Source organism: Schistocerca piceifrons, chromosome 1 (genome assembly GCF_021461385.2).
Source record: "Schistocerca piceifrons isolate TAMUIC-IGC-003096 chromosome 1, iqSchPice1.1, whole genome shotgun sequence".
In the NCBI taxonomy this organism is placed as follows: domain Eukaryota; kingdom Metazoa; phylum Arthropoda; class Insecta; order Orthoptera; family Acrididae; genus Schistocerca; species Schistocerca piceifrons.
The window spans coordinates 341633071-341777249 of NC_060138.1; the positions used below are offsets into that span (position 1 = coordinate 341633071).

The 144179-nt window shown below is 40.2% G+C and overlaps 1 protein-coding gene across 1 annotated transcript; it reads left to right on the forward strand.

Annotated features, from left to right (window-relative positions):
* The first annotated feature begins 28502 nt into the window (after positions 1–28502).
* LOC124783015 (prenylcysteine oxidase-like) lies at positions 28503–113721 on the forward strand. Its single transcript, XM_047253990.1, has 5 exons — positions 28503–28670; positions 29632–29841; positions 60767–60944; positions 89208–89416; positions 111278–113721. The coding sequence occupies exons 1-5, from the start codon at positions 28589–28591 to the stop codon at positions 112042–112044; spliced, it is 1446 nt and encodes a 481-aa protein (XP_047109946.1). The 5' UTR covers positions 28503–28588; the 3' UTR covers positions 112045–113721.
* Positions 113722–144179: the final 30458 nt, after the last annotated feature.

Below are 144179 nucleotides of genomic sequence, written 5' to 3' on the forward strand. Positions count from 1 at the left end.
TGCTACAGAAGAATACTGAAGATTAGACAGGTAGATGACATAACTAGCGAGGAGATACTGAATAGAATTAGGGAGAAGAGAAATTTTGTGTCACAACTTGACTAGAAGAAGGGATCGGTTGGTAGGATATGCTCTGAGGCATCAATGGATCACCAATTTAGTTTTGGAGGGCAGTGTGGAGGGTAAAAATAGTAGAGGGAGAACAAGAGATGAATACACTAAGTAGATTCAGAAGGTTGTAGGTTGCAGTAGGTTCTGTGAGACGAAGCTGCTTGCACAGTTTACAGTAGTATGGAGAGCTGCATCAAATCAGTCTCTGGACTGAAGACAACAACAACAACATTCTTTAAGCAGGTATTTAATGATACAGCTATCGATTAATATTTTAATCAGGGTTCCATACTCCAACGACGTCGCCGAATTTGCATTTGAAAACTCCCATGTACAGGCGACATAATGTGAGTTATGTCACTTTATGGCAACCCATTAAATAAAAAAGTCATTATAATTTAGTGTGCCACTAACCTGCTTGAGAACTTATCAACATAATTCATTTGCTTTTTAGGCGCTGTATTTTGTAACATAAACAATCTATTTATTTTCTTTCCAAGTGGCATAGTAAGAAGATGAAGCAATGATTAATGAGAGCACCATAGGACTCAGTCTGAAGCTGTTTGTTTTGTGCAGTTACGTCCAAAATAACCTTTCAAAAATGCTTATCTACAATAGCAATAAATTAAAAAGGAATTAAGTCTTTCAGGGAGAAAACTGCAAAATTTTAAATAAAACACTTCGTCTTAATGAAAAATGTAATGCAGTGTGTAACATAGTTATTGGTTACTTTGAAAACTATTCTTTCTATGAAATTAATAAGTGGAAAGTGATAAACTGCACCTAAATTCTAGGATACATACGTGCTCAGAATATCATCCAAAGCTAAGAGTAGAGCTAACTTAGCACAAAAGATGGAGATAGTGATAAATCATATTGCAAAATGTACAACAAAATTCTCTGGAAAGGAATCAAATTACTTGCAATCAATAATTTTTTTCTGATTTGGCCAATCCCAGTGCCTATGATTTGACGTAAACAGCCCAACGAAGTTTGGAAGGTAGTAGATGAGGTAGTGGTGCAGTTAAGGCTTTGAGTATTGGTTGTAGGTCGTGCTTGGGTAGCTCAGATCGTAGAGCACTTGACCACGAAAGGCAAAGGTCCAAAGTTTGACTCTCGGTTTGGTACACACTTTTAATCTGCCATGACGTTTCAGCCCAACAATATTTTTTAAGGCATCGTGTACACTAATAGATGTGGTATAACCAGTATTCTTCATAGCAAGCAAAACACATATGGGTACCTATCTGATGGTGCAGAGGAGAAATAGAAATATTTCTGTTCACCTCTAGGTTGGTAAATAAATACAGCATGCCCAGTTGTACACATAAATTTAGCTGGGAATTTTAGTATGTTATTAATTACAGCAATTGTTATCAGTACAAGGGGAAGACTTAAAATGTCATTTTACATTTTCCACATAAATAATTCCTATATAGCTCATGACACTTACAAATCAAAGTAGGAAGCTTATGTAGATTCATAAGAGAAACAGAACTAATTTTGCTCAAAATACGTTTTTACTACAAATAATGTCTAAGGCTGTGTGGTCCTACATAAACATTAGTGGAAAAGGTACATAGGGTAGACAGTGGTAACATAATACTATCGAAGGATGCAAAGTAAAACAAATACCCCAATGAGATCCTTAATTTTTTAATCAGAATGACATTGAGGTAGTGCACAAACACATAAAATAGAAATCCAGTAGTACAAAGATCAAGTAGCATCCTCAGTGTGGGAGAAAAAATTTTCGTGTCATCAACAAATGAAACAGATATAGGAAAAATAGTACAAAGTCTTCCATGCAGGAACCCTGGGGGATTGTATAGTATTTCTACTATGGTTACTGGAAGTTTTTGTCATTGGTTTTTGAAGGCTGTAGCATTTCTTGTAAATTCATCTGTGGAAAAAAGAAAATTTCATAAATGGTTCAAAATCAGTAAGGCGCAGATAAGAAACATTGTACTATTGACATACAACTGTCATTTCTAAAATTATGGAAACCATCTTGTTTTTGGAAATGTAGATCTACAAATACAGATTAACAATAGATGGTAAATGTTTTATTTGTCGATCTATCTAAGGCATTTGATTTTGTAGGCCATTGCAGCCTAAACAAGAACTTAGTAAAAATGGCTCTGAGCACTATGGGACTTAACATCTGTGGTCATCAGTCCCATAGAACTTAGAACTACTTAAACCTAACTAACCTACGGACATCACACACATCCATGCCCGAGGCAGGATTCGAACCTGTGACCGTAGCGGTCACACGGTTCCAGACTGAAGCGCCTAGAACCGCACAGCCACACCGGCCGGCAAGAACTTAGTAACTAAAGCATATGCCAAGTAGTTTTAGGAAGTGCAAGTGTACTAAAATATTAATAGCAAACTTTTTAGATTTTGTAGAAGAAGCATTAGAAAAACATTAAAAAATTTGTTGTTTCTTCATTGACCTTTGTAAGGTATACGACTGTATAAGTCATAGCAAGGTAACACAAAAATATAGTAATTCCTGCTGTTGTTATAAAATCACACACGGGAAACAGAGAACAATGTGTGAAGGTAACTGATGATATTAACAGTACTGACAAAAGTGAATTCTCAAACATTAAACTAGAGAAACAGGGTATATCACAAGGCTCTTCATTACTGAGGATGTGATCGTGGATGTAAATGACGTACCTCTCAGACCAAGTGCTAATATAAGAGACAAGCTACGAGAGAGGGTTTCTTAAAATATAGCTCTTTGCAAATATTAAAGAAAACATATATTCATTTAAGTACAAAGAAAACAACTAAATCGACTGACACCAGTGGCTCAGTTAGAAACTGGTACACTGTCACAAATTCTTGGGTACTGTTGTTGATGTACACATGAGATTGGGAAGCCATAAAAACGAAATTTCCACAAAAATATACTAGTGTATGCCGAACTTAAGGATAAATGTAACTTTTGCGTGATGTATCACTGCCAAGTAACATAGCTCAAAAAACTCGAAATATACATAAAATTGACTTGTAATAATGTTACCTTTAAGCTTGAGGATGTCTGGATGCCAGCTGAGGAACGATTTGCCTATATCACTAAGCTGGAATGGAAAAGTTTGCAGTCACGTGGGTGGTATTGAAAAGAAATATACTGACCTGGAAAAAATAAGAGACGAAATAGAAGAGGTTACAGATCTTAGCACTAGTGATTTCTATGACACAGATGATGACAAATAGTGTTGGCATTTACATGATAATTACAATGAGTAAGCAGAATGTCAGTAATTAGTAATGTATGTATTCTTTATTTCAAATTGTCAATGTCACTTATGTGTCATTATGCATTACACATATGGCCTGTTTACCATATCCATTGTGTTCTTTGACCCCAAATAATGTCAGAAATAGCTGCAATTTTCTCCTGAAATAGAGCTGAGTTTTTCACTTACACAAAGATTATTTCATGAAATCTGCTTGATCAATCTATGTTCTTATTTATATACACTATATATGCTCTGTGCAGTCATTGTAAAACTTTGCTTGTGGAAGAACATTAATTGCAAAATATATCCAAGTCGTCATAGAATATTTGCAGTCTATCTTGAAAACAAAAGAATAAATTAAATTAAAGACTAAGAAGACGCAAAAGCAGTAAATACATTAGTACAACATGAATGAGTGTGGCGAACACAGGTTAACTTCCGATATTAGCAGATGACGACACTGCTGCCTCTAACAATGTCAACGTGACAACTTCCTCCCCAAGAATGGTTTCACCTCCTCCTGTTACTTTTCGCCGGCCGGAGTGGCCGAGCGGTTCTAGGAGCTACAGTCTAGAACCGCGAGACCGCTACGATCGCAGGTTTGAATCCTGCCTTGGGCATGGATGTGTGTGATGTCCTTAGGTTAGTTAGGTTTAAGTAATTCTAAGCTTTAAGGGGACTGATGACCTCGGAAGTTAAGTCCCATAGTGCTCAGAGCCATTTGAACCATTTTGTTCCATTTCATTGATGGCTATTTGAAATAAATTGTGGAATGTTCTCACATTCTGTTCCTTCAAATGTAAATCGACTTTATATCTTATTTGTGAATGTCACTTGTCGACTCAAGCTCTTGTTAATAGGACTTGAAACTCTAAAAAATATCTTTTTATTACTGGGTATTTAATGACTTAATAAGTAACGTTTTATTTTTATAAAGTTGCATGAAGTATAACAGCTGAAAATATGTTGCAGAATAACAAATAAGTCATCATGTGTTTAATAACTACATGTTATTCTTAATGTCATTCACTTCTGAGCCAAATGTTTGTGTTCTCTACTCTTCTTTTCTCGCCATTCGCTCAATGTTATTCTGCAAGATGCCTGTTCTTATGTTTCCAGTTGCTACCGTACTGATAAAAGCACCTCTAGAATTTTTACCATTGTATGTAAAGACAGCAGCTTTCGTCTCCACTGTAGTTTTAATCATCATGTCATGTGCTGTGACATCACTTGTTTGTGGAAACATAATAGTCTGTGTGTGACAACTACAGTTGAGGCTGTATGATGGAAACCGTAGACCAGAGGTTGGCAAACATCAGCAGCAAGAGCCATAGAGTGGCAAAATGAAATAAATGTGGGCCACATCTGATAAAAAATTTTGTGAATCTGTAACTGTATCGATGATATTAAAAATATAAAACACAAATATTTCATTTTAATTTTTACTAAACAATGGCAAAAAGAAAACTAGAATAAAAGTAGGCAAATTAAGTGTGAATTTTGAAATAATAATACATCTGTGACATCTGGGACAAATAAAAATTTAACGAGATTTTGGAGGCTGTATTTGAGTGGCTGTTTGTGGAATGATTGCTTTCATTTCTGAGGTAGAAATTCACAAAATGGTTCTCATATAGTCATCTGTGAGACAATAACAATATTCATTTTTTCTGTAGCTAAGAATTTTAAAAGTTTGCTCACATAAGTGAGTGCTGACAAAAACTGTAATTATCATAATTATTTGATAAACAAAAAATTTCAATTCTTCAACATTAGAGATGACAGTCTGTCATAAAATTTACAAAATTATTAATTTCATAGAAAGAGGTTTTTAGAGTGTCATTACACTGAAAACCAATCAGATTCATTCTCAGATTTCTCCATACATCCTCAATACCACTTGAAAATAGGTTTTCAAATATCTTCAGAATCTGTTGTTGAATTGATGTTGTAGCTGTATTGAAATATGTTTCAAATATGCATCATGGTGTGGGGAGCGATCTCCTACACTGGCCGTACACCACTGGTGATCGTCGAGGGGACACTGAATAGTGCACGGTACATCCAAACCGTCATCGAACCCATCGTTCTACCATTCCTAGACCGGCAAGGGAACGTGCTGTTCCAACAGGACAATGCACGTCCGCATGTATCCCGTGCCACCCAACGTGCTCTAGAAGGTGTAAGTCAACTACCCTGGCCAGCAAGATCTCCGGATCTGTCCCCCATTGAGCATGTTTGGGACTGGATGAAGCGTCGTCTCACGCGGTCTGCACGTCCAGCACGAACGCTGGTCCAACTGAGGCGCCAGGTGGAAATGGCATGGCAAGCCGTTCCACAGGACTACATCCAGCATCTCTACGATCGTCTCCATGGGAGAATAGCAGCCTGCATTGCTGCGAAAGGTGGATATACACTGTACTAGTGCCGACATTGTGCATGCTCTGTTGCCTGTGTCTATGTGCCTGTGGTTCTGTCAGTGTGATCATGTGATGTATCTGACCCCAGGAATGTGTCAATAAAGTTTCCCCTTCCTGGGACAATGAATTCACAGTGTTCTTATTTCAATTTCCAGGAGTGAATTCCTGATGGTCTGAGGTGAACTGCCACTAACCTTTCATTTGTGAGTACAGTGTTGTTGATTGCCTTCTACCACGTTTATCTGACTTTCGTACTGACTGCGCCTTGATGTGGGTTGAGCCATCCTTGTTTCCAAATATTTGGGTTTCTTTGATTCTGTATTGTTCCACTGCGCCTCTCCTCTCAATTTCGCATAGAGCTTCTTGATCGTCCTCATTCTTCTGCTGTGTCTAATACGTAATCTTTTTGTACAAAGTATTATCTCAGGTTTTTCTGTTTGTAGGGTATAGTTGTTATGTTTATTGGTGCTTTTTCTGAGGCTGGTCAGTACGTATGTATCAGGGGGGCTCTCAAGGTGTTCTCTGTTGTGGTACTGAAGCAGTGTATCAGCAGTGTGGTGCGTTCTTTCTAGACGTCAGTGAGGCCTACTCACTCATGGACGTCTAGTGTGCATGTGGAACCCTGCACTTTGAATATTTCCCGACGCCAGAGGAATTAATGTATTGCTCCTTCAGTGGATCTTGCTGTTTCCTTTGGCGGTTTAGACACCTGTGCGAGGAACCCTACTTTAGACAGGAGTTCGTCGTTAATGGGTCTCGCCTTCCCGAGTAGGTCCAACTCTCTGTTGCCATTCGTTCTGGCGAGACCTCTTATTACGTGCAACACTTCTCTCAATTTTGCGCCACCATTTTCTTTGGGCATGAGTACATTTTAAGCCCTGGGTGCTTAAGTGTTTCGTCAACTTTGTTCCAGGTGCTTCTTTCATATAGCTTTTTGCTCCCATTCGGTAGTAGGGCAGTTTTGTTCTTGTCTATTTTGGCTCCTGCTGCTTCTGCGAATGTTTGAAGGCTTCGTTTACTTATCTGAGGGCCTCTTTATCTCTCACGAAGAAACCAACGTCGTCAGCATACGCTTTGCATTTTAATGTAGTGCCAAGCAATGTGATTCCTGCTGTGCTGTCATCTATTTTTCCCAGCATAGGGTCCAGTCGAAATGCGAACAATCTCATCGAGTGGGGACATCCTTGGCTTACCGATCTCTGTATTTTTATGGGTTTCACATTTTGGCCATTTACTGACGGTCGGGATGTGGCACTGCAAGAGGTTACTTGCTTCATCATGTATATATATGCCCAAGTGATGCTAAATGTTATCTTTACGTACAGAAAAGTATTATCCTCTCAACAATCTTCATATCATGAACTACACCCTTCATTTTTATATATGAAATTAGTGAATTTACTCATGACACTATCGTTGCCTTTGTCTGCAGTCACTTTCAGAACTCAAATTAATCATCAGATTAAATAATTTAGTAGAATTGCATTCTGAATTGCTGGTATATCCATGTATCAACACAATAAAATAAAAAATGTGATTGCCTGGGGAAGAATAAATGAGTACAGTGGCGTATTTAAGTTTCCAAAAATAATGACAAGTTTTTATTCATCTTTTTATAACTGCATTCAAGCTAATAAATCTCACAAAAAATGACAAACATAAATCAGGAAAGGAATGATGCTTGATTGGCAAAGCATTCATTGGGGTGGAAACTATCCAAGTCCTCCCCTGAATTAATTCCTTTACAGCACAATCAGACTTCGTTTACATGAATCCACTGTGAGGCCAATTTTTTTTCAAATGGAAACAACTACGAGCGGGCGCACCACAAACAATGGTTCACGGGGAACAGGGAACTGTGAATATCATGTAACAACCCTACAGTGGTTCAGCAATACTTAACTCTTTCACCTTGATTCAGCTGGCAGCAGAAAACGGCACATTGTGGGCGAGGGGCGGAGAGCGGCGGCAGCTGTAATGTTCTAACGTGGCCATGAAAACTTGCAAACTACATGGACTGGCGTGCTGATTATTAGAACGTGGGAAACTTCCCTATCAGAGTCCTGAAATTCCGGCGATTTCAGTGTGAGATGCACCCGTTCGCTGGTCTGGTCAACCAATTTGAATCACAGGCACGACGGTGTGTGCTGCAATTGTCAAACGTCCTACTCAGGACGAATAAGTTCGCTCTTGTGACACACGATATGTCTAAGATGACACACAGCTCCACTGTCGGTACAGTTGGAAACTGCCACTAGCTCTTAGTCCACCACACGTTACATATCACAAGTCTCACCAAATAGGCAAAAACTCAAGTTCTCCACCACAGTAGGACCAGAGGATGACGAAGCAAAGAATCGGAATCAGTTTCAGGAGCCAAATTAGCAAAAAAAGTTCTGCTGAGCTGGTAGCCAATACAGACACATCAGCAGGGTTTCCACGCTGGTGGAGCAAGCCTCTGCTTTGCACATCCTGAAGGGAGCCAATCAACGACTCAAAATCTCCCTTGTCTGGAAAAGAAGATTTTAGACTAGGGAGGCGTCGATCTCACGGTAAGAATGGCCATATTTCGGAGAAAGATGTCTACCAAGACCGGACCACAATCCATCATTGACAAAGGAATCTAATCTTTTCAGGCCAACCATTTCCAACTTCTGAAAGAAGGCTGTTAAGCTTCCCAGACAGTCATGCCCACGATATATATTCGCTTGCTAAAAGCAGTTGGCAACTTCCTGGCATCACGGGAGTTACAGTCCTACCTCCACTAGAAACGTGCACCAGCTGCTCTGATCGTGTTGTACCAGCTTCTAACATGAGAATGCTTATAGCTTTATGACCGTCCCGCCATTTGCACAAAAGCTCAGATTGCAGCAGTCTCTCTTAAATGGCTTCTGCCACCCACTTTCCGCCATCTGGACACCTTTGCAACGGACTTTCGCCTGGCCCATGCAAAATGTTTTGTGAGGCAGTGCCCTCCTGCTCCAAACCTAAGTGAGAAGAGTGGAGTGCTATGGCCCGAGGTCACTGTCCAGGTACAATTTACAGAGTGCTGCTTCCCGAAATCACTCGCACAGCCAGGTCGCTGGACACAGCATTTGTGGCCCACAAGCCATCTTTCTCCCTGTTCTCCATAACCTCCACTACAGCCCCTCAGGTACAAGTTCTCGGCAGGCTACACATGCGCTTATAAGGACATTCTGCCCACATTCCCTCATGTAAAAAAGTCGTAAACCACACATATTAAATGTAGTACTAGAGAACATGGAGAACATGGCCTAAAATACGAATATTAATCTTACTGACAGAGTAGTTAAAGTGAGAGAGTGGCTTGTCACCTTTCAGCACTGTTTAGGATGTTCTAAACGATTTTCATGAAGGATTCGCCGAGATCGAATTTTTCATGGTTTTGAATAGGAAGTGGTGGTCTACGCGGTCAAAAGCTTTATGGAAGTCTATCGACACAATCGATACTTCTCATTTATTCACAGCTGTAATGATGATGAAGTCCCTATATTTGACAACAGCCTCAAATATTGTCCTGCTGGGTACGGCACATGTGTAGTGGGGGCATATTATTTCTCCCATTAGTGTTTTTAGTTTTTCCACCATGCACCACGCTGCTGTTTTCTAATTTGCGTTTAGCAGCGTGATTCAATGGTAGACTTCCACCTGGCAGATTGAACGGTGACCGATCCAAGTGTACCATTTCACTGGCGCGTTGCGTATCCGGCACTATCGATAGCGACTTGTATTTCTGTTTCCGTCGGGTTCGGCCTGCGCAGGCGCTGAGGCGGCTGCTGGCCTCTGAACCGTTTTTTGCAGGGGGCCACGCGCGCTCGGCTTGGGAGTTGGATTCGCACCGAGCTGGTGGTGTTTTGCCTTCTGCTCCGGCACGGAGGTGTGGTCTCGTTGTTGGCGCGCCTCGTTGATTTCAGCGTTGGGTAGTGTGGCGTGTTGATGATGTGGTGTAGTGGACAACTGATGGATCCCCGCACGCGATCGCTTGAGGTTCTCCGCCTCTGAAATGGGTGCCATGATATCACTTGGGTATCCACAACCAAGGGTTGTAAGGACTGCAGGGCAGGCTTTCTGTGGGTTTCCTCTGTCCAGTCTGCGTGGCGGGGTTCGTTTCACCTTACATCACCTTACTTCAGCTGTTGTTTATATTTTCTGCGTGATTCCGTTTTAGCCAGAGTCTGGGTGTCGAGTTTTCTGTTGGTGTGTACCCAGTCGTCGCCCCTGTTTTCCCACCCGGGGGGCAGCCGTATCTGTTGGTGGGAATTATTGGCAGTGTCTGTTTTGCATGGTCCCGGTGTGCTCATGCGCACTGATTCTGAGTTGAAATTACTGTGGTCAGGCTGGCTCGGTTGCTGGAGTGTGTGTTATTGGTTTTCTGGCTTGCTGGGGACTGTGCGCGCGCCTATTCCGTTTGTGATGTGGCAGGAGTCTGACATTTTTTATATGTGCCTGTTATGTTGCTAGCAATTGCCTTTAGCCTTGTGCTTACTTATTTTTATTTAAATTGCAGGGGCATTGTCATTTGTCTGTTCTTTTACCTTTATTTACTTGTAGTGTCAATTAAGTCTAAGACGATGTCCAAGGTGCTAGCAATTGATTTTAGCCTCGTGCGTACTTAACCCTACTTAAATTCTTGGGCATTGGCATTTGCTTGTTCTTTTGCTCTTATTTATTTGTTGTGCCAGTTAGCCCTAAGATGATGTCAGACCTTGGCATGTGCAACCTTATTTTGGCTACAAGCGCTCAGGTGCAATATTGCTGGGCATATCCCGGATTTATCATTAATTGAGAGCCTTTTATACTGTATTTTTAGTAGCAGATTTGGCAAGTGCACTTGCGTCTGGTATTTAATGTGTTCCCTCCCACCTTCTTCCTCCTTCGTGTAAATTGATTTTGGCAAGATTGCTAGGTGGCCTGTGTTATTTCCTATGTAAGTTTGCCCGCTGCTTTAGTCGTAACATGTTTTGACCGGCAAGCGGCCCATGTTGACGAGAGTTTGAATGTGTTTTGCGCTGTTGATGTTGGGCTTTGCCGTACATATATTTAATCATGTACATGTTGTTGTGCTAAGGATTTTAGGGCATTTTTAATTGGGATACCTGTTGAAAATTTTATCGCTCTTTTAAAGAAGGTATAGGAAGGAGCAACTTCAACTGAAAATTTAATTGTAAATTATACTATTGTGCTTCACAAAATTTAACTGTAGTAGGTGAAAGTATGTAGTTTAATGCACAATGATTATTTGTTAATGTATCAAATTGTAAACAGTTTTGAAGTTTCTCTGTTTACCTGTGGTATATAACATTTTTATTACCTCATATTGTAAGCAGCTTGATTTGTTTGTAACACTGTAATTTGTAAGCCACAGTGTAATTTATTACAATTAATTAATTGTTTTGTGGTAATAAACCTTGAATTGTATGTCCCCTTTTTCATTAACCGAATCCCATCCAAATCGTCCACTCAATGGTAGCAGAGCTACCATCCTTCCTCTGGCGGGTTTTTGCACGCAGGTAGCTTTAATCATAAGTATTTTGGCCTTATTTGGTATTGTACTCATTTGTTCTTGTACTGTGTTTTCAGTTCAGACTGCTGTCATGAGTGCCCGACCAGTTCCCAGACTAGGTTATCTGCGATGCGATCAGCTGCGTAGTGAGCTGCGCATTCGCGGCCAAGCTTTAGATGGCACCGTTCCCGAGTTGTCATCGCGATTGCGCGCGGCGCTCGGATTACCGGTCAACATTGTCGTGAACAATTTTCCGGCATTGGGTGAGTCCTTGGCAAGTGTAGCACGTAATCTTCAGCAATTAGAGCCGGTTCTGGATTTCTTTACGGGGGAGACACCCACTCAGAAACAGGTAGTTCATATTCAGGCACGCTTTTTGCATTATAGGCAGTTTCTTATAGGCTAGATCTTCTCTCGTTGGGGCAATCTGGTGAGTGTAAGAAGCAAATTGAAGACCTATTGACGTCGTTGCAGTCATTGCAGACGCGCTTGTTATCAGTATCTTTGGTCGAGAATCAGCCCCTCGAAGGTAGTCAAGAAGCAGTGGATGTGTCGAGCTGTGCTTCTTTGGTCAGAGATCGGACAGCTTCCTTCGATATTAGTTTTGCCCGTTTACCCCATCCGCTAGCCTTGTTAGTTCAGAGGATTCAATTTTCAGATGTTGATTCATTGCAGCAGCTTAAATATCTGCTTGTGCTGCTGGTTGAGTTGCAAGATCATGCTAATGCTTTACAGATTTTACATTCCTCGATCCTAACGGTGCTTTACCCGTTAACTAAGAGTCGTCCAACTTCCGTCTTGGCTGAGTATCTGCAAAATGGGGGGGTCATTGGTGGCATTGAGGAGACGTATTCGCACTGAGTTTCTCTCAGCACGCATGTACAACCAGTTATTGTCTGATTATTTCTGGAAGGTGCAGGGCGCGGAAGAAACCTTAGCTCAATATTTTGAAAGAGTTGACGTAGCTAGGCTAGCCTTGGACGTTGATATTCCGGAACAGGAGGGAGTTACTATGTTACTTGAAGGTATGAGGCACAGGGATAGGGTATCCTCTGTGTGGCCCGAGCGTCCAACTTCATACGAACAGTTTAAAGCTCTGATTTCTACGGCACAAGAGTTAGCTTTTGCAGAATCACAACGGGATCAGAATAATCTTATCTCCCATATTACTCCCTTGTGCACTCCACACAGCTCGTCTGAGCGTCATGTTGAGAAGCCCAGGGAGCGGCGTTGTTATCGTTGTGCTTCTTCCGAACATTTGGTAGCGCAGTGCCCGGTACAACGGAAACCTCGTGTTTCTCAATGACGCCAGGTTATAGGGAGGAAAAGGAAGCGCGTTAGGAACTGGCCCGTTAATTTCAGAGCCATTTCCTACCCTAAAAGGCGCTCAGTACCGTATTTATGCCTTACTATTGGGCAAGAGCCCCTGTGTGCTCTCTTGGATTCCGGGTGCGCTCTGTCGGTCGTTGATAGACGTTGGTATCATGAATTTAGACGTTTGTGTGGTTTTACTTTGCCCAAAACTTATGAAGGTAGATGTCGGCTCGCAGATGGGCAATGGTTACCTATCTTCGGTTTGGTGAAGACAAAGGTATCTATACAAGGTTTTTCATTGCCGACCCCTTTCTTGATTGCTGAAAAATTGAGCACCCCAGTTATTTTGCGTTGTGATTTCATTCAACATACGGGTTTGGTCTTGGATTTCTCTGGGAACACTTTTTATTTTAAATTCAGTCCTAGCACTTCTGTCGCCCTGTGCTCCTGTAATCGCGAGAATCCCACCAAAACCCTTTGTGTTATACAAGATGAGGCGTGTGTTGATCTGGATCATCTTGAGCAGGTGTCTGTTAGCCAACTTAAGCACTTAATTGAGAAGTTTCCTGAGGTAATTACTCAACGCTTGGGTATGACTGCCCTGATTCAGTATGAAATACAGTTAACTCATAACGTCCCCGTCCGTCGGGCACCTTACTGCCTTTCTCCACCAAAAGTGGGCATTCTTCGGCAAAAGATTGAAAAGCTGTTACAACAGGGAGTCATTCTCCCTTCTATTTCGCTTTATGCTGCCCCAATGTTTTTGTATCGAAAGACGGCCAAAAGGACTTTAGGCCGGTGGTAGATTATCGAGAACTTAATAAAAAGGTAATTTTGGAGTCCATTCCTTTACCCGATTTAGATAACTGTTTTTGTTGGTTCAAGGGGCTGCCGTTTACTCGGTACTGGATCTTAACCAGGCATCATCGAAGCGAGTAACAGCATTTTGTACGGACTGGAACCTATTCGAATTTAACCGGGTCCCTTTTGGTCTCACGACCGGTGCAGCTGTGCTTTCACGCTTGCTCGATAATGTACTACACGACTTAAAGTTTAAATGTGTGTACAATTATTTAGACGATGTTGTTGTCTTTAGTATATCCTTTCCTGAACACCTTCACCATCTTGAACAAGTCTTTCAAAGGCTTAAAGACGCCGGGTTAACGGTCAGCCCCGTCAAGATGACCCTACGTAGAGATAGGATTTCGTTTATAGGGCATATTGTTTCAGCCAAAGGTATCGGCATTGATCAGGAGCGAACCAGAGCCATTCGGGAACTTCCTCCGCACCGCGATCAACGCGGAGTACCTCGTTTTGTCGGCATGGTTAATTTGTTTCGTAAGCATGTCCCTAACTTTGCTCAGTTGGCTGCTCCTCTTAATTATTTAATAAAAAAGAACGTGCCATTCGTTGGGGGGGGGGGGGGGGGGGGAACAGCAGCTAAAAGCCTTTTTGGCTCTTAAGAACGCTATCAGCAATCCCCCTGTGTTAGCGATCCCAGATTTCAATCTCCCCTTTGTGGTTCAGACTGATGCTTCTCATGCAGTCATAGCAGCTGTCTTGTTGCAGGAGGAAAACGGTGAGAGGCGTCCTGTAGCCTACACCTCTCGACGTCTTACTGATACTGAAAGTAAATACTCTGTGTACGAATGTGAAGCTCTGGCTGTTCTGTTTGCCATTGAGAAATTTGCCTTTTTCCTTGAACATCGAGAATTCATTTTGGATACTGATAACTAGGTTTGAGCTGGGTCTTGGCTCGTCCATGTAAAAAGGTCGTATTGCTAGATGGGCTATTACGTTGTCGGCATTTCGATTTAGGGTTCGTCACATCAGAGGTGTCGATAACGAGGTGGCCGACGCATTGAGTCGTATGTTTACTGAAGAGCCCGAGGTTGAAGTACATGAGTTGGCCATTAACACCACACTGAGCGAAGTGCCAGACCTATTTTGTGATTTACCTCAAGAACAGAAACAGGATTCTAAGTAGAGTGATATTTATACACGTCTTCAGAGTGGAGAGGGGGTGTCTGGCTTCTCCTTGCATCAGCGGGTCCTCTGTAAACAATGTACTCCCGGAGTGGATTGGAAAATTTGTCTTCCTAGTAGACTCATTATGAGTGTTTTGCACTATTTTCATAACTCTGCCCTGGGTGGACATTTTGGTTTTTTTAAAACCTTGGGAAAAGTCTGCGAGAAATTTTTCTGGGAGGGCATGTATCGCGATGTTCGTTTTTATGTCAACAATTGTTATGACTGTAATAAGGCTAAACCCGAGTCCGGGGCTCGGAAAGGTCTCCTACAGTCTACTCGCGAGCAGTATCTTTTGGATCGTATATACATTGATTATGTCTGACCTTTGCCACGTACTAAGAGGGGAAACAAGTACATCTTTGTGGCCGTTGATGCCTTCTCTCGCTTTCTCTGGTTGAGGCCTACCACTGGAGTTACTGCCTCTGTCACCGTTCAGCAGCTAACCCAGATTTTCGCCTGGTTTGGACCCCCGAAGAATTTGGTTTCCGATAACGCGCCGGCCTTTTTGTCTCGCCACTTTAAGGGATTTTGTTTCAATCAAGGTATTAGGCATATTACCACCACCCCTTATTATCCCTGTCCTTCGTTTGCAGAAAGAGTTAACCGCAATTTGAAGGCGGCTCTTTGTATTTATCACGCTTGGCCCCTACTAAGTGGGATACCACCTTAGGTTGGCTCGATCAGGTGTTCAATTTCGCCAGGCACGAATCCACCGACTCTTGTCCCAACAAGTTAATGTTTGTGTATCAGGTCAATTCGCCACTCTCTAATCTCTGGACCATCAATGATATTCTTCCGGAGCAATTTACTCCTGCGATTCTCCGGGAAAATTGGGAGAGAGCGAGGAGAAACGTCTTCGCGGCCCACCAGAAGGAGGCCGACAGGTATAATAAGGGAAGACGGCCATTTAATGCTAAGATTGGTGATTAATTTTGTTCGTACGATTTCTGAGACTGGTGGACACTGTTTGGGAGGGAAATGTACACTGCGGTTTCGGGGGCCCTGTCGCATTGTTAAAATCTTGGGACCTGTTACTTTTGAGGTAAGAGATCTCTCTTCCAGACGTATTTCCAGGGTGCACCTCAGCCAACTTAAATGCTCGTCTTATATTCAGTAGTGTTCCCCCCCGAGTTTGGCCTTTGGGGGAGGGAGATTGTGCCATTCCTCTGGTGCGGCGCGTATCCGGCACTATCGATAGCGACTTGTATTTCTGTTTCCGTCTGGTTCGGCCTGCGCAGGCGCTGAGGCGGCTGCTGGCCTCTGAACCGTTTTTCGCGGGGGGCCACGCGCGCTCGGCTTGGGAGTTGGATTCGCACCGAGCTGGTGGTATTTTGCCTTCCGCCCCGGCACGGAGGTGTGGTCTCGTTGTTGGCGGGCCTCGTTGATTTGGGCGTTGGGTAGTGTGGCGTGTTGATGATGTGGTGTAGTGGACAACAGATGGATCCCCGCACGCGATCGCTCAACGTTCTCTGCCTCTGAAATGGGTGCCATGATATCACTTGGGTTTCCACACCCAAGGGTTGTAAGGACTGCAGGGCAGGCTTTCTGTGTGTTTGCTCTGTCCAGTCTGCGTGGCGGGGTTCGTTTCACCTTACTTCACCTTACTTCAGCTGTTGTTGATATTTTCTGCGTGATTCCGTTTTAGCCAGAGTCTGGGTGTCGAGTTTTCTGCTGGTGTGTACCCAGTCGTCGCCCCTGTTTTCCCACCCGGGGGGCAGCCATATCTGTTGGTGGGAATTATTTGGCAGTGTCTGTTTTGCATGGTCCCGGTGTGCTCACGCGCTCTGATTCTGAGTTGAAATTACTGTGGTCAGGCTGGCTCGGTTGCTGGAGTGTGTGTTGTTGGTTTTCTGGCTTTCTGGGGACTGCGCGCGCGCCTATTCCGTTTGTGATGTGGCAGGAGTATGATATTTTTTATATGTGCCTGTTATGTTGCTAGCAATTGCCTTTAGCCTTGTGCTTACTTATTTTTAATTAAATTGCTGGGCATTGTCATTTGTCCGTTCTTTCACCTTTATTTACTTGTAGTGTCAATTAAGCCTAAGACGATGTCCAAGGTGCTAGCAATTGATTTTAGCCTCGTGTGTACTTAACCCTACTTAAATTCTTGGGCGTTGGCATTTGCTTGTTCTTTTACTTTTATTTATTTGTTGTGCCAGTTAGCCCTAAGATGATGTCAGACCTTGGTATCTGTCAACCTTATTTTGGCTACAAGCGCCCAGGTGCAATATTGCTGGGCATATCCCGGATTTATCATTAATTGAGAGCCTTTTATACTGTATTTTTAGTAGCAGGTTTGGCAAGTGCACTTGCGTCTGGTATTTAATGTGTTCCCTCCCCCTTCTTCCTCCTTCGTGTAAACTGATTTTGGCAAGATTGCTAGGTGGCCTGTGTTATTTCCTATGTAAGTTTGCCCGCTGCTTTAGTCGTAACATGTTTTGACCGGCAAGTGGCCCATGTTGACGAGAGTTTGAATGTGTTTTGCGCTGTTGATGTTGTACTTTGCTGTACATATATTTAGTCATGTAGGTGTTGTTGTGTTAAGGATTTTAGGGCATTTTTAATTGGGATACCTGTTGAAAATTTTATCGCTCTTTTAAAGAAGGTATAGGAAGGAGTAACTTCAACTGAAAATTTAATTGTAAATTATCCTATTGTGCTTCACAAAATTTAACTGTAGTAGGTGAAAGTATGTAGTTTAATGCACAATGATTATTTGTTAATGTATCAAATTGTAAACAGTTTTGAAGTTTCTCTGTTTACCTGTGGTATATAACATTTTTATTACCTCATATTGTAAGCAGCTTGATTTGTTTGTAACACTGTAATTTGTAAGCCACAGTGTAATTTATTACAATTAATTAATTGTTTTGTGGTAATAAACTTTGAATTGTATGTCCCCTTTTCATTAACTGAATCCCATCCAATTCGTCTGCTCACCAAGTGCTAGTCCAGCTCGACAGCGCTTAACCTCAATGATCTGATGGGAACTGATGTTTCCACTGTAGCAAGGCCATTGACTTTGTCAGTATATTCAATATATTAAAGTTAAAGCTGTTAAATCTCAGAATGATCAGATGAATAAGTTTTACTAAATATGTTATCTTAACAAAATATAAGTGGCGCTAAATAATGCAGCAAGATAGCTAAAATTGTTGAGAATGTGAAAATGTATGTCACAATGAAATGTCTCAACTTGATCGGTGCAATTTTTTGGTCGCAATGGGCGTTTTTACAAAAATTGAAGATCGTAAATACTAAACTGACTAGGGGAGGCCACGATGTTGGGATCACAGATTAATTTCAAAATTTGTACACCTTTAGCCGGCCATTAAAACAACGCAACGCGCAAGTAGTAAGGTGCTCTACTCAGGCAATTCCGAGAAAATTGCAAACGAAGTTTTATGCGTTTGCTATGTCTTCTATCTGTGCATAGGTGCTGGATGCTGGAGTTCATGGTGAGCACACTTAGCGTTCTAGCTTTGTGGGACAAACATCTATGAGGTGATGGTTCGGCTCCCGCTCAGAATTAACTATCAATCTATTTTTTCACCACTGGTCATATTATCGAATATATATGACATTTGAGAGGTAATATAATTAAAAAAGACTACTTGTATTTGTATGAAGTTTCAATTTATGTTTTCCATGTCTGTATGACAAATAACATACTACAACATGTGACATCCAGAGCACATCTGACAAGAAATGCCACATAACTCTTGTGGTCTGGGAGACAGTGACTTACTATATTACTGGTTGAAAATAACACCATTCCCATAATTATTTATTGAGGTTTGGCTTGTGCTTTCCAATCCTGCCCCTCATCATTGAAGATTTAGTTACAAATAGCAAATAGTCAAATAACATATGAAATTCACTACAGCTCCATGTAAATGCAAGTGGTTTTATTATATTTCCTCTCAAATTTCATATATACTAAATAATGTGACCAGTGATGAAAAAATATAGATTAAAAATAAATTTTAATGGGATTCAAAACCTGTGGTATCCACCACTATTGAATCTCCACACCGAGCTGCGGCATGTTCCCTTACTCATGGCCAAGAAATGCATCATTGGCCACACTTCTCCATGTGAGGTCCGCAGCCAACATCTCAGGCATCCTCCGCATGCATGCACTTCGAAACAAAGTGATTGGCCACCCATAACACTCAGCGGGTGGCTGCCAAGAAGATACAGCTACCCGAGCTGCCCACTCCATTAACTATGGAGCTCTATTTAACGCCACTCCTGACGGCCACAAGCCAATTATCATCATGCTAGTTTCTACTCCACTACTTGGAGGTGCTGCACTGCGATGTTGATTCGGCTGTGCTCTGATCTTAGATTCCGAAGGCTATACTGGAACTTGAACTTCAATGTATCAAATCAGGCTCAGTATTTCATCAGAACTGTGATATCCACTGGAATTCTGCATTTCACTTGTACTTCCTGAACATTAGTATAACTACGATCTATTTATATAATTTTGCATTAAGTGTTCATCTACAGCTTGGTACTTGGTAACAGAATTATTTGTATCAGTGTTGTGTCAACAAACCATAGAGCAGTGATATATTTATTGTGTTATTCCCAGTTATAACAGAACGATTCGTGCACAGAGCGTGAGTGCTAACCACTTGACCACATTACTCCTTATGGTAATCAAATTTGCACAGAAATATGTCATATAATACATGCATAAAACTTGCCATTTTCTTGGAATTGTCGGAGTAGTGCATCTTATTACTTGCACATTATGTTGTTTTAATGGCCTCCTAAAGGTGTGCAAAGTTTTAAGTAAATCTGTGATCCTAGTGTTGTGACCTCCCCTTATCAGAAAGATGAAAATTCGCGTGTAGCCTCAGTTTGATATAAAAGTATCAACTATGTGACTCTCTATCTCTAATAGTTTTCAAGTTATTTAGTAAAAACCAAATTTGGAACGAAAATGTCCATATTTGTATTAGATTAGGTGTCATTTGTAATTGTTGTAGAAGTTGTTGTTGAGTTGTTGCTCACTTTTGTTAACATTGAGGGACAGACTATTAGAGGTGAACCAACTTAGTATATAGCGTTTGCAGAGTTCTGTAGATTTCAGTTTAGTACTTTCTCTAACATACTGTTTGTCTCATTCACAAACAGAGTGGAGTGTGCTCTTTGTGACACACATCATGGCAGATCATTGTTAAACATTAGGAATAGTAATGGATCGACCACTGAGCCCTGTGGTACTCCATATTTCACTGTGTTCCTCTCAGAGCAGGCACGGTGCCTACTTTACCATATAAGCCACAGTGCTCAGCCTTCATAAGTAGAATTTTGTGATCTATGCAGTCGGATGCTTTAGACAGATCACAAAAAATTGCAACTGATGACATTTTATTGTTTGTTAGTTGGCAAATGCAAAAATGGCATGTTCAGTTGAAATACTCTTTTGGAATCCCAAGTGATTTTTATTATGAATGTTATGTTTATTAAGATGATCTTTGTTTCTCTTGAACATAAGTTTCTCTATGATTTTAGAAAGACATGTTAGCAATGAAATTGGCCAGTAGTTAGATATCTCAGCTAAATCAGCATGTTTGAACAGTGGCTTAAGAATAGCATATTTGAACCTATTGTGGACAGGACCTCTGTTTATAGACTCAGTAAATCTGTAGGGATTGCAAGAATAAGTTTGCAGCAATGCTTCAGTAATTTCATAGATATAATATTAATTTTTCATTTGCTTTATTACCTTCCCAGTCTTATTGGTTGAAATGTAAGGTGTATAGATCTGACTATTTATGATCTTGTTATGTTTTTGAAGAAGATTCTTTACAACCAATTTGATCAGCTGCTGTCAAAAAAGGGTTGTTGAAGATATTGACAACTATATCACCTTCCTTTACCATGCTTCTGTTATAACACTGTTCAATACTGTCTGTATCTACTGAAATTTTTGCTGACTCCCTTTTGACCACCTTCCAAATAGTTTCTATTTTATTTCTAAGGTTTAAATCTCGGTTTTGATAAAGGAGCTCTTGGATTATTAATGACATTCTTTAGGATGCAACAGTACAACTTGTAGTGCTCCCTATCCTGTGGTTTGTTATAATTCCTGGGTAAAACATTACACATTCTGAGACCTTAACTTTTCTCAGCGAATTGAACGTTCAAATAACTTACGGGTTTGCTGCCAGGTGACGTCGTCGACCACCGCCGATGTTTCGACAGAAGTACACCCTGCCATTCTCAAGGCACAAATGCAAGGAGGAAGAAATGTACAAGGGAATTTAATACCTCAGTTCACAGAGGAGAAACAAGGAAGATACCACACACAGAACAAGTGTCAACACAAACAAAGATAACCAACATTAGAAATATCGATAGTGGGTGAGCTAGCACTAATTCTGTCCCTCAGTTTTTCGACGAGAGACAGAGCCGAATTCCAAGCAGCATTTAAACAAAATCCACCATCTCTGTTTATAAGGTTGCTTTATAGCTTGATTTCAACAGCTTCCTTAATAACACTATGCCAATAGCTGGATATGCAATCCAGAATCTCCGTGTTGTTGTATTCCATAGGATGACCGGTGTCAATGCAATGTTCTGCAATAGCGGATTTGCTCGGCTGTTGTTAGCGTGTGTGACGCTTATGTTCAATACACCGGTCTTCTACAGTCCTGATTGTCTGACCAATATACGACATGCCACAACTCCAAGGAATATGTTAGACACCAGCCTTACGCAAACCGAGATCATCTTTAACGGACGCCAACAGGGCCTTAATCTTAGAAGGTGGTCGAGAAACACATTTCACATCATATTTTCGCAAAATACGTCCAATCCTGTTGGAAATTCTTCCTGTGTAAGGCAAAAAGGCCGTAGACTTGGGTGCCACTTCGTTGCTATCGTCACTCACCCGTTGCACAGAAGGCTGATAGCGTAACTCACATTTGATCTGCCTCTCACTGTAACCATTCTGACGAAAGGTGACTTCGAGATGTGATAGCTTAGCTGCCGCTGCCAAACTTTCAGGGTCTGAGATAACGTCGGCCTTGTGAACCAAGGTACGAAGTACTCCTTCACGCTGAGGTGAATGGTGACAACTATCAGCTCACAGATACAAGTCAGTGTGAGTAGGCTTCCTATAAACAGAATGTCCCAACGTACCATCAGTCTTCCTTCTGACTAACACATCAAGAAAGGGAAGGCATCCATTCTTATCCACCTCCATAGTGAACTGAATATTCAGGTGGATTGAATTCAGATGTTCCAAAAACCGGTTTAAATTCTCTCTACCATGAGGCCAAACAACAAAAGTATCGCCTACATATCTGAAAAACACGAAGGTTTCAAAGTCGCTGCCTCCAATGCACGTTCCTCAAAGTCCTCCATAAACAAATTGGCCACAATAGGTGACAACGGGCTTCCCATTGCAACACCATCATTTTGTTCATAGTACTGACCATTGACTAAAAAGTAAGTGGAAGTCAGCATATGTCGAAACAAATTTGTTAACTCGACACCAAAGTTAACCTCAATTAGCTGCAACGAATCAGAGAGAGGAATGCAAGCGAAAAGAGAAACCACATCAAAACTGACTAATATATCAGAGCCATTCAAACACAATCCCTGCAATCAACATAAGAAATCTGCAGAGTTCTTAATGTGGTGTTCACACCTTCCTACTAGTGGGCTCAACAAACTAGCAAGATGTTTAGCTACACAATATGTCACATAACCAATATTAGAAACAATAGGCTTGAACGGGACAGTCTCTTTATGGACTTTAGGGAGGCCATATAATCTAGGTGGTACAGCACAGTTAGAATTAAGAGTCTTGATAGTCTCCTGTGGCAAAGAACTTTTCTTCAGGAGGTTATTAGTCTTTCTCTCAACACTCTTAGTAGGGTCAGTACCAATCTTGCGATATGCCAAATCAAAAAGTAGACACATCATCTTTTGAATGTAATCGTGCTTGTTCAACAAAACCGTGGCATTGCCCTTGTACACTGGTAAGATAACAATATCAGGATCCATTCTGAGTGAACGTAAAGCAGACACCTCAGCTGCTGTAACGCTACACTTGGGTGGACGGGCCCCAGTCAACACACGACAAGCTTCCCTCCTAAGCTCTGCCTTGAGAATGACAGGGTGTGTTCCTGTCGAAATATCGGCCATGGTAGACGACGTCACCCGGCAGCAAACCTGTAAGTTATTTGGAGATTACACATTCTCTTTGTTTTATGGGTGTTTTGATTTCCTTAGTGAGACACTGTTTCCTGTACTCACTCAGGTGGGTGTTCTTTGAAATTCTCTTAGGAAATACACCTACGAAAGCTGTAACAAATTCATTCAGGAATAGGTTAAAATTATCTCTGATATTTTTAAGCTTATATACAGTGTCCCATTATAACTGTTGCAAATATCAGCTGGAGGTTTCTAGATCCTCAGTGTTAATTAGTCTACAAGATCTATTGATAAAACTACTCTTGTTAACATGACTTACTTCATTCATTTTTAACAGTTGCCCATCGTGGTCAGAAAGGTTTTCTAAGCTATGTGTTACACATATATCATCAATCCTGTAACAGTGTGCAAAGATTAAGTCAATCAGGTTTCTGCAGTCCTCTGTAACTCTTGTGGGGAAGTCAACAACTGCCATTGAATTAAAAGACCTCATTATGTTTTGAAAATCTGTTTTATCTTTACTACAAGTAAGAAAATTTACGTTAACGTCACCAAGCATGATAACTTATTTGGTGTTTGAGAACAGGCAAGTTAAATGTAATTCTTCTTGTTTCAGGAATGTATTATGCTTCCCTGAGAGAGATCAGTAAACAGTAAGCAGATAAAAAGGTAGAGTATTGACGTGGAATTCAATGCAACAGGCCTCAAAATGTTGATCAACACAATAATTTCTCACATCTATAGACTTGTACACTGTATTATTTTTAATATATGTTATTACTCCATCTTTATCCATTGCATAAGTAGTGTAAAAACTGCTAATTTGTAGTTATATAGTTTTACAATATCAGTCATTTCTTTCAAATGATGTTCAGTAAAACATAACATATGGACATTGTTTACTGTATTGCTGTTATTAATGCAAACAGGCAACTGGTCCAGTTTGTTTCTTAGAACTATTCTGTTCTGGTGAAAAATGCAAAGCTTGCCATTTCCTAAACTCTTTATTATGAATTGTTGAATTGTGTTTTATTCAGCTCATGATGTACATTTCAAACAGTTTGGTTTGTGTACAGGAAAAATGTCTAACATTTATAATTCTGTTACAATGAATTTTACATTAATAAATAATAGCACTACAGTAAATAATAACACTAATAGGGTATTTCTTGGAATATGTAACACACTGTATCCAGCTCAAATTTCCAGTTTATCCTGCATGAATTCATCCACTGAGTAATAACACTTCAGTGTCAGTACCTCATATAGCTTTATTTTAAGTGAACCTAAATTCATCTGCATGAACTTGTTCCCCTTTAATCTATTACAAATTTTCATTCCCATCTACAGAGGTCCCTGGGCGTACAGTCTGAGGTAGTGGGTGGGGAACATAAAATATGCTTTCTTTCTAGTCTCATGTGAATGGACAAAATGGTTTGCCTCAAACAATTCATGTCTGGTGTACAAAAATATAATAATCTCATATATGTATAAGGATGGCAGAGTTAATATTTTAAGTTTTCTAAATAATGGCCGACATGGTTCTTTGTGATTTGCAGTGCACATATTCCAAATGATTTTTTCTGTATTTTTAGTATCCACAACAATGTTCGTTGAGTTACCTCAAAAAACAATACCATACCTAATAATGGATTCAAAGTAGCTTGTATATGCTACTTTTCATGTGCCCATATCAGCTGCAGTTGATAATATTCGCATTGCAAACGCAAAGTTGCTCAGTTTGTTTGCCAGGTATTCAATGTGTGCCTGTAAGCTCGAATATTTATGTACATTTATACCTGAGAATTTGACTGAGCTTACTTCTTCTATATCTTGATTGTTGTGTACAATCTTAATGTGCTCACATTTTGACTGTTTGGTTTTGACCTGCATTACGTCAGTCTTAGATATGTTTAGATTCAACCCAAATAGCTGAAACCAAGTTTCTTAGGCGCTGAGCGTACTGATAACAGATTTGGGAATTTTTCCTGAATCCTGATCTTCAATTAAGACAGAAGTATCATTTATGAACAGAACTGACGGGGAGTTGATATTTAAAGGTAAGTCATTAACAAAAAAGGGAAATAGGGCTGGGCCTAATTTGGAACATTGTGGAACACCCTGAGATATTTTTTTTCCAGTCAGAAAAATAATATTTGCCATTTGAAGAGATGCTATTTCTTTGCTTCCTGTTGCATAAGCAGTATTTAAGCCATTGTAGGGCACTGCCAATAACGATATACTTTTCAAGTTTGTAAACAAGCAATGCATGGTTTACAGAATCAAACACCATTCTGAGGTCGTAGAAAATTCCTACCACCTTATTTCTCTTGTCTAATCATGTACTTATTTTCTTAGTGAAACTGTTAATTGCATGTATGGTGGTTTTCCCCTGCTGAAAACCAAATTTATTGTTTAAAATAACAATATTTTGTAATGTTTTGGATTTGTACAATAGCAAGTTATTAAAATATTTTAGATAGGACTAGAGGAATCGAGATAGGACGATAATTTCCCATGATCCTTCTTGATCCTGTCTTGAAGAGTGGTTTGACTTCAGCATATTTCAGTACCTCTGGGAAACAGCCCTCTTCAAAACATTGATATGTTATTTGAGCTGGTGGGTTTGCAGTTCTATTGCGTATCACTTTAATAACCTTGGTGGGTATTCCATCCCAATCTGCAGATTTTTTGTGTCTTAATGTTAGAATAGCATTTCTACATCCTCCACAGACACTTTTGAGAATTTTGTAAAGTTTTCAGATTTTTCACCTAGGCCAAAGGGATTAACTTTGTTGTGATAATCTGTTACATCTACATCAGACTGCTACATTTATAAAGAATTCATTAACGTACTCTGGTATTTGAGTTGGATTTACAATAGTGTTTCCTTCAATGTCAATTTTTGAAATTTTTTGGTCACAGGCTTTAACACCTAACCCAGATATAATGGCTGACCATACAGCCTTTGTCATATATTTCTTTTATTTAAAATTAGCCTGTTACTTGCCAGTTGTTTTCCTGCCCTCACAACTCTTTTAAGTATAGTTTTATAGAGGCCAACATATTTAATGAAATCAATATCTTTATTATTATATTTTAGCTCTCTGTGCAGTTTTTCCTTACACTGGAAATTTTTATGCCCTGGGTAATCCTCTTTACTTTATTTGTTATTTTATTTCTGCAGAGTTTAGGTGGAAATGTTTCATTAAAGACACCAAGAAAACTATTTAAGAATTTCTCCAAGTTTTTTTCACTTGATTTACAATGATCAAAAGGCAATGTTTTCTCTTTTAGCTTTTCACTAAATGTTAGCAAGTTTTCTTTGCTAAAGTTCCTGCTCATATGGGTTCTCATACATGAAATTTTCGTGTCTGTCTGTGGCAGCTCAATGAACAATGACCTGAAATACCTATATCTAGACAAAATTTGTACACATCTTCCTGTACATAATTAGTTAGAACATAGTTAATACATGTTTCTGGTTACCCATTGTCTCTGGTGGATTCAAAGAAATTCAGTTTGAAACCATATTTCTTTACTAAGTCAGTGAATCTTGAAGTGTGGCTACTATCACATGTGATATCAATATTAAAATCAGCAACTATTACTTTTTTTCTCTACGAAGGTCTTCTAGCATAATTTGAAGCTTAGATAAGAATAGTTCTGTTGTTGATGTCCCTAGAATTCCGTATATTGAGATTATTATAACATTTGCTAGTGAGTCCACTATTTCTACACAACAGCTCTCAAACACACATTCTTCATTTAAATCATTAAAACAGTTCTGGTCTCATAATTTTTAACATTGTGTAGAAGTATACATGAGCGTCCACATGACTTGTTTCTTCTGCAAAAGCTACTTGCTAACCTGAAGTTCCCTATCTTGTTTAGAATTTTAATTGTGTCCTCAGTAAACTAGTGCTCATTTAAACAAACAACTCTAATATATGCACATTCTGACAGAATGATTTCCAGTTCATCTATGTTGGAGATTTTACTGTTTGAAACATCAGTGTTTAAACCATTTATATTCAAGTGGATAACATACCTACTTTGACTATTAGTTATGGGCTTTAACACATTTCTTTCCAGATATTGGTTTGGTTTTGTGTTTCTTAATGCTACACAAGTTTTTTCACCCCCATCACTACTTATCAGTTTACCTTACTTTTTAGTACCTGGCAAGTATCAATGAACATCTTACTGAATATTTTTGAGCTCAACCTATTCATTTGTAGATCATCTTTGGCAAGACACTTTGCACTTGTCGAGGCATGTACACTAAAATTCGTCATTTATAAATTTCAGACACATGTTTGCGTGCTTCTCATGTAACCAAAAGTTGCACTTAATGCGCCGAATTCCTTTGACTACAAGTTTTTTACACTTTCTGCGCGAAGAATCATTCCATTTCAACTGATTTTGCAGTATCCTATCACCACAAAATCCTACCGGCGCCATCTTTACAGTCACTGTTTTGTTATAAATTGCAATTAGAGATTATATGAATTGTACTTGCAGGTTTCTGACTTAAGTTAGTTCTGGAACTGAGGCCAGGTACCAATAATCTTGTAGAGGTGTGCGTTTCCATTGCTTCGTCTGCTTGCCTCTGTGACTGCTGATGGTGGTGGAGGCACATGAGATGGCTAAGGGTCTTGCACTGCTGAAGGCTGCGACGAGACTAATACTGACGAAAGGTCTTGAGCCACTGATGGAAGGACAACAGCAGATGAAGTTACTGACACTGCTGCTGATGAATACAGGGGGACAGTAGTAGTAAGTTTGATGGGTATGTTTTGAGATTTCAAGATCACTGTTGCTGTACCTGGTTTGTTGTAGTACCGTAATACTGTTGATTGATTTGCACAGGTATTGTTGGGTCTACGAAACTTGCCACTGCTGGCAAGGGAATTAGAATGTTGTGTACTTTACTTGTTGACATAACAGCTTTTATTATTTTGCACACATGGCTTCTTTATCCTTGTTTTGAGTTTTGAAGTGCTCTCTTGCAGAGCTGTCAACTAGTATAATAGTGGGATTGCGAAATAATTTATAAGTTTTTTGTAGTTTCCTGTCAATGTTCTTTATTTCAATATTAACACACGATTTTTCTATTAAATCATGCCTCGATGGAATGGCAACAAGAAAGAACATAATCTGTGGGTTATTTCGAAGTTAATCTTTCAAAACCCTCATTGCAGGACTGCTTTAGTTGCAGTAAACGTCATTTGCACCGCCTACCACAATACACTTGATTCCAGATTGTAAGTGCTACAACACCGAAATTATTATTGTGTTGCACACGCGCTATTTAGCTTTGTGAACTCGAGTGCGTTAAATAAAAAAACCGTCGTAGTTTCCGAAATTGAAAACACAATAGTTGTTGCGTGTAGCACCTTAGACGCAGAATAACTTGTTTCGCTGGATCGGCCGACACTTGTGGCACACTGGTGGTAATTGACGTCACGATCGGTGTTTCTTCAGTTGTAGTTGTGTAGTTGTTACTCGTATTTCAGTTTTGTCACTAAATTAAAATAATTCCGAATGATAAAACAATCGCGGGGCAAAGGAGAAAGCACGCGGGCCGCTTATGCCCGTGTTTGCCTCCTGCTGCCCCAACTTCATCTACTTCGATGGGTCGATTGCCGTTAGTGACCTCCGTCAAGTCAATTGCGTTTACCTATACCAGGCAGAACGCAGAAGGCACTGTGTGAAGTTTGGAGATAGGTCAGGTGTAGCTGTTAATAATGAGAGGGAAGCAGGTGTTTCGTATATTTCTGCTGAGCTTTTGCTTGCAACTGGGAGTTAATGCTGCAGTACCGAGAATAGGTACGGTTCAGGGAATCGAATGCCGATTTTCTGTAAGGTGCAATTTGAAACTATGTATTGTATGCTAGTATGCCGGTAAAACGAATAGATAATGACAGCTGAAGTTTACAACTGCAACCGAATCTCATTCAGCCTTCGTAAACTTTCTTCTGTAGTATCCACAGTGGTTTAAGAGATATGTTAGTAAGGCGTTCTGCAGATACGGGCACCCCTAAAAGTAAAACTGTGGGAGCCGAATGGTAGAGAAATGAGAATTAAGTTCCTAACCCGCGCGGTCATTCGTTGGACACTCAGGCCGTAGAGGACAAGAGAATATACTCTATTAGTCGGTGTCAAAGTTTAGAAACGTGACGACAAGTGCACTGTGTGTTAAAAAAATAGAAAAATACATTTACCACCTGTGGATTTTCGTATAATTTCTGTTCCACGTAACTGGTGAACTGCCGTTGCTTTGTATGTGTTACAGCTTGATACGAAATGCATGAAACACCGTTTTACCAGATACTACAGACAGTCCAAGCCTTTTGCTTTTGTCCCTTTTGTAAGAATTTTCTCCATAATTTTGCATCGTGCAAGAAACAATAAATTCACCAGCCTCTGGTCATTTATTTTCACTCAGCAGTACGCACATCCACAAACCATATTCAATTTCTAAAAGTTTGAATTGTTTAGGTGTTTGGTACACATTGTTTGTACTTGAATTACAATAATCCATGTTAATTTACAGATATGAATTATTTGGGTTTCAGTCTGTTATTAGATTAATTTGGAGGGGAGGGGGTCAACTGTCACTTAGTTTTAAAGCGCTTAAAAATTTATGCTTCATAACAAGGTACAGGATATAGTGTCCTGCCAAAACAAATCAAAAATTTTTCGAAAACTTGCCCTTCTTTGTCACTATTAATCTGTTGTCAGTCTGATGATTAAAGAATATGAACTAAAGCACATCACTCACTTGCAGGAGTTATTGGTGGAGGTATTGGTGGAACAGGAGCAGCGTATTTCTTAAGAAAACTCTTTGGACCAAAAGGAATTAAAATAGACGTTTATGAACAAGGAGCTATTGGAGGCAGATTGGCAACTGTAAATGTTGATGGTTTTGAGTATGAAACTGGAGGATCTGTAATACACCCAAAGAACCATTATGTTGTGGGGATAATGAAAGAGTTAGGTTTGTATCTGCATTATTATCAGCACATACTCTGAGCAACCATAAATACTTTAATTACTGAGATACCATTATGAATGAGTTTGTTAAATAAAGCTAAAGCCTTACTTGTTAATTTGCAGCACTAGTTGATGTAGTACATATTTTCAAGTTAGATAAGTGTATGGTGTGCTTGTCACTGGCCCAGGTCAGATCTGACGGTGAGACTGGTATTTTTGTAATCCTTTGTTTAACTCTGAATGCTGACATAGATAAGTGGTATAGGTAACTAGTTCCACTAATACTGGGTACTTCTGTTGCTGCTCACTCTCCCTGCCCCTCCCTCCCTCCTTCCCTTCCCCCATACTAACCCCACCCACCCCTACCACCACCATTACCTCTATTTTCCTATCATATACATGAACTGTCTGTGGAAATGACGAGTCAGAATGTCTTTTTTCCAGTTTCCTCATTATTAGATTAGATTAGATTAGATTTACTTTCATTCCAATTGATCCGTAGTGAGGAGGTCCTCCAGGATGTGGAACATGTCAGAAAAACAACAATACATGACAAATATTTAAACTAAAACAAATAAGCTAATGTACCATTCCACAGGTCCCAAGTGGAATGATCGTCATTTTTTAATGAACACTAAGAGTCATTTTACAAATACTATTGCACTGAATTTAAAATAAAAAAGTTTTATATTTATTTATAAGGTAAGAAACATGTAATACAACTACTGTAATACTTATTTACAATGAACACATTACTGCACTGAAATGGTGCAGAAGTTAGATTATACTTACACACACACACACACACACACACACACACACACACACACACACAAATTTTCAGTGAACACATTACTGCACTGAAATTGTGCAGAAGTTATGTTGTACTTATATACAAATCAGTTGGTTTTCCTCAGAAATTCATCAATGGAGTAGAAGGAGTTGGCCACCAATAAATCCTTTAGGCTTCTCTTAAACTGAATTTCATTGGTTGTTAAGCTTTTTATGGCTGCTGGCAAGTTATTGAAAATGTGTGTTCCTGAATAATGCACACCTTTTTGTACAAGACTAAGTGACTTTAAATCCTTGTGAAGATTATTCTTATTTCTAGTATTGATTCCATGAATTGAGCTGTTGGTTTGAAAAAGTGATGTATTTTTAATGACAAATTTCATTAAGGAATAAATATATTGGGAAGCTGTAGTTAGTATCCCTAGTTCCCTAAACAGGCTTCTGCAGGATGTTCTTGAGTTCACACCACATATAATTCTTACTGCACGTTTTTGTGCCCGGAAAACTTTAGCTTGGCTTGATTTATTACCCCAGAAAATAATCCCATATGACATTATGGAATGAAAGTAAGCATAGTATGCCAGCTTTTTCATTTTTATATCCCCTATGTCTGACAAAATTCGCATTGCAAACAGAGATTTGTTAAGACGCTTCAGCAGTTCTGTGGTGTGCTCCTCCCAGTTGAATTTATTATCAAGCTGTAATCCCAAGAATTTAACACCGTCCACTTCTTCTATCTTCTTGTCATCATATGTTAGACATATACTCTTGGGACACCCCTTACAAGTTCTGAACTGCATGTAGTGTGTTTTTTCAAAGTTTAGTGACAAAGAATTGGCTAGGAACCAGTGATTAATGTCTACAAATATTTTATTGGCTGATCTTTCTAAGACTACACTTGATTTGCTATTTATTGCAATGTTTGTATCATCAGCAAACAAAACAAACTTGGCATCTGGTAATGTTACTGATGAAAGGTCATTGATATACACAAGAAAAAGTAAGGGCCCCAAAATGGAACCTTGTGGGACCCCACATGTAATTAGTTCCCAGTTGGATGATGCCTGATAGCTTGATACATGTCTCTTTCCTAATAACATGCTTTGTTTCCTGCCAGAGATATAAGATTTGAACCATTTTGCAGCATTTCCTGTTACACTATAATATTCTAGTTTACTTAAAAGGATATTGTGATTTACACAGTCAAATGCCTTTGACAGATCACAAAATATACCAGTTGCCTGCAATTTTTTGTCTAATGAATTAAGTACATTTTCACTGTAAGTGTAGATAGCCTTCTCAATATCAGAACCTTTTAGAAATCCAAACTGTGACTTTGACAGTATGTTATTTGAGATAAGATGGTTATAAAGACGACTGTACATTACTTTTTCGAAAATTTTTGAGAATGCTGGCAACAGTGAAATTGGACGGAAATTTGATGCTATTTCTTTATCTCCCTTCTTAAACAGTGGCTTAACTTCAGCATATTTCAGCCATTCGGGAAATATTCCACTGATAAACGACTGGTTACACAGATAGCTTAATATGTTACATAGCTCAGAATCACATTCTTTAATTAACTTTGTTGATATTTCATCATACCCACTAGATGTTTTTGATTTTAAAGATTTTATGATGGACATTATTTCTGTTGGGGTAGTGAGGGTCAAATTCATATTATGGAAGTTACTTGAAATGTCTGGTCTAAGGTAATCCATAGCAGCATCTACCGAACCTGACAACCCCATCTTTTCAGTAACAGTTATAAAATGTTTGTTAAAAAGTTCTGCAACACTATACACATCTGTCACCAATGCATCATTTACTCTTAATGCTATTTGTTCCTCTTCATGTCTGGTTCTACCGGTCTCCTCCTTCACTATATCCCATATTGTCTTTATTTTGTTATCTGATATGACTATCTTTTCCTTGTAATATATTTGCTTTGACATCCGTATTACAGTCTTTAATATTTTGCAGTATTTCTTATAATGTGCTATAGCATCAACATTGGAAATGTTTCGGATTGACAGATACAGTTTTCTTTTTGTTTTACAAGATACCCCTATTCCTCGAGTAATCCATGGCTTCTTTGTAGACTTTGCTCTAACCTTGGTAAGTTTTGGGGGAAAGCAGTGTTCAAATAAGGTAAGCACTTTATTAGCAAAAATGTTATATTTTTCATTCATGCCATGAGCACTGTAAACATCAGTCCAGTGAATGTCTCTGAGGAGTGTCCTAAAATAATCAATTTTTGGCTTACTGATTACCCTCTTGAGCTCAGATTTAACAGATTTTATATCCTGTTCAGTATTAACATTTAACAGAAGGAACTGCATGTCATGGTCTGAGAGGCCATTGACTATTGGTTTTGTAATATAATTTTGTTCATTTGACTTTTCTATAAAGATATTATCAATGGCTGTTTGTGAGCAAGTGGTTATCCTAGTGGGGAACTTTACTGTGGGAATTAAGTTGAATGATAGTGTTACTAACTCAAATAGGTTCTTATTGGGAGAGTCTTTAAGGAAATCTACATTGAAATCACCAGCAACCACTATTTCTTTGTTTTTGGTTGTTAAATGGGCCAGTACAGCTTCAAGGTGGTTTACAAACAGATTAAAGTTACCTGCAGGTGCTCGATATACACTTAATATTATGAAAGATTTTTTGTGAAAATCTAATTCTGTTGCACATGCTTCCATATGCTGTTCTAGGCAAAATTTATGAATGTCTATGTTCTTAAATTTATGACAGTTCCTGATGAATGTGGCAACTCCTCCTTTCTCCATTTCATTCTGTGAGGTGTGTATTGGAGGAATTAAAATGTTGCCTGATACTTCATGAGTGTATGCTCTTAGAATTTTAGCAGTGAACCTCTGTGTGATAAAATATATCTGTTGTAGCCTTTAGCATTAAAGTATCATGAGTATCTCTGCAATTCTCTCACACTTACTAAACAAACCTGTGACCAAACAGTAAGCAAGATGGCACACTGATCAGACACCAATTCAAATTCAGGTAGACTGCAATTGAATTTCCATCAAGGTTCAGGTTGTCCATGGTTTCATTAAATCGCTAATGACAGTTGCCTTTGGAAACAGTATGGCTAATTTCCTTATCCAAACCTAGCCTGTGCTCTGTCCCTAATGACCTGATTGTCAATGGCAATTAAAACACTAATCTTAACTCCTTCCTTTTCTTCTCTCTCTAAGATTTTGAGTTTGTCTGGACTAAATCTATGCAAGCTGTTCCTGGGGAATAAGTCATTACTCCCCCACAAACCTCTCAGGTTTTTTGAGCGTACAAGCCTCAAGCCATTGTAGTACTTCTTCCTTTCCTGTGCTACCATTTTACTCTGACTATATCTTTGTTCCGACTTAATCTCTAGGTCCAATTCTCTGCTTGCTTATAGGAGATCAATTCTGGCTTCTCTCTCATCGTTCCCTCACATTACACCATGTAATTCAGTTTGACCTCCACCTCTTCAAAATTGTTTTACAGATTGTGTAGGCTGTATGGGGAAACTTGCTCAGTACGCAGTATGGTATGGAGGGAGGGGGGATCGTCATCAGACGCTCAAACGGTTGCAGCCCTCCTGTACAAGCAAGAATTACACTATTAATGCCCAAGCTGTCATCTCCCCTCACATGCCAAAGAGCAGGTGTTTGTCCATATGGAAGCACCGACCCTCTATGCAGTGACCATCATGCCAGGTGGCCTTTGCTCTGACTGGGTGGGAAGAGATCTCATTTGGAGTAAGCGGCATCATGGGAGATATTTGGTGTTATGAAACAACCAAAGTTATCAGCTAGTGTGTGCAAGATCCTTGCATTGTTGTCAGACCGACCGCAGTTCATCGCCAGTTTTTATGACTCGAGGAATTTTCCATTCTTGGCTGTGCCATGGGAGAAAAACAAAATCAAGTGACTTGCACACAGTCATTGCCGTAATTGGTCTTTGTGCCCAAACAGATGAAGGGTTCTCTCTTAAGTGATTTTTTTGTGTGGAAAATACTCAAAATGTACTTGACAAACTCTCTTTCCTTAAAATTATGAGGCAGTTCCATCTTAATTAATTCGGCATATCGTACCCAGTCCTAGGTGCTTCTCATCAACAACTTGGTGATGCACCTTTTACCATCACACGCTATAAGATCCTCAACATGGTACATGGATTAATTTTTCTCTGCTTTTAGATGTAACTGTCAGTATCAATGAAATCCTCCAACTGCAATCTTACTAAGATGTTACTTTATTTTATTTTGGAGCGTACCAGTTTCAGCATTTCACTATGCCATCTTCAGGCCCCATATGCATCTCTCCAAATAAACGATAATGTTATATAGCTCAACTAATTTCTGGATGATGTCAAATTAAACACCTTTCAACCATCTATTGTCAGCTTTATTTTATTGGGTTATTGGGAAACCAGTTTCAGCATTTCACTATGCCATCTTCAGGCCCCTGAGCTGAGCGACATGTAGGAATAATCTACCTTGCTTGTGATTAAAAACAGGGGCCAGCAACACTGGTAGTAGTAGATATTTGTTACAGTGACCACTTCAACCATCACCTGCCTCAAAGTCAGCAGGTGAGGGTTGAAGTGGTCACTGTAACAAATATCTACTACTACCAGTGTTGCTGGCCCCTATTTTGATCACAATTGAGGTAGAATATTCCTACACATCGGTCAGAGGCCTGAAATGGCATAGTGAAATGCTGAAACTGGTTGCCCAGTCAAACAAGGATGACAACTGAAAGGTGTTTAATTTGACATCCTCTGTTGAACAGCTGAGTCCCGCAACCATTGCTAAAAAGACTTGCTATCAAGTCTTCAAATGAAGGACCTGTGAAACGTTTGAATTCATGACATCCAGGGATTTGTGACACTATATGACATTATTGTTTATTTGGAGAGATGCGTATGGGGCCTGAAGACGGCATAGTGAAATGCTGAAACTGGTAGCTTCCAAAATAAAATAACATCTTAGTAATACGGCTTTCGGAGAATTTCATTGATATTGACAATTACTTAACCAGCCAATGTCTCCTGTCCATGATGGATCTAAGGTGTTGGGTTTTCTGCCTTACCTATTTTCATTTGTAGGGGTAAATCTCCGATGGATAGTGTTCTTTCTCTTTTTAGCACTGTGACTGTTGTGTTTTGTGGGTGAGATGGCTGTGGGAAGGATGGCCTCCAACATATGCAGAACCACAGGAAAACACTCCCCTGGCCCCATCCACATACCTGACATCCTGATTATTTCTCTGACTTTATGTTGTTATTTTCTGTCAGACTAATGCCAATTACATTTTTAACCTCGTCACTTCCTCTGGCATAAGATATTCTGTACTCTCTAACTGCCTTTCTCATAACTAGATTGACAGGAATTGGATGTTGATGAGGTTTCTCCTGCCACAGAAGCCCTGGTAGGCTTATTGTTTTCTCTGACTGATGGAATAGCTCGACCCATAACATTTTGCTTCTCCCTAAATTATTTTTCAGTCCTGGCATCAATTTTGCATTCAATACCTTGATTTTAGCACTGCTACATACTTTCATAATTCAGTTAAATTTCTGGCAGATGTCACTAACTCCAGATGAACTTCATGTTAACCAATGGTCTGATGAGCCTGCTGTTTAGACCCCCAACCAGCCCACATGGTGTTGATCAACCTGTGGTGTGTGTCTGAGTAGTTCGAGAGGGGGCGGGGCTCAGCAGTCCTAGGAATTTTCAGCACCTTAGACATCAAAAATTAAGATGGAGTGTATTATATTTGTGAAAGCATGTCAGAAAAGTATGTATAAACTAAAATTTATAACAAGTTTTTGTTACCAGTTTTCATGTATTGCAGTGGGACTTGGATCTTTTATTTGAATGCAATTTAAGTTTGAACAGAAAGAAATGTAGATATTCATGTTCATAGTGGTAGAGATATTGGGGGGGGGGGGGCGGGGGGGGGGGGGGGACTTCAGAAACTCCCTGATAAAATAAAAACACTGAGACAAAAGAAATAAACCTTCCAGAAATCAGCCGTGGCAGAAATAACACTTTGATATCATTAGCAATCAATTTTAGTCTTTATGCCTACTTCTCCACAATGTCATACCACAGTGAGCCTTTTAGTACAATTCTGAATAGAATGCATTTGTTTTGGTAGACAGTATTTACACCACTGACGTTGGTTTAAAAAGCTGAAATACTGATGAGATTCTAGTAATTATGTTGGTAAAATGAACTAAGCTTATGTTCCAAGCAGAGTATTAAAATTCTGCCTCATATTAGGACAACTCTTGGTCTATCTATTGTTGTAATCGATCAGTGACACCTATAAGAAGCAGATGTAGACAAGTAACCCCTATTGTCAGACCCCTTTCACATTTGTATTTTCTCGGAAATATTTGGAGACAGTTTGTTTCATGCTCCATAGATCATTTACATGATAAATGATGATGAAGTGGAACAGGGTCATTTTAGATTCAGATAACAAATTAATGTGGAAGTATAGCTGAATGCTGCTTTTTTAAAATATACAGATTTGAGTTAGTAATTCTTGCCTGCTACCTTTACACATTACAGTAACAGGAATTCTTCTACAGTATATGAGTAGTAGACCAGGAGACAAATTTTCAGTTTGTTTTCAAATTTTACTTCACTGTATGTCAGACATAATATGTCATTGAGTAAATGATCAAAATTTTGGGTGCAGAATTGTGCACCCCTTTTTTGCTGAAGGCAACCTTATGTGGATTAATAAATGTTTTTTTTTCTCCTGGTATTGGAATTATATAATTTATTGTTTGTTTTGAACTGTAATGAAATAATAACTATACTGTGAAGCAGTAGTCAAAATATCTGACCTCTTAAACAGATGTCTGCAAAACTGTAGGTGAGTGCCACATGTTATTCTTACAGCACCTTGTAGAGAAATGAAGACTTTGTTAAAGATGGGTTAACCCAGAACATTATTCTATAAGATATTATTGAGTGAAAATTTGCAAAATACATCAGCTTACTGGTTTGTCTTTCCAAGATTTGCAATGATTGCAAGTGCAAATGGAGCTGAACTAAGTGTTTTTTCCAGTTTAAACTCTCATCAGTATGGATACGGAAAAATTTATTTATTATTTCTTGACACTAATCATCAGTGCAGCACCTCTAAACGTATAGAACTGAATATGCTGTTGTCTATTTTAAACTGAGAGACCACTTGCAGAGAACCAGTTGATGATGCTTTTAAGAACAGTGGATATCATTTCTTCAGTTACTCTATGTATGCTTGGATTGATTACAATACTAGTGTCATATGCAATAAGAAATGATTCTGTTTCTTGTATATTAGACGGAAGATCGTTTTTGTGTGCGAGGAACAATAGCAGACTTAAGATTGAACCTTAGGGAACCCCATATATGATTTATCACTAGTCAGGAGGCTGTTCCCTGATTACGTTGGTTGAATTACAAAGTACAACTTTCTGCTTTCTTTTGGTTAGATATGACACCATCCATGGATTGGCTACTCCATCAGTTGCATGAAATATCAATTTATCTATGAGAATACTGTGCAGTACCCAGTCAAATGCCTTAGATAGGTCACAGAAAATAGCTGTTGGTGCTATTTTGTTATTTAATACTTGTAAAATTTGGTGAGTGAATGTGTGTAAAAAAAATTGCATTCCCAGTTGAGTAAAACTGTTTATTATTGAGGGACTACCTGGGACCCTTAAACATTACAGCAATAATGGGATAGCAGAAAATAGCATGTCAAATTGTATTTATTCCCCCTCGCATACACACACATATCCATCCGCACATACACAGACACCTGTCCTTTTTTCCCCCCTAAGGTAAGTCTTTCCACTCCCGGGATTGGAATGACTCCTTACCCTCTCCCTTAAAACCCACATCCTTTCGTCTTTCCCTCTCCTTCCCTCTTTCCTGATGTAGCAACCGTTGGTTACGAACGCTTGAATTTTGTATGTATGTTTGTGTTTGTTTGTGTGTCTATCAACCTGCCAGCGCTTTCGTTTGGTAAGTCACATCATCTTTGTTTTTAGATATAAATACGTATATAGTACAATTCATACATTTAAATATTCTTCATTGGAGTAAAAGCAGCTATGTTGTAAATATGACTTTAAAGATTTTTCAATGATTTTGACCTCTGTGTTTGCATTTATGTTTTCAGGAAGTTGGTTGTATAATTTAACTCTCATGTGAAAAGTATTGTTTTGGCACAGGACTGTGTTGATTTGGGTCATATTCTAACTACTCTGTAATCAGATGACTGAACTTTGATTTTAATCCCTCATTGCTGCAGTTAACATTTTTGTAGCCTGAACTCTTTTTCTGTGACTGCTCTCAACAAAAACTGTTCTAGAACTGAGCACACAACCAACTCATAACAATTGACTTATGTGTTAACTGTCACACAGTTGTAAGGAATGTTACAATAACTGAGAAATGATTTTACATTATTGGAAAGATAGTTTTGACAAAATTGCTATTAAAATTGTAAAGATTTATGAAAGTTGCCCAAGACATAAGTTACAGTGTGTTACACATCATCTCGTGCCGCACTTATATTTCAGAATATTTTATGAGCTTTGTGAGAAATTATACTACATTACTTTTTATAACAGTGTTTTTGACTAATAAGCACATTACTTCCAAATTACAGTAGGCAGTTTGCTTCTAATGTTACTTCAATATCTGCATGTAAATTGTTGACCTAGTGTATAAAGACATTAAGGCTGAGTACCTTGACAGTAACGCCAGAATGTTTTTATCCGTTACTAATTTGTGTAGTGATATCATGGATCTGGCTCAAAGTTACATAAATATAAAATAGAAATTGAATACATAGTTCATACAACTTAATCATTGCACCTTGCGTGTGACTAAAATACTCTATTGTGGTTTCCGTTATTGAAACTGACTTGGACTTAGTTAATTTGGTAAATGTTATACCACTCTCAGATTCAGATTCTTTATTTGTCATTGACTACATGCAGTAGAATAGGCTTTCTTAGTGATAGCAACTTATAGTTGTGATCGAAGTATTAAAATTAGTGTTCATATATGTACAAATTAAGTTTCTTATATACAGTTATAATTTTATATAAATGTTAGCATGGGCTATATCATAAAATGCTTTCATATGGCAGCATGGACTTTAGGTAGACAGTCATAAAATTTTAATTTTAATTTTTTTAAAAATAACAAGGATTGAGCAGTGAGAGGAAACTTTATGCAAATTTCATGTTATTGCTAGCATGTGTCTTGGAGTGTTAATATTTGCCTCATTTCTAGTGTTATATTCATAATTGTTTCTCTGATGACACATTCTTTAATGTCGTTTCAAGAAAGAGTGCAGACTCATAGATATACAGATTTACCACTGATAGTATCCTAAGCCACTGGCGGCAGGAAGGCCATATGGCCACCCCTTAAATTAACCATGCCAAATCCGACCTTAACCATGCCGACCCTGTAAAAATATTGCGCAAAGGCACAAGAAAAAGAAGAAGAAGAGTACCCTAAGCCTGGTGAAAAGAGGGTGACAGTGCTATTTAGGACCAGCCTTGTAGATTACATATCAATATTTGTTTGGACTTTTAAAATGTTACTGGTATGAAGAGAATGTCCCCATATGAGTAGGTTATATGATATATGTGACTGAAAGGGTGTGAAATATGTCATACAGAGATAATTGTTGCTGACCATAACTTAGTTTCCACATTAGGTGGGATGCTTATGAGACTTTTTACACACTTGGGTGATACACTTTTCCTAACTGAGTTTGTAAGAGTTTGACACATTTATTATCTACATTTGTAGACAGTGCTAACATAATCTTTTGGGTTTTATCTGGATTACAAAAAAGTTAACTAGCTGCAGGCCAATTGAAAGCAGAGTCAAGAATTCCGTGCGTAATCTTATCAAGAATTGGGAAGCCGTGATGTGAAGTAAGTGAGGTTGTATCATCAGCATAGCAGATTGTTATACACAGTGAAGCACGTCAGTGACAGCCACAATGAAAAAGAAGGGGCCAAGGACAGAGACCTGTGGAGCACCTGTACCAGTTTCTACTAAGGGGGTGTGTCTATTGCTAATTGAGACAAACTGTCTTCTGTTGTTCAGGTAGGAAGAAATTAGTACTAATATAGGTTTTTCTACACCGTAATACTCCAATTTTGTTATAAATATGTTAAAAATGAATGCAGTGACATGCTTTACTTGATCACATAATACAAGTAAGCTATTAATGTCTGAGTGACAATTTGCAGAACAGCTGCAAATAGATTGTAGTAAAGGAGGTCATGCTTTTCAAAATAATTGCTTAGTTGAATGCAAACGAGCGATTCAAATATTTTTGAGAGTATTGGTGCAATAGAAAGTGGTTGGTAGATCTGGGGTAGTTGTTTATCACCATTTTTGAATTTTAGGGATAACTTTTGAGATTTTGAGTGGATTCGGAAAAACCCAATACTCTAAACATTCATTAAAAATCAAACTCAGTCGCTTACTTGTAATGTGAACTCTTCATTTAACAACATAATCAGACATTAAGTAGCAGTCCATACTTGCGGAAGTAGATAATTTGGTAACAGTTTTACAGGTGTCATTGGGCATTATTCTATCCCAATGAAACAAAGGCCCTTCAAGAAAGATCCCTTGGAAATGTGTTTGTGGCCTTAATTTTGTTTCCAAATTCTCTGACTGATGTGACAAAGTAGTCATTCAATTCTTCTGGACCTAGCAGAGTTTGCCATACCTGTGTGGAACAATTGTTTTGTATAATAACTTCTCAAGCTGCCTTACACGTGTTTGGAGCAACTTCTATGTGCCTTTCACTTGCTGCTTGTTTGCATGTATGAGCTTAGCTTTGTAATACCTTTTTATTACTAAGGTCAGCATTGTAATCTAAATCCTTCTGTTGAGCCCCTCGATTATCCCTACTTTTACACAGGATGAGTCATAAACGAGGAAAAATATGTTGAGGACCGCATGCTGCTATGCGTAACACGTGACGCACCACTGTTAGTTTCGTTCTCCTCGGTGAACTGTGTACTTATAACAAAAACACCTGTTAACCATTGAACAGGATACTGACAAGCCTCACGATAATCACGACACGTCATTCACCCATAGATACAACACATGACACACCAATGAGCTGATGTGTATCTGCCAGCATTTGAAAGATACGAGAAAGAAAAAAATCTCTGCGTAATGCATGTGAATATATATCGGAACTTGTGAATCACATGTTGCCGGCGGTAATGGGGCGTGCAATCCTATTTTAGGGAACGTGTGTCCTGTAAGTGGAAAGAGTGGTCAGCGGCAGAAGTAAGACTGCGGCGTGAATGACGTGTTTACAACACCTCTGCACTGCTCACTGCGCCCAACACTCACCGTGTCGACAGCTGCTAATGGCTGCGTCGCAGTGTTACTACAATACCGTGGCAAGTTTCACAAACGAGGAATACGCTGACATCCACCTCACCTACAGGCTTGCTGATGGAAGAGCTGACATTGCAAGGCAACTGTATCACTAGAGGTTTCCTAGCCGGTGCCTTCCATCCGCAAAAACATTTTATTCTGTGGACAAGCACTTGAGGGAGTATGGTGCATGTGTAGCACCTCCAGGATTTAGTGGTCATGGCTGACCATCGGCATACAGTGCAGATGACGAACAAAAAGTGTTACAAACTGTCGCGGAGGACAGAACAATAAGTACCAGGTCTCTCGTCACTGCGGTCGGAATGTCACAATCTACTGTTATGCAAGTACTCCATAGAACCCGTTACAATCCCTTTCGCATGCATAGGTACAGGCATTATTGCCGGAAGACTACCAAAGGAGGACTTCTGCAACTTTATCCTATGGCGTCAGATCCATGACCAGCATTTTTCATGAACAATATTGTTCACCGACGAAGCCTACGAGGGGCGTTTGAAAAGTCCATGCAAAGTCCAAGAGATGGCACCACCGGCACATATTGAGGTCATGTTTAGTTAGTAGCATCTTTGGATAGAATGCACACCAAGTTTCAGCCATATTGGTCTATTTCTTTGTGTTTGGCATTCGTGTGAAACAAGGAAGTCGAGTAATTGTCAAAAAATGGATGTAAAAGAATTTTGTGTGGTGATTAAACATTACTTCATGAAAGGCAAAACTCCTCAGGAAACTAAAGAGAAGCTTGATGAACATTACAGTGACTCTGCACCTTTGATTAGAACAGTTTATAAGTGGTTTCAAAATTTTCGGAGTGGCCATATGGGCACAAGTGATGCTGAACATTCTGGAAGGCCTGTGGAGGTTACGACCCCAGAAATCATTGATAAAAATCCATTATATGGTGATGGGTGACCGAAGAGTTAAGATGCATGAGATTGGTAGTGCTGTGGGGATCTTGAATGAATGGGTACATAATATTTTGCACAAACATTTGGACATGAGAAAGCTATTCGCAAGATGGGTTCCGAGATTGCTCACACTTGACCAAAAATGGAATCATGTAAAGTGTTGCAATGATGCCTTGCAGCTGTTCAGGAAGAAACCACAGGACTTTAAGCATCATTTTGTCACTGTGGATGAAACATGGATACATTTCTATACTCCTGAGACCAAAGAACAATTTAAACAATCGGTTACCAAGAGAGAATCTGCAGCAAAAAAGGCAAAGACCATTCCTTCGACCGAACAGGTTTTGGCGACTCTCTTTTGGAATTCTCAAGATATAATCCTCATCAAATATCCGGAAAAGGGTAAAACTATTACAGGTGCATATTATTCATCACTATTGGACCGTTTGAAAACCGAGCTACAAGAAAAGGGCCGGTGATTGTACCACAAAAAAGCCCTTTTCCATCACAACAATGCACCAGCACACACCTCAGCGGTTGTGGTCACAAAATTAATGGAAATAGGATTCCAACTCGTTTCACATCCCCCTATTCTCCAGACTTGGCTCCCTCGTACTACTATTTGTTCCCCAGTTTGACGAAGTGGCTGGTGGGACAAATATTTTATTCAAACGAGGAGGTGATTGCAGCAACTAATAGCTATTTTGCAGACTTGGACAATTCCTATTATTCGGAAGGGATCAACAAATTAGAACAGCACTGGACAAAGTGTATAAGTCTAAAAGGAGACTACGTCAAAAAATAAAAAAAGGTTTACCCCAAACACACAAGTAATTTTTATTTTGCACGGACTTTTCAAACAGCCCTCGTATTTCACAAAGGAGGTATAGTGAATTTGCATAATTGGCACGAGTGGGCAGAAGAAAACCCCCACAGCACAGTGATGTGAGGGTACCAACAACGATGTGGTGCCAAAATCTGGTGTGGTATTATTGATCACCATCTCATAGGGCCACATGTGCTACCACAAAGGCTTACAGGAGAGCGGCACTTTCATTTCCTGGATGCTACATTACCGGAAATGTTGGAAGACGTTAGTTTGGCCTCTGGTATGAACCTGTGGTACATGCCTGATGGTGCCCCCACTCACTTCAGCGGCACAGTGTGATGACACCTGAACAATGCCTTCCCTTCGAAATGGATCGGTCATGGAGGCCCTGTAGCATGGCCCGCAAGATCGCCAGATCTGAATCTCATGGATTTCTTTTTGTGGGACCATCTGAAATCTGTGATTTATGAAGAAGAGGTTGTTGATGTCAACACCCTTCAACGCAGAATACAACATGCCTGTGATATTACGCAAAGAGTACAGACGTGTTGGATCATGTTCAGCAATCCTTCATGCGAAGAGTTCAATTTTGCCACACACATCGTGGCCATCATTTCGAACAGTAATTATAAACCACCACTGCAGCATCTGGTCATGTATTTTTATGTTAGTTTTGATTTTTACAGCTGTATTCTGTTTGTTTGTATTAACTGCTACATACCTGTATAGTTGTATTTTGTATTCTGCATCTCTGTACTTGTTTCCTAAAACTAAGTCCAGGACACAAAAACCAAATTATAAAACATACATGTACAGTAGTGCAGCCCCTCCTCGTGTTCCTTTCCCTATGCCAACTAGCCACAATACATAATACCCGGCTAGCATAACCGGTATGAGATAGATGTAGATGCTGTCATTGCTCGCATTGTCACGCAGACCGTCGCTTGAAACTGCATGTCTCGCCTTCTCGTGAGCGGATAGACTACCTACGACACGCGCATGTTATGCCCTGTTGCCGATCTATCCCCTTGGCCAATGTCGGCACACAGTAACACCCAAAAGTTCACTTCATATTTCCAGGTTTTTACCATTCAATTGCACCATCATTTATTGACATAGGAACATGTGGAAAACGAATTTATGTTTGTAGCTCAGTGTGTGACAATTTGCACAACATATTTTTCCTCATTTATGACTCTCCCTGTATACAGGGTGTTACAAAAAGGCACGGTCAAACTTTCAGGAAACATTCCTCATACACAAAGAAAGAAAATATGTTATGTGGACATGTGTCCGGAAACGCTTACTTTCCATGTTAGAGCTCATTTTATTACTTCTCTTCAAATCACATTAATCATGGAATGGAAACACACAGCAACAGAACGTACCAGCGTGACTTCAAACACTTTGTTACAGGAAATGTTCAAAATGTTCTCCGTTAGCGAGGATGCATGCATCCTTCCTCCGTCGCATGGAATCCCTGATGCGCTGATGCAGCCCTGGAGAATGGCATATTGTATCACAGCCGTCCACAATACGAGCACGAAGAGTCTCTACATTTGGTACTGGGGTTGCATAGACAAGAGCTTTCAAATGCCCCCATAAATGAAAGTCAAGAGGGTTGAGGTCAGGAGAGCGTGGAGGCCACGGACTTGGTCCGCCTCTACCTATCCATCGGTCACGGAATCTGTTGTTGAGAAGCATATGAACACTTCGACTGAAATGTGCAGGAGCTCCATCATGCATGAACCACATGTTGTGTCGTACTTGTAAAGGCACATGTTCTAGCAGCACAGGTAGAGTATCCCATATGAAATCATGATAACATGCTCCATTGAGCGTAGGTGGAAGAACATGGGGCTCAATCAAGACATCACCAACAATGCCTGCCCAAATGTTCACAGAAAATCTGTGTTGATGACGTGATTGCACAATTGCGCGCGGATTCTCATCAGCCCACACATGTTGATTGTGAAAATTTACAATTTGATCACGTTGGAATGAAGCCTCATCTGTAAAGAGAACATTTGCACTGAAATGAGGATTGACACATTGTTGGATGAACCATTCGCAGAAGTGTACCCGTGGAGCCCAATCAGCTGCTGATAGCGCCTGCACACACTGTACATGGTACGGAAACAAACGGTTCTCCCGGAGCACTCTCCATACAGTGATGTGGTCAACATTACCTTGTACAGCAGCAACTTCTCTGACGCTGACATTAGGGTTATCGTCGACTGCACGAAGAATTGCCTCGTCCATTGCAGGTGTCCTCGTCATTCTAGGTCTTCCCCAGTCGCAGGTCATAGACTGGAATGTTCCGTGCTCCCTAAGACGCTGATCAATTGCTTCGAACGTCTTCCCGTCGGGATACCTTCGTTCTGGAAATCTGTCTCGATACAAACATACCGCGCCATGGCTATTGCCCCATGCTAATCCATACATCAAATGGGCATCTGCCAACTCCGCATTTGTAAACATTGCACTGACTGCAAAACCACATTCGTGATGAACACTAACCTGTTGATGCTATGTACTGATGTGCTTGATGCTAGTACTGTAGAGCAATGAGTCGCATGTCAACACAAGCAGCGAAGTCAACATTACCTTCCTTCAATTGGGCCAACTGGCGGTGAATCGAGGAAGTACAGTACGTACTGACGAAACTAAAATGAGCTCTAACATGGAAATTAAGCGTTTCCAGACGCATGTCCACATAACATCTTTTCTTTATTTGTGTGTGAGGAATGTTTCCTGAACGTTTGGCCGTACCTTTTTGTAACACCCTGTATATGATACAACATGTAAGTTTTTGTTTAGTTTGGTTGGTGATCATGAATATCACAATTTTTCCCCAATCTGCTATCCTTGATTGTCATTTATAGAGAATATAAGGGTTTTCATAATGTAGATACATGGTAAAGGAGGGGTATTAGTGATCTTAGACAGAGCTTTACAAGAATCTCTAGATTTGCAACCAAGCATAATTCTGATGACCTTTTTTGCAGTGTGATAGATGCCTTAGAGTTTCGCTAAAATGTGACCCCACATGTGAGTTGAGAATGTAAGTTGGAATGATATTGCACTCTTTACTGTTTCCTCACTACAGCAGGATTGTAGTAAGCAAAGAATATAGCAGGTATTGCTCAATTTTAAGTTAAGATAGTCTATATGCTTATTCCATTTTACAACACTTTGCAGCCATAATCTTAAGAATTTGGTTTCTGTACTGGTACCAATTGACACAACATTGGTAGGGAGAAATGAGATGTACATATCGTTATTCAGTGTGTTGTGAAATTTTTGTGCATTATTTTTTTACTCTTTTTAAAAGCTGATTATTCTGTGCCTGGTTGCTAAGTTGTTTTGTGACATTGTTTACTGATTGCTGTTATTCTATCATGCCTTCCCCTTTTAAAAGAATTGTGGTGTTTACTGCAAATATGATCATTTTATGAGCACCCACATTTAAGCTAAAGTTGTTAACATCAAAAAGAACAGAAGTGCTTCCATTGCTGATCCTTGAGGTACACCATATTTAATTAGATTATGCTCTGACAAGTGTTTAGTTGTTGGTTTGCTGCCAATTGTGGAAGTCGTAATCCCACAGAGACTCATATTATGCAACTTCAGACAAATAAAAATTACATAGAGGCACTACAAAATGATGTTAATAGTGGCCAATTAAATGAAATACTCTGAGTAAAATTCATAGGGATCCAGTTGAATACAAGTTAAACTGAAGTTAACATACAGATGAACAATCAAGAACCTGATTACATGGTTTGTTCTTAAAAATCTCTCTTGTTGTGTTGACTTGAAGATCAGGGTGCTGACTTATTTTGCTTCCTTCATGTCCCAGTTTGTCTTGTAGGATAATTTGGAGCAATTCAGTTAAAGTAAACACCTTTTTCAGCCATTAAGATAGTTCTTAATGATAGAATACAGGAGTTGGCAGTCATATGTTGATGTTTTGGGCAAAGTACAGTGTGTAATTTACCTGTGAAACTCAATGTAATTAGAATACACATCCCTCCCTCAGACACTGCTTCTTCTATAGATATGATTTTCCTGCCAAATGTCCACTCATGTAACTGTAAGTGGTGTGTTAGTGGCAGATCTACAGGAGTTGGATTAAAATATAGAAACATTGCAAGAAACATGTTCTTGAACATAAATGCAGGTGCCAGTAATCCTGCAGTTTGTGCTGTAGTATTTGGCCATGAACATCACCTGTGCAATGTTCTTGGTAAATTGCAAGTGTTAGTCACGGTCAGAACAGTATTCAGTGAAGAGTTGCAAGTGCATTATGTTGGTACTAAGTGTTCTCGAATTCGGGTAACTTGTAGGCACTCATATGGTGAGTGCTTCTGTAACCAAGGAAGCCGAAGTATGTGGTGTTTCAGAAGACTCTATATCGAAGATTTATACCACATACAGGGAAAGCAGAAAAGCATCATCTGCTAAATCACAATGTGGACGGAAGTGTGCATTGGCTGATTGTGACGGGTGGTCATTGAAGAGGACTGTAATGAAAAATGTGAGGAGGACAGCTGCAGAAGTCACTGCAATATCACACACATGAATGCTGTCAGCATCTAAAAAACATGAAGGAAGCTCCATAAACAGGGAATTCCAGAGCAAACTGGAATTCCGGAACTACTCAACAGTGATGGGAATGACCATATTAGGTAAATGTGGCACTGAAGCCATAAAACCTGGTCTGTGGAGCAATGGAAGAAAGTCATTTGGTTGTACGAGTCTTGTTTCACACTGTTGCCAACTTCAGGTCAAGTTTGCAATCCAAGAGTGAAAGATGGTGGCAGTTTGGTGATGATTTGGGCAACCATATCATGGTATTCCATGGCCCCCATGAGTACTCTGTAAGGTTGCATTAACACCAATGATTATGTGACCATTTTGGCTGATCAGGTCCACCACACGATACAATATTTGTTCCTCAGTGGTGATGCTGTGTAAAGATAGGGCCACTGTTCATACAGCTTGCGTCATCCAGTACTGGTTTTCTGAGCTTGAGGTTGTATTGTCACATCTCCCCTGACCACCACAATCACCAGATGTCAATGTTATTGAACCTTTTTGATCTACTGTAGAGGGAAGGTGTAGGATTGCTATCCATATTCACTTTCATTACCTGAATTTGCCACTATTCTCCAGGAAGAATGGTATAAGATTCCCTTGAAAAATGTACAGGACCTGTATTTATCCATTCCAAGATGACTGGAAGCGGTTTTGAATGCAATCAGGTGTCCTACACCATATTAAGCATGGTAATGTGTTTTCGGCAATTCTGTATTTTGGCCAACCCTTGTATGTGCTCTATACAAGAGAAGCAGGGCAAGGGAAAAATAGTATACTACATCCATCCCACATATCAAGAGATACAAATTACATTGATCAAACACATTACCTGGCCTTGGACATAATATATGTTTCCTTCTGACAACTGTTAGAGAACCAACCCCTCTTATGGTGATTCAAGCAGATATGCACTGTGCATCACTGTTGTTAGAGGTGACCAGAAACCTCTGTATTTGAGCAAAATGAAAGCCCTGGCCCAGAGACTTTAGTGACTCTATGACAGTCTAAGATATGTTTTGTTAAACTTATCACAGAATTGAAATCTGTATAATTCTCCTAAATGGCACAGTGGCAGTTAAAAGTTTTGTTTATTGTTATGTGGAAACCATGTCAGGGCTTTTTAGATCGTGTGACTGCTTGTTTAAAATAATTCTATTCACAGAAGCCTTCAAAACACATCAAACCAAAAGAAATGAGAGCATCGAGGTAAAAATCAGAAACTAACCTAGTCACATATTTGAAGTAAACATCAGTGTATACAAAAGGACAGATTACTTGGAAAAGCTCACACACACACACACACACACTTTGTCTCACTCTGTTACCTTTGTTTCCCCTCCTGCAAGTCCAGGGGTTAGAATAGGCGCGAGGTATTGCTGGCCTGTCGTAAGAGGTGACTAAAAGGAGTCTCACGCGTTTCGGCCTTTATGTGGTGGTCCCCTGTTAGGTTTGACCTCCATTTTTCAAAATTTTATCGAAGAGCGAGCCAATTGGGAAAGGGCGCCTAACATGGTGGATCGTGTCCACCATGTGCTGAGACCTCTTGTGTCCTTTGTCACCATGGATCTGCATTTCCGCCCATTCTCCAGGTGTTGGGCGAGCTCAACCTCCTGGGTGTGTTTTCCTTCGTCCAATGTGCCGTGTCGCTTTCTGCGCTGATGACTATAATGGACTTCTTAGCTCGTTTGCACCTGATATCCAGAATGGTATCCAGTCCGTTGTGGTGGGGCTGCCATGTACCCTGTTGGTTGTAGCCCCCCTGACCCCAAGGGATCGCTCTGCTGATGCCTGCTTGGTTGCTCCTGACGTATGCCAAGGAGTAGATGCCCATCCCCCGGGATCGTCAGGACTCCCGGCAATGGCCATCCTGGCAGGTGGCCTTTGCTGCTGCTGGGTGCCACCTGTGGGGAAGACCCCTGGTCTTAGTGGGTGGCATCAGGGTGGTGACATGTGACGAAGCTCTGTACATCATCTCTTGTGCTGGACAAACACCAGCAGTCACTTATGGGGTCAATTCAGTGCACAGAAATACGACCCCAAATCATTCATCTCCCTGACCACACCATGGGAGGAATGCCAGGTTAAGGATGGCAGCGCATCTTATTTGCCCCAGTACCTTGTATGTTGAAGAGCTGATGGGAATCTTTCGTGCTTCTGAAACCTCAGTTTTTTGTTGAGCATTTAGAGAACAAGTTTGTGGAGGTGGAGGGATTGTCCAAAATGTGATCGGGTCAGTCTTGATCAAAACAGCATCCTCTGCCCAGTCAAGGGCACTACTCGCCTGTGACAAGCTGGGGGATGTTTCTGTTTCCATCATGCCCCATAAGAACTTAAATACGGTCCAGGGTTTCATATTTCAGAGGAAACTGCTTTTGCAGTGTGATGATGAAGTTGTGTGCCAATTTAAAGCAGCGAGGTGTTCATTTCGTCCGGTGCATCCACCAGGGTCCGAGGTATAATCAGGTTGCCACCGGTGCCTTCATCTTGGCCTTCGAGGGTGACACATTACCCGAGAAGGTCAGGGTGATGGTCTACCGCCGTGATGTGAAGCCATATATCCAATACTCCACGTGCCCCACCTCCCGCCTGTGTCAGCTGCAGAGAGTACAATTCGCCTTGCTCGCCATACTGCAGGATTCTCCAGAAAGAAAGGAAAATAATGAAATACAAGACCCTGGACCAACTGACCTCCACCAAGACTAAGAGAAAATATAAGGGGCTACATCCTATGCATATGACTTAAACCTATGCTACCGATACGACAAAGGTTCTACCATCTTCCGTTCCGCCGCGTACAGTTGGCTCTCAGAGTCATCAGATTCCACCTGCCAGCTTTATGGTGGGGAACACTTCCCTTCCTGTTGCTCCTGCACCATCTACTTCAGGAACAACCCTCCCCCTCCAAACATCGGGGACTTCAGTCCCCACTTTTCAGACAGAGAAGCGAATGTCTTCTTTGGTTCCTCTCACTAGGAAGTGGTCCCTTGGGTCACTCCCTCCCAGGTTCCTACCAGCGGCAAAGCTGACACCTGCCAGTGGTTGAAGTGACCACAGGTCAGGGCTTCTTGATCCTTCTCATTCCCTGACACTGAATCACTGAAGCCATCCCTGCCGAACAAACCTAAGGAGTAGCGAGAGAAACCAAAAAAGAAAAAGACCCCCAAGAACCAAGGCACTGCGGTGGCACCCACACCACCACCACCTACAAGCTCTGCATCTGAGGATGAAGTGGAGATTCTGGCCTCCGCTGATGACATAGATCTCACTGGGCGCTCAGACCCAGGTACTCATCTGGTGGCAGCAGGTGACCCTGAGGCATAGACTGCGTCATTGAGTGTTTCATGCCTTCCCAGTCTCACGATCACGTCATCCTCCAGTGGAATTGCAGCAGTTTTTTCCACCATGTGGCTGAGCTATGGCAACTGCTAAGCTTTACACCTGCTTTCTGCTTTGCCCCCCAGGAAACCTGGTTCCCAGCAATGCAGACCCCTGCCCTTCTTGGCTACAGGGGATATTACAAGAATTGTAGCGAATATAATAGAGCGTCAGGTGGAGTTTGCATCTATGTCCTGAACTCGGTATGTAGTGAACCTGAGCTCCTTCAAACTCCTCTTGAAGCTGTGGCTGTCAGGGTACGGACAACACAGGAAGTAACTCTCTGCAAATGGTGCAGTACCACTGAATGTATTGGCTGCACTGATTGAGCAACTCCCTAAACCTTTCCAACTTTTGGGAGATTTTAATGCCTATAACCCCTTTTCAGGGTGGCACTGTGCTTACTGGCTGAGATAGAGATGTCGAAAATTTACTGTCACAACTCGGCCTCCACCTCTCAAATACAGGTGCCCCCACACATTTCAGTGTGGCACATGGCACATATTCAGCCATTGATCTCTCGGTTTGCAGTCCTGGCCTTATCCCATCTATCCACCGGACAACCTGTGTGGCAGTGACCACTCCTCCGGCATCATGCCCATGGATGCCTACCCAGATGGGCCTTAAACAAGGCAGACTGGGTAGCCTTAACCTCTGCTGACACCGTTGAATCTCCCCAACATGGTGCCATCAATGTTGTGGTTGAGCAGGCCACTAAGCGATCGATTCTGTGGTGGAAAATGCGATTCCTCATTCTGTAGGGTGCCCCAGGTGAAAGACAGTCCCTCGGTGGTCGCCGGATGTCGCTGAGGCTATTAAAGAGTGTCGGCGAGCTCTACAGCGGCACCCTGCCCTAGAGCACCTAATAGCCTTTAAGCAGCTCCGTGCCTGTGTTTGCCAGCTTATAAAACGATGGAAACTGGAGTGTTGGGAGAGATACATGTTGACTATTGGGTGCCATACATCACCTCCCTTAGTCTGAACGAAGATCAGACATCTTTTCGGGTACCATATGCCAACAAGTGGCCCTGGCGTGAACATCAGTCGTGTGTTTTCTACCGACAAAAATGTGATTGCCAAGCACTTCGCTGAGCACTATGCTCGAGCCTCTGTGTCGGAGAACTACCCCCCAGCCTTTCGCACCATCAAACGGTGGATGGAAAGGAAAGCCTTCTCGTTCACTACATGCCACAGTGAACTCTACAACGCCCCATTTACAGAATGGGAGCCCCTCAGTGCTCTTGCACATTGCCCCGACACAGCGCCTGGGCTCGATCAGGTCCACAGTCAGATGATTAAACATCTCTCATCTGACTACAAGCGATCTATCCTTGCCATCTTAAACCAGATCTGGTGCAATGGTGTATTTCCATCGCAATGGTGGGAGAGCACCATCATTCTGGTGCTCAAACCCAGTAAAAACCTGCTTGATGTGGATAGCTATTGGCCCCTCAGCCTCACCAACGTTCTTTGTAAGCTGCAGGAATGAATGGTGTGTCAGCGGTTGGATTGGGTCCTGGAGTCATATGGCCCACTGACTCCATCTCAGGGCAGCTTCCGCCAGGGTCTCTCTACCACTGATACTCTAGTTTCCCTCAAGTCTGCCATCCGAACAGCCCTTTCCAAATGCCAATACCTGGTTGCTGTCTTTTTTGACTTGTGTAAAACATACAACACGACTTGGCGACATCGTATCCTTGCCACATTGTATGAGTGGGGTCTCCGGGGCCCACTCCCGGTTTTCATCCAAAATTTCGTGTCATTCCGTACTTTCCGTGTCCAAGTTGGTGCCTTCTATAGTTTCTCCCGTATTCAGGAGAATGGCATTCCGCAGGGCTCTGTATTGAGTGTGTCTATTTTTAGTGGCTATTAATGGTCTAGCAGCACCTGTAGGGCCGTCAGTCTCACCTTCTCTGTATGTGGATGACTTCTGCATTTCATATTGCTTTTCCAGTACTGGTGTTGCTGAACGGCGCCTACAGGGAGCCATTCACAAGGCGCAGTCATGGGCTCTAGCCCACGGCTTCCGGTTTGCAGCTGCGAAGTTGTGTGTCATGCACTTCTGTCGGCATCATACTGTTCATCCGGAACCATAACTTTACCGTAATGATGATCCATTCACTGTAGTGGAGACATATTGATTCTTAGGACTGGTTTTCGACACCCGATTGACTTGGCTACTTCACCTTCATCAGCTTAAGCGGAAGTACTGGCAGCATGTCAGTGCCCTCCGCTGCCTGAGCAACACCAACTGGGGTGCAGATCTCTTTACACTGCTGCAGTTCTACAGAGCCCTTGCTCAATCCTGCCTTGACTATTGGAGTGTGCTTTATGCTTCAGTGGCGCCCTCAGTGTTGTGTGTACTCGACCCAGTGCACCACTGTGGCGTTCACCTAGCAATGGGAGCTTTTAGAACGAGTCTAATGTCCAATGTTCTGGTGGAGGCAGGAGTCCCTCCATTGCAGATCCGACACACACAACTGCTCGCCAGTTATGTTGCACATATTCGTAGTTCTCCAGAGAATCCAAATTACTGTCTCCTTTTCCCACCCGTGGCAGTTCATCTCCCGCATTGGCAGCCCAGGTTAGTGCTAACAATTGCAGTTCATGTGCGATCCCTTCTGTCTGAACTGGAGTCCTTCCCTTTACCACCTCTGCTTGAGGTCCTTTCACTTACACCTCCATGGTGTACGTCTCGACCGAAGCTTCTTCTGGACAGCATAACAGTAGGCAGAATAAACTGTGTGTCGTTAAGGAGACTGTGGATTTGTGGATCTCTTCCTTGCAGGCTTCTCACATGGAATCAGTTGTCCTTTGTCGGCTCCACATTTACCATACATGGCTAACACATGGTTACCTCCTCCGTTGTGAGGACCCACCTCAGTGTCACTGTGGCTCACAAATGACAGGTCGTCCACCTCTTGCTGGACTGCCCACTTTTAGCCACTCTGGGGCTGACTTTTAACTTTCGCTGCACCCTACCTTCGGTGTTGGGAAACAATGCCTGAACAGCAGCTTTAGTTTTACATTTTATTTGTGAGGGTGGGTTTTATCATTTGATCTAAGTTTTTGCACATGTCCTTCATCCCTCTGTGTCCTCCACCCTAGTGCTTTTTGGGTGGAGGTTTTAATGTGTTGCAGAGTGGCTGGCTTCTTCTTTTTATTTTCATGGTCAGGCAGCCATGTTAATCTGCTTTCTTGTTTTAATCTCTTCTACCTCTTTCTTGCTTCTCTCTGCAGTTTTGTTGTCCTCTTTTGTTCTTTGTAGTGTTTGTTGCCTTTCCTTAGTTCTTGTCATATTTCTGTCCTTTTGGTATTGTGCTCTATGTCTCTTTTGTTTTCTTCTTATCCCTGTATGATTGTTTTAACAGGAACAAGGGACTGATGGCCAAGCAGTTTGGTCCCTTCCCCACCTTTTAAACCAACCAACCTACCTAACCTGTGTTTTAGTAGCCAGTGATGCTAACTACTAGAGTGCAATGGAGCCTAAGGGACCAGAGATTTTAGTAGGGATCTTGTTCCAGCTGGCACACACGTCCACGTACAGGAGGCTGTGATATATTCCTAGATGCCTAATGTAATACTTGTTCTCAAAACTTTCTAAGTAAGTTTTTGCAAAATGGATTGTGTATTCTTCAGGTGTCTGCTAGTACGTGTTTTGCAGCATTTCCTTGACACTCTCCCATGGATCAAACAAACCTGTGACCATTTGTTCTGCCCATCTATGTATATGTTTAATATTCACTATTAGACTTATTTAGAATTGTTCAAGAATGATTTCATCGATCTTCTTCACTTTCATTCACAAAATATGACATACCTTACTTGAATAATTTAGAGAGTGGTGGAAAGACACTTGCATCATATCATTTTCAAGAAACAACTAAAGCTTTTTTTAACCTTTTCTTAAGTCACTGGATGAGCAGGGAAACAGTAAATTTACAGTATAATGCTTACCATGTAGGAATACTTTTATCGTGGACCTACTGTATTTATACTGTCATTTGCTTAAAACATGCCTTCTCTCTAAGAGGTGCTTTGTTCCATTTTATACTTTCTTTACTTTTGATGTTTTTGTACCAATAACATCTTTTGCTGTGTGCATGATTATTTTTGCTAAGTGATTTCCTCTTTCAGCTACGTCTGTGGATTGTTCATTTTCTGAGATGTTGAACTTGTTGCTTAGTTTAATTTGGTACATCTATCTGTTTTAAATAAATTCTTGTGATTCTATGTTTCTGACTTCATGCCTTGTGAGATTTTCTTTCTACTTTTATATCTATTTTTATCTGTGCATTATGAGTCTGTGGTTCCTTGCAATTTAACACCTTTTAAACCCATCACATGGTGAAAATTTTCTTTGTTTGAAAAAATTTAATCAATTTAATTTTTTCCGCTTGAAAAGTCCATTTTCTGTTTGTTATCTTCTGTAGAAATGGGTTATGGACAAACTTATTGATGTCGTAAACTCTACTAACATATGACCTTGATAATTTCAGGTATCATGCACCCATTTTATTTATTCATCAGATTTTGTGGGACTATGGGAGCAGAGCTGTTTTGTCATGGAATAAGTCAGTGTGTAGTTTAAACAGTGATTGAAAAATTTATGAACAGAAGAAAGAAAATAATTAATTAAAGAACAAACATGAGAGTATATGAAAAATAACAAATCACAGAAAAAGGTTCTCAGCTATTGTGAGGAACTCTTGTATAAAATAAAAAGAATGTACCACAAAAAACCTTTCATGTTAGATTTGAAGACTTGGCACTATTATTTTTTCTTAGTTCTGCTGGAAGCCCGTTGAATGGCGAACACCTATCTATACAATTTGGTATCCCAGTGCAAATCATTTTTCAATATAGTATTCATTGTATTCTAATACAATCATTTTCTGGTCTAAGAAATTTGTTCTGTAGTGCACATGTTTGCCCCATTATGTGATGACATGAGAGATAGTAGAGTAACAGTAAACAAGTGTTTGCATTTCAGTGTTCGAAACACTTAACCTTGGTCTAGTAGTGAAGGTAGCAGAATTCAGTTTCTGCACAATATCTTGAACATAATACTTCCAAGAAAGCTAATTCTTTCAAGAGAGCTCTCAGTCCTAAAAGTTCAAAATGACCAACTTCACTGATGTTTGCTTTTACAGAAGTTCAGTTTCAGAAACTTTATGTGTTTTAATTTTTTTGCAGTTACACTTTAATCTGTCCTCTAAAAGTCATGTGTTGATTTTATCTATTAACCAACTTGCTTGTTCATTTTCATTCCATTCCATGCCTTTCACAGAAACACTTGTCATCTGCAAAGATCAAACAAAATCACTGGTAATCTGTAAAGAGAGATTTTTGTGACAGCTATCATTTTTAGTGGCAGATCATTGTTACACTTATACCAAGGAAAGCAACTGATGTGTGTATGGTGTCTGTTCTTTTGGACATGTCCAAAAGAACAGACACCATGGAGGATTGTGACAGTCGTGAAGAATCAAATTTCAGTGAATTACAAACATCAGCTAAGCAGGAGATCTCGGGTTCGAATTCCGGTCAGGCACGCATTGTTTCAACTCTCCCCATTGATTTCTATCAATCAGCTAATGTTTGTAATTCATTGGAATTCCATTCTTCACAGCTGTCACAATCCACCGTGGTGTCTGTCCAAAAGAACAGACACCACACACATATAATTACAGTGATCACAAGCCAAATATCATTTCTGTGTGGATGCACACCTATACTCAGGTAGGGAGCACTACTTTTGTAGTGTGTGGAATAAGTTGCAAATGTGAATCTGCTGGAGAGTGTGCTTGGGATAATTCTGCGCAGTCGCACCAGTTCCTGTGTTGTCATTCCGTATGGGTTTGAATGCCTGCCTAGTAAGCCGGAGATCCTGGGTTCGAATCCTGTTCGGCCACACATTTTGTCAGCTCTCCCTGTTGATTTCTATCAATGTCCCGTACACAGCTGATGTCTTTGATTCATTGAAATTTTAAAAGCAGTTGACCCAGAACAGAACCTTCCACTTTCATAGATTCAAATTGTTTTCCCTATTTGTCTCGCATACAAAACAATAAATTTCATTTCATGTGGATACTCCTTTCTTTCAGTCATACTGTAAATCTGACAACAGATTATGTGTACTGAGATGTGCCTTTACTCTCTTATACACTGCTTTGTCAAAAAAATTTAAAAACACCGATAACAAAGGAATTGAGTGGTAACTGTCTGCATTCTCACTTTTTCCCTTTTTACAAAGATGTGTCACTAATGAAAATTTGTCTGTCAGGAAATTGGCCACATCTGACACATTGCTCAGATGGCTGTGCACACAATTAATACATGGTGCGTCAATTCTCATAACCTTACGTGATATTTCACTATACTCATGGGAGCCTTTACTCTTTGGTGATTTAGTAATTGATTCAATTTCATCTTTGATTGTTCCTTGTAGCAGCATGTGGTATGTCTTAGAGCATCAGCTTAAGGGTTCTGCTTACTTATCTGTACATATAAAATTTTGGTGCAATTTTGTGGCTGTTGTGCAAAATATTTAATAATGAATTTTTGTCATCTCTGTGGGTCCCTAACAGTTTCAGTCTCCCACATGAGAGGTGTAATATCGAACATTCAGCATTCTGCCCTTGTACACTTTCAAAATTGACCATATAGTTTTAATTTTGTTCTGAGAGCTTGCTATTAATTTGGTGTAATGCATTGTTTTAGTCAATCCAATGATGCTACTGCACGTTTCAGTATTGTCAGTAGCAACTGGGCTCTGACTGCCCTTCATACTTCCTTGAAGTGACCGCCTGAGTGTTCTCAGTCCACTACTTGTAATATTCTTTCACCTGGCTGAAATACCAATGTCCTAGCAACAATCACTCATCAGCAGGTCCTCAGAAACGGTGCACAAGTCTGCCAGGCCCCAAAGAGTAGAAACAGTAGTAAATATTGGCAGATATATTTTCACATTGGTCTCAGCCCAGGCCTGTTTGCTTGCTAAATCTCAGTAAAAATCTTAATGCATGACCAGTTTGCACAATAATACCATATTAGGAGGGACATCATATCGGTATTGTTATTTAGCTGTCTGTCTATCATGGCTCATAATGTAGCTTGCTGAATAAGTTTGAAGTGTTTTCCCATAAATGTAATAAGCATACAGATACACATAACAGAGACCTTAGTCATTAGTAGTATATTCTCCTTTACTATTTACAACAGTCCACCAATGCTGGGGTAACTTTTTGATTCTGCTACTATGAAATCACATCGTTTTGAGGTGAAGAACATGTTGACCCATGTTCAGAGCAAATTTTCATCCAGGAAGGAAGTTCCTTGAAGGTTGTCCAATAGAAAGCAGGAAAGGTGAAAGCATCCAAGATGAGGTGAATAAGGGATGTGTGGAATATCTTCCCAACCCAACTCCTGTATAGCATTTTTCGGCAGTCTAGTAGAATGCAAACAAGTATTATCATGGATTAACATCACTACACACAGTTGTCCTGGTCACTGTTCTCAGATTACATCTGCAAGGTGCCTCCGTTGTCAATAATAAATATCAGCAGTGATGGATACACCTTGGGGAAGCAATTTATAGTACACCACACTGTTACCTAACATTATCTTTAGTGGATCCGCACAGGTCTTTGTACGGAGAGTTGCTGCTTTGTTTGGGCTCAACCATTCCTTTCTTTTCCTTATGTTAGCATAAAGACACCATTTCTCACCAGTAACAATACAATATAGGAATGATTGATGTTATTCATGAGCCACTTGATGATGAGCAAGCAGAGATGCATGTATCGCCACCCGCTGATTTTTGTGATTTTGGCTTAGAGCATGTGGTACCCAACCACTCAATCTTTGAATCTTCCCCGTTGCATGCAAATGTCTCATGATGGTGGAATGATCACAGTTCATCACATTTTGCCAGTTCTTGAGTACACTGAGGTGGATCATTGTGGATTAATGTGTTTAAACGATCTTTGTGAAACCCAAAGGTCTTCCTGAATGTGGAGAGTCACTCATGTCAGAATGATTATCCTTAAAACAAGGAACCCATTTTCTTGCTGTGCTCTGTCCAGTGGCATTATCCCCATACACAACGCAAATTTTTTTCTGGCTGCCTTCACTGCTGTCGCCCTTCTATTGATTCCAACAAAAGAATTTCTCCAATTGGTACTCCATTTTCTAGCATCCACAGCTTCACTTATTCTCCCCAAATGACAAAACGACAATATGTACACTCAAAGAGCACCAGTGAACTAAAAATAAAAAATGACAAACAATAAATAAAGCCAAAGCAACATGTGAAACAAAAACACTACAAACTTATGAACCAATCTAATACATTTGGTCAAAAAAAGAAGCAGACTTGACTCACTGTGCTGTCTGCAGTGTGGGACAGTTGGCAGCGCATCCATATTTATTCCCTACAAAGTGAACAACCAAGACTATCTAATGGTTGCTGAGTGCTGCATCCAGGAGCTTCTAGACTGGATATTGGGATCATCTTTGGTTGTTTCTTTTAATCCTCTCTAAGATGCAATTAAGCTCTCTCCTCCTAGTTCTGCTCTCCTCATTTTCAACCTTTCTATGCATAAAATCATAAAAATATAAAATGACTATACAGATATTTACCTACTTATTAATACAGATGTACTTGCCATGAAACCTCTCTGTACTAGGTGGCAGTTACAGTTTGACCTCCTTTTGATATAAAGGAAGCTGCTGCAGTAAAACATTTCTGATAGTGGTAATAAATTTTGACACTGCATTTTTTTATTATTATAATTTTTGTACTTTTAAGTCTCGAACGATGATGTTATGTGTCTTTGTAAGTTGTAAAATAACTAGAACACATATGGCAGAAAGCTTTATCTGATGTACATCTATAAAAAGTGTGCACAGAGCACTTTATCTGCTGAATAACATGTGGTATGTTTTATAGGTTTGGGACGAAGAAAAACACATGAATCAACTTTTGGTCTCTATGATGGTAACAAATTTCTTTTTCGTGAAGCAAACACTTGGAACTTCATTAACACACTTAAAATATTGTGGCGGTATGGTATCAATGTAATCACTTTACAAGACTATGTAAGTGACATGCTTGGAAAATTTGAAAGGTAAAGTTTTCTTGAGAATATTATTTTAAATTGTGTCATTGCAAATGCGGTGTGTGTGTGTGTGTGTGTGTGTGTGTGTGTGTGTGGTGTAACAGTTAAAGGCATTCATCAGTGATGACTATTGAATAATCATGAGGATTATGAATGGAACATTAAAGATTCCACTATATTTTTCCCATGTGCCATAAAAGCCCTAGGGATCCTTTCGTGATGTGATTTAGGTTTTCTGTGGTTTTCCTAAACTGATTTAGATTTTCTGTGGTTTTCCTAAATCAGCTGAGGCAAATGTAATGATGATTCCTTTAGCAAAGCCACAGCTGACTGTTGTCCTCTCTTCATTAAATACATCTGTATTTATTCGCATGTCTGTGTGTTTGTCTTATGTTTCTTTCCTTTATTAAGCTGACAAATTCTATATCATTGTAGAATGACCCTGGAATCATTCATTCATTCATTCATTCATTCATTCTGCATGCATCTTTTCCATAAATCTCATAAGGAAGTAGAGCTCTTTGCATGTGAAACCAGCTGAGTCACACGTTAACAGGCAGTTGCAACCACTGATAGTCACTTCTGCAAAGTACAGTAACATCAAATTATGACTAGTGCTAATCTCATCAAATTGATTATTTTGTGTAGACTGCTTTATGTAAGTGTGCAAGGAGAAAAACTCTCACTAGAAAAAAAAAAGAAAGAGCTCAAAATTTGTCATTTCTGTGTGCACACTAATCCTCTACAGGTAAGTCATTGCCTCTCCCTTATTTTACATATTTTTTCCACTAAGGAGAAAAACAGCTACTTTGGGCAAAACCACTGCTCCTCCTCCAGTACTACTCATCTCCTGTTATTACCTACCATTTCACCTGCCTGGATAGCTGCGTGTGTTAACACGACTGCTTCCAGAATGGTAGTGTACTCTGGCCACTGACAAATCCAGCCGGTGGATTAACAATGATGGGTTGGTGTACCAGCCAGCCTGAATGTGGTTTTTAGGCAGTTCCCACATCCCACTATGTGAATATCACTCAGATGTATGCTTTGCAAATATTTGGAATGCTTTCTTGCCCTTGCTCACAGAATTTAATCTATACTCAGACAGATTGGACACATTGTTTCTGTCTAGGAGGTGAATAGGAGACTGATGACCTTTGCTGTTTGTCTCCTTAAACACGTGTTCAGCAACTGCAACATCTAATATTTCAAACAAAGCATTTATTTAATCTTACATGGATCACTAATGGGAAAATTAGGATCTTTCTAATACAAATATTAGAGTTATGTGGAATTTGCAGGACCTTTCTAATACAAATATTAGAGTTATATAGAATTCGCATTCTTGGATCCATGTAATCTTATAAGTTGAAGGAGGAGTGACTTCATTAGTCACTCCTCCTAAAGTGGTGTCCCATTGCCCACCCAATCTCCACAACAGCCCAGTCCATCCCTATGCCATTCCCAATCCCAACCCCTTGCCACAAGGATCATATCCCTGTGGAAGACCCAGGTCCAAACCTGCCCGATCCACCCACACAGCACTTCCTTTCTCAGTCCTGTCCCAGGTTTATCCTAACCCATCAGGGCTGGGCCACCTGTGAACGTAGCCATGTCATTTACCAACTCTGTTCTAATCATTCACAGCTTTTTATATTGGTATGAATACCAACTAGCTGTCCACCAGCAAGAATGGCCACCGCCAAACTGTGGCCAAGAGCAAAGTAGACAACCTTGTGGCACAACATGCAGCTGTGCATAACACACTTGATTTAATGGATGCTTCATTATCAGAGTCATCTGGTTCCTTCCCTCCACCACCAGCTTTTCTGAACTGCACAGATGGGAGTTATCCTTACAGCACATTCTCTGCTCCCTTAATTATCCCGGCCTCAGCCTTCGGTAGCATACTGTCCAAACACCCTCCACCCAACAGTTTCTACCCCCTCTGTCCTATCATCTCCTCCTCATTCTCTTCTCCTACCCTGTTTATTTGCAGTGCTCTGCCAACACATCCACATGTCTTTACCCACTCCTCTCCTTTTTTCCTCACATCCCTGCCCCACAACCTCCTGATGCTACACCAGTTCACAGTCTAGTCTCTGCATACTCCACCACGCAGCATTTCTCTCTCTCCCCACCCATACACTACTATCCCTTCCACCACCCCACCCCCCACGCCATCCAGATTGCTGTTTCCATCCCACATTATGTTGCATTCCAGCCAAAGATACTGGAGTTGGTGGTCGTGTGTGCATGAGGTGTGCTTGTTTGTTTGTGTGTGTGTGTGTGTGTGTGTGTGTGTGTGTGTTTTTTACTCTTTTACTGACAAAGGCTGTGGCTGGAAGCTATATGTGAGTGTCTTTTAATTGTGTCTGTCTGCAACTTGATGTGTCTTATTTATGGTAGGGTCTAAGTAACAATCTGTCTTTCCTATATTGTTGATATTCCTACTTGAAATTTCCATTGTTTGATAATGAAGTATTCTTTTACTTTATTTTTAAACATTTGAGGATATTCTTTCCTGCATAACATGCACTGGTAGTGTGTTGTAGACTTTTGCCCCAGAATATAAAACTCCATTCTGAACCCTAGAGAGGGACGTAAAGTCTACATGGACATTATTTCCACTTTTACTTTTGTGGTTGTGAATTTATCTTCAATTCACTCTTGTTTTTAACCACAAATATCATTAGGCAGTATTTGTATTGATGTGTACATGTAAGAATTCCTAGATCCCTCAGAAAGCTTGCGCCAACATGTTTGGTTATCAAGTTTACAAAATATTCTTATTTGCCACTTCTGTAGAAGGAACACTTTCCACCTTAGCTGCAGTGCCCTAGATTATTATGCCAAGGATAGAACTGAGTGAAAGTATGCAAAGTATGTTAACAAGTCGTCCTCCAGTTTGACATAGTGAGAGACATTTCTAAGTGCCCAGTAGACAAAAACTGAGCTTTTTCATTAACTTGTTCACATGCTGGTGCCACCTCAGTTTGTTATCCATCTGGATACCCAGGAACATGACGTTTGAAGCCTTATCGAGTATAAACACACTGATCTCTACTACTAGTACCTGGAAGTCATTTTTATTTGTTTGGAACTGCACAGTATTAGTTTTTTTGCAATATTAAGGTTTTAGTTGCTGATTGTGAACAAGTAGTAAGCATGTTTCGTTATTGTCCTGGCTTTGTCTGAAATGGAAGTGCTTGAGCCTTTTATCAATATACTTATCAGCAGCAAACATTACAGTATCTGAAGAGACCTCAGATTTCCCCAATAAATCATTTATCAAGAGCAAGAACAGCAGCGGTCCAAACGCTGAACCTTTCAGCATGCCGTAGTTAATGTTTCCCCCACTCTTAATTTAATCTTATTCCTATCATATTATTTGCTAATGTGACACACTTTTTTTCTATTGCTAAGATATGGCTCCATCCATAGGAGGAAGCCCTTTAATACCATAACATTTTCATTTCCATAGCAGAATTTTATGATCTACACAATCAAAGGCCTTTGCAAATTCACAGAAAATGCGAACAGAGTAATTTTTGTTGTTTATTTCCATGCAGAGTGGAGTGCACTCGATAGGGGGTGTGGTGGAGTGGTAGGCTGGTGTGTCCAGTTACACACAGGTGGCAAAGGGAAATATTTTGTTTAACTTCAAATATGTATCATATCATTAACAATGAGAGGCAGACACGTCACACACTGGTGACACTGGCTGGCATTGGCTCGCAGGTGGCTGGCTCCTGCTATGGAGAAGAGATGCATGCATCGACACCCTGTGTTGCTGACATCAGCAATGGCTGGTGGCTTGACAGTAGGCTGTAACCTTGACATCAGCGGCCCTCTCCTAACAAATTTCACTACACACTGGGTAGCAACACTACAATTCCTCTCTCCATAGGGAATACTCTGCCGTTCGGTACTTGTTGAGGACTGCCTCCACCCTTGATGTATTATAAAAAATTGCACACTCTCAATATTATACTACAGTAACAATTTTAAAGCGTATACATTTACATCAGTAAATTACATAGCTGTTTCCCAAATTCCTTATGTGCTAACAAATTCATTTTTAACTGATATCAATACTACATTATTTCTCATAAGCTTACTATAGCTGTTGTTACCTTGGAATGTCTCCTTATACTGCTTAATCTCTCAAGAGCCCCCTGCTGTGTTCATTATCTCAAATACTACAAAACATATTTCAATGATAGGTCTCTTGCCATGCCCATGCACAAACATTCCAGACTTAAAAACTAAAAATGACACTTATGTGTATACTGCTGATGAAGATTTCTTCAGTAAAGATGACACTATTTCTTTCTTAATAAATTATCCTTAACATGTCACCTTTGACAGTACACAGGCTGGCTCTATTAAACCATTACAATTGGCGCCCCATTTGTCTATCTGGTGGTTTTTTAATTGTTTGTTTAGGAACAACTTTCAAAACTTTGTCCTTGCAACAGATTCACCCTTTGGCTTCCCAGCAAATATACCCCCAACAGTATCATCATAAGAAAACCACAAACAGCACTACCATTCAAAATACATTGACAAGTTGTCCCATTTACTCCTCCCCTGTAGTACTTATTACAGACTAAATTTCCCTTGAAATGCTTGGTTTTCTGGTACTTCTGCTCATCCGAAACAACTTCCTGATGCCTAGTGGCACTATATCATGCAAATCGTGCCTTAGTGTATTTGTCCATGGTTTAACTGGTTTATCTTGTACAACAGACAATCTTTGCGACAGCTCTACACTGGCAACAGCTTTCTGTTGCCGAAGGTTAACTTTGTCATGATATTCAGTCAGAATGTTTACTTTCATGCTCACACTGTACCCTTCACCCACTTCATATTTGTCATCTACATCAGTCGTCACTGTGCTGTAAAAAGCTCACTGCGTACGTCAGCTGCTTGCCGTTTTTAATCAGCTGGTTATTGTACACTCTGCGCAACTTCTCTCCATTTTCCGGAGATTTTTGATAAGCTATTTCCTTCTCCTCGGCATCAGGCGCTTCTAATATCTTAGACTGCTTTGCATTGTCAGATCGCACCTTATCTGATTTGTCTCTTTAAAATTCTCAGTACCTCCTATTTGGTAGCACTCTGTGGTACTGAAAGCCCTGCTCCCTGTGGAACTGACCATGAGATGATTACCTCTTATCAGTTATGCAAAACATAAAAGAAAAGATAAAACTAAACATGCCACAATCCCAACACTGAATGTTACTTCATTAAATACTGAGCCATATTCCTTGCTCTCCACAAAACAAAACCGGATTATGAGAGCACTTAACTGTAACTCTGTCATGTCACTTCTAGGTATAACTTAACTACTGTCACCTGAGTGGCTGCTTGTAATTAGTACTACACATTGAAATGATGACTGAACTCAGCTTCATGTCCTGAACTGCTACTCACGGTTAACACTTGTATACTGCTAGACAGTGACCCATGCCTCTTGCCTGTGACACTCATATTGACCATATTAACCAGATGAAAACTAACATTTATCTTACACCTCCTAAAAATATGGCCTGCGTTCATAAAATCCACTGACTTACCATGACACTCACAATGAAAAGGGTGGTATTGGGGGGGGGGGGGGGGGGGGGCGAGGGAGGAAGACTCCCACCATGTATCACTCCATCTGCATCCCTGCAGCAGTAGAGTCAACTTCTTCATTTATGGATGATGGTTGTTGGCATTGTCTGCTCCCTCTGCTGTCACCAAATGGTGTGGTGACAGGCTCGAAGATCCCACTCTGTAGGGTACGGTCAGCACTTGGAAATGTGAGTGGTGGAGTGACAGACTGGTGAGTCCACTGACACACTGGTGGTCAAGAGAAATGTTTTATTCAACCTCAAATACACATCACATCACTAACAATGTGAGGTAGATGTGCCCCACTTCAGTGACTATGGCCAGCGCCGGCTAACAGATGGCAGGCTTCTGGCCTGGTGAAGATATGCTTACATAGGCATCCTACATTGCTGATGTTGGGCTAAGCAACATCTGGCGGCTTGACAGGAGGCTGCAGCATTGATATCAGCAATGCTCTCCTAGTCCAGCTGCGACGGCATTCCACTGTGGAACGGCCCCAGCAGGCAACTCAGGCCCCTCTCACATCTACCATGGAGGCAGGTGAAGATTACCATGCACAGAACATGACCCGCTGCCCCCCCCCTCCTCCCCTCCCCCTCCTCCGGCAGGATTCCAGTGACAGCAGGTGCAGACGGCAGGTTGGCACCAAGTCAAGTCGTCGTCTCACATCTACCATGGAGGCAGGTGAAGATTACCATGCACAGAACATGACCCGCTGCCCCCCCCCTCCTCCCCTCCCCCTCCTCCGGCAGGATTCCAGTGACAGCAGGTGCAGACGGCAGGTTGGCACCAAGTCAAGTCGTCGTCATCGTCGTGGTTGGGTTTTCAGTCCTAAGACTGGTTTGATGCAGCTCTCCATACTACTCTATCCTGTGTGAGCCTCTTCCTCTCCAAGTAACTACTGCAACTTATGTCCTTTTGAGTCTGCTTACTATATTCATTTCATTGTCTTGCCCCCAGTGCTAAATTGGTGATCCATTGATGTCTCAGAATGTGTCCTATCAACCAATCCCTTCTTTTGGTCAAGTTGTGCCGCACATTTCTTGTCTCCCCATTTCTATTCATTACCTCTTCATTAGTTACATGATCTATCCAACTAATCTTCAACATTCTTCTGTAGCACCACATTTTGAAAGCTTCTATTCTCTTTTTGTCTAAACTGTTTCTTATCTATATTTCACCTCCATATATGGCTGCACTCCAGATAAGTACTTTCAGAAAAGATTTCCTAACAATCAAATCTACACTCCTGGAAATTGAAATAAGAACACCGTGAATTCATTGTCCCAGGAAGGGGAAACTTTATTGACACATTCCTGGGGTCAGATACATCACATGATCACACTGACAGAACCACAGGCACATAGACACAGGCAACAGAGCATGCACAATGTCGGCACTAGTACAGTGTATATCCACCTTTCGCAGCAATGCAGGCTGCTATTCTCCCATGGAGACGATCGTAGAGATGCTGGATGTAGTCCTGTGGAACGGCTTGCCATGCCATTTCCACCTGGCGCCTCAGTTGGACCAGCGTTCGTGCTGAACGTGCAGACCGCGTGAGACGACGCTTCATCCAGTCCCAAACATGCTCAATGGGGGACAGATCCGGAGATCTTACTGGCCAGGGTAGTTGACTTACACCTTCTAGAGCACGTTGGGTGGCACGGGATACATGCGGACGTGCATTGTCCTGTTGGAACAGCAAGTTCCCTTGCCGGTCTAGGAATGGTAGAACGATGGGTTCGATGACGGTTTGGATGTACCGTGCACTATTCAGTGTCCCCTCGACGATCACCAGTGGTGTACGGCCAGTGTAGGAGATCGCTCCCCACACCATGATGCCGGGTGTTGGCCCTGTGTGCCTCGGTCGTATGCAGTCCTGATTGTGGCACTCACCTGCACGGCGCCAAACACGCATACGACCATCATTGACACCAAGGCAGAAGCGACTCTCATTGCTGAAGACGACACGTCTCCATTCGTCCCTCCATTCACGCCTGTCGCGACACCACTGGAGGCGGGCTGCACGATGTTGGGGCATGAGCGGAAGACGGCCTAACGGTGTGCGGGACCGTAGCCCAGCTTCAGGGAGACGGTTGCGAATGGTCCTCGCCGATACCCCAGGAGCAACAGTGTCCCTAATTTGCTGGGAAGTGGCGGTGCGGTCCCCTACGGCACTGCGTAGGATCCTACGGTCTTGGTGTGCATCCGTGTGTCGCTGCGGTCCGGTCGCAGGTCGACGGGCACGTGCACCTTCCGCCGACCACTGGCGACGACATCGATGTACTGTGGAGACCTAACGCCGCACGTGTTGAGCAATTCGGCGGTACGTCCACCCGGCCTCCCGCATGCCCACTATACGCCCTCGCTCAAAGTCCATCAACTGCACATACGGTTCACGTCCACACTGTCGCGGCATGCTACCAGTGTTAAAGACTGCGATGGAGCTCCGTATGCCACGGCAAACTGGCTGACACTGACGGCGGCGGTGCACAAATGCTGCACAGCTAGCGCCATTCGACGGCCAACACCGCGGTTCCTGGTGTGTCCGCTGTGCCGTGCATGTGATCATTGCTTGTACAGCCCTCTCGCAGTGTCCGGAGCAAGTATGGTGGGTCTGACACACCGGTGTCAATGTGTTCTTTTTTCCATTTCCAGGAGTGTATATTCAATGTCAACAAATTTCTCTTCTTCACAAATTCTTTTCTTGCTGTTACCAGCTTACATTTTATATCCTCTCTACTTCAGCCATTATAAGTTTTTTTTCTGCCCAAATAGCAAAACGTATCTGTTACTTTAAGTGTCGCGGTTCCTAATTTAATTCCCTTAGCGCCACATGATTTAATTCATCTTATGTTAGTGTTCATCTTATATCCTCCTTTCAAGATGCTGTCCGTTCCATTCAACTGCTCTTCAAAGTTGTTTGCTGTCTCTGACAAAATTACAAAGTCATTGGCAAACCCCAAAGTTCTTATTTCTTCTCCCTGAGCTTTAATTCCTAATCTAAATTTTTCTTTGGTTTGCTTTACTGCTTGCTCAGTGTACAGACTCAATAACATTTGGGATAGGCTATAACCCTCTCCCACTCCCTTCTCAACCACAGCTTCCCTTTCACGCCCTTCAACTCTTATGACTGTCGTCTGATTGCTGTACAAGTTGTAAATAGCCTTTTGCTCCCTGTGTTGTATGTTGCTACCTTCATAATTTCAAAGAGGGTATTGCAATCAACATTGTCAAAAGCTTTCTCTAAGTCTACAAATGCTACAAACGTAGGTTTGCCTTTCTTTAACCTACCTTCTAAGATAAGTCATAGGGCCAGTATTGCCTTGCATGTTGCTACATTTCTCCAGAATTCAAACTTATCTCCGAGGTTGGCTTCTATTAGTTTTTCCATTCTTCTACAAAGAATTCATGCTAGTAGTCTGCAACCATGATTTATTCGATTCAATTCAGTTTATTGCTCGTAACGTGTAATTTTACATGCATGTGCATTTTCAACTGTGTAGAAAGTTTTTACAATTACAATTTTTTTAGTTTACATTATTTCTTATTACATTGTAATTCATGATAAATTCAAGTTATAAGGGCATTTTTGGATAAGCCACTGCTTGACTCGCATTTTAAAAGTATCCACTGTCAATATCGTAACTTCATTTGGTAACAAGTTATTAAAAGCAGCTCCTTTGACATAGGGGCTTTCTGCTGTTAATCTTCTGTTAACCATATGAAAATCTTTTCTATGCCTTGTTTCATAGCTGTGAATACCCATGTTTCTTTTTGTGATGTTAGTGTCTTCTTTCACTAGCATTATAGTTTCTAGTATATACATGGCATATACTGTGAGAATATTGTGTCTAATGAATAGGGGTTTGCGTGAATTCCTGGTTTTACTTTTGATATGGTCCTCAAGGCTCGCTTCTTCAGTATAAAAATCCTTTTCATATTAGTTTGGCATTTCCCCTTCACACAATACTATTCCATAGGACAAGAAAGCATACAATAATCCACAATATACGCTCCTTAGGGTTTCAGAATTAAGATATGGTGATAATCTTCTTAATCCATGAAAGTCAATCATCTATGCATAAACCCAAGAATTTACAATCTGTACAGGTTTCTGGCAGAATTTCATCAATCACAGTAATTTGTCTATTTGGACCACTTGGTTTAAAACGAATAGTATTATTTTTTTATATGTTTACTTTTAGGTTCTATATTTCAAAGTGAGCTCTTGCCTTTTCAGTAGAGTTACGTGTCTCTTCAACTAGGATGGGCTCATTGTCTGCATAGCAGACACCAGTTGTATCGTCTGCATACATAGTGATCAATTGCTTATTGTCAAGAGAAATTGGAAAATCATTTACATAGCGTATGAATAGGACTGGACCATAAATGGAGCCCTGAGGAACACCAAAATTTATATTTCTTATACTTGACCTTCTCCTCTCCAGTATTTCTCCATTAGAGTACATAATATCCATGCACCGTTGTCTATCCTTTAAATATGTTTCTAGCAATTGCATGAGCTTTCCAGTGACACCACTCTTCACAATTTTTGATAAGAGCATGTGATGATGAACTCTATCAAAAGTCCTTGAGAGGTCCAGGAATACTTCTGCTGCTTGGGATTTTTCATTTATTTTTTTAGGTACATGATGGACAAATTGTACTGCTGGTGACGTGGTACTTTGACCTCTTCTGAAACCATGCTGGAAATCGCTTAATATGTCAGCATTGTTGTAATGTTCCAACATTTCTTAAATATTATTTTCTCTATCAGTTTGCTGAAAGTTGAGATTAGGGCAATGGGTTTGTAGTCCTGAACATGCTTTATTTCCCCCTTTTTGTGTATTGGTTTCACTACAGACAGTTTCAACTTGTCAGAGAACACACCGTCTTTGAGAGCACAGTTTATTAGATGAACTTATGGTTTCATTAGTTCATGGTTGTTTTTCTTCAATAGATATGGAGAAATTTCATCTAATCCTGCTGATTTTTTGTTTCTCAGGTTATCAATAAGTTGCAGGATGTCACATATGCTTACTGCGAGTAGTGTACTGCAGTTCTGTTTGTTACAGGACTCAAGTGTTCTGTATATCCTGTTTCATAGACACATCATTTTTGATAGAATCTATGAAGTAATTATTAAAAATATTGCTGACTAGAAGAGGATCAGAGATATATTCGTTACTCACAGTTAATTGTACATTATTAATTTTAGTTTCTGTTTCATTGTTTCTGACTATATTTACAATTGACCAGCAAGCCTTTGAAATGCTATCTGAACCTCGTATCTGTTGGCTGATTCTTTCTGATTTTAATCTCCTGACTTCTTTGAGGTACTTATGTTTGTACTGCTTGTAGAGTTCTTTATGTAACTCTGTTTAGTCAGTTTGTGTAAGCTATACATGTTTTCCATTTTTTCTCTCAGATCTTTTGTTTTAAAATCTAATTGCGAAGGTTTTGATTTTGAGGGTTGATTTTTCTGGAAACTCACTTTTTTTAATGGCATGGCTCTAGGTGCTCAGTCATAATTTGTGTGAACATGTTCCATTTATTGTTGACCCCAGTGGTAGTCATAACTGATTCCCATGATTCCTGGCTTAAACTATGTCTTAGTGTAGCAATGTTGTTTGCAGATAATATTCACCTGTGCTTGTACATTTTTCTTGGTTTGAATTTGGTATTACATTTTAGCATGCTTGGCTTAAATGATCTGAGAGGTGACTATTTATTACATCTGTTGAGATGATGTGGTCATAATTTGTGATAACATGATCTATTGAACTACTATATTTATTAACTATTCTGGTGGGTACTAGTCCAAGAAGATCTTGAACCCCATAAGGCAGGATACAATCTGTAAAACACTTTCTTTCCTGACCATCATGTAGTGTTGATGTTCAGATCACCCTGTATGACAAGATTTACACTTCTGCAGCCTGGCATTAATTTACTTAAAACTCTATCAAGTGATTTCAGAAAAGCACCAAAGTTTCCACAGGGCGATCTATGTCTTCAATAGATATGGAGAAATTTCATCTAATCCTGCTGATTTTTTGTTTCTCAGGTTATCAATAAGTTGCAGGATGTCACATATGCTTATTGCGAGTAGTGTACTGCAGTTATGTTTGTTACAGGACTCAAGTGTTCTGTATATCCTATGACATAGAAAGGAACAGTCCAAAATGTGATTTTAAGAATTGCAATTTCGAAATCTTTGTCAACACAGAAATTGTTCCCCCATAGCACTTTTTTTCCATGATGGCTATGAACTTACATTTTCTTGAGTAGATGGGAACACCACCACCTTTATTGCGTGTTCTGCAGTAGAACGTAGCTAGATTGTGGCTTTCTAATTTGCAATATTGAATGTTGTCCACTGTTTTCTAGTGTTCTGTAACTATTACTACATATGGAGATAGTCCTGTGATAAATGATTCAAAAGCATCTGCTTTGTTTCCTAAACCCTGTACAGTATAATACAAAAGTAATAAATTATTCTCATGTGGAATGACTTCTGTTTGAGGCACATATAAAACACTTACATTTACATCTGGTGGTGTGCTGGTGGAAGGTTTTATTGTCGTAAAAAAATATTCCTCTTGTCCTGCCAATGTATTGTTTTACTGACCTGGCATTTCTCCAAAGTATTTGTTATTTTTGTCCTTGGAGGGATGGCCTCTGTTGCACAACACAGTACATTCTATTTGCTGTTCTGTACTTCTTGGATCCATTTTATTACTGAGTCCTTCCCTAGTCTATTGAGATGTAAGCCATAGTATGTGTGGAATCTTCTTCCTACGCAACTTATGTCCACAAGTGCAGCATTTTCAAATCTTGTGCATATATTTAGGATTGGTTTATTTGCACTTCTTTATTTACACACAACCACATTGGCAAGTCATCTCAATGTGGAACAGAGAAGACGATCATGTTTGAGCTTCTCAGCTCATGTAACCTTCTTTTAAGTGAGATTACTAAGCCTTTCATTTTGTTTTTTGCTACGTCATTTGTTCCCACTAAGAACACGAAAAAGTTGTTATTTGTTGTTGCTGTTTTCATGTCATGGTTCATGGAAGTCACTACTTGAAATTTTGCTCCTGGTTTCACTATGCTAGCTATTTTTTGACTGCTTCTAAACTGAAATTTGGCTGCTATGTTCCACCCTTGACTATCTGCAAATAGGTGTATTGTACAAGCTTTTGCTGGTTGATGATAACTGTTTTTAGACCTGCCGGTACTTGGATGTTGCATGGTGTAACTGTCTGTTTTGTCTTTTTTGTCTGTATCAGTCGATTATCCATCTTGGGGAAGACTTGATTTTGATTCACTGTCGGCGACTACACTGGCGGTTGAATTATTGTCCCCCCCTGTGGTTGAAAATGACTGTGTCATTCTTTATGATGTCCTTTTTCTCTGCATGCGGTTTGATGCAGCTTGTTGAAATATCACAATCTACAGTTAAAAGCTCTTCAAAAGGGTTTTCGTGCACAAACATTGTGTCATCGGTCCTTTTACCATTTATACGATTTTGCAGTTCTTGCTTGCTGTTTCTGTAAGTGACTTTAGTCCACTTTTCGCTAGCAGGCGCAATGCATTATGGAACTTGTCAAGTATTCCGCTCACTTTTTCCAAGCTGAAAATTTGAGAGATCTACTTTGAGAGCACTGATTATAAATTGTAAGCTTGACACACGTTCGTTTAACTTCCTGATTTCACCTTTAAAATTTGCACCTGCCTTCTTTTTAACACCAAAATTAACACTTCTCCTCAGAGAAACATGTCGAACTTTCACATTGGCCGCCATGTTACAAACATTGCCAATTATTAAACTGATAGCTCAGTAAGTGTCGTACCTGTCAGCAACTTCTTTCTTTGGAAGTGGAATAATTAGATTCTTCTTGAAGTCAGATAGTATTTCACCTTCTCATACATCATGCACACAAGTTGGAAGAGTTTTGTTGTGGCTGACTCTTCCAAGACTATCAGTAATTCTAATGGGATATCCCAGGGTCTTGTTTCGGCTAGATCTTTCAGAGCTCTGTGAAATTCTTCTCAGTGTTTATCATCTTCCATCTTATCTTCATCTAGGTCCACCTCCCATTCTATAATGTTGCCTTCAAGTTCATCTCCTTTGTACAGACCCTCTATACAGGGTGTTACAAAAAGGTACGGCCAGACTTTCAGGAAACATTTCTCACACACAAATAAAGAAAAGATGTTATGTGGACATGTGTCCAGAAACGCTTAATTTCCATCTTAGAGCTCATTTTAGTTTCGTCAGTATGTTCTTCCACCTACGCTCAATGGAGCACATTATCATGATTTCATACGGGATACTCTACCTGTGCTGCTAGAACATGTGTCTTAACAAGTACGACACAACATGTGGTTCATGCACGATGGAGCTCCTGCACATTTCAGTCGAAATGTTTGTACGCTTCTCAACAACAGATTCGGTGACTGATGGATTGGTAGAGGTGGACCAATTCCATGGCCTCCACGCTCTCCTGACCTCAACCCTCTTGACTTTCATTTATGGGGGCATTTGAAAGCTCTTGTCTATGCAACCCCAGTACCAAATGTAGAGACTCTTCGTGCTCGTATTGTGGACGGCTGTAATACAATACGCCATTCTCCAGGGCTGCATCAGCGTATCAGGGATTCCATGCGACGGAGAGTGGATGCATGTATCCTCGCAAACGGAGGACATTTTGAACATTTTCTGTAACAAAGTGTTTGAAGTCATGCTGGTACGTTCTGTTGCTGTGTGTTTCCATTCCATGATTAATGTGATTTGAAGAGAAGTAATAAAATGAGCTCTAACATGGAAAGTAAGTGTTTCCGGACACATGACCACATAACATATTTTCTTTCTTTGTGTGTGAGGAATGTTTCCTGAAAGTTTGGCCGTACCTTTTTGTAACACCCTGTATACTCCTTCCACCTTTCAGCTGGCCCTTCTGTACTTAGAAGTGGTTTTCCTCTGAGCTCTTTATATTCGTACAGCTGCTTCTCTTTTCCCCAAGGGCCTCTGTAATTTCCTGTAGGTGCTATTTATCATTCCCCTAGTGAAATATGCTTCTAAATCCTTACATTTGTATTGTTGGCAACAATCAGATGAACAGTCAGTTTAGACAGTTGTTGGAAAACAATCAACTCATTTGGTTGTAACTTTATGTATCATTTAAATGATTCATTTGTTCTTTTGAATGAAACCAGTCTTAGGGAGCAACCAAATGGAGACACGCAAATCAGTCGGTTGTAGCTCTGTGTATCGGTTGGATTATTACACTTTCATTTCTTTTGAGTGAAACCAATCTGTGGGAGCAAATGAATCAAAACAGCCGACAATCCTGCATACTGGCCCAGTTATTTGTTCTTTCTTTTCAAGTGAAACCAGCTAGTCTTTTTAACTGTAGCTAAGTGTCCTGCACATTCAACATCAGCATCTTGCTGCTGCCAGGGCCAGGGTAGCAGCTGTCATCGCCGCTGGCACAGATCCTAGTAGTGCTGCTTGTGCCGGCCACCACACTACCTTCTTGTGCTGGCTGCACCCCTATCCCTGGCAGCAGCAGGAGGCGGCTATGCCAGCAGCGCCACCCACTCGCCCCCATTGGCCATCATACCCATGGAAAATCGTGAAAAGTATTGGAGTTAAATCACTCAGTCTCTGGGACTGAGTGATTTAACTCCAATACTCATATAACTGATGTAACTGACAGACACTTGTCTCAGTCATTTGTCTCGCATTGAATGAAATCACTCAAACCAGGTGTGTGAGTGAAAACATTCATGTAATGGCCACAGTTGACAGATTTGTGTCAGTCGGTTGTCTTGATTTTGAATGAAATCACTCAAACTAGATGAGTGAGTGAAAACATTCATATAACAGCCACAGCCGATGGAGACTTGTTTCAGTCGGTTGTCTTGCATTGAGTGAAACCACTTAAACATGGTGAGTGAATGAAAACATCTGTATAGCTGACATGGCTCCAGAGACTAGTTTCATTCGTTTGTTTCATCTGACTGAAAAAACCGACTGAAGAAACAAAAAGCAATCAGCTGGCCAGTGTGCTGTTGAAAACAGTCAGTTGCCCCATCACTATACATTTATCCTCTAGCCGCTTTGCCTTTCCTAGCAATCTAATTTTCTAAACATTTGTATTCCCATTTTGCCTGCTTCATTTGCTGCATTTTATTTTTTTCATTTCACCAATTAAATCCAATATCTCGTGTATTATCCAAGGATTTATACTAGGCCTCGTGTTTTTACCCATTTTATCCTATGCTGCCTTCACTATTTGATCTTTTAAAGGTACCCATTTTTCTTCCACTGTATTCCTTTCCCCCGTTCTACTCAACCGTTGCCTAATGCTCACTCTGAAGTTCTCAGCAACCTCTGGTTCTTTCAACTTACCCATGTCCCACCTCCTTCATTTTGTATCTTTTTTCAATTTCTTCAATTTTTATCTACAGTCCACAGCCAATAAATTGTAGCCAGAGTCCACATTTGCCCCTGGAAGTTTCTTACAATTTGAAATCTGGTTCCTAAATGTCTGTTTTACCATTATATAATCAGTCTGAAATGTTCTGGTGTCTCCAGGTCTCTTCCACATATACAATCTTCTTTAATGATTCTTAAACCAAGTGTTAGTGATGATTAAATTATGCTCTGTGCAAAATTCTACCAGGCAGTTTCCTCTTTCATTCATTTTCCTGAATCCATATTCACCTGCTATTTTTCCTTCTCTTCCTTTTCCTACTATCAAATTCCAGTCCTCCATCACAATTAAACCTACTATCTGAATAATTTCTTTTATATCATCATAAAATTGTTCATTAGCTGCAGAGATAGTTGGCATATAAATGTGTACTACTGTAGTGGGTGTGGGCATCATGTCGTCATAGTGTTCTCACTATGTTGCTCATAGTAGCTTTCATGCATTCCTATTTTCTTATTCGTTACTAAACCCAAATGTGAAGTATGGAAATGTAAACAAAAAGGATGTTTACTTGTTCATGAATTTTGTGAACCCCTTTGACTTGATCTACAGGCGAAGCCTTTGGAATGTAATGATGAAATTTGGATTTCTGATTAAACTTGTAAATCTTTGTAAAATGTGTGGATCATAACATATCCAGGGTGTTGCTAAATGAAATAAAATGTGACCAAAAAGTTTGGACCAAGACAGGGAAGAGTCTCTGCCCCTCTTCTTCTTAATGTAGCTTTGGAGAGAGTTGTGAGAAACTGCCCACTGGGATCATCCAAAGAAATAAAGGTGTTAGAATACGCAGATGGTATTAATAAAAGATCTGTTATCAGATTAAGCCCAGAGAATAATGGTACATACTAACAAATGTTTCACAATGGTTTATCCTTAATCTGGAAAAAAACATGTATTGTGAAATTTCAAACAAATAAATATTACTTCTAGGTACCAGATGTGTAGAGTTAAACAAAACAACCAATCATGTCTGATAATCAGAAAACATAAATTCGGACCCACTGAACTGTTCAAACTTCTGCATGCAATGATTGATGAACAAAATCAGAGAAAGTAGAATTGAAAATGAGACTACAAAATGCTAACTGTGTTTACTACTCCATACAGAAATTTCTAGGTTCTGATGTGCCTAGGCAAACTAAAATGAAGCTATGTAAAGCAACCCACAGATCAGCCCTAACCTAAGAAGCAGAAACAAGGAGTTTAAACTGAAAGAACACCGGTTAAAAGTTTTTGAAAACAAAGTTTGTAGGAAAATTTGCAGTCCATATTATGGTAATGAACCACAAAGCTGGAAGAGAAGACACAACACAGGAACCCACATGTTATCACAACAAGCAATAACAGTGAGACTAATAAATTCCAGAAACTTCAGTGGAAAGGCAATGAGATGAGAAGGCCATGTGATTACAGTAATATTCAAGAAGAAGACCAAGCAGGAGACTCAGGAGAATATGACTATATGAAATTAAAATAATACCCAAAGTGTGGCCATTAATAATAATAGGCAAGAAGTAGCAGAAGACACAGAAGCTTTTGAAGGCAACATGTCAGATTGGCATAGGATCGTCAAGTCCTTTAGCAACCAAGAAGTACAAAAAGAAGAAGAAGAAGGACATTCTACTAGAATTAAGTTCATGAGGTCATATATTGCACACTCTTGAAGGGAAGCCACTATGGAAGCCAGACTGAGCTATTGTTAAAAGATTATTCTCAGAAGGTGGTTCAGTATTCTGTTTAAAGCTAGTTTCTCAAAAAATTTTGAGAGCAGGAGAAGGCGGGAGACTGGTTTCCATTTTTGCATATTGCTGTTACTACTACATATTTCAGCTTTCAGGAAGTATTCCTTGTCTCATTGACTGATTACAAAAATAACTCAACCATCAAGTCAGCATACGGTTTTGGTACATTGGCTAGCATATCATCATTGCCAGAATAGTTAATATTTTTTAGTGAGCTAATGATTTTTATATTCTCTCGAACAACTCAATTGGCAAAACTGATGTTTGATGGTGGAGTACGCACTGCCTGTCTAACAAGAAGAACACAATGGCAATCAGATTTTTGTACTTTTTTATATTTGTGGTACATGAAGTTGAGAACTCAAATATCAATCACCCAAAGCAGTCAATGCAACTCTCAGTCATTCTCAAGAAAATTGGCTTTGAAATTTTTTGAGCATCTGTTGTTATATCCTAAAGCAAAGCCAATTTTTTGTCCAGTAGTGTGGTTCTGTGGTAGAATGTTTGCCTGCCACATAGAGGGGCCTGGGTTCAACTCTTGGCCAATGCCAATCTCTAAAAAAAAAAAAAGGTGCATGTTCTGTGAGCATTGTCCTGAAGCCTAAAATATATAAAGATGGGGAAAAAATCAGTCTTGTTTCAGCATTCTTGTTTCTAGTTCCCTGCATCATTTAAATATAAAGTTCATCAAATGTACACTGATTAACGCTATCTGTCATTTTTATTAATATAATTATTTCTAATTACATATTGCACACAAAAATCCAGTATTCACTGCAAACATAAATTCTTAATTACCAATTTTTTATAAAATATTATTAACAAAGATTATATAATTGGATAGATAAGAAATCTACTCACGAAGTGGCAGCAGAATACGCACATAAAAGACTGTTGGAATTGGCGAGCTTCCGGAGTCAGTGGCTCATTCTTTAGGCAGAAGGGTTGCTGCCTTTGTTGATCAAGGCCTGCAACCCACAGGTCAAAGACTCCCCTGCTAAATCAAAGATACCAACCATTTCCTAGATCGTCTGAAATCCATGCCCATCCCACTCCCACTACACACCTTGCTTCTCACCACTGATGCCACCTCCCTCTATTACAATATCCCCCACATACATGGTCTGTCTGCTGCTGAACATTTCCTCAGTCAGTGCCCACCTAATTCCAAACCTATGACATCGTTCCTACTCACCTTAATCAACTTTATATATACCAACAACTACTTCACCTTTGAGGGGCAGACATAAAAACAGACCAAGGGTACGGCCATGGGAATCAGGATGGTTCCTTCCTATGCCAGCCTTTTCATGGATCTCTTGGAGGGGGCTTTCCTGGGATCTATGTCTTTAGCCCCTGGTTTGATTTAGATACATTGATGACGTCTTTCCTATATCGACTCATGGTGAGGCTGACCTGCTAAAATTCCTGGAATCTCTAAATACCTTCTCCCAATTAAATTTCACATGGTCCTGTTCTGAATCCCATCCCAATTTCCTTGATGTTGATCTCATCCTCACTGAAGGCCAGCTACACACTTCTGTCCACATTAAACCTACCAACAAGCAATAGTACTTACATTTTGACAGTTACCATCCCTTCAAAGTCAAACATTCCCTCCCATACAACCTTGGTATCTAAAGCAAACGTATTTGTTTGGATGCAGACTCTTTGCAGCAATACACCACCATTCTCACCTCAGCCTTCACTGCACATAGTTACCCCACCAGCCCATTTAAAAAGCAGATTTCCCGAGCCATCACATCCAATCCTGGTACTGATGATCCCTCCACAAAACAGCTTCAGAGCACACCATTGGTGACTCTGTATCACCCTGGTCTGGAATGTGTTAATCAAGTACTTTGACAGGGCCATGACTTTTTAAAATCATGCCCTGATATGAGATCCACTCTGTCTGAAATTTTGCCCACCACACCTAGAATAGCTTTCTATCACCCTCCCAATCTCCACAATATTCTGGTCAAACTCTATCCTCCTCTCGCACCCATCTCCCTACCCTGTGGCTCCTACCCCTGTGACTGTCCCCACTGCAAGACTTTCCCTATGCACCCTTCTACCACCACCTATAATAGCACTGTAACTGGCAAAATATATATTATCAAACAGAGAGCAACCTGCAAAATGACACGTCATATACCGGCTATTATGTGAACCCTTTTCAGCCTTCTACATCGGCATGACTATCACCAAATTATCAATTAGGATAAATGGGCACAGGCAGAGGGTGCATACTGGCAATTCACAATGTCGTGTTGCAGAGCATGCTCTACAACATGACATTCATAACCTTGGCACCTGTTTCATCACACACACCATCTGGATTCTTCTCCCAGACAGCACTTTCTCAGAACTCCGCAGGTGGGAACTAGCACTACATGATGTCGTTGATTCTCGCCACCCACCTGGCCTTAATTTACATTTATTTATTCACTGTAAAACTACCATTTTCTTCACTCTGTTTTATTTTTCTATATCTTTCATTGTCTTTCCCATCTATTTTTCACCGCCCACATCTGTTCTTTACAATGCACTTAGCTTTTCACTCTTATAACTTCACAATGTCTTAGTAGTAATCTCTGTCTTGCATATTACCCTGTCTTCCTCCTTTAAGCTCTCAGGTTTTCAAATCTCGTCTGATGCAGTTCAAAACAATCAGTCTTTCCTTCTCATCCCGTACAGTTAAGTCTCCCCTGACTGCAGTTCTGGGTGACTTTCCCAAAATCTACCCCTTTTCCTAGACTTCTCCAGTCCTTTTCCTTCACCCTTCTTCCTTCCTCTTCAACCCTTCTGTCTGAAGAAGGAGCCACTGGCTCTGAAAACTTGCTAATTACAAGTCTTTTATGTGTGTGTTCTGCTGCTGCTTGGTTAGTAAATTTTTTATCTATCCAATTATACAACTTTGTCAATGATTGATTGTTTCCACTGTTATATTAACAAAGATTGTTTTTAAAAAAGCTATGAATTAAGTTTTTTCATATTTATGTAGTCTAGCTTTATGAAAATGCTCATGTAACATGCACTTTTGTTTAAAAATTTACCAAGGCTAGGAATTGAACTCGGGCCAATCATGCTGTAGGCGAGCATCCTATCACAGAGACCCATGGGGCATTGAAAAAATAACCTTGCTTTGGGGCATTAAAGGTGATTTACTTGAGAATTTTTTAGATACACACTAAACAACTTTGTCATTGATACTTGATTTCTGAACTTCATATACCATAAATATTTAAAAAGTACAAAAATCTGATTCACAAGCTGCGACATTGTTGCGAATAAAACAGTGACCCATATATACAATAAGTTTCCTTTAATTTACTTCTTTGGTCACAAACTTTTTGTTAACAGATTACCAGTTTCGGTCTACAGATTACCAGTTTTGGTCTATAATGACCATCATCAGATCTGCAGCAAAAATGGGAAAAAATGTAAATACACCACAATGAAAAGTACTACTGTCAAATATATGCATTTGAGCACTTTTAAGTATGAAGAGGCATACCTGTTTTATAAAAACAAAGTCCTAATGTACTGCAGCCATAGTGCCATCGTCAAATGTTAAATGCAAAATCGGCACCAGCATCATCAAATATAAATAAATAACATCATATGTATGAGTCATGTTGTCAGTATCACTACTGTTCAAAACAAGCTGCCATACAGTAGCCACAAGATGTTTGTGTTGCAGGTTCACCAGATGTCACTTATGTCTGCATAAACTAGTTTTCAGTAATTAATTGAACAATGTAAAATAAAGGGAGTAGAATAGTTGAAGTCTGTAATGAGCTTATAATGTATAAAAGGCATTACAGTATCCCCCTTAGACTGTCAGAAATTTTGTTTTGTATGTTTCCAAATCTGTTACTGAATAACATTGCTCAAATAGCTTTTCAGTACAGTATTTACTGAGATCTGAGGCCTTGGACTTTTTTTCCACTTTTTTGTGTATGCAGCTATTCCACCTTTCCTTATATTACACCTACAGTAATGTGCTACTAACTTGTATGCATCTAGGTACATCTGTTCAGTTTCTCTGACTTTCAGTTGATGTTCTGCTGTGTGTTGCACATCTGTAGAAATACCTTTAGATTTTTCAGTGACTTGTATTGGTATTAGAAACGCATTTTCCTAATGAACAACTTCTTATATTTTATATATCTAAAAACAAAGATGGTGTGACTTACCAAACGAAAGCGCTGGCAGGTTGATAGACACACTGTGTACACTGTGTATGTGCGGATGGACATGTGTGTGTATGCGAGTGTATACCTTTCCTTTTTTCCCCCTAAGGTAAGTCTTTCCGCTCCCGGGATTGGAATGATTCCTTACCCTCTCCCTTAAAACCCACATCCGTTCGTCTTTCCCTCTCCTTCCCTCTTTCCTGATGAAGCAACTGTTGGTTGCGAAAGCTTGAATTTTGTGTGTATGTTTGTGTTTGTTTGTTTGTGTGTCTATCAACCTGCCAGCACTTTCGTTTGGTAAGTCACATCTTCTTTGTTTTTAGATATATTTTTCCCACATGGAATGTTTCCCTCTATTATATCCACTTATTATATATTTTAATGGACAAGTCCTTATTATTATGACTGTTAACTCTTTGTAGCATCTGTGTCTATAGTTATTCAGCAACTCTATCTTTTAAAACCCCCCCCATGAACCATGGACCTTGCCGTTGGTGGGGAGGCTTGCGTGCCTCAGCGATACAGATAGCCGTACCGTAGGTGCAACCACAACGGAGGGGTATCTGTTGAGAGGCCAGACAAAAGTGTGGTTCCTGAAGAGGGGCAGCAGCCTTTTCAGTAGTTGCAAGGGCAACAGTCTGGATGATTGACTGATCTGGCCTTGTAACAATAACCAAAACGGCCTTGCTGTGCTGGTACTGCGAACGGCTGAAAGCAAGGGGAAACTACAGCCGTAATTTTTCCCGAGGGCATGCAGCTTTACTGTATGATTACATGATGATGGCGTCCTCTTGGGTAAAATATTCCGGAGGTAAAATAGTCCCCCATTCGGATCTCCGGGCGGGGACTACTCAAGAGGATGTTGTTATCAGGAGAAAGAAAACTGGCGTTCTACGGATCGGAGCGTGGAATGTCAGATCCCTTAATCGGGCAGGTAGGTTAGAAAATTTAAAAAGGGAAATGGATAGGTTGAAGTTAGATATGGTGGGAATTAGTGAAGTTCGGTGGCAGAAGGAACAAGACTTCTGGTCAGGTGACTACAGGGTTATAAACACAAAATCAAATAGGGGTAATGCAGGTGTAGGTTTAATAATGAATAGGAAAATAGGAATGCGGGTAAGCTACTACAAACAGCATAGTGAACGCATTATTGTGGCCAAGATAGATACGAAGCCCACACCTACTACAGTAGTACAAGTTTATATGCCAACTAGCTCTGCAGATGACGAAGAAATTGAAGAAATGTATGATGAAATAAAAGAAATTATTCAGATTGTGAAGGGAGACGAAAATTTAATAGTCATGGGTGACTGGAATTCGAGTGTAGGAAAAGGGAGAGAAGGAAACATAGTCGGTGAATATGGATTGGGGGACAGAAATGAAAGAGGAAGCCGCCTGGTAGAATTTTGCACAGAGCACAACATAATCATAACTAACACTTGGTTTAAGAATCATGAAAGAAAGTTGTATACATGGAAGAACCCTGGAGATACTAAAAGGTATCAGATAGATTATATAATGGTAAGACAGAGATTTAGGAACCAGGTTTTAAATTGTAAGACATTTCCAGGGGCAGATGTGGACTCTGACCACAATCTATTGGTTATGACCTGTAGATTAAAACTGAAGAAACTGCAAAAAGGTGGGAATTTAAGGAGATGGGACCTGGATAAACTAAAAGAACCAGAGGTTGTACAGAGATTCAGGGAGAGCATAAGGGAGCAATTGACAGGAATGGGGGAAATAAATACAGTAGAGGAAGAATGGGTAGCTTTGAGGGATGAAGTAGTGAAGGCAGCAGAGGATCAAGTAGGTAAAAAGACGACGGCTAGTAGAAATCCTTGGGTAACAGAAGAAATATTGAATTTAATTGATGAAAGGAGAAAATATAAAAATGCAGTAAGTGAAACAGGCAAAAAGGAATACAAACGTCTCAAAAATGAGATCGACAGGAAGTGCAAAATGGCTAAGCAGGGATGGCTAGAGGACAAATGTAAGGATGTAGAGGCCTATCTCACTAGGGGTAAGATAGATACCGCCTACAGGAAAATTAAAGAGATCTTTGGCGATAAGAGAACGACTTGTATGAATATCAAGAGCTCAGATGGAAACCCAGTTCTAAGCAAAGAAGGGAAAGCAGAAAGGTGGAAGGAGTATATAGAGGGTCTATACAAGGGCGATGTACTTGAGGACAATATTATGGAAATGGAAGAGGATGTAGATGAAGATGAAATGGGAGATACAATACTGCGTGAAGAGTTTGACAGAGCACTGAAAGACCTGAGTCGAAACAAGGCCCCCGGAGTAGACAATATTCCATTGGAACTACTGACGGCCGTGGGAGAGCCAGTCCTGACAAAACTCTACCATCTGGTGAGCAAGATGTATGAAACAGGCGAAATACCCTCCGACTTCAAGAAGAATATAATAATTCCAATCCCAAAGAAAGCAGGTGTTGACAGATGTGAAAATTACCGAACTATCAGCTTAATAAGTCACAGCTGCAAAATACTAACACGAATTCTTTACAGACGAATGGAAAAACTAGTAGAAGCCAACCTCGGGGAAGATCAGTTTGGATTCCGTAGAAACACTGGAACACGTGAGGCAATACTGACCTTACGACTTATCTTAGAAGAAAGATTAAGGAAAGGCAAACCTACGTTTCTAGCATTTGTAGACTTGGAGAAAGCTTTTGACAATGTTGACTGGAATACTCTCTTTCAAATTCTAAAGGTGGCAGGGGTAAAATACAGGGAGCGAAAGGCTATTTACAATTTGTACAGAAACCAGATGGCAGTTATAAGAGTCGAGGGACATGAAAGGGAAGCAGTGGTTGGGAAGGGAGTAAGACAGGGTTGTAGCCTGTCCCCGATGTTGTTCAATCTGTATATTGAGCAAGCAGTAAAGGAAACAAAAGAAAAATTCGGAGTAGGTATTAAAATTCATGGAGAAGAAATAAAAACTTTGAGGTTCGCCGATGACATTGTAATTCTGTCAGAGACAGCAAAGGACTTGGAAGAGCAGTTGAATGGAATGGACAGTGTCTTGAAAGGAGGATATAAGATGAACATCAACAAAAGCAAAACAAGGATAATGGAATGTAGTCTAATTAAGTCGGGTGATGCAGAGGGAATTAGATTAGGAAATGAGGCACTTAAAGTAGTAAAGGAGTTTTGCTATTTGGGGAGCAAAATAACTGATGATGGTCGAAGTAGAGAGGATATAAAATGTAGGCTGGCAATGGCAAGGAAAGCGTTTCTGAAGAAGAGAAATTTGTTAACATCCAGTATTGATTTAAGTGTCGGGAAGTCATTTCTGAAAGTATTCGTATGGAGTGTAGCCATGTATGGAAGTGAAACATGGACGATAAATAGTTTGGAAAAGAAGAGAATAGAAGCTTTCGAAATGTGGTGCTACAGAAGAATGCTGAAGATTAGATGGGTAGATCACATAACTAATGAGGAAGTATTGAATAGGATTGGGGAGAAGAGAAGTTTGTGGCACAACTTGACCAGAAGAAGGGATCGGTTGGTAGGACATGTTCTGAGGCATCAAGGGATCGCCAATTTAGTATTGGAGGGCAGCGTGGAGGGTAAAAATCGTAGGGGGAGACCAAGAGATGAATACACTAAGCAGATTCAGAAGGATGTAGGTTGCAGTAGGTACTGGGAGATGAAGAAGCTTGCACAGGATAGAGTAGCATGGAGAGCTGCATCAAACCAGTCTCAGGACTGAAGACCACAACAACAACAACATCTTTTAAAAACATCCATCTTAAAAAACGCACCGTGAAAATGTTGTAAATTGCAGGGATTGGACAGACAGTGATCTGGCTGTACCGAATGTGTCTGGAAATTAGTCATGCAAGTAACAGCTTTTGCCTGACACATTCAGGTACAGACTATGCCATTTGGGGTACAACTGCATGGGGGTGATGTATTGGTCATATCCACTTGTGATGCCCCAAACCATTCTGTTGAGCATCTTGTGAAGCTCTGCGTTTACACATTCACCCAGGCATGTCATATACTCTTAAGAGTGCCACAATCTTCAACACAAAACCTTTATGAGGACTGTTGAATCAATTTGATCCTTGATGAATCAGTTGCTGTGTACTGTACTTTTTACTGGCTTACAAAGGAGACAAAACAACTGTGATCTTAATGCACTGTTGCCCACACCAAAACTGAGTTTATTGTGTGATTTTTCTCCCTGTAATTCTAGTAAAGCTGGTACCTTTTAAGAGTAGCAGGTCTTTTACCAGTTCTTTATTAGTAACAGTTTCTTCAGGAATTAATGACCTGAATATTCTGAGCCTTTCGGCCTTTCATTGGATGATTAAACATGATGCAGTTTTGACCTCCTCACTGTGGTGTCTGCACATAGGGACTTCTTTCTGCAGGTATTTCCTTAACTTCCCATGGCCAGTCAATGGCCCTCCCATTAGTTTAATCTGTCTCCTCTTTTAGTCCAGGATGACGAACTTCTCTTGAAACGTGACTTTGGCATTGTTAGCTTCCCACGTTTCTATTTTGGATCTTAGTCCAATATTCTGCATGGTGCTTCCTAATCCAGCTACTTAGTTTTCTTCTTACTGTCTTCTTAGTAATATAATGGAGTTGTTGCACCTATCCTGGCCAGCCTGTCAGGTTGTTCGTTGCCACTGTTTCCTGAGTGACAAGGGACCCACAGCAGGTTTACACTGTTGCTTATTCCCTAGCCTCACATGTGCTTCATGGCAGTCTCCAATAATCTTTGATCTACTTACAGAGATTCAGAGCTGTTTGAATGAATGTAGATGCCGTGATCTTGTAGCAACTATGCAGATTTTCCTCTACTTGCACTCTGATAGCAAATATTTCCACCTGGAATACCATGAGCAGCTTCCCTAAATAGGTTGCACTTTCATCTGTTTTCCATCCGTCACTAAAGTGGACTCTGTCTCGTGGAAGGTATTTAGGTTTGTTCTTCCACTGCTCCTTACTTCCAATTATTACCTTGAAAGGTTTATTGAAGCAGCTGGAAGTAGTTGTACAATCATCTGGCATTTTCCCTGACAATTCCTATCTTTACTGCACCATTCACAGTATTGGTGTGGAATTCTGAATTTTCTAAAGGTTTCCAATTATTTCGAGTTTGTAACTCCATGCCCATTCTGCTGCCTCCATTGTAACTCAAGCAGCATATCCAGCCTGGTCTCCATCCCAGCAATGTGTCTGTTGCTATTTCTACCTGTTACATCTAAGTGGGCCAATCTCTTTACCTTGCCAAGCTCCTTAACAGCTGCCTTCTGTTTTACTTTATTCCACTGTACTGTAGCCCCATAACTCATCATACGTCTTACTACAGTGGTGTGTATCTAGTACAGGGCTATTACAAATGATTGAAGCGATTTCATAAATTCACTGTAGCTCCATTCATTGACATATGGTCACGACACACTACAGATACATAGAAAAACTCATAAAGTTTTGTTTGGCTGAAGCCGCACTTCAGGTTTCTGCCGCCAGAGTGCTCGACAGCGCAGTGAGACAAAATGGCGACAGGAGCCAAGAAAGCGTATGTCATGCTTGAAATGCACTCACACCAGTCAGTCATAACAGTGCAACGACACTTCAGGACGAAGTTCAACAAAGATCCACCAACTGCTAACTCCATTCGGCGATGGTATGCGCAGTTTAAAGCTTCTGGATGCCTCTGTAAGGGGAAATCAATGGGTCGGCCTGCAGTGAGCGAAGGAATGGTTGAACGCGTGTGGGCAAGTTTCACGCATAGTGATGTGAAAGATTCAGTGTTTAAACCTCCTCTACCAAGAAACGTGCCAGAACTGCGAGCTCGCATCAACAATGCTTTCGAACTCATTGATGGGGACATGCTGCGCCGAGTGTGGGAGGAACTTGATTATCGGCTTGATGTCTGCCGAATCACTAAAGGAGCACATATCGAACATTTGTGTATGCGTAAAAAAACTTTTTGAGTTTTTGTATGTGTGTGCAAAGCACTTTGAAAATATCTCAAATAATAAAGTTATTGTAGAGCTGTGAAATCGCTTCAATCATTTGTAATAACCCTGTACATGAGGCATTTTTAGCCAGTAGGTTCTTTATTCCTTTATCCAAATAAAAGTATTAATTATGTAATGTGTGTGTGCAATTCATTAATTAGTGAACTATTCTCTGTTTGTTCTTTCAGGATCTATGGACTACAAAAATCAGGATTTGCATTTCCAAGTGTGAATGATTTAATGGCAGGAACAGATTTAGAACTTGCAGAGGCTCTGCATGTGTCACTTAAGGAAGCTCTTCTACATGAGGGATTTTCCAAACTGCTGATTGACGAATTAGTAACAGCAGCAATTGTTGTAGACTATGGTCAGACCACAGATGTCCATCAGTTTGTAGGTGAGTTAAAAGTTAATTGCTCATAGCTGTTAAGAACCCACAAGTTTGATGTTTGTTACAAATGTTAGGTATCTGTTTTGACACACATACACTAACCTTAGTTAGTAATGTTATTGAATCATGCAGATATTAAGAGCATATCATAAACCTTTATAATTAAAAAATATCTCACGTGTAAACATTTGGTCATACATTTTGCCCAGTCTTGCCAATGGTACACAGTTCATTATTGTCTCTATGCTGCTCAACAAATTATTTTCTCTCGTAGTAATAGTAGCACTAGTATAAAATATAGTTCTTGTTAGTATGAAAAGTGGTGTGCATATTGGAATGAAATTTTCCCATCACCTTGGCTCAGAGTTTAAATGTGAATCATTCCAGCGATTGGCGGAGAAGTCTGAGAAGACCAGTGTGTTTCACAGAATTTCAAAACAGCTCCAGTCTGCAGCGTTGTTCCCAAGACTGACACTGTCCCTCTGGCCCTGAGTTAAGTGGAAGGCATGTACCAGAGACTTTCAAGTTTCTGTACTGTGTCAGCCCCATGCTGTGACTTCCTAGACTTGCATGATAGGGCTGAGAACCATGGGGTCCTCCTGAATGGGTCAGAGGTGCACTTTAAGCTCATATTTTGGTTACATCCCATAAAAATGCTGATGTGTTGCACCTTGCCAGCATTGTGGAAGTGTCTCCTTTTATTTGGTATTCGAATATTATATTTCATTTGAAAAGGGGCAATGTTTGGTAATATTTAAAAGAAAATATGCTTCACTGAACATTTTTTGTTGGATGTCAAGTCAAATGAGTCACAGAAGTCAGACTGTAATTAGTTGTTTTGTCATAACAATGGCGGATGCCACAATTTGCCTAATAGTTAGACATACAAACAACACAAAAGGTGTAAAGCTAACTCTGTTGTTGTCATTCAAAGGTGTTATTTTTTATGGACATAAATCTTTATAAAACACTAATATCACATGTTTAATTTATTGGTTTTTATGTTGTTATTCACCATGTGCTCAGATACATTGTCGAACCTCTGAACGGTACTTTCATTTCATTGTTCATTGTTATAGTGTTTACATTGGGGCTTCCCGTCATGTAGGAAACAGTCATGCTTTGTTGCCTTGTACATTTTTCAAACAATGCATCATTTATGGGGTTGTGAAAAGTCCCTGGCAATCAGTGCACCTGCTTACTTTGAGGCCAGAAAAGAAAAGTCATGAGCAGTTCAGTATCACAGCTAGTAATGAGAACATCTGAATGTTTCAGTATTAGTGAAAGTACACTGAAAGGAATTTCAAGAGGATATAGAAAAACTTCTACATCTACATCTACATGACTACTTTGCAATTCACATTTAAGTGCTTGGCAGAGGGTTCATTGAACCACAATCATACTATTTCTCTACCATTCCACTCCCGAACAGCGCGCGGGAAAAACGAACACCTAAACCTTTCTGTTCGTGCTCTGATTTCTCTTATTTTATTCTGATGACCATTCCTACCTATGTAGGTTGGGCTCAACAAAATATTTTTGCATTCGGAAGAGAAAGTTGGTGACTGAAATTTCGTAAATAGATCTCGCCGCGACGAAAAACGTCTTTGCTTTAATGACTTCCATCCCAACTCGCGTATCATATCTGCCACACTCTCTCCCCTATTACGTGATAATACAAAACGAGCTTCCCTTTTTGTGTCTGTATAACCAAAAATGAGTTGTGGCAGGAGACAGATGTTTGCATTGGATGAGTTTACACAAAGGAATCATAGAAGGAAAATCTACAACTCCTGTTTGGGAAAGCAGTTTCTATCCGTAGTGGACGTATTGAAAAAGTTGAAGACTGAAATGTAAGACTTCTCTGAATGCTATTCAGAAATAGGCTTCAGATACAAACTGAGTTGAGGGAAAATAACTGAGTACCAGGAAAAAAGAGATGAGTTCTTGCATAAAGTAAGAGACTTGTGAAACACTGAATGGGCTGTTTATTACATTGATGACAGTTGGTGTAGTGCAAATCATTCAAGAAAGTTTGGATGGCAAGAACAAAAAAATGCCTTATGCATCAGAAAATGTATACAGTAAAAAATGCCTTATGCATCAGAAAATGTATACAGTTGACAAGGAGAAATAGAGCATTTGACTGTTTTCTGGGAATCGCCTTAATGGTTAATTACATCATTTTATGCTCATAACATGGTTATTTTCCCTCTTGAAATTCTGTATTTTTTTATAAAAATGGAAATCAAATTCAAATAATTTGAAAGCCCACTAAAATGCTCCACTCAATTCATATGATACCTGTGACATTACTGCTACCTCGCTGCTCCTATTATCATAAAACTTGTTCACAGTGATGTCTTGTTGTGGAATTTACATTTCAGAAAACTGATTACAAATTGTGTGTATTGCCACACTATACAAGTACATCCATAAAAACTCTTCAAAAGTTGTTTTAGTGTGTCCCAAAGGATGAGAAGGTGTGTAGAAAGTGGCTGCACTGCTCCAGCAAAATGCCACCACATTGATGCCCAAGTTCCCTTGGTTAATTAAAAAATACAATGACATCAAATTCTTAGTAAAACTTATTATACTCACTTCATTGTGCATCATTTGGTAGCTCGATTGGTAAGAGTGATGGACTATCGAATATGTGAAGATGATATCCATAGGTTGCTGGTTCGAATCCAGCTATCAGAAATATTTTAACATTTTGTAAAACAAATTGACAGTCCTTTTATATGAAAACCAAATCACAATTACAAAACTTCACCACACAGGTTAGAAATGTAGTATATTGTTTTTTCTTGGCATTTGCATGTGCTTACATTTGCAATAGCTGTCCTCATGTGTAACGTTCAAAAAGATTTTTCTAGTTAATGTGACCACACACTATTTCCTTTTGTTAGAAACCGTGTGTTCTTTTAAAATCTTTCTACTATCTAATTAGGATCCTTATTGTTTAAGTTTTTGAAGTTTCATCAGCTTACATAAGATGAAGTTAAGTCTGATGTTAGCTTACACTCACAAACAGCACAGCCCATATTTTGTGTGTTGTATGTGCTTTGTATCTCTCCGCATACAAAACTTCATCATCCTTCACCACATTGTACTGTGGGAGCATGTTGATATCTTCACTAATAGCAGTGCTTTCCAAATGAGGTAATTGTTTTTGAGCAAAGTAAATGCATTTGTCATCTGTTGAGTGTCTTATATAGCGGAAATGAGCACTAAGATTTGTCAAGAATAATTTTATTGTTCTTTGTCATAATTCATGACTGATAGTCAACAATCTACGTCTAAGATATGGGCATATTTCCTAAAGTTCTACATTTGCCTAGTTTTGTGTGAGTATAATTATGTTGCAGGGAACAGGGACAAGAAAGTCCATCCTTGCACATATTGCTGCTCTAATTGAGCGGAGCATAAACACATCAACTTTCGTAAGGTTTCCTCTATCAGCATTCACAATATTCCTCTCTATTGTTACTTAAAAGTTGTAAATACGTTTTTCATCACTGAATTGAAATGGAAATGGAAATGGAAATGAAGTTCCATGCTTCTTGATGGAGCGTAGGGGAACAATGCTAGGCATGATCCTAATGGGTGGTTTTCCGTTGCCTTCCTCTGACCGTAATGGGGATGAATGATGATGATGAAGATGACACATCAATGCCCAGCGATCTTGGGGCAGGTGAAAATCCCTGACGCCACCGGGAATCGAACCCAGCACCCCGTGCTCGGGAAGTGAGAAGCTACCGTGAGACCACGAGCAGCGGACCATCACTGAATAGCTAAACTATATGTAAAAAAAGTACATAAAAACCTAGTAACTTCGGCTAACACTCCTGTAACACACACATAGCTTTGTCTGTGACATCATCAGAGTTTTAGCCAATAACAGAATTTTTTCAGTCACATGATGAAATCTTGATATTTAATGATTTTTAAGCTTTAATTACATAAAAATACCAGATAATTTTTAAGAATATTGACTGTAAATGAGAGTTACATATTATAATCATTCAAAATCACAAGTGAAACTGTATTTTTAACGTAAACTGTTGTTAAAGACTGGAATGGCTGGAAAGGAGGAATTCAAACACCATCTAGGTCTGGGATTATAATGTGCCACATTGGGAATGAAGATGGGTTTGTGTAAAATGCTGGCTTAGAATTTATTGGCCAAAAAGAAGATGCAGATTATCATTTTGGGATAAATAGCTGACACGGCAACAAGTGGTTTAGGAACATTCTTGAAGAAATTACCAAACAGATCTGTAATTATTATAGATCAGGCTCCATAACACACAACGATAAATCAAGTACCATGAAATCCACATGTGAAATAGAGGAAGGATTCTATTATTGAATGGATAGAAAGCAATAATGTGAAGCTTTCATCTAGTGCCTTGTGATATGAGTAATTTACTAAAGCAAGCGTACTGCAACTCACACATTCTCACTTACAATTTCATGTTTTATTTTCCTCTACTCGAAACGTCAACTGTATGCTGCAGTGCTGTATTGGAATGCTGGTACAAAGTTGCCATTCATTGCTGGTGAATAGACACTTTTCAGATATTATAGTAGTGGCAACGCACTGGTGCAACAATTATGTTCCATGATAGCCTTGCATGGATTGCAGCTGCTAACGCAGTTCCTTTACAAACTTTTAATGACACACACAGAGGGTATTCATTAGTAATGACATACAATGTAACGAACAAAAGTTCAGACTTTACTCCCATGCTATGCTGTCTCTGCTGCAATAGCTGCAGTGGTAACTCAATTGCAGCATATTTCATTAGACATTATAGCAATGAAATGAATAATCAGAAATTAATGGAAATCTGCCTGCAAGTAGAAAAAGAATTTCTCTCCTAATTGTGGTCTGGCTTCTGTGACTCCACATTGTTGACACTTGCGAAATAATGCACAAAATAGCATACTTTCTCTTAAATATTGCCGCACGTGTCGCCTGTTTTCAACTAAAATGTGACATTCGTACACCAAATAAAAGTAGGCCTTTCCACTATACTAGCAAGGTACAACACATCAGTGGTCGTCATGCAGTGTAACCAAAACATGAGTTCAAAGTAAGGGGTGTACCATTATGAAATGGGTAACAGGTCGCTGATTGTGCGTGGGATGCACACAAGACTTCATTTGATTAGGCAACTCCCATCCAGTCCAGATAAGAAGGTTGTAGGAGACCTTACTGTATTAGTATAAGATCAAAAGAAATACCACACTATCCTCCCTCTGCAGATAAAACTATTAAAATGCTAGAGATCAACTGCCAAAGCATTTGAAACAAGGTGTTGTAGTTTAAATAACTCCTGAAAAGCAGTGCAGCTTGAACAATACTAGGTAAATAAAAGCTGAATGAGATTTTCACTCTGCAGCGGAGTGTGCGCTGATTTCAAACTTCCTGGCAGATTAAAATTGTGTGCCGGACCGAGACTCGAACTCGGGACCTTTGCCTTTTGCGGTCAAGTGCTCTGCCATCTGAGCTACCCAAGCACGACTCACGCCCCGTCCTCACAGCTTTACTTTTGCCGGTACCTCGTCTCCTACCTTCCAAACAGAGCACTTGCCCGCAAAAGGCAAAGGTCCCGAGTTCGAGTCTCGGTCCGCCACACAGTTTTAATCTGCCAGGAAGTTTCAAATCAGCACCCACTCCGCTGCAGAGTGAAAATCTCATTCTGGAAACATCCCCCAGGCTGTGGCTAAGCCATGTCTCTGCAATATCCTTTCTTTGAGGGGTGCTAGTTCTGCAAGTTTCATAGGAGAGCTTCTGTAAAGTTTGGAAGGTAGGAGACGAGGTACTGGCAGAAGTAAAGCTGTGAGGACAGGGCGCAAGTCGTGCTTGGGTAGCTCAGCTGCCAGAGCACTTGCCCGCAAAAGGCAAAGGTGCCGAGTTCGAGTCTCGGTCCGGCACACAGTTTTAATCTGCCAGGAAGTTTTAAATAAAAGCTGTCTGAAAGCTGAAATTGACAGCAGTGAGTGTTTTGAGGTAAATATAAGTCTATTTAGAAAGATAAGGCCAATGGGTAATGGGGGTATTGTATATGGCCTAGTAGGCAAAAGTCTCAAACCCACTGAGACAAATATTGAAACTGTATGCGAGCTCAACTATAAAGGTGGCCGTATACAGAACACATGTGCAAACAATTTGTCGATACTACTGGAATGTTTGGGATCATGAGCAAGTTGAATTTGATTTCCAAGTGAGTATTATGAAAATGTTCCAAGAACTCAAATGGGAATCCCTGGAAGGAAGATCATTTTCTTTTCATGAAACACTATTGAGAAAGTCCAGAGAACTGACATTTGCACAGACTGCAGAACAATCCTACTACCACCAATAGGATGCGAAGATAAGTGGAATCAGGTGCTCATACAGAAGCATATAGGCAATCATTTTTCCTATGCTTCATTTGCAAGTGGAACAGGAAAGGGAATGATTAACAATGGTACAGGGTGTATCCTCCAACATGCAGCCCATGGAGGCTTGTGGAGTATGTGTGTAGATGCAGGTGGATTGGCTAAACTTATGGGAGGTTAGCATAAACATATACCACCAGATATGCTGCCACATGTGACTGAAAATTCAGAGAAAATCTCAGCTCACTAGTACATATGTTTCCCACTCATGTTGTCATCATTGGAGGAGACTTCAATTGAGCAACAGTTGGCTGTGTTAAATATAGTTGTAAGTCATTGCTGTGACAAGATGTCCTGTGAATTGATGTTAAAGGCATTCTCTGGAAAGTATCTATAAAAGGTAGTCTTGAAGTCTATTCATGGTGAAAATAAATCTGCTAACTAGTTTTGCAATCACAATAATCTTCTGATGGTAAACTGGTGCATGTGGTTAAGTTTACCTTGAACTTCTGCTGTCAGGAAATACTGCTTGCTCTAATCCTATTTCAAAGTTCAATTGATATTAGGTCTCATGTCATCAATTAGACCTGACCTCATGCTCTTGTCAAAACTGTTATCAGTGACCAAGAAGTGCTTGTAGCTACAATGATTACAAAAGACAGCTAAAACAAGTAGAAAGATTTACATGTTCACTAGACTAAGTAAAGGGCAGCCATGATACATCTCAAAGAGGAACTTGAAACATTTAGCTCTTACCCATGAGCATGTCACAATTTTATTTGAAGTTTAGAAGACTAGTTGACCAAGCACTATATAGATGTGTACCTAGAACAACAGTTTTTGAAGAATGGGACCCCATGCCGACCGACATGAATTCTGAAAATATCGATCAGACAGAACCCAAGTTGTGCTTTTTTTCACTTGACATCTTGAAACCCTTGGGTCAAGGAAGACAGGTGAATGCAGTATTTCTTGGTCTTCAGAAAGCACTTCATCCAGTACCACACCAACACTTAATATCAAAAGTACAGACATAAGGGGTATTTATCAAAATTTATGACCATAATGGGGATTTCTTGGTAAAAAGTGTAACTTGCCCTAGGGAAGTATGTTGTGATCCTCTCTATTCATGTTGTGTATTAATGATCTGCCAGAAAATATTAATAGTAACCTCAATATTATGAGAAGGAAACTTGCTACTCACCATATAGTGGAGATGCTGAGTCACAGGTAGGCACAACGAAAAGACTCTCACATTTAAAGCTTTTGGCTGTTAAGGTCTTCATCAACGATAGACACACACTTTGGACATTAAGGCCTTCATAAACAATACACACACACACACACACACACACACACACACACAAATATGCAACTCACACACACACAACTGCCGTCTCAGGCAACTGTGACCACACTGCGACTAGCAGCACCAGTGCATGATGCGAGTGGGTGGGGGTAAGGAGGAGGCTGGGGCAGGGAGGTGGAGGGACCATATGGTGGGAGTGGTGGACAGTGAAATGCTGCAGGTGGGCATGGGAGAGGTGTAGAGGGGGAAGTAATGGAGAAAGAGAGAAATAAAAAGACTGGATGTGGTGCTGGAAAGGCAACATGGTGGATGGGTGAGGACAGTGACTAATGAAGGTTGAGGCCAAGAGAGTTACGGGAACATAGGATGTAATCCAGGAAAAGTTACCACCAGTGCAATTCAGAAAAGCTGGTGTTGTGGTGTTGGTGGGAAGGATCCATATGGCACAGGCTGTGAAACAGTCATTGAAATGAAGGATATCATGTTTGGAAGTGTCTTCAGCAACAGGGTGGTCTACTTGTTTCTTGGCCACAGTTTGTCGGTGGCCATTTGTGCGGACAGACAGCTTGTTTACTGTCATGCCTGCATAGAATGCAGCACAGTGGTTGCAGCTTAGCTTGTAGACTACATGACTGGTTTCACAGGTAGCCCTGCCTTTGATGGGACAGGTGATGTGGTGACCGGACTGGTGTAGGTGTATGGGACAGATCTTGCATCTAGGTCTGTTACAGGGGTATGAGCCATGAGGCAAGGGATTCGGAGCAGTGATTGTGTAAGGATGGATGAGTATATTGTGCAGGTTTGGCGTACGGCAGAATACCACTGTGGGAGGGGTGAGAAGGATAGTGGGCAGGACATTTATCATTTCAGGACACGGCGAGAGGTAATTGAAACCATGACGGAGGATGTAATTCAGTTGCTCCAGTCCTTGGTGGTACTGAGCTACAAGGGGAATGATCCTCTGTGACCGGATAGCGGTTTTGAGGTGGTGGGAGACTGGAAAGATAATGTGTCCGAGATTTGCTTTTGTACAAGGTTGGGAAGATAATTATGGGGATGAGAAGATAATTATGGTCAGTGAAGGCTTGAGGTACTGATGTAGCCATCTTTGAGGTGGAGGTCAACATCTATGAAGGTGGCTTGTTGGTTGAGTAGGACCAGGTGAAGCAAATGGGGGAGAAGTTCTTGAGGTTCTGGAGGAATGTGGATAGGGTGTCCTCACCTTTGATTTAAATAGCAAAGATGTCATCAATGAATCTGAACCAGGTGGGGGGTTTAGGATTCTGGATTCTTAGGAAGGATTCCTCTAGATGGGGTTTGGAATCTGCCGGGCATTGGGAAATATAGTTTCAATAGCAGTAAGGCCATGGCCATTAGGAATGTTAGTGTGCAGGGAGGTGGGATCAATAGTGACGAGCACCGCACCGTGTGGTAAAGGGACAGGAACTGTGGAGAGTTCGTGGAGGAAACGGTTGATATCTTTTATATAGGAGGGTAGGTTCTGGGTAATAGGTTGAAGGTGTTGGTCTACGAGAGCAGAGATTCCCTCATTGGGGGCACAGTAACCGGCCAGAATGGGGCGTCCTGGGACTTTAGGAAGCATGTAGAAGTGGTAGGGCTGAGTAGAGAGATGGACTCCGGGGAGAGGTTCTGGGATGGGCCTGAGGATTTGAGTAGTGACTGGAGATCCTGCTGGATTACTGGAATGGGGTCACTATGGCAATATACTCATCCATCCTTACACAATCGCTGCTCCAAATCCCTTACCTCAAAGTGTTTGCAGATGGTTCACTTATCTGTAATGAAATATTGTCTGAAACAAGCTGCACCATCATTCAGTCAGATCTTAATTAGTTTTCAAAGGGGTGCAAAGGCTGGTAACTTGCTTTAAATGCACTTAAACGTAAAATCGGGCAGTCCCCGTAACATATAAGGGTAGTCTCCTATAACTATTACATCAGTGAGTCATAGTTCAAAATAGTCAGCTCATACAAATACCTGTGTGTAATTACTTTTGAAGATATAAAATGGAATGATCCCATAGACTCATTCATTGGTAAAGCAAACGGCAGACTTCGGTTCATTGATATAATATATGAAACATGTAGTCAATCTACAAAAGAGATCCATTACAAAATACTTATGCATGCCATCCTTAGAACGTTGTTCAAAAGTGTGGAACCCGTACTAAACAGGTCTATCAGGATATTGAATATGTATAAAAGGGGACAGCACAACTGGTCACAGGTTTGTTTCGCCCACAAGAGTGTCTTGTGGGAAGCTGAAACGCCAGAACTAGCAGACATGGGTGGTAGATGCCAACTATCCTTCAAAAACATACTTACAAAGTGTCAAGAATCAGTATTATTTGAGGATCTTAGGGATATATTATAGCCTCCTATATATCATTGTCATAGGACCCACGAAGACATGATGAGACTAATTACAGCGCACACACAGAGTCATTTAAACAATCAGTTTTTTTTTTTTTTATTTTCCATATGCAAATGGACTGGGAGGGTATCATAAAATGTGGTGCAATGGAAAGTATCCTCTGACATGCACTTCACAGCAGTTTGCAGAATGTAGATGTAGACATTGAGGAATATCTGTAGCATTGTCTCAGTTTTCATTAGACTTCATCAGTATTGTGAGGAATTCAGAATTGGAAGAGGAATTGGGCATGGTCCTCTTATATTACCAAAACTATTCTCAACATTCTTAGAGGAAGTGTTCATATTCTTAAAGAATGCAGAAAGAATATGTGTCAATAGAACATATCTGTATCATCTTAATTTTTTATGGTGTTGTACTGCTTGTCTCCAATGCAGATAAGCTTGTTAACAGAACAAGTGTGAAAGTAGACCTGAAATTCAGTTATAATGAGAGTTAAATAATGTACAGTGAACACACTGAAAAGAAAATTTTACAATATAATAACCCCCCATGAACCACGGACCTTGGCGTTGGTGGGGAGGCTTGCGTGCCTCATCGATACAGATAGCCGTACCGTAGGTGCAACCACAACGGAGGGGTATCTGTTGAGAGGCCAGACAAACGTGTGGTTCCTGAAGAGGGGCAGCAGCCTTTTCAGTAGTTGCAGGGGCAACAGTCTGTATGATTGACTGATCTGGCCTTGTAACACTAACCAAAATAGCCTTGCTGAGCTGATACTGCGAACAGCTGAAAGCAAGGGGAAACTACAGCCGTAATTTTTCCCAAGAGCATGCAGCTTTACTGTGTGATTAAATGATGATGGCGTCCTCTTGGGTGAAATATTCCGGAGGTAAAATAGTTCCCCATTCGGATCTCCGGGCGGGGACTACTCAGGAGGACGTTGTTATCAGGAGAAAGAAAACTTGCGTTCTGCGGATCGGAGCATGGAATGTCAGATCCCTTAATCAGGCAGGTAGGTTAGAAAATTTAAAAAGGGAAATGGATAGGTTAAAGTTAGATATAGTGGGAATTAGTGAAGTTCGGTGGCAGGAGGAACAAGACTTTTGGTCAGGTGAATGCAGGGTTATAAATACAAAATCAAATAGGGGTAATGCAGGAGTAGGTTTAATAATGAATAAAAAAATAGGAGTATGGGTAAGCTACTACAAACAGCATAGCGAACGCATTATTGTGGCCAAGATAGACACGAAGCCCACGCCTACTACAGTAGTACAAGTTTATATGCCAACTAGCTCTGCAGATGACGAAGAAATTGATGAAATGTATGAGGAGATAAAAGAAATTATTCAAATAGTGAAGGGAGATGAAAATTTAATAGTCATGGGTGACTGGAATTCAAGCGTAGGAAAAGGGAGAGAAGGAATCATAGTAGGTTAATATAGATTGGGGCTAAGAAATGAAAGAGGAAGCCATCTGGTAGAATTTTGCGCAGAGCATAACTTAATCATAGCTAACACTTGGTTTAAGAATCATGAAAGAAGATTGTATACATGGAAGAACCCTGGGAGTACTAAAAGGTATCAGATAGATTATATAATGGTAAGACAGAGATTTAGGAACCAGGTTTTAAATTGTAAGACATTTCCAGGGGCAGATGTGGACTCTGACGACAATCTATTGGTTATGAACTGTAGATTAAAACTGAAGAAACTGCAAAATGGTGGGAATGTAAGGAGATGGGACCTGGATAAACTGACTAAACCAGAGGTTGTACAGAGTTTCAGGAACAGCATAAGGGAACAGTTGACAGGAATGGGGGAAAGAAATACAGTAGAAGAAGAATGGGTAGCTTTGAGGGATGAAGTAGTGAAGGCAGCAGAGGAAGAAGTAGGTAAAAAGATGAGGGCTAGTAGAAATCCTTGGTTAACAGAAGATACATTGAATTTAATTGATGAAAGGAGAAAATATAAAAAGGCAGTAAATGAAACAGGCAAAAAGGAATACAAACGTCTCAAAAATGAGATCGACAGGAAATGCAAAATGGCTAAGCAGGGATGGCTAGAGGACAAATGTAAGGATTTAGAGGGTTATCTCACTAGGGGTAAGATAGATACTGCGTATAGGAAAATTAAAGAGACCTTTGGAGAAAAGAGAACGACTTTTATGAATATCAAGAGCTCAGGTGGAAACCCAGTTCTAAGCAAAGAAGGAAAAGCAGAAAGGTGGAAGGAGTATATAGAGGGTCTATACAAGGGCGACGTTCTTGAGGACGATATTATGGAGATGGAAGAGAATGTAGATGAAGATGAAATGGGAGATACGATACTGCGTGAAGAGTTTGACAGACCACTGAAAGACCTGAGTCGAAACAAGGCCCCCGGAGTAGACAACATTCCATTAGAACTACTGACAGCCTTGGGAGAGCCAGTCCTGACAAAACTCTACCATCTGGTGAGCAAGACGTATGAGACAGGCGAAATACCCTCAGACTTCAAGAAGAATATAATAATCCCAATCCCAAAGAAAGCAGGTGTTGACAGATGTGAAAATTACCGAACTATCAGTTTAATAAGTCACAGCTGTAAAATACTAATGCGAATTCTTTACAGACGAATGGAAAAACTGATAGAAGCCGACCTCGGGGAAGATCAGTTTGGATTCCGTAGAAATGTTGGAACACGTGAGGCAATACTGACCCTGTGGTGTCACCCCCAGACACCACACTTGCTAGGTGGTAGCCTTTAAATCGGCCGCGGTCCGGTAGTATACGTCGGACCCGCGTGTCGCCACGGTCAGTAATTGCAGACCGAGCGCCACCGCACGGCAGGTCTAGAGAGACGTCCTGGCACTCGCCCCAGTTGTACAGCTAACTTTGCTAGCGATGCTACACTGACGAAGACTCTCTCATTTGCCGAGAAGATAGTTAGCATAGCCTTCAGCTAAGTCAATTGCTACGCCCTAGCAAGGCGCCGTATTCCATTGATATTTATTATATGAAGCATGTATCATCAAGAGCGATGTTATACAATTATGGATTAAAGTTAAGTATTCCAGAAGCTACGTACTTTTCTTTATAGCATTCATTACGTATCCTGTTTCAGACCTCACGCCAGCCTGCGTGAGTTTAAGCGCGTGCCTTTCGGCTTCCTCTCATTGTGTCTAGGCTGTCTTGTCTAGACACAACAGACCCTACGACTTACCTTAGAAGAAAGATTAAGAAAAGGCAAACCTATTTTCTAGCTTTTGTAGACTTAGAGAAAGCTTTTGACAATGTTGATTGGAATACTCTCTTTCAAATTCTGAAGGTGGCAGGGGTAAAATGCAGGGAGCGAAAGGCTAATTGCAATTTGTACAGAAAGCAGATGGCAGTTATAAGAGTCGAGGGGCTTGAAAGGGAAGCAGTGGTTGGGAAGGGAGTGAGACAGGGTTGTAGCTTATCCCCGGTGTTATTCAATCTGTATATTGAGCAAGCAATAAAGGAAACAAAAGAAAAGTTCAGAGTATGAATTAAAATCCATGGAAAAGAAATAAAAACTTTGAGGTTCACCGATGACATTGTAATTCTGTCAGAGACAGCAAAGGACTTGGAAGAGCAGTTGAACAGAATGGACAGTGTCTTGAAAGGAGGGTATAAGATGAACATCAACAACAGCAAAACTAGGATAATGGAATGTAGTCGAATTAAGTCGGGTGATACTGGGGGAATTAAATTAGGAAATGAGACACTTAAAGTAGTAAAGGAGTTTTGCTATTTGGGGAGCAAAATAACTGATGATGGTCGAAGTAGAGAGGATATAAAATGTAGACTGGCAATGGCAAGGAAAGCGTTTCTGAAGAAGAAAAATTTGTTAACATCGAGCGTAGATTTAAGTGTCAGGAAGTCGTTTCTGAAAGTATTTGTATGGAGTGTAGCCATGTATGGAAGTGAAATGTGGACGATAAATAGTTTAGACAAGAAGAGAATAGAAGCTTTCGAAATGTGGTGCTACAGAAGAATACTGAAGATTAGATGGGTAGATCACATAACTAATGAGGAGGTATTGAATAGAATTGCGGGGAAGAGGTGCTTGTGGCACAACTTGACTAGGAGAAGGAATCGGTTGGTAGGATACGTTCTGAGACATCGAGGGATCACCAATTTAGTATTGGAGGGCAGCATGGAGGGTAAAAATCGTAGAGGAAGACCAAGAGATGAATACACTAAGCAGATTCAGAAGGATGTAGGCTGCAGTAGGTACTGGGAGATGGAGAAGCTTGCACAGGATAGAGTAGCATGGAGAGCTGCATCAAACGAGTCTCAGGACTGAAGACCACAACAACAACAACAACAACATGACAATGAAATCATAGAACCAGGCAATGATCTCGCTTTATTTTGGGCAGTTGAGGACACTGATTAGTAAGAGAAATAAACAGAAGACTGAAATCAGCATGTTGTTTCTTCGGTAAAAAAAAAATAAGGTTTTCAAAATTAAGCTTCCAATGTGTCTAAAACAGGAAATTTACAATCATTGTGTATTAACACTTTTTATGTACAGCAATAAGACACAAACTTTTAATTTTTAAAAAAAAGAAACTTTCAAACTCTAAAACCAGACTGTAAAGAAGTGGAGAGATAAATGTTAGAAATTATTAGGAGAGATACGCAAAGAGTGGAAATGAAATGGTGATTGTTGGAGAATATAGTGAGATGAGTGATGATTCCTGGATGAAGTAAATTCTTTGCTGAATTCAGAAACATAAGAAATTCCCAACATGATGGTTTAATGGGAAGGGAATAGATGACATTACAAAGTAAAGCAGTTGGAAACTGAGCATGAACAAAACAAATTATCATTAATCTTTATTAAATTTCAGAGGAACTATGTTCTGTTGTTTACTGAGGCAATGTTAAGGGAAATATTAGTATTAATCTACTAAAATTGGGAAGCATGTAATTTCAGATAATTTTATTGGTCTCAGGAAGTTTGTTCTTTAAACAATTTTACAGCATAATAACCTCTGGTCACACTTATGTGTTCATTTTTGCTGGTGATGAGCATTTAGTATCATCACAGATTGAAGTTGACAGCGCACAACCCTATCATATGCTATTGGCCAATGCCTAGTAATACCCATAATTTCATAGATGCCAGCTACTGTATAAAACTAACAATGCGTAAGACCTCCTTTTGATGTAATATTTTTCAGTCACCTTATAGCATTTCTACTATTTCTGATCCAATAAATGCTGAATTTGTTTCAATTTTCCCTCAAACATAGTGAGTAGCTGTTGCTTTTTTCCCCCACAGCTATAATGTAAATTAATGCTCTTGGTTATGTTTACTTTGTGTTAATGCTTCATACTTCCATTACTGAGAAGCGTCTACCTGCTCCATCCCAATTTCAAAGTATATTTTTGTCATACAGGTCTGTGAATCTTCACACTAACAATAACTGCATCTCCTACCAATCAAATAAGTTAATAGTCACAAAATATAACTTTCAGGTTAACTTTCTTCTACAATACCCACATGTCTATGAACTTGTCACATCAGTTCAGAAACTGCTATCTGCAGCTTTGGTGTAGGTAACCAATCATTACCTCTGACATTTTACATAATGCACAAATTCTAATAACCACAACTTTCCCTCAAGGTGACAAAAGTCATGGGATACCTCCTAATATTGTGTTGAACCTCCTTTTGCCTAGCGTAGTGCAGCAACTCGATGTGGCATGGACTTGATAAGTTGTTGGAAGTCACCTGCATAAATATTGAGCAGTGCTGCCTCGTAGCCATCTACCATTGCAAAGGTGTTGCCAGTGAATGATTTTGTGCATGAACTGACCTCTCGATTATGTCCAACAATGATTCAAAGGGGCTCATGTTGGGTGATGTGGGTGGCAAAATCATTTACTCAAATTCTCCTGAATATTCTTCAAACAAATTGCAAACAATTATGGCCTATGACATGGCACATTGTCACCAATAAAAATTCCATCATTTTTTGGGAATATGAAGTCCATGAATGGCTGCAAATGGTCTCCATGTAGCTAACTTCATTGAGGCCCCAGTCCATTCCATAAAAACACAGCCCACACCATTATGGAGCCACCACCAGCTTGCACAGTGCTTTGTTTACAACCTGGACCCATGGCTTCTGGGGTCAGTCCACACTTGAACCCTACCATCATCTCTTATCAACTGAAATCAGGACATATCTGACCAGGTCATGGTTTTCCAGTTGTCTAGGGACCAACCGATATCGTTACGAGCCCAGGAGAGTGCTGTTAGAAAACTCACTCACATTGGTCATCTGCTGCCATAGCCCATTAATACCAAATTTTTCCGTGCAGTCCTAACAGATACTTTCGTTGTACATCCCTCATTGATTTATGTGGTTATTTCATGCAGTGTGGATTATCTATCAGCATGGACAACTCTACTCAAGCACCACTGCTCTCAGCCATTATGTGAAGGCCACTGACCACTGCATTGTCCATGGTAAAAGATAATGCCTCAGATTTGGTATTCTTGGTACACTCTTGACACTGCAGGTCTTGGAATATTGAATTTCCTAATGATTTCCAAAATGGAATGCCCTACCATCTAGCTCCAACTACCATTCTGCATTTGAAGTATGAAGTATGTTAATTGCCATTGTGTGGCCATAATCATGTTGGAAAACTTTTCAGGTGAATCACCTGTGTACAAATGAGAGCTCCACTGCCCTATTATACCTTGTGTACCTGATACTACTGCCGTCTCTATATGTGCATGTTGCTATACCACCATTGTCATCTCAGTGTATGTCTATTAATCAACCACTTGTCTCATGCCAGGCTGATTCATAACATGGTATGCATCAGTACTAATACAGGCGGTTGTGCAAAAACTAATGGTCCATCTCCGAGGTATATGGGGCTTTAAGTTGCCCAGATGTGATTATCTGATTCCACCCAACATCTAATAGCCCAGGACCTTCATACAGCCACTGCACATTCAAGTAAATGCTGTGTTTCAGGCATTCACCAAATTCTGTACATTGACTCATCACTACATAAAACAGACATCAACTGCTCCACAAACCAATGACAATCTTTTTATATTATTCTAAGGGAGATCACACATAAATTCTTGTGACCAGTGGTTTACAAGCAGCAAAGTGCCAATGATGACAGATACCTATTTCTCTCAACCATTTACTACGTTATTGTAAGTACCTGAGCATTGGTTAAAGTGCTTTGCAGCAACTGATAGGCTACCCAATGATTGACTTTTACAGTATGATGGTAATTAATAATTTTAATTCATAGATGTAATGGAGTGATTGGGTTTAATGCTTTTCTTTATGCTCCCACTGCAGCTTAACAATCCATAATGCACATTGTCCCATCAATTCCTGCACAACCTCAGACCTAATGCCCAAACTTGTGGGCCCATACATTCTCACCTCATTTGAACCCTTTCTGGGAAACAGGTAAGCTGATACACTGCCATAGAAACCTGTAATTATTAAAAAAAATTAAGAATGCTATATTGTCCTATGAACTGTAATCTTACATTTGAATGAGAAGATTGTGCACCAGTGGAAGGCAGCATGGCTGCAGGTGAAGGACAAGAAGCTTCATATAGTAAAAGAAACAATCTGTAGGTAGCATTCATCCTGCTTGCACTTACCTTTCTCTATGTGAGAAATTGACCCTTTATGTATGTCTTTTTACTCTGATGGGAGATATTATCTGATGACAATGTATGAAATTCAGTACATTATTTTTTTTAAAATCAGTTTCATATTCTTTTTTATTTAAGGACATTCGTAAATTTAACCAACCAACCTATCCTCTTATTGTACCTGAAAATGAAATTGTTGTAAAAGTTTGACAATTTTGACTACTGTCTTGATTCCAGCCTAAGCTTTCAGGTTGGAGAGTGTAGTGTTTCGCAGAAACTGGTTATTCCTTTTTTCTTTTAATTTTTTAAATTTTTTGTGGGACCAGTCAGTCTTGCATTTCTGTTGTGTGTATGTATGTGTGTGTGTGTGTGTGTGTGTGTGTTTTATCTTTTCCCTATAGACTGATATAGTGTATGATTTATCATTGCTGTAAGTGCATATACTCCTGTACACCTTTTAAGAATTTTAGTGAACAGTTTTAAACTTTTAATTTGTTTTATCAATATTTTTTAGTGATGTTGAGTCCCCTAAATCCCATCACCATTCTACCTGTGATGTTTATGCATTATTCCTGTGGTTATATACCCATTGCACATTCAGTTTGATGTTACACTGGTGAGTTTGGTAGGATGTACAGGAGCAGCCTTTGGTTTAGTGTCATTGATATGCACATATGTGACTTATTTTAAAATAGATGTATACTTTATTAGAGAGTCAGTGTGAAATTAGTTTGCTTCAGCACTGAGTTAATAGAAACAATGTAAATAATAACAAGATCTTTAAAGATGCAGTAGAATATAATAGATTCTGGACATTGGCTAATGGTGGGAAGGTCACGTGCTGGACGCAATGAGTCATTAGTTTGCTGTGGTGATGCAGGATGTAATGGGTTACAATGATAACTTTTGGAATGTGACCAAGCCAGCTAAGATTTCAATATTTTTTTGAAATATCATCATAGCCAGAAGAGCTACTGCTGTTCAGTGACTTAATGATCTTTGTGATCTCTCTAACAGATGATTTGGCAAAACTGATGTCTGACAGTGGAGTATGCAGTGCCTGTCTAAGACTAATGGATCTGATTTTGATGGCCCATTTTATGCCCCTATGTTTTCTTTTATTGTTAGAAAGAATTTTTTGAATTTAGTGACAAATTATTTGAGTTTAATATCATTTCATGTCTGATAGTACTCCATATTGCCTCTGCTTTATCAGAATATTCAATTTTGAGTGCATCATGCACAAAGGTTTGGTTTTTTTAAGTGAAAGTAATGAAATTTGCTATACTGTTAAACTGCCCTTTTAATTATTGATTAGAGCTGGCCTTTTGCATTAAATGAAGTTGAAGTTCTCACCTTCTGTCACTAGTGCTTAGGTACGATATGTTAGTCTCTCTTTTGTTGATTCCCACTGTAACTGTTCCAGACCCATTGCAGAAGAAAACTGAATTTGTAGTATTGTAAGAATATTTTTAGGAAAGAATTAAATTCCCATCTTCTGTGTCTCATTCATAGTGTAGTCTTTCTGGGTTCATGACTGTATCAGCATTTATGATTCTATGAAATTGTGTGTTCTTTTTTAGTTAAACTTGTTTTATGGAGTGCTTTATTCTTACCTTTTGACCACCATGGTTTACCTAAACCATTTACTATGGCACTCATATCTATTTCATGAAAGGCAGTTGGATTTAGATGTAAATTCCCAATTGCTGTTCCACTATGTTCTCTTGTTCTTGTTGGGATTTTTCTATGGGGACTTAACATAAGTTGGACATTGGCAACTGTCAGACACCTTCAATCAAAGCTATCTGAAAAAAAATCTATAATTGGTTAATCAAGCTTAAAATATGTGTTTTTGGGGGTGGGTTTGTAGACTGTCAGAATTCATTGCCTTGTGTGTAAATTGCATTAAAAAGAGAAACTAGAGGAAAATAGAAACTTGTTAGAAAGCATGTTGAAAATGGGTTCTACATCTGTCAGTGTATTTCAGAATAAAGAAGAGTGGGCTGGAGTTCTTCAAAAAACAATTCTTCATTTTGGGCAAAATTTCTAATACACAGGGTGAGGCATTTAAAACTGTTTGTTGGAATACTTGTCAAAATACACATAGGATTAAAAAAAGTGGAAGTCAAATCAGGTGAACGTGCAGGCCATGATTGAGGGCCTTCTCGTCCAATCCATTGACCCAGGTACTTTCGATTCAGATCTCGAACTAGTCATGAATAATGTGCTGGATGTTGAAACCACACTTCCAGTCTTGTTTGAAGTGCAACATTGTCCATTAGTATAGTAAAACATTATCCACAATGTTGCTGTGCATTTGACCAGCCAGATTACCTTCTGTGAAGTATCGACCAATTACCTGGGTGCCTAAAATACTGCACCAAATGTTGACACTCCACGGGCATTGACATTCAACTTGCCTTACCCAATGGGGATTCTCCAAGGACCAATAATGCATATTATATCGATTCACTTGACCACGATTCGTAAAATTTGATTCACTGGAGAAAAGTATCTGTGAAATGAAATGAAATTATCATTGACTGTCAGTTGTTCCTGTATGCAGTTGCAGAAATTCAGGCAGTTGTGAAAATTGTCACCATGCAGTTCTTGATGCAGCGATAAATGAAATTGGTGTCATTTGTATGCATGCAGTATGCGTAGCACATTTCTTTGTGGAATTCCTGAACCTCGCACAATTTTCTGAGAACTAACGTGAAGATTTGCAGCAACCACAGCTAAAACATTCACTATGTTATTTTCGTCATGGGCCACGGTCGGACTCTTTCTCTAGGTTTAACACTTCTCATTTCAATAAACAGGTGGACAGTACTGTGAAACTTCTTTGCAGATGGAACATTCATATCGGGGAACAGAGTAGCATTCCTTTGACAAGCTTCTTCAACATTTCTATGGGCCTCAAAATACGCAGCAATGATATGGACTCTCTCTGCAGTCGTTAACATCATGGAACAATTGCGATGAGATGTCTACAGTCCAAATCATTGAAGTAATGTGCACAGGCTGAGCATGTGGTCAGAGTCTGTGCTTCGTTTGATTGTGGGAGGTGTCACATCATAGCATTACTAAAAATATCAAAAAGGACTTCAATTGTCATAATATGATGTGTATTTGTTTGAGATAGTACCATTCTGCAACAGTTGTTACCTCATTCTCATGTTTGCTGATTTCAGTACCATCTCTCATGCAATGAAAGAAATATTTCATTCAAAAGGTACATATTTTTTCATGGGGAATCCAAATATGCAATAAAAAATAGGGGCTCTTATTTAAGATTTCCAAGTAACCCCTCCTGCCCCTGGGGGTGATGCATGGGGGGTTGAGCGTCATGTTAATGGATGCCACTCTTCAATTTAAACAACATTTATTACCACTTTTTTTTTATCCGATGTGTATTATGCCAAATATTCTGACAAACAGTTTTAAATGCCTCACTCACTCTGTATGTTCAGTTAGTGTACTGTGTTCACATTTTTGTGCCTGATTATCAAAGGAACAATAACTTTTTAAAATTATTGATCACGTGATTCTTAGAACAACATCGGTTTGATGCTGAGTGCATTAGTTCAATTTTCTGTTTGGCCACTATAATCTGAATTTTAAGGTAACTTTACTCATCTTTGCAAAAACTATGTTAGTGCACCATCTGTTAACACTCTCGATGTTAGTGAGCATGTTGTATCTAAGTCCCGTTGGGATAGAGTTTAATAACAATCTTATAACAAGGCATTCAGTGCACCCTAAGAGGTCTACACTAAAAAAATAAGTGGTGAATAGAATAAACATTTGTTTAGTCAGATTTCATTAATGTTACATTTCATTGTGCATATGGAAATGTTTTTTAATTTATTTACGTAACAGCTCTTAAGGTTTATTATATGAATTAACCACTGTTAGTTTGTGTGTTTTTGTATTTCATGACTTACGCAAAGGGCTTGAATCAAACTCTGTGGAATTAAATTATGTTCAGGAAAGAAATTAAAAAATAGTCTTATGTCCTTTCTTTGACTAAATGTGAACCTTTATAGTTCTTATATACTTTTCAGTCTAATTATGTGAATGAATTTTTGAATCAGTGAATATTTTCAGGATCCGTTGCTCTTGCTGGGGCTGGTGCTGGTTTGTTCGCAGTTGAAGGTGGGAACTTCAAGTTGCCGGTTAAAATGTTAGATGCTTCCGGTGCTACTTTAAAGAAAGTACATGTGTCATCCATTGAGCTGCTCAATACAGGAAAATATTTAATACATAGCACAGGAAATCATTCCATAAAATATGATGCTGTTATTATGGCCTTTCCATATGCTGAAAACATTAATTCCAATTTTACATTTAGAAATTTCCCGTCTACATTTATATATGAACCCTCTGGTAATTATCATCGTACAGTAAGTACAGTTGTAAAAGGAGAACTCAATCATACTTTCTTTGGTTTTGAAGATGCTGCAGATGTTGTTGATGAGATTTTGTGTGTGAGAACTGACTTAGCATTTAATTCAATTGGTAGGATCTATCCTGTAAGTGGTACGCCCAACAAAAAGTCTGATGTATGGAAAGTTTTTTCTCAAGTACCTTTGTCAAGAGAACAGATAGATAGTTTGTTTAAATCAGTAGATAAAATAGTTGTGAAAGATTGGCTGGCATACCCACACTATCGTGCTGATTGGAGGCATGATAAATTTCGAATACATGATAATCTCTATCATATCAATGCTATAGAATGGGCTGCAAGTGCAATGGAAATGAGCTTGGTTGGCGCCAAAAATGTAGCACTCTCATTTTATCATGATTGGGGAGAACCCATAGTGGAAGCCACTGTTGAAGAAACTGTTAAGCTGAACCTAAAAGTAGATCTGTAGTTCCAAAACAGAGTTTTTATACTCCATTTCATTGTCAGTTATCTACAAATGTCATGAAAAACAAGTTATAATTTGAGTCTCTGTAAGTCCATCTTTATACAGGATGGTCGAGGGACTTTGGCTGTTCAGTATAAAAGTCAGATCAGAAATACCTTTAGCTGCCTATATTTCAAATATAATTTTACTTAGGTGACCAGTTGCATAATTGGTGTCCATAGATTACTTTTTTAACAATGTGACCCACTGCAGTTAATGAAGGAAGGGATCACATTGTTTTAAAAAAAATGGTCTATAGGTACCAGTTACTAAATGCAATTCCCTATTTCAATTGTGGGCACGACTGGATTCTTCCTAAATGTAGGTCAAGGGGCTTGAAGATGATGTAGTGAAATGACGAAAGTGGTTGCATAAGTGAAATAAAATTTGAACTGTAGACAGTTGAAGGTGATTCTGATTTAACGCTTTATAGTTGTAATTTGTGATCCACTTCTGTATTGGGATGGAATTCATTTACTCTTGATAGAGTGCAAATTTTGCGGATCATCTGTGACAAAAGTAAAACTGTGGATCATGCCAGGACTTGAACTGGACATTTGGCTATCACAGGTCCTTTTGTTTCAGTTGGGGTTTGAATAGCTCCCCACGAGTCAAATCAGAGCTTCAGTTTTGCCACTAGCTGCTCTCTGTTCCTTCCAAATTCAAAAGAGGCTCACATGTGAAGAAGTGGAGTTTGGAGAGGAGGCAGTGGCAAATTGTAGCCTTGTGGCAGTCTAGAAGTCCCTATGTGTGACAACTGGAACAGCCCAGTTCACACAAGACAGTTGTCTGGATTTGAGTCCTGGTTTAGTCTACAGTTTTATCTATAATGTAATATTATATAACATATGTGTTATGTAACAAAGAAAAGCTCTTAATTTGTTGAACAATATATTATCCACAAAAGTTTGTCAACAGTGTCTCCCACTGTTCATGTATGGTTGTGAAATTTCATAATGAATCACAATGCATAGACTACACCTTATCAGTATTAAAAGCTTTAGTAATTTTTTTTTTTTCAATTTACCACATTGTAACACAACTAATTATGGCTGTGAAAGTCCCAGTGACTCGAATTATTCTGGAGTAAGGCTTTCATTGGAATCAACTGATACCAAAAATGGTTTTAAACAGCTGATATCCTACCATAATTAAAAAGACTTTTAATTAAGGAAAAGCTCTTACCTTATCCTTTCGTGCTAGACTGATTGCAGAAGGTATGCCTATATTGTCTTTCACATGTTGGCAGGTCTAAACAGCATTAAACACCAAAAACTAACATTTAAAAACTGTTAGCATAATCTTCATTTTTGTGTTGTGATTGACAAAGACCCCTATAATATTTGGAAAGGGAATACTATTATCTAAGAGAAAAAGAGTATAATTATCTGTTAGCATTCTACACTAAAAGAAATTGCAACACTCTGAAGGATCAATAAATTAAATTTATACTTAAGAATATTTGTGTTTTTCCTGAAAACCAGCTACAATTATTGTGACAACACAGGATGTGTGACAAAGTCCGGGATGACAAATTTTCACCTTTTTAAAATGTGTATTTTGTTATTGTCAGTATACATTAATAATATAGCATCTGCAACATCAGCCTTCAGCACAGAAATAAATGACTCACAATAAGAATTTTTGTGCTGCGTATTGTGTTACAGTAATGGAAATTCCAGATGGAAACCATAAACAAAAATCTGGAAAGGCAAACACTCGTCTATACCTGATGAACATATGTTGCATAGAAACAGGTAATAGCACAGAGACTATAGTATCTTGTGCACTACACCCAAGTGCTCCTACCCATAATCACAGTGGCACTCAAGGAAAGCATTTTTTGTTTGTCATAGTCAGCATCAAATACTGAAAATAATTTGGAGAGATATATTTTGATAAGTACATAAGACATGGGTTAAATTATTAACATACAGTAATACCATGAAACAATATATGCAGTTATGTCAAAATTGTAACAGTGACTGACTAGATTAGACTAAATTGATGTAAATATATTACATCACCACAAACCTGGGTCAAATTTACAAAGCACTTGGCAGCTGTGCCTCTCCAAAACATGGGACCTCATCCCACATCACTGCCATACTCACCTGTGATGGCCATTGGGGTTATGCAGAACTGTGATTCATCGCAGTAAAATATTGTCAGCAAAAAATTGGACCAACTTAAATTATTCACTTGCTCGTATACCAGTTCCACTTGAACATCATTACACTGAATAACATATCTAATACGTCAACAGGTCATAGAAATTCAATTCTTCTCCCAATTGCTATAAGGAGTTGTGGCACAGTTGGACAAAATTCCCCATTAAGTAGAAATATAGTAACTTATATTTTTCAGATATTTGAAGCATTTTACCAACAGTACCAATAAAAGATTTTAATTTGTTTAATATTTTTAAGTTGTCACATACACCAACAAAAGTGCCAACTTGTAGACTACTTTATTTTATCAGACATTTAAAATATCTGCCTTTGTTTCCTGATTATTTGGTTTGATAATATCCTTGTTCACTTCCCTATCCTCAGTATGAATCTTCTATACTTCCTTATCAGGGAGACAAGGTAGTGGCATAATAAATAATCAGTGAATTAAACACTGTTCTGAGTAAAGGCAACCAACATTGAAACAAAAAAAATACATTGTAATAAATAAATGATGAAATTTTCTGAGTCATTAGACCACATCATTGACATCCACTATAACATGGTCAGCTAAGAATGTAAAGATCAACTGGGAAACAACTGATGTGACAGCAATATTATTTGTATTTCCCCTCTCTTTAAGCACCTGTTTCATTATTTACCCAATGACACCAGCTCACCAATAGCTAGAGGATTTTTACTCAGTAATTACACTTCTCAAAATGGTGAGGAAAAATGGTCTTTTGTAAGTGCACATGACTCTCTTTATCCAGTGTTCAGTCAGTCAGTGGAACCCTGAAGAAGATCCCAGCAGACAGATTGAAACATCATTCATTAAAGAAGTTTAAAGACAAATGTGATGCAGGCTAATGACATAGAAGATTTTATCATTAATGACAACCACCACAAAAGCCTGCATATTTAATAAAGGTATAAATAAGCATAAAATTAATACATTTGTAAAAGAAAATCTGAGTATACACTGCGTGAAAAAAAAGTGAAGCATATAGAAGGGTATGATGGAACAAAATGAAAATCCATCAGTCGAGAAGTTATGTGATGTTATTTTTGTGCACTATGAGCGCTTATTACTATGACGTTGCATCCCCACTGACTTGGGGTATGCAGGGAAGAGTGTTGTATCTTCTCCTGAAGCAAGCTAGCCTACTACGTCTGTTGTAATTGATCCTCGATATCATGGAACTGGGACAGAATTGACATCCGAGCTGGTCCTACACACGTTCTGTTTGGTAACAGATCTGGAATCTTGCTGGCATAGGAATACCTCAGCCTCATGCAGGTAGGTCATAGAGACAAGTGCAATGTGTGGACGAACATTGTTATGTTGATAAATGACACTATGTTACTGTCACACGAGAGGCAGCACATGAGGGCACAGGGAGTTTGTGAGTTACCATTGTACCATCAGAGTTCCTTCAATGACTACCAGCTAAGAGCTGAAGTCATACCTAATGGCTCCCCACAGCTTTGGTAATTAAAACAGGTATATGTATGACACATATCCTCTCCAAAACACTGGAAGAATCGGACCTCTCCTCAGGTCACCAACATACTTGCTGATGATGGTCAGAACTGTGATTCATCACTGAACACAGTGCAGTGCCATTCATCAGCAGTCTGTGTATCCAGTAATGGCACCGATTCAGATGCAGCTGTTTGTGTTGTGTTAATGACAGTCTATGAAAATGATGATAATCCCATTGTCCAGCTGCTGCTAGTTTTTGTCCAATGCTGCAGGATGACAGACTGTCACAGGGATTCTATTTCTTGTCCTTAGGTAGCTGTGTTCTCAGGTAGCGGATGCAGATTTGAAGGGTTTAAGATGTGATTGGTGCACAATAAGATGACCTTCCCTTGTTGTGGTCAGATGTGATCAGCTGGAACCTTGACGAAAAGTATGTTTGCCCTTATGTTCCCATGCAGTGTAACATTGGGCTGCTGTCACATCTGAATGCCCCACAAATCTGTATATTGCACACTTCTACCAACTGGCCAAATGGAGACCGACAATGAAGCCCCTCTCAAATTCTATCAGGTGCTGAGAATATTAGACAACATTGCTGTATCCTTCACAGTGATCACTCAACATCTGACGCTCTTCACACCCCTTATATACCCTAGAGGGCCTGGTAACAACACTGATACTCTGTGCTGCTCATGCAGCAGAGAATTGAATCCTAATCATTTACCTACCAATTGATGATGTGCAAGTGTATGAAGTGACACTGACATTCAACCATGTCTTCCAGGTGCTTCACTTTTTTTTGTCTGATAGTGTATACAGCAAATAATGAAGCCTAATGAACAAGGGATCATAAACAATCTTGATGAAAGTTGGCAGGTGTGTAGAGGGCGAAAAACAGCACAATAGATATTTTTTTGTTTTTGCCCAATTTCACTCTTAACGGTACATCCAGAAAGGTAATCTGATGTATTAGGTTTGGAGGGAATATCTTCAAAACAATGACACATAAAAATGTTTCTTGTATAAAAGTTGAATGCAGTTAACATTCTTAAAAACTATGTTATCAAATTTTGTAATAATTTGAAATTTCACAAAGTACCCCACCACCATTAATTAATTTTTAAAAATAAAAACTTTTTTATAACAAATTAATGAAGCTTTCAAGCTATTTACATCCATGTGCAATAAATCTGGTTTGTGGAATACTACACTCCTGGAAATTGAAATAAGAACACCGTGAATTCATTGTCCCAGGAAGGGGAAACTTTATTGACACATTCCTGGGGTCAGATACATCACATGATCACACTGACAGAACCACAGGCACATAGACACAGGCAACAGAGCATGCACAATGTCGGCACTAGTACAGTGTATATCCACCTTTCGCAGCAATGCAGGCTGCTATTCTCCCATGGAGACGATCGTAGAGATGCTGGATGTAGTCCTGTGGAACGGCTTGCCATGCCATTTCCACCTGGCGCCTCAGTTGGACCAGCGTTCGTGCTGGACGTGCAGACCACGTGAGACGACGCTTCATCCAGTCCCAAACATGCTCAATGGGGGACAGATCCGGAGATCTTGCTGGCCAGGGTAGTTGACTTACACCTTCTAGAGCACATTGGGTGGCACGGGATACATGCGGACGTGCATTGTCCTGTTGGAACAGCAAGTTCCCTTGCCGGTCTAGGAATGGTAGAACGATGGGTTCGATGACGGTTTGGATGTACCGTGCACTATTCAGTGTCCCCTCGACGATCACCAGTGGTGTACGGCCAGTGTAGGAGATCGCTCCCCACACCATGATGCCGGGTGTTGGCCCTGTGTACCTCGGTCGTATGTAGTCCTGATTGTGGCGCTCACCTGCACGGCACCAAACACGCATACGACCATCATTGGCACCAAGGCAGAAGCGACTCTCATTGCTGAAGACGACACGTCTCCATTCGTCCCTCCATTCACGCCTGTCGCGACACCACTGGAGGCGGGCTGCACGATGTTGGGGCGTGAGCGGAAGACGGCCTAACGGTGTGCGGGACCGTAGCCCAGCTTCATGGAGACGGTTGCGAATGGTCCTCGCCGATACCCCAGGAGCAACAGTGTCCCTAATTTGCTGGGAAGTGGCGGTGCGGTCCCCTACGGCACTGTGTAGGATCCTACGGTCTTGGCGTGCATCCGTGCGTCGCTGCGGTCCGGTCCCAGGTCGACGGGCACGTACACCTTCCGCCGACCACTGGCGACAACATCGATGTACTGTGGAGACCTCACGCCCCACGTGTTGAGCAATTCGGCGGTACGTCCACCTGGCCTCCCGCATGCCCACTATACGCCCTCGCTCAAAGTCCGTCAACTGCACATACGTTTCACGTCCACGCTGTCGCGGCATGCTACCAGTGTTAAAGACTGCGATGGAGCTTCGTATGCCACGGCAAACTGGCTGACACTGACGGCGGCGGTGCACAAATGCTGCGCAGCTAGCGCCATTCGACGGCCAACACCGCGGTTCCTGGTGTGTCCGTTGTGCCGTGCGTGTGATCATTGCTTGTACAGCCCTCTCGCAGTGTCCGGAGCAAGTATGGTGGGTCTGACACACCGGTGTCAATGTGTTCTTTTTTCCATTTCCAGGAGTGTACTTCTGGAAAATAAGCCATACACAAAGTGCTGTCAGAGTATTTTCAGCGTACCTAATTAAAATATCTAAACATTCATTACTAGTCAAGCTATTTATTTTACTTATGCTTGTTTTATGTTTTAAGTTGTTATCTTGTGTTGTACATTCATGTTTGCTTGATTTTGTTTTATGGTTTCACATGGACATATTTTGTCAACTGAAAATAATAAGTAACTCTAATTACAAAATAATTACAATATGATAATCCGTAAACAAATGTTTGAAACACAATGTTTTCTTACACCATGCACAAAAGAATGATTTTCTTCACATTATATACATGACTGAGAACATAATATAAAATAAAATTCCCCCATCTCTGCACATCCGCCAGTTTTATCAAGATCATTTACTGACACCTGGGAATGTTCCCTTGTCAGCTGTGCTGACAATATAACTACAGCAACATTTTTGAGACCGTCAGTAACAGAGCATGGGCAGTGATGGGGTGGAAACGAGGGAGGAGAGGAAGTACTATTTCCTTGCTCCTGTCATCACTTCACTCAGGCATTCTTCTGAGGTACGTATTGTATGTACACAGTGAATCTTGTCAGGAACTCTGTGACACCAGTAAGCAGCCAATGAAATTGTCTGTACTTCGTCATTTTCTTGTCAGTAAAACTAAGTTGTGATTCTTCCTTATTGAACAAGATATTGAGGTCAGCTTTCCCAATGTATTCTTACAATAAGTCCAATTTCCATTTTTAGGTGTTGAGAAATATGTCTATGTAAAAACAAGATTCCAGGGCACTGACACTTACACATTGAAGGCATCATACTGATGTATTTTGTATTTACATTTTTGTGTGTTCCTTTCAATGTAGTGGACTGTTACTACTCATACCCAAACATGTAAAATTTTAACCATTTACAGAAAGGTCATGCATTGGTTTTCCATATTAAAACTGGCATCAGTAATCATGGAATAGATGTGACAACAAGGATTACTAAAATACAAAGGGCAAGGAAACAAATAGAAAGATGTGGATGCCCTGTAAGGTGGATAAGGAGGCAGTTATAGCATATCTTAAAGAGGAACAGTGGTTGTCAATCTTTATTGCTCAAGAGCTAATACTGACATTGTGGGATGGACCTCGGGCCACATATGTACTGTGACACCAGTAAGCAATCATTGACGTTGCCTGTACTTTGTCATTTTCTCGTTAGTTGATAACCTACATAAATTAGTATGTTAAGAGCTCCTACTGGCTTAACTACAACAAGAGTGTGATAATTTGGCTGAAAGCCCGAGTACTGATCATTAGACATTGATATCATTCACCACAATGTGTGTCGACTTTTCAGATTGCTGCCAACCTCAGGAGCGCCAAAGCTGTGACAATGTAATTGCTTGATGAAATGTTGTTATGTTGTCTATGTCAGCTGATGATTAACTGATTAATAACAGTAACTGTGCTTATATTTCCGTCCATTGTACAATATGACATAAGATCACTGCAAGTAAGTGCTGCATTTGAAGATGACCATCTCTGTAATTCACATTCACGAATCCATCTCACTTCAGTACCAAAATTTTTACCTTAGCAGCTAATCAGTATGAATCACACATTCCTGTGAGTTGTCAGTACTGGAAGACAAACAATGAAACATTCCCAGGCTCACATATTCTAGCCCTGCATTAGCTACACTGCTTAGCCTCCTATCCCTGAGGTAAGCACCCAACCTAGATCAGGGCCGAATTCACCAGTGTCAGTTTCATCTGTCTGTAACTATTTTTGTTTGTTACTGAAAAGGAAAACTACTCTCTCACGATGCCCTTATGTTAGTTGAAGTTTTTGGTTTTGGCTGTTAGTTGCTAGAAGCATATTGTAACAAAATATGAATGTACAGAATATCAGACCAACTGTGTGAGTGAATTGAAGAGTTTCTTGCAAACAGGACACAGCATGTCATTCTCAATGGAGAGAAATCTTCAGAAATAAAAATAACTTTGAGCATGCTCCAAGGGCTTATTATAGGGTCCACTAGTTTTCACATTAAGTAAGGAGTTCAAATGAAAATATTGAAATGTTGTAACAATCAAACTGTTAAAATTTGCATTTTCTGCTTTGGAATAATGTAGTGAGACATCTAGGAATGTGAATGTATAGTGTTGTCATCTCCCCCTAAAAATTCAAAGCTGTGTCCTCAACAGGCAAGGTGATGCTCACTGTCTTTTCCGACATCTGAGGTCTGATATGCAACAAATTCCTTGAATCCACAAAAACCATTAACAGTGACATGTACCCTGACACACCATGTAGCCTGCACAAGTTCATCAAGAGCAAACGACCTGGGATGCTCATGGAAGAAGTGATTCTGCTCCACAATAATGCGTGTCCACACATCTCCAAAGTCGTACAAAGTGTAATGGCCAAGTTACGGCCAAACCGGTCATCCTGTGATTTCCATGTGTTTGGTCCACTAAAAAAAGAACTCAAAGAGAGCACTTAAACTTGGGTGTTGAAATGAAGGACACAGTGGAGGACTTGCTTCCATCGCAGCCATAGGGATTCTGGGAACAGGGAATCCTTCGGTCTGTGAAACAGTGGGATAATTGTCCTCTGACATCTGTTAAGTACTTTTGAATGAAGACTTCAATTACACCAACAGTGTTGTTTTGTAACATTTCTTTTGAACACCTCTCATATATAAATGATACAACATTGGGAAGTTCCACGAGGATTTTTGCGGATGGTATTGTGTACAGAGAAGTCGCAACTCTAGGAATTGTATTAGCAGTAATTTTTAAATCTGTTGAACCAGACAAAAACATTTGACTGGCTCATAAAATTATCTCCAAAAGCTATTTTTAATAGTTCACGAGTCTCAGAAGCTGATTTCCTGGTTTTAAAACAAAATTTCACACAAACTCGTTGCTACATTTTTACGTCCATTTTCATGCAGACTGAATACGGCAACAAACCCTAACAGACCCACACTCAACCAGCTGCCACAACGAACTGAACAAAGGAAACACAGTTTCCTGTCAGAGGGTGTTCAAGGACAAGGCAATGACTCACTCCCCATCCTCCGTGCACCTGCCCGCCAAAGCAGTAAGCAGTAGTGGACCCATTCTTAAAACTTTCCAGCTCCACCACATATGTTATGACAGTAATTTGGTTTACAAAATATGTTATTGCAATAATTTTTATGCCTGTGTTAGGAATAACATATTTGTGAGTACAGGTGCCATCTTAAACATTATGATGAATTAAGCAGTTTCGTAATAAAAAGCTTAATTACTTAGTGAAGGGTGTCATTCTGTTCATAAAAATTAGGGCAACAAAAGGACAACTGGAACCCAATAAGTACAATTGCTAAATCTCCAATGGAAAATCTAGGTAGGTTATCTGGTAGATTAATTAGTTTCAGGAAAATCAAAATATGGTACTATAAATTCTCAATACCAGTCTCTCTGAATGATGTCAATATGTCCTAAATAACATTAGCTCACTCATAGTCAAGTGCTGCATACTGTAGTAATAAGTTCAATTGTTAGTCTCTTTCAGTTAACTGGTTTTACCATAGAACTAGAAACACTAATGGGATCAACATGTTGAAAATAACAATCTGAATAATAAATCTAAGTGAGACATAGTCACATTAATGGTTTGATAAATTCAGGTTCATACTACAAATGCACTATGTAGATACTTGGACAAAATGTGAAAAATGAGTAAAGAAAAAAATTATTATTACCAGGAGTCCAGTCGTAGCAGATTTAATAGTTCCAGCTTGCTGTGTTATAAGTGCTGTCCCTGTTCAAATGTCATACTACTGCAAAGATTATTGATATAGGTATTACTGTAAGTGGGATTCAGAAGCAGCAGAAATCACTAAAAAAGCTACAGTGCTTGAAGGAACTTTCTTTCAGATTCTATACAGAATTAGCAGCTGAGCTAGTTCCCATTTCAATAATAATCATCATAGATTACTCTCACAAAAAACTATGCTCAGTTGCTGAAAGCAAGCACAGGCCACACCTGTCTACAGGAAGGGTAGCAGAAAGGATCCACATAACTGGCAACCAGTCTCATTGAATTTTTTGAGTTGTAGACTCCTGTAACATACTCTGAGCTTAAACATAATGTGGTATCTCAAATGGAATAATGTCCTCCTTTCCAACTAGCATAGATTCTCAAAACATTAATAATGAGAAACCCAAATCCTATTTTTCTCACATGACCTTCTGGCAGCCATAGAGCAAAGCATTCAAGAGGGTGCAGTATTTCTTGACTTCCATAAAGCATTTGACATGACACACATCAATCATTATTATCCTAAGTACAATCACATGGGGTATCAAACAAAATTTATGGCTGGACTGATAATCTCTTTGGAGGAAAGATGCTGCATTTTACCTCGAAAGGGGAGTGATTGACTGCAATAGAAGTAATGCCCCAGGGAAATGTATTGGGATCCTTGCTGCTCTGGTACACTTATGACCTAGTGGACAATACTAATAGAAAGCTCAGAATTTTAGCAAATGCGGTGATCTATAATGAAGTAATATCAGAGATGCCCAGTCCACACATAGAAAATGTTGTGGGGAAACCAAATCAAAGACAGCATTTTATTGGCATAAAACTTAGAAAATGCTGCAAATCTACTAGAGATACTGCCTACACTATGCTTGCCTGTCCTCTTCGGATTAAGGCTTTTTTCTTGCAGTGAGATCTTTTCACACAGTTACAATTGTCAACTTTCTACACTGAATGCCAAAACATTTTATTGACCCTCACCTACACAGAGAGAAATAACCACTATGAAAATATAAGAGAAATCAGAGCTTATGCAGAAAGATTTTGGTGTTTGTTTTTTCCACATGCTATCAGAGAGTTGAATGATACATAAATAGTCTGAAACTTGTTCTATTAACCGTTTGCCAGACAGTTAACTGTGAATTGTAGAATGTATATGTTGCAGCAGAGTGGAATGAAGCAGAGTTTGGAGCCAAGAACAGCATACCAGGAAATGGAAATCGGCTACTGCCAGCTGTTGCCCCTGCTTGATCAGCACCCCTCAGTAGCAACAAGACATTTCCATGACATCATTCCAGGCTTCAATGACCTGAGCCATCCTTCCAGAAACCACTTAGCTTGACTGACTACTGCGTCATCGATGTGTGCTGCCATTTGCAACAGCTGTCACGGAAATTGCCTTTGCTCCATATCATTCAGAGTGACATACAAACACAGCCACTACTATCAAATCAGCAGGGAATAGCAGTGTTTAAGCTCCTCCCAGACCAGCCATATCACTGTTCAACAGCTGGGCACCAATGTAACATGCAGTCCATGTTGTTCAGCACTGTATGGATGATGCTGCTGCATCTACTATCACCAAGCTCCAAACCTCTGCCCACCACCTGAGAATTCAGGTGCTCAGGCACTTCACTGCCTTCTCAGGACTATAATCAGGTCTACCCAATTCCACCTGTGCAGTAGGATCAATTAAGGACTTCCGTGTCCTACACCACTGGATGTGGCACAGTCTGAAATAGTCACTGTAGAGCAGCTATACTGGACTGGTGTGACAAGGGCCCTGTCTTATGCAGCATCTGTAGTGGTGGCATCTGCTCAGTGCAATTTCCTTCAAACCATGCCAGAGGTTGGTGCACTGGGTGATGCTGAGTGACGTATTAGCTTCGTTTACCAGTGACACTAGCAGCTTCATAGTCTAATGATTGTAAACAAATAGCATAAAATTTGTATTGTAAATAAGAATTTTACAAATTAAATGTTATAGGATGAGTAATGATGATGGAAATAACATGTGTATTAGTAATTAAAGATAGGTGTCATGTAGGATTGAAGTTCATGGCTAAGTCAGGCATATTAGCAGATGTAATCTTGGAAAATGTGACCCCCAGGCAAAGCAATATATATATCTGTGTGTGTGCGTGTGTGTGTGTGAATCAAATATTGTAACATTTATTGCTAGATTTCAGAAATAAAATGTAAGTAATATAGTATTAATCCTCATTTATTTCATAATATTTGTAAAACGAAATAAATGGCAAGAATACTTACCAGAGAACGTTATGTGAAATCCAGTGTCACAATTGTTCTCTGGTAAGTATACTTACCACCCCATAGGACACCATGCATTTTGAAAATCAAAAAATGAGTATGTTATACAACCAACATCTTGTAATGGATATGAAATAAAAGTATTTCTTATTTATTTTTGGACGTACATAATACTGCCCGGTGAAAGATTAATTTGGCCCACATCTAGAATGTTCTGGACACTGCTGCCTTGCATATCTGAGACAGAGGCAGATACTTATACCTTCACATCCCATACTACTACATTTACTGGGTACAGCTGATACTCCCCAGACCACAACAAGATCTGAGAATGTATGCTTATATGCAAACTGCTGTGCATATTGGTACAGACATGGTACACAAGAGATATGTTTGACGCTAAAATATTTTGTGGTCACAGAGCTGGAAAGTGTGTTTGGTGGTCATCACCACCAGTGGGTGTGCATATACAACCTGACATTAAGTCTGTAGAAAACGTAGAATAAGAGAAAAACAATCACTCGCCTATAGTGGACTGACGTGTGGCACATAGACACACATAACAGAAAACAAAGTTTATAAGATTTTGAGCTCTGGCTCTTCATCTAGTAAAAAGTACATATACTCACTCACGCAGCCACATAGATACTCAATTGCACACCACTGCAGCCATAGTAGTGTGTGTGTGGTTGTCTATGTGGTGGTGGTGGTTGTATGTGTACTTTCCAGTAGGAAAGGAAGCAATTGCAGCAGTGGGTGTGTGTGCACATTCTACTAGATAAAAGACCCTGAGCTTGCGTGTGTGTGTGTGTGTGTGTGTGTGCGTGTGTGTGTGTGTGTGTGTGTGTGTGTGTGTTCACATTATACTAGAAAAAAGAGCCCGAGCTCAGAAACTAGTGAATACTGTTCTGTGTTGTGTGTGCCAATGGATCACGCATCAGTCTGTTATAGGTGAGTGGTTATCTTTCCCTTATTTTACGTATTATTTCACCCAAGAATTTCCATTATTACTATAAAGCCTGTAGAGTTTAATAACATTCAAGAGATGGAGGATGAAATGTTGGAGGAAAATCATTGATCTTAACAACAATGTTAACAGAAATATTTACTGGTCTCCCTGTTAAACAAACTGCACTATCTTGCTTGATCCCTGCCTGTAGAAGAGGAGAAAACTACATGAGAGAGAAGTTAATGAGATATTGTTATAACAGACAAAATGAATGAACCATGGAGAAGGTGGATTGGGATAACTAAAGTATGTAAGGTTGGAAATACAGAGAGAAAAAAACTAAGATAAGAGTTAGGAACTGTCTCAAACACCACGGCATAACTAATATTTTGATATTTTTTCCATTCGCGTAAAAGCAATGAGTTAAAATTAACTTCAGGCAGTCTCTATTTATATTTACCTTGGAAACAAATGGCATTTCAAACTCAAATATTCAGATTAGATCACATCTGTTTGCTTTTAATTTACAAGGTTTTCAAAGCTGGATTCTACCATTTCATTTATGTGATTTACAAGGAAAACAATTTCTCCTGGTTACAGAAACAGATATTTTTTTTTAATAAATAAGTTACAAATCATGATGTTTGGGTAAAGCAGGTGATAGACTTCGGTTTATTGGTAGAATACTGGGGAAGTGCAGTCAGTCTACAGGAGACTGCTCACGTATCACTTATGCGACTGGTTCTAGAATATTGCTAACTGTGTGGAACCCATACCAAATAGGTCTAACAGGTCATATTGAATGTATACAGAGAAGAGCAACATAAATGGTCACAGGTTTGTTTAGCCATGGGAGAGTGTCACAGTGATACTGAAGGAACTGAACGGGAAGACTCTTGAAGATAGATGTAAATTACCCTGAGAAACTCTATTAATGACGTTTCAAGAACTGGCTTTAAATAATGGGTCTAGGAATATACTACAATCTCCTATGTATTGCTCACATAGGGACTGTGAGGATAAGATTATAATAATGCACAGAGGCTTTAAACAATCATTCTTCCTGCGCTCCATATGTGAATGGAACAGGAAGAAACCCTAATAACAGGTACATGGGGGCATATCCTCTGTTACGCACCTCACAGTGGTTTGCTGAGTACAGATATAGATGTAGATGTAGATTTGTGAATTCAGCCAAGCAGCTACACTTATTTTGTTGAAAGATTATCTTTTTATCTGAGGAATTTTTATTCACAAAGTCCCACACTGAAGGAGCTGGAGCAATACCATATTCTCATCATAGAGCATTTTCTGCTCTTTTCACTACAACATATTAGCCTTTTCTTAAATGTAATACATTTTGGTGTAAAAAGCTCACGTGTGTGTGTGAATTTCCACCTTGACAAATAAGATAAATCTGCCGATTAGTCTGTGTGTTTTTCCCAAAGACTGATACACCTCCAGTACCTTCTAAATCTACTTCTACATTATTATGGGTCACGGGGGAAAAATGGTTCATAGATACAAGAACATCTGTATTGCTGTTTGTTCGCAATCATTGGACTTTGAAGCTACTAATATCACTGGCAAGTGAAATGAACACATCACTCAGTGTTACCCAGTGTGCCAACATTTGGCACGGTACAAAGGAAATAGTGCTGAGTAGGCATCAGCACTGTGGCTGCTGCGTAAGGGAAGGCTCACATGTCCTGGCTCATGTCAGGCTGATCCAGCATAGTTGCTCTGTGATATGGGACATAGAAGTGCCTAGTTACTACCCAACCAGGGTTGGTGGTGACTAGACCCCCACATTATAGTCCTGAGAAGGCAGTAGAATGCTCATGCCAGGATACTCAGGCAGTAGACAGAGGTTTGCAGCTTGGCGACAGCAGAGGTGGCAGTGTCAGTGATGTAGCACTGAACAACATGCACTGCACATCACATTGCTGCCAATCTGTTTGACGACGATGGCTGGTCCAGGACGAAATTAAATTCTGCTGTTCTCTGTTGACCTATTCCTGATCCAGGTTATCAGTTACACTGGGAGTGTACAATGCAAGATTCTCAGCAACCTTCTCAGAGTACATTTTAGAGATGTCTTCATCTCTGAGAAGGTTGCTGAGAATCTTGCATTATACACCCCTAGTGTAAGTGATAACCTGGCTCAGGAATTGAACACTTGCAGGGGTGCAGTCATTGAAGCAGCAGAAGAAGTGCTAGTGAAAGAAGGAAAATAATTGAGGAATTCCTGTTTTGATGAAGAATGCAAGAGAATAAGTCAGGAGAAAAATCTGGCATACACATAAATGCTTGAGAAATCATATACTTGTTTAGCGGTAAGGAATTATCAAGATAAAAGGAAGGAAGAGAAGAAACTGCATCAGAGAAAGAAAAGGGACTGGGAAAGAAAGCAGATTGAAGAACTGGAGACTAATGGAAAAACAAATGACGATAGAAAATTTTATCAGAAAATTAATAGTGAAAGAAGAGCATTTAAGCCACACATCAACCTGTGTAAAAGTAAAAATGGGACACTACTAACTGATGACCAAGAGGTGTTGGAGCATTGGGTGGAGTATTTCAGTGTGCCCTATCGAAGATATCCCAGTCACTGCAGAAGATGATGCCATAGTACCTCCCCCTTCCCAAGGAGAAGCGAACAGAGCAATTGCCCAGTCTGAACTATTGAAAGCCGGAGGAGTTGAGCTAAATCATAGGATATACAAGATTGTGTACCTCATCTGGGAAAAGGAAGAGTTACCAGAAGAATGGAATGTAGGGATAGTGTGTCTGGTGCATAAGAAAGGAGATCTATTTTAATGCAGCAACGACAGAGGCATAACACTTTTAAATATTATATATAAAGTACTATCAAATATCCTGTTTAGTACTTTCACCTGTAGCAGAAGACATTATTGGAAGCTATCAATGTGGGTTCAGACCAGGAAAGTTGACTGTAAACCAGTTATTTACTCTCTGACAAATAGTAGAAAAGACCAATGAATTCAATGTTGGTGTACACCATCTTTTCATTGACTTTAAATCTGCATATGACACAATAAACCAGGCCAAACTTTATGTGGCAATATGGGAATTTTGAGTGCCTGGAAAATTGGTGCTTTAGTAGAGGTCACCCTAAAGTATGCCAAGTGTAGCGTGCGAGTGCAATCAAGGCTATCACCTCAGTTTCCCACACGAACTGGACTAAGACAAGGAGATGGTCTTTCCCGCTTCTTTTCAACTTGGCACTTGAAAAAGTGGTACGTGAATCATGTATCCAGAGTAACTATCTACTATAAGTCTGTACAATTGCTGGGATATGTAGATGACTTGGATTTAATGAGCAGAACACTTAGAGATCTACAAAGTGCATTTTCGGCTCTAAAGCTGAGTGCAGAGAAGATGGGCCTGAGAATTAATGAAGGAAAGATGAAGTATACGTATAATGGCACTAACCAACCCTTACAGCCAACAATAACCCTTGATGGAATGACATTTGAGCGAGTGGAATGTTTCACCTGTCTGGGCTCAAAGATAGAAGCAAATGGCACCATCTTTATTGAAATTATGGCTCGCATAAGTGCTTCTAACCGATGCTACTTTGGAATGTTGCGACATTTTAAATCCAAGCTTATATCACAACGGACTACGTGCTGACTCTACAAAATGCTGATATGCCCAGTACTTACTTAGGGCTCAGAAACATGGAAAATTATGAAGCAGAGTGAAAACAAATTGAGATCACATCACATGAAAGAAGTATACTGAGGAGGATTTTTGGACCTGTATATGAAAATAGGATCTGGAGAAGGAGAAGCAATGACGAAGTTTATGACTGCTACAAGGAGGATGATGTGGTAAAGTTCATAAAGCTGTGCAGACTGAGATGGGCTGGACATGTAATGTGACTCGATGATAGATACAGCAAGGAAAGCCTGCTGCAGTGAACCTGGAGGAAGAAGAGCCGGACGACGACCTAGGTTGAGATGGAGTGACGAGGTTGGAGAGGACGCTGCCAGAGTCGGTTGCCATAACTGGAGGTCCAGGGCAAAGTCCAGAGAGGAATGGCAGAAAATTGGCGAGGAGGCGAAGTCCCATCCTGGGACGTAGTGCCAATGGAAGAAGAAGTAGTTCTCTGCTGACTTTGTGAGAGTGGCTGCATTTGTATGTTTCTCCAAATGATCTGGAATAGAGGTATTGGCCGAGGCAGCTGCTGTAACTAGCAGAATGTGTCAACGACATGGAAGTCATTCAAGTCAGAGTGTCTTTTTGAATGCTTGCCCCAGGGTATTAACACCAAGAACAGTGTCACAGAAATGTCTTGCTGCTGCTGAGGGTTGCTGTTCAAGCAGAGGCAATGGCCAGTGGCAGCTGATTGCCTTTTCCTGGCATGCTGTTCTTGGCTCCGATTTTTGTTTGAGTCCATCCCATTATGATCCCTTCCTCCTAAGAAAAAGCTGGTCTGCTGGTTTCCATTGCAAACTGGCTGTAATATAAGCCTAATTTATTTACAGATGTTTACACTTCTTGGCCCTGACTTCATTCACTGTAACACTGCGTCCTTTTCACTGTTTACTTTTATTTTCCACTTGCCTCCACACACAGATTTTATTCATTGTTAACTCTGTCCTTGATCAGATTATTTCTCATTGGTGAGCAGATTTTGACTCCATTACATGGGATGGAGCAGGTATCAGAACGGCATGTGACCTGGTTTGCTCTTATCTACTCCTTCTTGTATCACCTTCTACAAGTTTACCCTAATAACTTACTAACTATTGTTAATGACAAATAAGTAGAATACATGTACTATGGGCTAAAACCCTTCCTACATCTATGAGGAACATAGCTGATCTATGCAAGTACAATGGTAATTCCCCAGACATTGTGACTGGGGCATCTATCCAAACTCCGATAACTTATTACTCTTCCCACAACACTAACTCAGCTACATGTGCTATACCACACCCAGCTGTATTGTATAGTAATCTCATGATTTTCTGAGCTGTAGGTGCTATACTTGCCCCATCTGTCCTGCCCAATACTGCTATAATTCTTCCATGACTACAGATACTATATCAGCTCCAACTGTTTTGTATTGAAAAAGGTACTTTTAATTCCTTTACTCCCAAATTCCTTTACTCCCAAATATTTATTTACTCTTTCAGACTCTTCAAACTGCTCAACACCTTTCCATCTTGATTTGTCTCTTGTTGATCATACATTTTTTTCCCTTTACTTACGACCAAGCCAAGTGGAGCCACTTCACATTCCAGAACTACATAGTTCTCCAGCAAATGTTCTGTATTTCTCCCAACCATGGCTATGTCACTCGCAAATGCCATACTCTGAGTCATCCTGTTGAAAAAATTATCATTTGTTTTGCTTGGTAGTTTTCGCATGACAGTCTCCAGAGCCAAGTTAAATAATGTCAGTGTTGCTTCAACCCTTGAAAGATTGATAAATTATTGGAACACTTGCCATAAACTTTTATTTTGTAGTTATGTTGCTTAAGGTCATTTTCATAAGTCTTATTAGCTTTCCTGGTATTCCCAGCTCTCATAATGCCTTGAAAAGACCATCTCTGTTGACACTGCCATAACCTTGGTTTGGTTGTTTGGGGAAGAAGACCAGACAGCATGGTGATCGGTCTCATCGGATTAGGGAAGGGTGGGGAAGAAAGTCGGCCGTGCCCTTTCAGAGGAACCTGTAATAACCTACTTCAGAATCCACATACAATTGATGGGCCATTGTATTGTACTAAGAACACTTTTCCATTATTAGTCTATGGGTGAGCATTTCATTTGTTGCTTCCCTTTCCTTCCTAAAACAGCACTGTTATTCCCCAATAATGGCTTCTGCATATGGTCATAGTTTCTTGTTCAGTATCCTAGCCAGTATTTCATGGGCAGCACTCACCAGGGCTATTCCTCTATGGTTACTACAGTTTATTTGACTGCCCTTGTTATATATTGGTATAATGATGGACGCGTTCCAGTTTGTTGGCATTTTTTGAGTACTCCATATTTTCTGAACCAGTTGATACATTTTCTTTCATCTCTCTATGCCATCATACTTAAAAAATTTCACTTGGTACCTTATCTCCCCACACGGTTCTATAGTTCCTCATCTCCTTAACAGCTACAATCACTTCTTCCAATGTTGATTCCCCTCCATCATCGTTGCTACCAGCTTGCTACACCTGTGCCTCCTCTTAAAATTCGTTCATTTCCCCAATTTCACAGTTCTTTAAAATATTCTTTCCATCTTTCTATGATTTTAGATTCATCTCCAATCAACTTTCCTTCTTTATCCCTGCATATTGTTGTTTGAGGCTGTCATCCTTTTTTTCCTCTCTTTCATTCCCTTAAACATTATTCTAACATCCTTTTCACTTCTAAATTCCTCGATATCTTTCAGTCTTTTTTTCTCAAATTCTCTCCTTTTCCTTCTGCAAATAATTTTTGCATTCCATCCCATTTCTTCATAATTCTGTCCGGCAGCCCATGTACATCACTGGAGCATCTAGTTCCTTGCACTATTTCGTTCATCATCTTCTCACACTTATCATAGTACCACTCACTTCATCTTACTCTGTTTTCCAGTTCCAGCTTGACTCTCATCATCTGGTTATTGTTCTTTTCATTAGTTGCCAATGCTCTTCAGGTCTAGCTTCATCCTCAATAACAACCACACTCATCCTTTCATCAATATCTCTTGGGAATTTTGCTCGTTTCCTCTCATTGGTAATGACTGGGTCCACATTATACTTCCTATCCCTTTATATGTGATTGTAGGTTTCTGTTGATATCCTCTGCCTATACTTGATCATCAGCATATAGTGGTCCGAACCTGTATCAGCTCCCTACTCACCTTAAAATCCTTAGTATCTGAGCCATACCTTCTTTGGATAAGCACACGACCTGTCTGGTTGACTGTGTCTCCATCTGGAGATTTCCACGTCCCTTTATAGATATTCTTTTGTGGGAATATGGTGCCACTTAAGCTTATAGCAAAATCAGCTAGCCTCAGTCCATTGCCATTACACTCCTCATGTAGACCGTACTTTCCCACATTTGGTCTAAACACTGTTTCTCTTCCCACCTTGGCATTCATATCTCCAAGAACCACTTTCACATCTTCATCATTTGCTTCCTCTTTTGGGCATGGGTGCAAGATACAAACTAGCACAAGTTCATCCCCTCTTCAGTTTTAAATTGAATATGGGTGAGGTATAGTGTCTAATATCCATATTGTAGATGTTACATTGACTACCATCATTCTGAAATATATATTTTCTCAAGAACTACTTCATGAAACTTACAGTGATATTACATCTCACTGGCCGTGTTCCTCTCTAAGAGGCAAAAATCTGACATGCCAGATTCTTTATTTCCCATTCCACAGTGTAGTAGAAAGCAAAATTCCACACCTTGACATCACCAGCTTCTTGTCCACATGCATCTTCAAGTTCCTTGAGAGGGCGGCTTTAAAGGTTTATTTCAGCACGTCTGTCTAGATCTCACCAGGCCCTTTCCTGGCTCAAGTGGTTTCCATTATAAAGGGTGAGTCACCTAACATTACCACTGGATATATTTCGTAAACCACATCAAATACTGACGAACCGATCCCACAGACCAAACGTGAGGAAAGGGGCTAGCGTAATTGTTTAATACAAACCATACAAAAATGCACGGAAGTATGTTTTTGAACACAAACCTACGTTTTTTTAAATGGAACCACGTTAGTTTTGTTAGCACATCTGAACATATAAACAAATACGTAATCAGTGCCGTTTGTTGCATTGTAAAATGTTAATTACATCCAGAGATATTGTAACCTAAAGTTGACGCTTGAAACCTCCGACGTTCAGTTGCGTGTTGTAACAAACACGGGCCACGGTCGGCGAGCAGCATCTGCAGGGACATGTTTACGATGACGACCGTGTTTACGAGCGTGGCTGTAGTACACTGTTGTGGTTTGGTCTAGCTGTCACAGTGTCCGCATGTAGCGCTTGCTGCTATTGTTATTCTGCAATCATCTCCGCACGCAGACCAACTGTAGTACACTGTGTTACCAGACACCTGTGATAGTGTAGTGTTGTAGGAACTGTGACCATGGTGTATTCGAACTCTGAAAAGGCGGAGATGATACTCATCTATGGCGAGTGTTGACGAAATGCAGCTGAAACCTGCAGGGTATATGCAGAACGGTACCCGGACAGAGGGCATCCAACGTTCCGCACATTGCAAAACATCTACCGCCAACTGTATGCAACAGGTATGGTCGTAGCACGCAAACGGGTCTGTAACAGGCCCGTCACAGGAGAAGCAGGTGCAATTGGTGTGTTAGCTGCTGTTGCCATGAATCCACACACGAGTACACAGGACATAGCGAGAGCCGGTGGACTGAGTCAAAGTAGTGTCAAGTGCATACTGCATCGTCACCGCTTTCACCTGTTTCATGTGTCGCTATATCAGCAATTACATGGTGATGACTTTAATCATCGAGTGCAATTCTGTGCCGGCCGCGGTGGTCTCGCGGTTCTAGGCGCGCAGTACGGAACCGCGCGACTGCTACGGTCGCCGGTTCGAATCCTGCCTCGGGCATGGATGTGTGTGATGTCCTTAGGTTAGTTAGGTTTAAGTAGTTCTAAGTTCTGGGGGACTGATGACCACAGCTGTTAAGTCCCATAGTGCTCCGAGTCATTTTTGCAATTCTGTCAATGGGCAATAACAGAGAATGCATTGCACTTCTACCTGTTTACCGATGAAGCGGGTTTCACAAACCATGGGGCAGTGAATCTACGGAACATGCATTACTGGTCCGTGGACAATCCTTGCTGGCTCAGACAGGTAGAGTGACAGCGACTGTGGACTGTAAATGTATGGTGCGGAATCATTGGCGACCACCTCATTGGTCCTCACTTCATTGCAGGGGCCCAAACAGCTGCAACATACATTGCGTTTCTACAGAATGATCTGCCAACGTTGTTCGAAAATGTCCCACTGGAAACGCATCGACGTATGTGGTATCAGCATGATGATGCACCTGCGCATTCCGCAATTAACACTAGGCTGACACTTGACAGGATGTTCGACGGGCGTTTCATAGGACGTGGAGGACGCATAAATTGGCCAGCCCGTTCTTACACCTCTGGACTTCTTTCTGTGGGGTACGTTAAAGGAGAAAGTGTACCGTGATGTGCCTACAACCCCAGAGGATATGAAACAACGTATTGTGGCAGCCTGCGGCGACATTACACCAGATGTACTGCGGCGTGTACGACATTCATTATGCCAGAGATTGCAATTGTGTGCAGCAAATGATGGCCACCACATTGAACATCTATTGGCCTGACATGTCGGGACACACTCTATTCCACTCCGTAATTGAAAACGGAAACCACGTGTGTACGTGTACCTCACCCCTCATGGTAATGTACATGTGCGTCAGTGTAAAAGACCAATAAAAAGGTGTTAGCATGTGGACGTAATGTGCTGTTCCAGTCACTTCTGTACCTAAGGTCCATCACCGTTCCCTTTGGATCCCTATGTAATTCGGAGCTCTCCGATACACACGGTCGAACAGCAGAGGAGCGGTACTCAAGCGTCAACTTTAGGTTATAATATCTCCGGATGTAATTAACATTTTACAATGAAACAAACGGCACTGATTACGTATTTGTTTATATGTTCAGATGTGCTAACAAAACTAACAGGGTACCATTTAAAAAAACGTAGGTTTGTGTTAAAAAACGCTTCCGTGCATTTTTTTATGGTTTGTATTAACCAATTACACTGGCCCCTCTCCTCACGTTCGGTCTGTGGAATCGATTTGTCAGTATTTGATGTGGTTTACGAAATATATCCAGCGGTAATGTTAGGTGACTCACCCTGTATTCTTTTAGCTCTCAACATGGTGAAGACCAATTCACACTGGCCGTCAGGTCACATCAAATCATGGCATTATCAAGCCAGGGTATTATAGCGTCCCCAGTGCCAAATTTTTATCATGTAGCCGTAAAATAATAATTTCTCCGTGTAGGTTTAGATTGCAAAGAAATAATTTATGACCGAATGATCTAAAGAGACGACAAGTTACACTCTTTTGTTAATTTTTTAGTCGACCTTACTTCTTCACTTGTCTTTATGGTGACAGATGGACATCTTGCGAGTGCTAGCAAATGTAAGCATATTTGTATGAGTTAAGCATGTAATATACTGATTTAATATTATTGTGCACTTTTAATTTGTAAGAGGTGATCCCGATTTCATGTCCGCCTTCCTTGAATTAACCTGCATTCAAGTAATTCACAGCTCAACAATCGCAGTGGCCGATGCAGCCAACGACGCCATTACGTGGCGATATTAACTTATGAAAAATTAGCGGAAGCGGAAAACTCGCCCGCTATTAGCATAATATTAATTTTTCTCCACAGCCGCACGAAGTTGCAGAAATACATAGCTTTAAGATTCTTATTTTCAGTACCATAGCCGAGACCCAGAGCCAGGACTCTGACTACAATACAATGGTTAACGGAGGTAAGAAAAATACTCTCGCGCGTGTGTGGGCCGCAATTTTAATCAATAACTAAAGATTTCTTGCTTTAAAGTGAACTGACTAGCCGAGGAAATTAATATAAAAAGTTTATTACATTGTTCAACTTAAATATCATTTTTATTAAGGCCCACCACGTAAGTCGGCAACAATAAAAAAATAATAATAACAATAATAATATATATATTAAATTACGACGGCCGACGGATGCGAGATTGGCACCCAACGTGGGGCCCGATTAATATGATTCTATTGTAATGAATGTAATTATGTATGTGTCTAATTGTTGTAAAATATTAATGCTTGTATGAATTCTTTTACATGTATAACAACAAAACCACCCCCTGAGGAGATCTGGAGAGGAAAAAGTGTAGAAAAGAAAAGGGATTGCGAGAAAGAAAAATAAGTAAGGTAAGGCCTATTGTGCAAGCATCCTGTGTAGCTCTGCACGGAATATCGAACCCATGTGCACATGAGATACCTTCGGTATTTTGTGAATTTATGTGTTTATTTTTGGAGGGATAATTATTCGTTTTGTGTATTTATGTGTTTATTTTTGGAGGGGATAATTAATCGTGTGTGTATCAGTGTTAAAGATTCGTCAGTGGCTTAAAGTGAATTTAGTATGGGTAAGATAGGACAACCTAAAGCATCCGTACCAGAAGAACAAAATTCTGTTAATATGGAAAGTGAGGATCATTTGCAATACGTAAACGAATCCCAAGCCACCGCCTCGGATAACATAATTTCCGGAGCGGGGGGCGAGGATATGTGGACGGTGAACGACGCTCCACAGCAGATTGGGAATAGAGTAACAACTCCACTGCCTGGGCAGGGGGGCCAATCGAGTGCTAGATTAAGCGGGGCACCAGTATGCTCACCGACTGCAGACCCATTTGCAGAATTTCTGCGCAGGTTAGAAGAAAGAGATAGGGAAAGAGATCAGAAACTGGCTCAGATGCTCCATGAGCAAGAGCAACAAAGAGAACAGAAAGAAAGGGAAAGAGAAAGAATGTCAGAACAGAGGGAAAAACAAAGAGACGAAAAACTGGCTCAGAGGAGAAAAAATTAACGTAAAAGCTCATTGAGCAAGAGCAGCGCAGTGAAGCAAAACTCGACAGTATCCAAAGCGAACTAGCCGAGATGCGGGACGCTTGCAAAGAAATACCCAATCTTGTGCAAAGCTTAGCCGGCGAAATGCAAAAATCACAGATATCGCAGGCTAGGCTTGAAGATAATGTCCAGACTTTAACCAACCGCGTAGATAATGTAGAGATAGATGCACGGAAAAGTATTGACGCATGTTTGGAAGTGCAAGCTCAAAAAGTAGAAAAAGAATTAAATGAATGGCTAGAAGTAAAGGATCGCGAGATATCTGCAAAGATTGAAAGCGACGTAAAAACAGCTGTAGAACAAGCGACTGCGGCCGCGAGTGTAAATATTGACGCTAGCGCTGCCGCACTACATGCCGAATTAACACAGATTAAGTTCCGTGTGACTGCGGAGTTGCCAAATTGGCAACAGGAGGTCGCGCGGAGACTGTCTGCGTTGGAAAGCAATGTAAACAGTGGCGGACAGATCATGAATCCGACTCCGCGTACTGATTACTGTAATAACACTGACGGTAGGCAGAGTGCGAGTGCGCAACCGCAACCTAATGCGAATTATGAGCACGAACAACATGCGATACCATGCAGCGCACATCACGAAGTGATGAATGTCCCAGAATGTAGCAATCAGACGTGCAAAAAAGAGGACAATGTAATAAAACACAGAACATTCCAACCTTTCAATAGCGAAAAACGAAATGTCCACCCTGTTGTATTTGTTAAGAGCTTCAGGAATGTGTTTCCCAGGACATGGACGGAAAGACAAAGAATACAGTTCGTGGTCTCCTTTATTCAAGGTGATGCGGCACTGTGGGCCACCGACGTGTCCGACAAATGTCTAACGATGCAACAGTTTGAAGGTGCATTCTTGCAAAAATTCTGGTCCGATAGTGTCCAAGAAAGACTACAAAAGGAGTTGTACAGTCCAGAAATGTACAATCCTAAGATGGGAACGTTACGCAAATATTTCGAAAAGTATATAAACAAAACCAGGTACTGGGACGAGCCAATGTCCGATCGTGACATAATCAGATTAATAAAAATGAAGTTGCCCAGTGAAATTAAAAGATATTTCATCAATGTGCCGGAATACGATATAGAACAATTCATGGAAATAGTGGATTCTGTTGACTTATTGATCGAAGATAGGAAAACCGAAAACAAGTGGAACCATGCAGGCTGTAATCAACAAAAATCCGATTATAATAGCAGCCACAGTAATGGTAGTAACTTAGTACCAAATGGTAACGGGAATAGAGAAGAGCACCGGCAACAGAATCGAGGCACAAACAGTGGCAATGGTTATAACGGCAACGGTTATAATCATCAAAATCGAAAGAGACATCATGATGGACGCATGAGTAATGGATATAATGGTAACGGCAATCCACAATGGCGGAACAACGGAAACCAGTGGCGTGGTAGTTATAAACCGACACCACAGTGGCAACAAAACACAACACCACAATGGAACGCCAACCCTGGTCCATCACAGAACATGTCAGGAAGTTACAACCGACCACCGCAAAACCAGAGCCATACACAGTATCAAAATACGCCATCGGGGAGGCAGGGCGGCCAACCCAACAGTAGCAACAACAACAACCAGAACCACAATGTGAGGTTAGTGGAAGTGACAGACAACTGTCAACCCACTAATGCTCATCCATTAAACTAAAGACAGCCACAATACGCTCTCCGTTGTTGGCTGCAGGATGGTGTAGTGAGGGCAGGTTCACGGATGACAGCCATAAACTTTGTGTGCTGAGATACAATGAGGGAATAAAAATAGAAAAGGAACTTGTAGACATACCGCAGAAATGTAACCGAACTGACAAAAGTGTTGTGCAGGCTATATTGCAAGCAGATATGTACGGAGCACCAATACAGATAATAGTCGACACCAGTGCGTCAACCAATGTCATGAGTGCAAATTTTTACAAGTACTTGAGTCAAAATAATAGAATACCAGTATTGCCAGTGAAGAATTGTCGTGTAACAGGTGCAATAGGTGCACAATCTCATATCATAAAGCACCAGGTGCAAGTCGACTTTACGGTAGGAAATGAAGCAATGAAAAGCTCGTTCCTAGTAGTTAAGGGATTAGGTGTTGCTTGCATCCTGGGGATGGATTTTTTACGCCAGAGGGACGCAAAAATCGACCTCTTCTGCGGGGAAGTAAGCCTTATGAATGAGGATAGACGTGTAATTTTGCCATTGTTGAGGACACGGGAAGTGCACGGTAAATATTGCCGGAACTTTCAGTCGATATTCGAAGGAATACAGGTAATGAATTTATATTCTGACTTAAGTACAAGACAAGCATATTATAAAGAATTCATTGCTGAAGACAAAGAGGAAAAAAGGAAACTGATAGCCATGAAAGTTAGGGAGTCAGAACATTTGACTGAAGCACAACAAAACGAATTGACTCAGCTACTTACAGATTACGAGAATGTGTTTTCGGAAAAAATGTCACGCAAACTACATCATCCCGTGGTCAAATAAGGAGGCAGTTACCAAGGAAATAAGAAAATAATACTTGCAAAGACTTAAAGAAGTTAGCTTAGTAGAGCAACTGTTACATATGTGAATAATACGTTAAGTTTATAGTGTATTTTTTTTTGTGAGTAAATGTTCAGATTTTAGTGTAACATTTAAAGACAATGAGGCACACAAAATTAGTGCGATTCACTTTTGTAGATGTTAAGGAATAATAGTATTTTTAAACAATTGCAGTTTGAAGAAAAAAAAAATGAACATAGATTTAAGAATATTTTAAAAATTTCATGTTGAAAAATGCTTAAAAAATATTAAAAAAAATTCAATAGCATGTAATGATGACAGAATTTTTCATTAGTGTGTCATGAATATTTTTGAACTGTAGTAGTAATGAAACTTATGAAAATTTAATATTGTAATGTATATGTTGTTCCATGTATTTATGTCTATACCGATCTTGAAATATGCTCAAGCATAATTTACTTAACAATATGAGTGCAGGGTGTACATCACGCAAGGTACCTCATGTGTTGTGGACAAGGTACAAAGCAAATCAGTAAATGCGACTACCGCTAAGCACTGTTAAAATATATTGCCATCTGCTAAGGCAGAGATTTACACGAATTTATCGTGTAAACAAAAGTCACAAATCAAACACTAATCTAGGAACTTGCACGCTAGGCCTAGATTATAAAATGTGTACGATAATGCGAGAGGTAAAGTTTTGTAAAGTCGAGCCTGGCTCTGGAGGGCAAGCACGCAATGAGTGGGCAGACATGACATGGGGAGTTACCTCAGATGAGACGGAAATACAATTGTATAGTCAAAAAAAAATCTGAAGGCAAGTATGACTCTAAGTGGAAAATGAAAAGAGACAATTAGTGCGAGAGACTGGTAAAATCCAGCACGAGCCAAAATCCAGTTCAGACTGAATGAAATACATTAGTGTTTGTGAACTAATCGAAACAGTTACTTTAAGCAGTGTGAAAAACTGTGAAGGTGAAACTGTGATATGGACAGTGAAGTGCTAGTATTGAACGTTCAACAGCGGTGAGGACGCCAAACGCCAATATTACGCACGAAAAACTGTGAATTTGCTTATAAATGGGAACTGTTAACGTGAAGTGAACCCACAGTCAATATTTTTGGGACAGACTGTAGTTTCAGTGAGCACAATAATGCGAGATTGGAATGCGATGCGTGGACTGTTGCAAAACAGCGACCGCAGAAACGGCGAATGTTTGTGCTAAGCTCGTACTGGGACACTCACCAGTGCCTGCGAGTGCGGCGAAAACATAAATAATTGTATCAAGACAAAAACTGACGTGTAATGGAAACAGTGGCGCAACAAAACTTCATTCACGGGAGAAGATCCATGTCATGTATTCTGCAAGACAGTGCTAGCTTGACACTCGGAAACTGGCGAAAACTTAACAACTTCTGCTGCACTAATAAATGCTTCTTTCCCACTAGCGTAACCATCTGCAGCGGGAAACAAATATTACGTTGGTTGTGTGTATGTTTCATGTACTACGTCGGAGATGCGTAGCAGAGCTAACTCCTGCCAACAAGAGCGGGGGCGAATATCATCCCACTCCGCCACGCTCGGGCGAGACAGAAGCGCATCACCAACGGTGCAGCCGATCAGCTGATTCTGACGTTCCGTGACGGCGAGGGACACGCTGGCGTCGAGCGGGCGTTGACCTCTCCGCAGCCGCCGCGACCGCCGAGCACCGAACACACCAACCGACGCCGTCGCGAGCTAAACGTCGCGGCGTAGATCATCAACGACACCGCAATCAATTGTTACAATGACCTCATTTTTTTGCGTAGTGCAACAAAACATTATTTGCACATCCTGTACTCCAATGACATCCCAGAAACATTTAAGTGAAAGTGACCCAAGTAGTTAGTCTGTCGCTCCGCCGAGGTTTTCCCCAGGTTTCCCTACGGCCGCGCCAAATGGGGAGCGAACAGTTGACACTCCTGGGACTTCAAGTTTATAGACTAACTCGTGATTGTATACCTTTGAACACTGCAAAAGTTGCAACCCTAAGAAGAAGCAACCAAAATAAAACTAGTTGTATTCTATGTCCTTTTGTACATGACTGTATACGTAACCAATTGTATATTATATTGTTATGTAGATAACTTCATCTGTATTACACTTTGTGTGCAACACACCTCAGTAATTACAACATACGATGTGACATATGTAAACTGTGAAAGAAAAATCTGCGTGTGGACACTGTGGACATGAAAGAGGAAATATTTATGTCAAAAAAAAAAAAAAAAAACACGAACATTTTTTATGACATAAACATTTCGGGGGGCAATATAGCGTCCCCAGTGCCAAATTTTTATCATGTAGCCGTAAAATAATAATTTCTCCGTGTAGGTTTAGATTGCAAAGAAATAATTTATGACCGAATGATCTAAAGAGACGACAAGTTACACTCTTTTGTTAATTTTTTAGTCGACCTTACTTCTTCACTTGTCTTTATGGTGACAGATGGACATCTTGCGAGTGCTGGCAAATGTAAGCATATTTGTATGAGTTAAGCATATAATATACTGATTTAATATTATTGTGCACTTTTAATTTGTAAGAGGTGATCCCGATTTCATGTCCGCCTTCCTTGAATTAACCTGCATTCAAGTAATTCACAGCTCAACAATCGCAGCGGCCGATGCAGCCAACGACGCCATTACGTGGCGATATTAACTTATGAAAAATTAGCGGAAGCGGAAAACTCGCCCGCTATTAGCATAATATTAATTTTTCTCCACAGCCGCACGAAGTTGCAGAAATACATAGCTTTAAGATTCTTATTTTCAGTACCATAGCCGAGACCCAGAGCCAGGACTCTGACTACAATACAATGGTTAACGGAGGTAAGAAAAATACTCTCGCGCATGTGTGGGCCGCAATTTTAATCAATAACTAAAGATTTCTTGCTTATTACATTGTTCAACTTAAATATCATTTTTATTAAGGCCCACCACGTAAGTCGGCAACAATAAAAAAATAATAATAACAATAATAATATATATATTAAATTACGACGGCCGACGGACGCGAGAGTATATTTACACTGTTCACCACATCAGCTTAGCCCAGGACTGAATTCAAACGTTATGTTCTTAATCAGTTTTGTATGATAAACTGCTGAGAAGCGAAACATCTCATAACATCAAAATTTATTTGCTAGCGGAAATATATACGTACAGTCACAGTAAACATTATTGACAAGGGAATAAATAGAGCCAATTTCCATTACCCATTATGTCTTTTTCTTATGAAAAAACTTTAGTTTTCTCCTTCATTAGAGCTCACTTTTTTTGCTTAAGAAGAGTATGAATGGTCTATCACACTGATATTAAATTTGCTACTTTCATGATCCAATTTCTAAAGAACTACATAATGAAACTTAATAAAACTATTGCAGGTTACTTATAAATGATTTGTGTACTTACTCATCTAGTGATAATGGTGGAGGTATATATTTTAGAAGTTACGATAGTCAAACAACAGAAAATCCAGGATGGAATGTAACAATATTAGAGAAGGAAAGTTGCTACTCACAACATAGCAGAGATGCTTTGTCACGATAGACACAACAAAAAGATTCACGCAATCATAGCTTTTGGCCATTAAGGCCTTTGTCAACAATAGACACAAGCGCACACATGCTCACACATATGCAACTCGCACAAACATCTGCAGTCTCAGGCAGCTGAAACCACACTGCGAGCAGTAGCACCATTTGATGGTGGGAGTGGCTACTGATTGTGGGTAAGGAAGAGGCTGGGGCGGGGAGGGGAAGGGATAGTATGGTGGGGGTGGCAGACAGTGAAGTGCTGCAGTTTAGGCGGAGGGAGGGATGGAGAGAATGTGTGTGTGTGTGTGGGGGGGGGGGGGGGGGTAGCGGAAAGGAGAGAAATAAAAAGAAATTAAGAGACTGGGTGTGGTGGTGAAATGACAGTTTTGTAGTGCTGGAATGGAAACAGGGAGGGGGCTGGATGAGTGAGGACAGTGACTAATGAAATTTGAGGCCAGGAGGGTTACGGGAATGTAGGATGTATTGCACGAAAAGTTCCTGCCTGCGCAATTCAGAAAAGATATAGCACAGGCTGTGAAGCAGTTATTGAAATGAGGGATATCATGTTTGGCAGCATGGTCAGCAGCAGGGTGGTCCACTTGTTTCTTGGGCACAGTTTGTCGGTGGCCATTCATGCAGACAGACAGCTTGTTGGTTGTCATGCCTACATAGAATGCAGCACAGTGGTTGCAGCTTGGCTTGTAAATCACATGACTGGTTTCACAGGTAGCGCTGCCCTTGATGGGATAGATGATGTTAATGACCGGACTGGAGTAGGTGGTAATAGGATGATGTATGGGATGGGTCTTGCATCTAGGTCTATAACAGGGGTATGTGCCATGAGGTAAGGGATTCGGAGCAGTAATTGTGTAAGGATGGATTAGTATATTGTGTAGGTTTGGCGGATGGCAGAATACCACTGTGGAGGGGTGGGAAGGATAGTGGGCAGGTCATTTATCATTTCAGGGCACGACAAGAGGTGATCGAATTCCTGACGGAGAATGTAATTCAGTT

Bases quoted from the DNA above. Each gene is read 5' to 3' on its own strand.
- LOC124783015 (XM_047253990.1), top strand. From the start codon at position 28,589: ATGAGAGGGAAGCAGGTGTTTCGTATATTTCTGCTGAGCTTTTGCTTG. The intron at 29,842-60,766 runs GTTTGTATCTGC...TATGTTTTATAG, and splicing joins GGGGATAATGAAAGAGTTAG to GTTTGGGACGAAGAAAAACA. The intron at 89,417-111,277 runs GTGAGTTAAAAG...GAATATTTTCAG, and splicing joins AGATGTCCATCAGTTTGTAG to GATCCGTTGCTCTTGCTGGG.